This window comes from Harpia harpyja, chromosome 20, assembly GCF_026419915.1.
Source record: "Harpia harpyja isolate bHarHar1 chromosome 20, bHarHar1 primary haplotype, whole genome shotgun sequence".
Classification (NCBI taxonomy): Eukaryota; Metazoa; Chordata; class Aves; order Accipitriformes; family Accipitridae; genus Harpia; species Harpia harpyja.
In genome coordinates this window covers 11,400,910-11,544,708 of record NC_068959.1, presented here as the reverse complement: position 1 = coordinate 11,544,708, position 143,799 = coordinate 11,400,910, and the positions used below count along the sequence as shown (strand labels likewise).

The window sequence follows — 143,799 nt, the reverse complement described above, 5'->3', positions numbered from 1 at the left end:
TATGAGGCTTAAGGGTCATGTTTTTAAGCTTTTCTTTGCAGTCATGAGACCTAGGAAAAAATGAAAGCTAAGACTTTCAGTTAATGAGAAGAGTCCAGGAGTTTAGACTTCATGAAAAATACCAAATTCCACAAGGCTTGCAGGAAAATTGCTAGTGTTGTCAACCCCAGCCATCCCCTGGGGAGGGTTGTTAGGAAACACCGCCTGGGCTTCTACTCCTAATAAGTGAGGATCTTTTAGGGGAACAAAGCGAGCTGGCTTCGTAACTCCCAGGGCAGCAGTACACCCCAAACCTTTCTGTCTCTCTGTAAATGAGGTTGTATTACTCACTGCAGCGTTATAATCCCATCCTAGGGAGAGCGCAGGTTCTCAAGAAGATTATAGGCTGGCACTGGTCCAGGGGCAAACCTTACTGATACCAAGGGAGGAATTTAAAGCTCTCAGCCCCGCTGTGCACATCCACTGCCTGACAAGGTGTTTATCTGTCGGTCCCCCGCAAGCCTTCTCCATCCCCTGGCTTTGTGGCAGGAAGCACATCTGGTGCCCCAGCTGCAGCTCCGAAGCCTGTTTCCTGAGATAGCACTTTTGCTGCTTCACCAAAACTTTTCAGACCATTATCAAAGTTCAGTATCAGTTCTCCCAAATGGCACCAGGAAGTAACTCTGAGCAGATGAACACCTGCACACCCGAAGGCACCACCACCCTCGTTACAGCTCGAGGCCTGAAGCAGCACCCCGTGGCAGGGATGCTGATGTGACAAACGATGTCTGCGCAGGCAGTTCTTCATTTCTATGGTAACGCTGTTCCTCCTCCTGTTTATGTTCATCCGCATGTGCACACACAAGCCTTGGTTGTTTATCCCCATCCACACCAACAATTACACCATTCTCAGCCCTTCACCAGTTAGTCCAAGGAATTAAAAGTGTCCCTTCTCTTGCCATGTTTTAAAGTCTTGTAACAAAGAGGAAACATGAACGCTTGGGCCACGGGATTTCTCTGAATTATTAATCGTGGGAACAAAGGAGCAGGAGGTTTCCTTGCCAGGAGTAGGGCAAGCGGAGCACGGCTTCTACTTGGGACTATGCAGGAGGAAAAGGTGATGGCTCTGCTACTAATGGACTGGTTTAGCCAGCTTTTGATTGTTTTGGATACACTCAGGGATGCTGCAATGACTCAGATAAAATTGCTGCTTTGTCTGAGAGACACGTTTACTTCTCAGGGTAATGAGTTGATCTCCGCTCTGATTAGATTTCACTGCAGTACTTGTTACCAGTGGGTGTTGGCAGGAATGGGAGTGGTGGAAGGTTTAACTCAAAGGAGAGAAAAGAGAGGAACCTGCTCTGCAAAGGGATATTAAAAAAAAAAAAAAAGCATTAATTGCAGCGTAAGCTGGTCATACAGAATAGCAACCTCTTTCTACCTTCGTTCAGACAGTTTCTTCAGCTTGCAGCAGACTGATCTGTAGTAGCTCTGGAGATCAGCAGGAAGCAAAGGTGATTTACAGCCCTACCAACACCTCCTTCTGCCCTCCCACTCCAGCTGCACCGGGCAGATGCACGGGTCCTACTGGGGGGGAGAAATTCCCAGCACAGAGGGTGCAGAGAGGCTCTGCCCATGGCTCACGCCCTGCAAAGGTGGCATGTAGGGTGCCTCTGAGCATGAAAAGAGCTCGGGAAGCCTGGGACGAGGTCAAGTTGAAGCACGTCCAGCTGCAGCTGGGAGAGGAGCCCAGCGGAGCTCACCCCGAGCTCCAGCCGCCAAAAGCCCCGGTGAATGTCACTGCTGCTCTGTATTCATCTTAAATATTATGATTCATTACAGTACATGGGAGAACTTTGTCTCAGGCAAACATGACATAAGAGTACAGCTGGGTGAATAATACCGGTGACATTTTCTACGGCAATTAATTAAAACTGAAATTCCAGTTTGATCCGGCCCTCTTCAAAGGCCTTCTCGAGGCATTCCCACACAGCTAAGTAGTCCTCGTACTGGTACAAGTGGAAATACTGAGCTCACGTACGCAAGTGCTTGCGGAGGAGCAAACTTTATATGGGCTCACCGTGAGCTTTCACAGTGGGAAAACTCCCCAGCAGTTTTACTTGTCACATTACAGAGCAGGAATGAATTCCAGCTGGATACCTAAATATCAAATAATGATTAGAGTGTAAAAAATAAATAGCTTGTCAAACGATTTTGAATAACAGACAAAAACGCTGCCCGCTCATGGGCTGTTTCAAATGGAGGGAGAAAAGTGCTTTGCTTGCCAAGGTCTCTTGCAGCCCATGTGTGACAGGCCAGCACTTCTGCGGGGTGCTCATAGATGGATTTGTCAGCTCAAGGAGAAACCACAACGGCCCAGTCAGACCCTAGCATCGGGGCCCAAATTGTTGGTCACTGCCAACTCCCACATGACACTCAAATTAACTCCCCCTTGGCCTACATGTGTTGCAAGTTCCTCTCTTCTCCCCTGAACCCTTCATGCCATAGCTGAGTTGTTCATTCTTTCCCGCCTGTGTGCTGGGCTGGGTTGCTACTCCCAGCTGCATGCTGAGAGGCAGAACACAGGAGTGGAGCAGGAGGGTGCTGAGCTCCATGCCGTGCTGTGGTGATGCCTGTCTCTGCCAAGGGGTCCCTCTGGTCCTTCCTCGGGGCTCCTGTTTGGAGCTGTGGTCTATTCTAGCAGCAGCGTAACCGCACAGGCACACAGCGCTCCTGCCATCTGTCCCAAACTTGGCTGATAAATAATTGATCATAAACGCTTTGCAAAGCAGCCTTGTGCCTCTGGTAGCCCCTCAGCCCAGCACACATCTCTGAAAAGGGTCCTCTTCCCATCCCTCCCAGAAACCATCTGGTGACAGCACTCAGTCTTTTCTAAGCCTTCAGGAAATTTTTGGTCGAGGAGGTCGGTATCTCCTTTGCTCACCACCAATGGCCAGGTCAGCTCTCCACTTCCACGTCAGTATAATACTTTCCACACCAACCTCCGCAGCCTCCGAGAGGTCGGGTCTGAGCATGAGTCACACAGTGCTGGCTGGTGCCATCGCTTCGGGTCGGAAACGATATTTAGTTTCTTGAGCTTTCTGAGATGCATGTATTTTAGTCTCAGACCCTGCAAGATATGGGGATCTGTTTCCTGGCTCATCACCTGGGCTGGAGCATCTCTCGCCCTCGGCTCCCCCTTCTCTGGGGTATCCCAGAGAGATGGCTGCCTTTGTATGCTGTCCCAGTCCTATCTGTCATGTCTGCTAGGCTGTAGAATGCTTAGATCCCTTCTATGTTTTGCCTTCCTCTTCCATTTTTAGAACATTTCCACCCTACACCCCCATCTTTTTTTTCCTAAAGCCTCTCTTGTGCTGGTAGGTACCTTCAAGACTGCCCTCTCCCCTTCCACATTCTTTGTCAAAATCCTCCTCGGCCCCGAAGTGCACCGAAAACTTCAGCAGTGGTTTGGCAGCTGACAAGCTATCTAGATAGCCAGGCTTTTTTCCACGTGGTCTTTGCAGGGAGCGGGGTGAGATGGTTTGCCTCCAGCCCAGCTGTTCCTTCTGGCAAGGACAGAAGATTTGGGAAAAAAAAAAAAAAAGAAAAAAAAGTCTGGAAACCCATTTTGGTTTAATTTTGAAAAAGTCATAGAAATGTCCAGGGCATTTTTTTTTTTTTAATCCTTGTTTTGATTCAGGCTGACTCTTCATTTAAAAATGTTCTGGAGTTTGGTTATTATGAAGTCCAGTGGGAAACATTTTTGTCCAGTGCCAAGCTGCCTCTTTTTAACTTCTAAAATCTTGGACAAACAAAATTACTCATTCATGTTTACAGAATTGTCAGCAAACTGAAAACTCATTTGCTCTCATGCTCCTTTGCCTTGAACCCACTTGTTCCTCTCATTCATACCTCGCCACATTTTTGTTGGAAAGTGCTGATACACCACTTAGCGCAACAGAGCCTCTTTCATTACTAAGGCCCATTGGGCACTGTTGTATTACAATAATAATAATATTAAATGGTTTGATCCACTTCCCTCTGCAGGCAGTAGATGTCCAGCATAATGTTTCTTTCCCTTTCAAGTCACATGATGAAAGATCTCAGAAGTCCTCTCTTTACTGTGGCTTTTCTACACCTGTGCTGCCCAGTGCTTCAGCGCAGAGCTCATTAGCTGCTACCGGAGAGATGAATGCTGACCGGGGAAGGGGCTGAGTGCCAACCTGTCAGATGGAAATGGTTTCCAATAATTCTCCAGAGAGTATTTTCTGGGAGCATGCAGTTGTTTGCACGGTAGTACGCTTATTTCAGCCTGTATCTGGAATAGTACATTACCATACTGAATCTTGCTACTGGCTCCTCTGCACCAACGGGAATTTCTTCTTTAGCATTTATTTAAGAGTGCATCCAGCAAGCTCTTGCTCTGAAGCCCAGTGAAAAAGAAAACAAGAAGTTTTACTAGGGTCAGGGCAGCAGAGCTGATCCCTTTCTATCACAAAATGCATCCGAGTTAGGGTGTTCCCCCAAGCTTAGTATTGCTGTGGCTGGGTAAACTGTACGAGCATAAGATGGGAGAACTGGGCCATGCCTTCAGCTGAGGGCATGCTTCTCATGGCAGGGAAAGTGTTTTCTCCCTCTCCCCCACTCTCTGCATGTTCTCCCTCGGCAGTGACAAACCCAACCACCAGCACTTCCCAAGTGAGTTTGGTGTGCGAGCACAGGGAATGTGTTTATTCACCTGCAGAGTAACAAATCTGAGACTTAATCAGGCTTCTATTTCTTTCATTGCCCGAGGAAACCTGCAAACTAAATAGTTTTTCTGGTCTTGTTCTTTACATTCTAGAGGGGATTTTTACAAATTACTGAGCATTTTGCTTTGGTGGGCAGGTCAGTTCGTGTTGCAGTATTACCAGCTATTGCTGTTATGCCAAAGGATCAATAGCATTTTCCACTGCGAATGTGCCTCCCCTCTTTCTTCCCCAGCCCTCCCCCAGCCTTTTTGACTTTGTGGACTTTGGCTGTAAGGCAAGCGGTTCCCTTCACTTTGGGAAGCAGCATCTTCTCCCACATAGAAAATTAGTTTAGTTTGGGATTTTCAGTGAAGCCTAAGACGTGTAGGTGCACAAACCCCAAAATTAGATTAATCTAAATCCCAAAGCAGCTTTGAAAAATCTCTGTTGAGGTCCCTTTTATCACTAAGGGACTTAAAAGCAAAATAAGTTGGTGATGACTTCAGATGCCTGATTTAGGGTCTAGAATATTTTAGTTCCTTGGGTTTTTATGTGTTTTGGTGGAGTGGATGGGTGCTTCAGTAACAACTGGGTTAACCACTCAGTCTGCCAAGACTGCTGACAACAGCATTCAGACCTACGCTCATATTTGGACAACAGTGTGAGAATTTGGTGGTAGTGCAGCTGATGTTAAGACTGGGGTCTGAAGCATGCAAAGTGTATAACCTGGTTCTCTTTTGCATTACTGTGTCCACAGATGGACAGGAGATGTGTCAGAAGCTGTCACTGCCCCTCTTCTGCTGGACACAGACGTGAGTGGGTCAGACCTCTGCCGGGCTGGGGCAGAGCCGGGCGCTCTTGTGGGCAGCTGGGTTGGATGCAGAAGGGCAAAGCAGCAGATGTTCTAGGCAAGGACTAAGGCATACAAGCTTATTACGTGGGTACGGCCAGAAGCAGGTGAGGGAGAACATTACTTTCCCTGGCAGAAGTGTTTTTACAGCTGTGGGAGCTGGGAACTGGAAGAGCAGGTAGAGCCATGTAGGAGTTCAGGGCTGGAGCGGTGGTACCTCTGCAGGGCTGAGCCAGCCCCTGCTGCCAGCAGTTCTGTGCTTCACTGCCCAACCCCTCGTCCTAACCCCACATCTTCCACCTTCTTTTCCATAAGCACTGCATGCGAAGGGCATGGACGTGAGGGCGTAATCGGTGGGAGGCTGTGGAGCAACAGGAGGAACATTCTGAATGGCTTTGAACAGGTAATACCGGTGACGTTGTGGCAGAAAGAAGTTTGCTACAGGCAAGTCACAAGGCAATTCGTGTTTGGGTTAGTTTTCTCAGTGTGGGAATAGAAGAAAGGCTAAAACTGAACATACAGCAGAAGAAATGACAAGCTTTTGACATAATGTTGAGTCAAAGACTGAGTCAAGGAGGAAGCCAAGGCTCAGACTGGTAGAGAAGGGACATTAGTACTTTCTGCAAAAGCAAACGTGAGAAGAGAAGGTTTAGGGGAAAAGATCGAGCACATACTTGGTTGCATGGCATATGAGGACAGTTGTCCTGTGCTATGACTGTGTTACCCAGTGAGGTGAGCCCTGGTCTGTCTCAGAGTAAGAGGTACATGTTGTTGAGATGGGTAAAAACCACCACTGTCCTAACATTGAGCCCAGGGCTCAAAAGAGAGAATGGCAAAACGAGATTCTCACCACTGAGCATCTCCAAACACAGTCACTCACAAAGAGCTTTCCGAGTAGCTCATAAAGCTATTTCCAGAGGCAATATTCCTCAGGGGACTGTCACAACACACACTCACTTGCTGAATTCAGTTGCACATAATAACAGGTGAGGAATGCACAGAGTCACGTTTTTTTCTGAAGATAACTGAGAAAAGGTGAGTTGTTTCAGCGGGGATCTGCAGTTTTTCACCCAAATCAGCAGAAGCAACAACAGGACCTGAATCAGGACCATCCTGTTTTGAAAGATGGGCCCTGGGAACAGGAACAGGTACATAACCAAACTGGAAATCATTACAGTACAGGCTTGCATGTGTATGGTTTAAAGAAGGCATTCAGGTCAGCCTCCACCCAGGAGGGATCCAAGCACACTCTGTACTGGGAAGGGAAAAGTCTGAGCCAACTATGTAATCATTCTCCACCTTATCATTGCCCCAACATGACTAATGAGCTAGGGACAGTCTGGAGGGAATGAGGAACATGGAAGCAACAGCAAAAACAAAGTAGGTGTTTGCGACACCTCTTGTTCTGAACAAGTGCACTGAAGTTGTGCAGCAATCCCTCGTGCAAAGCAGAGGAAATGGCTCTAGATTAGGTGTTAGATGATTTTTTAATTTCTCCTCCAAATTAGCAGTTGTTTTTTTCCGACTTGGGGGAGTGGAGTGGGTGGGTGTGAGAGTGGAGGAATTGTTATTTTATATTTCAACTCTGATCTGATCTTCAGTCTCAAGACTTTATTTCAAATTCTTGTATTAGACCCTAGAAGTCAAAATGAGATTAGTTTTATAACCAGAGTTGCTGGTCATGTACATCATGTGCTTACTACGTACACATGGCCCTGTTGTTTACTGCTTTGAAGACCAGGTCTGAACTAGGTAGATTTGTGTGAGCAATCTGCAGGGCAGGGACATGCTATGTCTGCCAAGCATCAGTGCTCCTCATCTTTCTTTTCAAGTGGTAGATCCCACAGGTCAGGGGTGAAGATCCTCCTATCCAGTTATTTATAAAGTGTCTTTTGACAGAGCTATGGGCGAGGGAGAACTGGCTGTATTGTCAGTGACCAGAGCAAAAAAGCCCTTGCTTTCAGGAACAGTAAATTAACTGCAAAATAAATAAATAAAATGAAGAGCTTGCTCTCGTTATTGTGCTGCAGGCATCATTTATTAGATGCTGCTGTACTGCGGAGTCCTTATCTCTCCCTCCAGATAGTGTAAATCAGAACTCCTGTTGCTGAAACCCCGAGAGTGTTCTCATCTGTCAGAGATTTAGCTGCCCTTTTCTTGTATGTTTTCCTAGAGAGTGATTTTTTATTTTTACTTTAACCCTCAGCATACTCATCATTCATGGCTTACACACTCAGGAAATAAAGGGCCAAGGAGGGATGCTCCAAGGTCTTTTGTTGCTGTTGATGAACGTTTCTTTCTGTCCTTAGTGAGAGGATCTCTGTCAAAGGCAGATGCTTCAGCCATGCCAAATACATGGTGCTTTATGCAATGTAAGAGTCAGGGCTCAGACTGGTTTCTCCCTCTCTTCCCGATCCAACTGCAGTCATCAGGCTTCAACCCCCTTCACTGTGGCTTTCAGTATTATTCCTTTAATGGGCTTAATGATTTTTCTGCTTCTGAAACATGAATCAAATATACAAATTACTCTGGAAGGTACTCGGAAAAAGCTGTGATTTTATTTAACTCCGGTGACTTCTCTCACTGAGAATCAGTGGTACCTCAGCCAGAGGCAGGAGAAGCAGATCCCATGTGGAGGGGTGATCCATCTCAGCAGGCAGTACATTTGGTGATTCATCGCTGCTTTACCTCGTTTAAAAACACTTTCCATTCGTCCTGATGACTTACTGTGGAGACGGGGCCAAAAAACCTACTTTTAATTAGTTAGTGGCTCTCGGACTACAGCAGGACTCTAGAAAATATGTTACCTTCTCTGCCCAGTGGATCCCTCCCCGATAGTAAGGGACTTTGTGCAAAGAAGTCCCTTACTTATAGAGCATGGACTTTATGCGATAACTCTGCTTTTTGGTAATTTATTTAAATACTTGTGTGAGTATGTACTTTTATGACCTTTCTGATCCTTCTTCCCTCATGTCCCTCTTGTCAGTGGGTCTCCTGGCCTTATTAAACTTTTATGTCTTTCTCTAAAGTCACTCCAGTGCTCTTCCCTCCCTTAGCCATCGTGCTTATGTCATTCATAACTTGTCTGTGAAAACTGTCAACAAGGAAACAGCTGAGTTTTGAGGAAAAAAATGATAGTGCCTTGTCTCCAGTAAGACTGTATGTTAACTATTTGGGTAAAATCCCCCAAATTTTGTTTGCAGCAAAGATGTGGTTTTAGCTTGATTCTTTCTTTCAGCACAGGTCCTGAGTAAACCAAACTGCTGCATCTGTTTTTACCAATTTTTAATCTATCTGTGAAACAGAGATGTCCTTAGGTTCTACTGTCCAGTCAGAAGAATAGAAAGGAACTTTATGAAGAGCTCAAACAAATTAAAATAAATGTAACATGTTGACAAACAATCTGAGTTGTGGTAAAGGCATTTAAAAGCGTAAATTGATTGTATGTTTTTCAGTTGGTGATGAAGGACTATGAAAAATTAAATGGTGCCTAGCTCTATTACAAGTGTTATGACAGCTAAATGACACACAGGAATACTAAAAGGAGGTTTGTTTGTATACAGTCTATATACACGTATATGTATACACACCACTTTAAATATGAATAGAAGTGTATATTGTATGCGTGTGCTATATACATTCTGGACTGAGATATTCTGCTCCAATCTTAGTGCAAATGAACAGTGCCAAAAAATCTGTTTTTCATTCTCGAATCTTTCAGAGACAGATTCAAACAGCTGTTTTGTGCCCAAACTAATAACATATTAGTCTCAGGAAATGGAGCGTCACCAAATCCAATTCCCTTTTATGATGATTTTGATCCAGCTGTATTTAGCTTTCAAAGCTTCTTAAAAATCCAAACAAAGCACCCATCATTTTAGGAGAACTTCAGAAAGCAGCTCTGAAGCCTCCTAGCAACAACTGCTTAATTATCTCTGCAGGTTGGTGTTCTTGTTTTAAGCATCGGTAAAGCAATCTGTCACCAACCCGAACACGCAGTGCCATAATTCCTGGGCCAGTTTCTGGTGCTCAGCAGGAGCTGCCTGTTGCAACACATTTTGCAGAAAGAGCACAGTTTGGCTTGAAGATCTACAGAACCCTGGATGAATTTCAGCCCACAGCCTACAGTACTAGTTGACTCTGGGACAAGCCACATACACCTCAGGAAAGCTGCCAGAATTAAGTCAAGGCTGCACAAGAAGAAATAAGCCGGTGGGTTTTTACTGGCCTGATAAGTCAAATGTACCACTTTTACGATCCTGAAGAACCATTTATTACGATGCCCAACCATAACAGCAGAAAGATAGCTTATTATTTCGGGTGCTAGCAGATGACCTGGGGACACTTGAATTGCTTTGCTACAGATTTATTGGGTGAACTGTGTCCAAGTCAATTGGATTGAGGTACTAAAAGATGTTTAGATGCTTGAATACTATTGATACCAAGACAAATTAGATTCTCAGTTCTTCTTTAGGTGCCCACCTAGTCTGCCTCTACTCTTACTTGTCAAATGTGTCCTGCTCCATTTCCTTGCTCATTTTTCATAGGGTGCCATGGATAAAAGACTGCGAGGCACCTGCTTCAGTGGTAAACAGCCATTTAGAAGATGTGTGTACTTTCCCTGATAGGTCTAAATTGATGTAGCGGGAGATCACAAAACCACAGGTTGAATTGGGATGGCTTATAGTAGATTGGAATGTAGCTACTTTTCCTTACTAATTTTGTCTTGTACTGTAGAATCTGTTTTGGTTTGGTTTGGTTTTTTTCCTGTTAAAATTATGCCTTTAATGCTATGATTAAAAGATTATTTTCAGAATGCAGATTAATTACATGGAGTGCAATTGGCCCAGGTATGGTGAGAACTTGAAAAACATCTCAGAGGCATGCTAGTGGAATAGAGGGTATACATACAAAAAGTACCAGGACATCAACCTCGGGGATGGTGCAAGTACACTGCAAGAGAGGACCTGCCTTTACTATATAAAATTGTGTTGATGCTGAAGCTCAGCTAAGGTATTTGTAAACCTGTCAGCATGGTCTGGCTCGTATGATTAAATACTAGTCAGCGTGTCCTGCTGTCACCTCATTAAACTTCAGCATTTATTGATAATTGTGGATTTCCATATGTTGTTGAATTAGCTATGTTCTGCAGCTGAAAACATGGATAAAAGTGGAGGAATGATTCCGATGCAAGAAGTCAGCAGAGTCAGCTGTCTGTAATATAACCTGGAAACACAATACAGCTTAGAAACGGGCTTGTGTGGCCCGAAGGATATAGATAGACTCTTTTATCTCCGTCAGATATAAGCCAAAGCAGCAAAGTTCAGATCTAGTTTTGGATCACTGAACTAGTTCAATAATATCCAGCAGGAACTTGACCTCACCAGATACCCCATCTGTTTGGGGGGTTTTGGAGATCTGCTTCTATTGCATGCTTCTACCCCATTAGACCAAGTTACACCAGTGTAAAGCGTAGAACTGGGTCTAGATCTACCATCCACAGAACTGGGGAACGCAAACCAGGAAACCACAGAGAACATCTTCTGCCTTTTTAGTAGGTGGAGTTTAGACTGCAGTAATGGAAGGCTCAGTTTGGTTACTGAAAGATTTAATTATTGTATTTATTTTTATTACTAGTGGCTTTTAGGGCACCAATATGTTGCGGGGTACTGTACAAACACAGGGGAAGAAATGGTCTGAAGAAACCAGAGGGGTGAGAAGGGCTAGAATGAGCTGAAAGATCCTCCAAGGTAGAGAGGACGCCGAGGTATGCAGGATGGGTGATTAGTGTAAGGGAGTAATGCACGAAACTGTGGTGGAGGACACTTGAAATTCCAAACTCTAGAACTGCAGATACTGGACATTTCATGTTTCTGATGGTTCTTTTTTTGATCCTCTCCCTTTACATGGCACACCTTCCATTTGTTTTTCAGAATTTCAATTGTAAACTTCAAATTCTCCTCCTCATCCTGCCTTTATCTTATTTACATCCAGGAGATTCTTGTGCTTCTCTGAGGGCTGACATGCCCTGGCTTAAACTGGAGCTGCCCTGAGGATGATTTTATATTTAGTAGCAACTTATGAGCTGCTCTCGTTTGAAGCAGCCCAGACTGCCTGATACAATATTTACTGTGGAAATCTCTCTCTTGCCTCTCCCAATCGCAGTGTAATGATATGGCTGAGCTTGAGAAGGGGCCAGGGCCTTACCCAAAGCATGCCTGGGTAGCAGAGCCTTGCAGGGCACAGTTTCTAGCCCCTTTATGCCATCAGAGTAACCCACAAGATCTGTGCTGAGGGACGAAATTCTGTCCCACAAAATCTGTTGCCGGGAGAGCACAGCTATCAGCTTGTATCATTCAGAATATACCTGTATAAAAGGCCTAACCAAGTGCAACCTCTGATATTCTCCCCTCATAATGTTGGGGTTTTTCTTCTGCATTTATTACAAGTTGGTCCCTTCTTAGAGTGGCATATTGATTTGGAGGGCTTAAGAGTTCTTCTGCAGGAGCGATATGAATGCAAAATCACCTGGCTTCTCCCATCCTTTGGGTGTCAGCTTTTTAATAGGGAGCTTTCAGAAATCCACCTCTCAGGTTTTATACAAAGCTCCTGGCGTTAGCATCCAGGTGCTCTGGTATGACCATTGCTCCCCATGCCAAGTCCTTGTGATAGCGATGGGGTGGAGCTCTGACCTGCAGCTTTCCTCTTTCCAATGGAAAAGTCAGCAGTGAAGGTTCACGGGACTGTGAAAGACCCACAGCTCTCCCTCCAAACACCCCACTGGGCTCCAGCCTGCAGGAGGCAGGTCAGTCCCTTTTAAAATGGTCCCTATTTCAAGCCTGCGATGATTTTAAGTGTGACAGCATGTGGGTGGGAAGCAGTGTATCAGATGGAGCACTGTCTCAGCTCTCAGCATCGTGAGCCTGCAGAATAAAGAAATGGCACAATATTGCCTCTGTGGAGAGCAGCCTTTCCTGGAACATTTGACTGAAGCGGCAACGTGGTAACACAGACTCTGGTCTCTCTAGATTGTGTTCCTGGAAAAGCTGTTCAATTATTGATAAGGGTCGCACTGACAACACCAAAAGATGAGGCTCTTGCTTGCCTTTAATAATTTCTTACTCAGCAGATCTTTCACTTACAGCTCAGCAGAATTGGCATTGCAGACACATCAGCTGAAATACAATATGCATGCTGGAAAGACAGGCGACTGCCCAGCTTTTTCATTTGCAAACTAGAAAGGAATATAGAGCCGGCACCCCGGGTCGATTCTGCTTTGCAAGATGGTAACTGCCATTATGAAGCTGGCACTGCCAGGTCTTCTTTCCTGCTGATAACGTTTCATCCTTGTTCATTGCTCAGAGCTGTTCTTGAGTTCTTCCTCTCCCACTTATATGCTGGAAAGGAGGATCTCCCAATAAAGGTAAAGAGAAGGGATTGATACTAATGCTCCAGATCTAATTCAATTTAACAAGCACTACGCTAGCTAGTAAAGCTGCTGCTATTTTGTTCAAAGTATAGTGCTGACAGCTAATGCAGGGAGGAGCATTAACCCCATCTGTTCTTTGTACAAGGTTTAGTATTCCAAGAGAACTTTTTTAATTAGAGAGAAAGCTTTAAGCCTAAATGCCCCTTTGAGACCTGGGACTGTCTTGGTTTTTTTTCTGTAAGTGTGCCCTACAGAATCAGCACCAAGTGGGAAGCAGGGTGAAGTTTTGGAGGACCTTCATGAGATTCTGGCACTCTTAAACCTGAACCCATAGCGAGTTTGGATGGGAAGCTGAACTGCCACCTAAAATAATGAGTCCATTTTTTAACCTGTTTTATTGGTCATGGACATTTCTGAGTCTCCTGGTAGTGCTTCCCATTCACCTAACTAATGGGATCACTAGCCGCCTGTGAAGTAAGGAGCCTAATGATTGAGACTCATTAGAAAATGGAATTGAGAGATTCTCGTATCAGCAGATCTGAATGTCAGGCAGGGCTTCCCATCAGTTTGAAAACGTGAGACCTGTAACTTCCCAGAAATTCCAGGTGGTGCTGCAAAATCAAAACTGTGCACCAGTGTCATGCCTGGGGAAGGGTCAGCCTCGTCATGGAGTTTCACTTCAGCACTTCCATTTTGTTTGAGGTCTCTGCAGCCTCAGAAGCTGTCAAACCAACTGCTTTTCCACTTCCATGCAGTTTTAACAGCAAGAGGTATCTGCGTGTTTAAGGAACCTGTTTACTGTGCAAAGGTAAACAGTCAGGTTCCATTTTCACAATTATTCCTGTGTTAGAGGTAGATGCAAACATTGGGTTGCCAGCACTACTGCGTCACAGATGCAAACAATTTTCATCAGGGTGAAAGCCCGGATGATACCACCATGGCAACCAATTTTAAATAGAAACAATAGGCCAGCTCCTTCACTGAAATAAAGGCACAAGACCCGAGGATCTGGTTCCATATTCCTACAACAGACAACACAATTTTTGAGCATTCATATTGTCTGCGTTTTTATTGCTTCTTTCCTCAGAGCATCTCAACATGCTGTTTGCAATTTATACGCAGTAAATACGAATGGAATGAAGCCATCTCTGTGGGGCTAGCAGCAGTCAGAAAACAGCATGGTGGATAAAGGAAGTTCTTGCCAAGTTCTTTATCTTTCCAGTTACAGAATCTTTAAGTCCCATGCAGAGAAGTCAGTTCAGTTTTTCCCTTGAAAACCTCCAAAAAATAAACAACAAATCATTAACATTGGAAAGATGAAGTGCTGAATCATGCCTCCCACGCTTTAGAGCTTGTGTTCCACTGAGTCTAATTATTTCACACTTGCTACATAAATCTTTGAGCAGTCTCTTCCAAGAATATTCATGGTGAGGGTTGAAAAAGAGAAAGTTCTGATGAACAGTCAAACATGGGGATAATAGTTCTGGTCAAGCTCGCTGGAACCTGATGCTGACTTATCTCGTATGAATGGGATTTTATTTAGCCCCAACAACCTCAAGCAAACTTGAAATTGCCATGAGAACAGTACAGTCAATGTGCAGCTGACTGAGCATATAGAAACTGCAAGAAAATATTGAACGTATTTTTAAGCATTTTAACCAGTGTCTTTTGTGTATCTGAAGTGAGGTGAAATTATGTTAAAATCCCACCAGATCTCTCTCTCCCTTGTTGCAGCCAGCATGCCCTTAACAGAGTCAGTGGGTGTAGAAATAGGAAACTACTTTTTGCTTTTGCTTGTGTATTGGGGAGGGGGAGTTACTATTTAAAACAAACAAACAAACAAACAAACAAACAAATTACTAACCTACAGCAAATTCAGGAAGGGCATGTATCAAGTACTCCACAGCTCTTAATTCTGAGAAGGAACTTCAATGCTCTGGCATTGTTTTCCCCTGTGCCATTCTTATCTGACAGGTAGTATCAGTTGCCAGAAATGATGTGGGTTTATTCTGTACTTTGTATTCTAATATAAATGGAGCTGAATACTTGTCATAGTCCTTTGGGCAGGGCTCCTTACTGCTGCAGAGTTTAATATTGAGATTGGCAACACTAAGTTAGCTGATGTAATCCGTTCCATTACAGATATTTACGGCACGCCATATTACAATACAAAGGCAGAGGTTTAGAGAGTAAAAAGATGTGACAAGCCAAAAAAGCCAACCCATTCAAAACTGAGGCTGACACTGCGGGGGTCTATTCCCCTCACTGTACATTCACAAAAATTTCTTTTAACGCCATTAGGAGCATACGTGATGCAAAATTCAGATCAGGCACAAAGCAAACAGCAGCTCCACTGATGGCAAACAAAATCACTGTTATACACACCGCATCTGACTGTAGATCTGTCTTTAACATTAGCCAGTGACTCATGATCACCAGCATGTACTGTCCAAAGTCACTCCTAGGTTTCCCCATTCTTTGGCCAAACATCACAAGCCTTGTCTTATTGTAACACAGGGGAAAGGAGCAGCACAGAGGAGTGTTTGTTCCTCTTTCCAGCAGCCTCTTCATACTCCTGCAGTAGCCCAGGAGCTGATACAGTGATGTGTGAGTTATTACAAGTCAGAAAACTACGTGCAGCTTATTTATGCTCTCAAAGTCCTGGATATTTCCTTCTTGAATTTCTTGCTTACCTCTAAGTCTCATCAAGCCTCATCAAGCAGCTCTTTCAGATTCAAGGGTAGAAGCTGAGTGACTCCCTACCTGTTTAAGAGCCCATTTCTTTCCTACAGCTCTTCTGGAGAATCTGAAGCATCTGTTGTGCAGAATCAGCACTTTCATTAGTCTTAATGGAGCCTCTTCTTGCGGAAGACACTGGAGAGGCTTTGCATGTAACTGAGGAATTTCTATTGCAGACCATCAAGGAGATAGACACCCCACACTGCCTGGTGCTTGTGATTTGAAGTGAAAAAAATACTGATAATGCGGTATGAATGCAGTGCTGTGTTTCTGATACAGATGGGCCCAACCCAAGATCTTGTTTCCCTGAATTTCTTAAAGTTCAAGGGAGGTTGGAGCCAAAGTGCTTAACTGAACAGTCTAATTTTGTGTTTAGTTTTATTTGTTATGGAAGTGACAAAATTGGCTTTATGAAACAAATGTTGCTTGCCGTACCATTAAATCAGTTTCTTCTCTTTTGCAATGGCTTCTCGGTGCTGTTGGTAAAAATAATGTTGCTTTTCCAGTATATCATGTAAAGTGATTTCAGCTGCTTTTTTTCCATTCATGACCTCTGCAATGCTTGCATTTTAGACAGTTTTATACACTTATTGATTACCTGATGTACTGTTCTAATTTCTAGGAAGTAAGAACATAGCCCTTAAATCATCCAGACTCTGAAATGTTTTAATTTCCTCAAGTAAATAGCGCATATTTTGCCAGGAATCTTAAATGTATGATACATGGATCTGATTCCACTTTTACATAGGTCTTGTATAACTCCACTTCAGTGAAATTACTCCTGATTAGCATTGAGAATCAGGTCCAGAATATGGGGAGGAGAGTGGGTTAATGCCATTTTTTCTGACATTGAGTGCTTTGAAAGCACTCTGAGACTGTAACGCATTACCATTTCTCAGTAAGTGCCCTCTGAGAGGATTGGGAAGGATTGAAGGGTTTTTAACCAGTAAGTCACTTCAGGTCTTTCACAAAACAGTAGAGATTTAGCCATTTCTAGCTACTGGCTATTTGGTGATTATGTATAGTCAGTAGGCTGGTGGTCTCAGCCACCAGTGGACAAGCGTCCACACCACAACCACTGCTATCGAATTAGCTCCCTCGCTGGCAATCTGGACAGAGGGCAAATGGAGCATAAGTCTGGTTCTCTTCCCAGGCTTTGCAAGTTTTCCTGTCAGCCAGGGAGGAAAATGTTTTATAAAAATGCTTTACAAAAGTGTATTATTTGCCTCATCCAGAATTGTCATGCTCCAGCGCCTGAATATGAAGGCTGATATTCTCTAACAACCCCGTCAAACTCCCACACCATAGACGACTGCTGCAAGTTATAAGCACTCCCAAAATAGGGCTGGATTTTCACAGTGATAATTGAGAGCCATAACTTTCCACCACGGAGGCTCTGTAGGTGGGAGCAACAGCAGAGGCAGTAGTATCAACAGAGTCGGGGCTTTTTACCAGGATGTTATCTAATTTTATTATAGTATATATACCATAATCCTATCAATGTATAGCCTTTCTTTAGTGGACATCTCCTGTACAGTTATGGACCCATCTTTTGCCAGTGTGAGAAGAAGAACCCTAGGGGAGCTAAGAAAAAGACTTTGCCCTTATGACTGCCCTAAGCCCTGGTTCAGGAAAAATGTTCACATTCAGGACTGTGCTTAAGCTTTATGGACATTGTTGAATCATGCTGGCTTCAGTGAACTGATGACTAGAAAAAAATGTTCATGCAGGGTTTTGTTTTCCTTCAAAAGAACTGAAAAGGTTACTTAGTGCTACCACTACTAAGGAAAACCTTAAACCACACCAACCACTCATTATCTCAGTTTTGATGTAAATATCAGAATATTTAAATGCAAGTTAAATAATAAGAAGCTAAACAGAGCAATATTCTCAGTCACTGTAAGCAATAATTGGTGTTCTTTTCAGACTACGTGGTCAGAAAGACTGAATCAAAGAACCCTTATGGGTCACGTTCTTATCTGGTACACCGCCACCTCAATCAAATAACACCAGAGTTGCATTGCGGCAATTGCTGTTGAGATCAGAATCTGCATATAGATATTCTGTCTCTCAAGTTCTAAAAGTACTGTTATATTTCAAGTCAAAGAGAAAAGAGAGAACAAATAACACTATTTATTGCTGCAGATTATTTTTATGCCTGTGTGCTCCACTTAAGAGAATAATCTGTAAATGACTTATTATCAAGAAAAGTTATTTGTTTGCACTAATCAAGCCTTAAACTTGGAGGCATAATATGGAACTAATTATTTTCAACTAACTAATCAACATGTTTCATTCATAAGTTGGGATTTATCAATATAGCACATGAAAGGAGAGAACATATTATTATTTCAATTTAGATAATATGCAAAAAGCACTGTGTTTGTAATGACCTGCTTTCACTGAATATAATCAAGCTCCAAAGCTCTATTACAGGCTGGAAATAGCAGCAGCTTACTTTAATGAGATTTCTGGCTCTGGGCCCCAGCTGTTCTACGCAAGGCTCTCCCTTTGCTCTATGACCTACCAATATGTGCTGTCACCAGTAATGAGACAGGACCTATTTCCTAACATGGGGAAAAATTGGAAAGCATGAGTTCATTCTACTCTGTCGGTGGAAACACACCCTCCTTCCCCTGCAAGGCAGAAGGAGGGGTGCACTGAATATGCAACATCCCCCCTCTCCCTTGCCAGTGGAAATATGACATGAAACCCATAAGGTAGAGAACTCAAAGGTAAGACTGAAACTCTCTTCTTAACTCGTCCCCTTAGCACATAGAAAACCAATATTCATTAGGCACATACAGAATATGCCTCTCCCCTGTGAAGTACCCCAGAAGAGGACTTCACATTATCTGCAAGGCATGGGGAAGGGGGAATGGTAGCAGTCTTAGGCTCTGAATTTTATGGATTTTGTGAAATTACGCTCGTCTCAGAGCCGTGTTGGGAATGTGCCAGGAGCCAAAGAGCTGCACTTAATTTGCCTAAAATGGAGCAGATTACCATTGCTCTCCTTTTTAATAATGGAGATGCAGCCTGGAGACTACAGATTCCAGCAAGCAACGCTCCAAAATGAGCCAAGCAGCCCAGGCGCTGCACTGGAGACAGAGCATTGCACATTGGGACACAGCCCCGAGGGCTGGGTCCTGAAATGCTCCAGTAAGGGGTACTGTGACTCCTGGGTGGATAAAAAAGACCAGTCTCATTTTGGTCACTCTGAATTGGACTCTTAACATTGTTCTCTTTGCTTTTTCATTATTATATCCCATACTTTTCAGAAATTCTGTTCTTGAAAATGTTTAATTAGCTAACATTCGAGGGGTTTTATGCTATTTTTATCCTTAAGCTGTCACTTGGATTCATTAACGCTTCACAGGTGAATCTGTTTTTATTAGGACAAGAAGCCAGTGTTTTTTCCCCTGAATAGCATTGTTAAGTATTTCAGGAATCTAAAATCCACAAACTATTTCTGTGCCCTGAATACAAACCTCTTTGGAAAAAGCCGGTGAACATTTTAGTCAGAAAATTGGAAGGTGTGTGCTTAATGCACTTTGAAATTAAATGATTTGGTGCTTTTCAATTTGTCTTTTTGCCCTTCCCAAATACCCAAAGGCACTAGCCCACTTTGTAAATGAATAGGCTATGAAATCTTATTCTGAGAAATGAAGGTGTCACCGAGTTGCAGTAAAAATTATACTTAGCACCAATGCACTTTGTAAGCCCTGACTAATTGGCCCTTGCAACAGCCCTGATGCATTTCTCCTTTATTAATAGAAATTAAATAATCAGTTATTTTATTTTAGAAGGGGAAAAAAAAAAACAAACCCCAAGAGATTGAGAAGCTAAGTCTCCATAGCATAAACAGCTTCTCTCCCATTAAATGAACTGAACGGCTACTGCCTTCCAGATGCCTCTTGGACAACTGGTGGGTGCCCATGGACAGGCTGTCCTGGCATGCCTGGGGCTGGCTCACCCACTGTGCTCAGGCTCAGCCTCCCAAATATTTGGAAAAGGGCACCCTGGCCGTGCCCGAGGCCGTGCTTGCAGGCTAACTGCATTCATGGCAGATGAGCCTGTCTTGAAAGGGGTTTGGGGCAGCCCTTAGCATACAGACCACGTGCCAGAGAGCTATCTCCCTCTTGCTTCCCCCATGGATGCAATGCTGTGATGCAGTTGTGGTCAAAATTTAGGAACTTGCAGCTTCAGAAATCCCATCTTAACACAGAGATACATGAGGCTCTCTGCAAAAGCCTGCAGTGGGCAGACGGATACCCCTTGTGTGCTTTTTTCCTTCTACAATTTCAGAAATAAAATTATAAAGTTAGCTTTCAAATTTGCATTTTCAAGCTCCGTATCTGTGTGGAACTTTTTGTCCAGCTTGAGGAAGTGGTATCCTTAAATGAAAAAAGAAAAACGCATTTCCAAAGGCCATATCGCCAGATTTGAAGTACAGTGGTAAGAACACCACCGCCTTCGCCACACTACCTATTTCCTCTTCTAAATTATTTATGTATTTATTGTATTTTACATGAGCCATGGAAGCTAGAGGCATTTTTGCAGTGTCAGGTCATTCTAAAGTACATTCCATACAAAGAATAGGGCTGAAAAATACAGTTGTACGTAATATTGTTCATTAATATTACATAATTACTGCACACAAAACAGTTCTCTGGGCAGTGATAAGGGTTTTTTTCATAAAGACTGAAGACTCCAAGGCAATGTATTCCATTAAGGGATTGCTTAACGTATGAGGGTATATCAATGTATAGTATCTTTAGCCAGTTGCAGAAAAATGACGAAGCCAGCTTAGCCAAATGAAGCCATTAGCATGTATAATGTGTTTTACACAAGAGTTAAATGGTTTACCAGGTTTATAAAATCATACTTTGATATTGCAATGACCAAGCTGAGATATGATCTAGCAAACAGCAGTTGCAGCTGCATCAGCACAAAAATGAACTGTTGGATTTTCTCTGTGGCCTAGAGAACATTTCCTGCAGTCTTTGAAAATTGCTCTGAAATAAAAAAAATTCTCTACATGTAGGCTAATATTAGCTACTGACAGCTTGCCTAGAGTTTTTAGCTCAGCCCTCCTGGAGCAATTGTTTAGGATAAAATGTTGATGCAGCTTTTCAGGTCTGTTGGTTGCCTTTATTACCATTGAACATGAGCAAGTCCTGTATCTTATATGATACATTAGACCTTAAGTAATGTGGAGGAACACCTGAGTGACTAATAATCCCATAAATGATCCCTTTGAATTTTAGTATAGCCCAGTGCACCCGTCCTAAAGTCCCTGTGCTGTAAGTATAGTGTTAATTTTGACTTTTAATTTGATTTACTAAATTGTGTCAATATGCTGTAGAGTGTTCTATGGACAAGATACAACAACCATTATTAATATAAAACTGGAGATCTGGACATCCTGATAGGGCTTTTGACATTCAAGAAAACATCAGGCCTTGTTACAGTTTTTGATACCTAAGATACAGTTGATAATTCTGCTGCTAGAAGAGATTCTTATCCTCTTTCTGCTCCTTTTTTTTTCAAGGCAGAAGATGACTTTAAATGTACAGCAGTGAGACTTGAATTCTCGCTTTCCCCACCAACAGTGTTAAATAGGTGCATCAGTCTGATGTTTCTGTAACCGGCAACGTGGGCAGTGTTAACGTTTGAAGTTTGTGTGTTGAATCACCGAGGGTTCACCTTTCTTTCCAGATGACACCGTGACAGCTGCAATCAGCAGATGCATGAGAGCTGACAGTGCTTTGATTTAAAAAACAAGAGGGTTGCTAGCAAGGCATTTTCCATAAGGAGTTCCTTCTAAGTCATTTCACTTCTTAGCTCAATAGGACCTTGATTTGATAACACTCAGGGTATATCACAAACCACACATCTGCTCTCCCAGAGTCTCCCAGGATGAGGGGTGTGACTGAGCTGGAGAGGCTTCTTGGGGATTCCATTTATTTCAGGTTTAGTTTATCTGTGAGCTAATTCTACTCTTACGGATCATATGACCTTACCAAGGCTATGCGGTCCACCTGACACAATTGTTCTGTTTTGCCCTGAAGATTTTCCCCTTTGCTGTGTTTCATTGGGTGTGTAACACTGAAAGGTTGAACAGGCGCTGCACTAGACCCAAGCGAACCACAGATCTCAAGATTGTTTCTGACTGGGTAGAAGTGAGCAAACGGATTTTTCTACACCAGTTCAGCCATCCTCAATTTTTCCTGTGACCTTAGTCACAGTCACACATTTATTGAGTGATGTGTTACGGTGAGACTGTCAGAATAAAAGCAGGGTAAGAAATCTAATCCTCAGAGGAGAGCAATATGTTCCCACTTGTGATTTAGTCTCACAGTGAAGAGGTTGTCAAGGGGTTTGCAATCCCGGAGATTGATTCTGGGGGGAGCCCACTTATTGCACAGTGTCATTGGCAGTCATCAGCTAAAGCTGCCTAATGATGTCAGCCGGAGCGGCCAGGGGAATCCTCTCCTGTGAGGTAGCCAGAAGAGTTAAATTGCTTCCAGAAATGAATCCATTAGATGCTGATAGTGATTAGTGGAAGGTACCATGATGACTAAAAGTACTTCAAGTGTAATTCAGTCTGAAAGCCCTTTCAGGTGAAGGGTGTTAGATACATCACGACTGAGCTGCAGGTACCTATTTGGTGGATGTGGCAGCAAATCTGCCTGATCTGAATCTCACCACTGTATGTGAGCAAGTGCTACTGAGAAAACTCTCCCCCTTCCTTCCCATCGCAAATATCCTTGGATACTTATTGTTGAGGTAAAGGGAAATTTAGGATTAAACTTCTAAATTAGTTAGGTTCACATGATTTTGATGCCCAAGGGTTTGGGTTTTTTTAATTATTTGGATCTTATGTTTCAAGTTTAATCCAAAAGTTAGGTCATGGCGTAAGCTACGGGAAAATCAATGTGTCACTTACTACACGATAAAGAGTTAATTTGACTGTACAAAGTTTTGAGCTTATGGCTTGAATGATTTAAAAAATCTTCCTTATACCATTAGCTGTCTGTTGAATTAGAGCAATAAGAAAATTTTTAGCAATGCTTGTCACTATTTTAGTGTGTCTGTAATGAAAAGCAACAACAATAATACCTTCATCACTCCATGGAAACTAGCTTGGTTTTGCAGTGTTAGACAGCTGGGAAAGGAAGATTCTCTCGTGTAAAAGAAGGTGGCAAATGAAATTCTATTGCTATTAAAAGTAATTAATTTTAAAATGTTGGACAAATTTTTAAACTAGTCATGTAGTTGATCTGATGATTATTTTCTACAAAACTTATGTGGCAAATAAAAAAAAATCCTGTTGGGTTTTCATGCACTCCAAATAAAGCTCACATTATTTGAGACTCTCTTTAGGTCATCCAGCCATCAAAGTGGCAACTTCCTCACAGGTTGTTACATGCACTTATTTATAGACACTACTGACTTTCTTCAGTGAATTATTCTTCTTTGCAACTAATTTAGTGATTGCAATCCCTGCATATTGTTCAGGCATTTTTCCTCAAAGAGGTTGAATAAAATGACACAAATCCTGCTGGGCAGCTGATACCATCAAAATGTCAGCTGTTAAGAAACCTCCCATGGTTTCAGCAAACCATGTTTGTCAAGCAAAGTGATTAAAGTCAGATTTTGGAAGTTCTGCTCATATCACTCCAGTTGATCTGCATCTACCCTAATGCATTGCAAGGGTGTGCCTGAAATTAAATTAAGGCCATCTACTCAGTCTTTCCCAAACTATTCATGTAATAGCAATCTACTGCTGGAGCCAGGTTCATAGCTTCTTGACAGAAGTGCTTGTTAACCCTGAATCTGATGATGATGATAATAATAACAGTATGACTAGAAAAATAGAGAGGAAAATAATACGTAGTATCAGATGGGCTCACACAGGTTGCAAACAGTAAACAAAAGGGGAAATTACAACCTAGTAATTACTCGCTCACAATGATGTTTTCACCCTATGTAAACAAGTCCATTTCCACACATGGAAACAAGGTATATATGATTGCAAAGAAAAAAGTTTATTTAATAGAATTGTTGAGAAATACTGGGTTTGGTAAAATTATCTGTATCATCCAAACTTACAATCAGCTGACTGAGTAGGCTGAAAAGAGTCCTGGAGGAAGTAAGAGTGGACACCCCACTACTAAATGAAAATTATTTAGGAAATGTTTCTGCATGTTTCCTTTTCCACTGGATTCTTCTACTGGTGTATCTACGTATAGCTATTTTAATGTCGCTATTTTTTGTTATTTAATTTTGAACTATGTTTTTATTTGCATATTTTAATTTGCAGTTGTGTAAAAAGGGCACCCATCCCAGAAATGAACTACTTTACAAAATGGATCTGTAGCAGACAAACGTTTTGATGCTTGCCCTTGAACAATCCATATTCCTGTGCAAGAATAAATTTTAAAGTGCACATCAGTTTTGGACCCATGGTTGTGCCCACAGGCCACATAACTGTATATACAAAAAGCCAATCAGATGTGCAGTGTATGGCGTTATCCATCTGGTAACCGCAGTCGAAGTAAAACTGGAATTTCACTTTGTATGCCTGGCAGCTGGGGACAACCAAGCCCATTGCTTTTATAGATTTGCTATGCGTGATGAAGTAATAATCACTAAATGTTTAATAAATAACAGAGCTATATAAAATACATGCTGAATTAATATTTTATGTTGTACAACTTGCTGTAATATGCATTCGCTTTCAATCCAGAACTTCCTAAAGTATACTAGAAACTAAGGTCTTTGTATTGGTTACTGGGACAGAATTTCTCGCTGGGGCAATCCTGTCCTAAGGTATGATGCACTCGAGCCAGTTTTACACCAGGCTGAGGTGAAGGTATGGTAGTCCAGGAGGCACTACATGAGCCACAAGAAAGTTCAAGATATCAGAGTAACGCAGCAAAGGTCCTCTCTTCCCACCACCACTCCAGCCCTGAGAGCTGCACTTCAGTGCGAACGCATCTCTCTAATCTCCCTCCCCGTAAACACCTCTATTTATAGTGCTTAAAATGTTGTAATGGCCTTATTCATTATCCCAAAAGATGAGACTTGCTGGCTGTCACAGCTCAAACCTCCTGTCCCTTCGTTGACAAATACAGCTGAAAATCAGAAAAATCCCCCTTCAGCCTATGTGATAGGTAGCAGTTCCCCTTGCACTGGATGGGGAGGACCTGGCTGTAAAAAACATCCCTGAATAACTCCAAATTTACTGCCCATTTATTTGCTTCTATCCGTTTGTATCTTTCACTGATTAGTTTATTGCCTTTTTTAAAACCAATGTAACCCAAGTTATTTGGGAAAGCCTTTAAAATACCTAAGCGAGTTGGAGTTTGAAAAGACTTTCGGACAGACAATCTCGGAAAACTCCCAAAGTTTTTCACAGATTTTTAATACGGCTCTCTGTCATTGTATCCGGGTTCCATGTTTCAAGAGCTAAAAAGCTAGAAGTCAGTTATTGTGGTATTCTCTCCACATAAGTTCCCCTCCGAACATTTTGTTGCGTTATTTTGCTGACCTTTCCATTTCACGAGCGAGGTGGCTCCACAGGCCTGGGCCGTTTAGGGAGGGCAAGGTTCGCTCGAGGGGCCTCGGCCCTTGGGTGCCAGACGGCGTTACAGGCAGGCAGCGTTCCGGGTGGGATTTGATGTTTAGATATTAGCCCTGACGTTACAGCCGGGAACGCCTGCCGATGGACACCGGCTTGGGCTGCCCGCGCCCAGCCCGGCCCGTCGGGGCCCGGCCCTGCGCCGAGGACGACGACCTGCCCCCCACAAAGATGGCCGCTCGCGGCGGGAACCGCCGCTCCTCAGTCCAAGATGGTCGCCCCGCCGGCATCCGTCTGACCTTTTGCCCATACTTAGGATGGCTACCAAGCTGCGGGCGACGTGCCCAAACCAAAGGTGGCCGCCGCAGCCAGGGTGTTCCCTGCCCTTACCAAACATGGCGGCGCCAAGCGGCCGGCGGCGGGCGGGGCGGGGCGAGGCCCGGCGGGGCGGGGCCTCCGCCCGGGGAGCCGGGCCCGGGGGCGGGGCGGGGGCGCGCCCGGCGCCGAACCGGAAGTGCCGCGCTGCCTCCTCCAGCTGGTTGTCATTTCGTGCGGCAGCTCGGTCCTGAGGAGACGGGGCTCGGCAGCGGCCGGGTGGGGAGGAGGGAGGCACCGGCTGCGGCACCGAGGCAGGAAGCGGCGGCCGCTGGGGGGGTGGGGGGAGGGGAAGGAGACAGGAAAAAAGAAAAAAAAGAAAAAGAAGCAAAACAAGGCGGCAGCAGCAGCAGCGGAGGAGGAGGAGGAGGAGGAGGAGGAGGAGGCGGCGGCGGCTCCGCGCGGAGGACTCGTCGCGGCCAGGCTCGCCGGCTACCGAAGCGCCTCCCGACTCCCCGGAGCCGGTGTCGCGGCAGCCCCCCCCCCCCTCCCGTCTCGCTCTCGCCCGCGGAGCCTCCCCCGCCCCCTTCCACCTCCCGGCAGCAGCGTCCCCCGCGGCGACCCTCCCGGTGCCCGGCCGGTTTACATGAGGGGGAAGGAAGCCCGCCTGGAGCCGAGAAGACGCGCAGCAGGGGAAGGACTGCTCCGAGGAGCCGCCGCCGCCGGACCCCGCGCCCCGGTTAGTCCGCCGGGTCCCCCCTCCGCTGCGCCCAGCGGCCGAGACCCTGTCCCGTAATCTCCGGGCGATTTGGGAGAACCGGTTAAACACCTTCCATGGGGGAGAGAGGAGCCCGGCCCCCCGCCGCCTGCACCTTCCCCTCCCTGCCGGAGGCAGCTCCTCTCCTGAGGTAAAAAAAAAAAAAAAAAAAAAAAAAAAATCCCTCCTGCCTTCCCCGACACCAGGAGTCTTGCGAGGGAGGGGGGACACCGCGGGGGGCACCCCACAGAGACCCGGGGCCTGGCGAGCAGAGCCTGCCTGCGCCGCCCGCCCCTGCCCCGCTGGATGCCGAGTCCCTGAGGAGGAAAACCACGTACGGGCACATCCAAGGCGGCCTTCCAGCCAGGGGCTCGCTGGGCTGCAGGGAACCCGCGTATCTGGGTGGAAGGAGGCGAGCCCCGCATCAGAAAGCACCCTCCCAGCAGCAGTGAGAGCAAGAAAATCTCCTTCCCCTTCCTCCTGCACAACTCGCTGTCCCCTCCCTTCCCTTTTCCCGAACGCTGAATGCTGATTCCTGAGATGAAAATCTTCCTCTTCGGACAGCCAGGACTCGTATGAAGGACACGCAAATATTGGATCGTAAATAAGAAGCGAGTCTGGCGAGCTCAGAAACCCAGCCCAAAAGGAGCAGCATCAAGAATCCACCCTTCTCCTGCACAACTCACTCCCCACCCAACACACATAGAATACTAATTTCCTGAGATAAGATCTTACCCCTTTAAACAACCACACACACACACACGCACGCACAGAGTGTATATTATTACTAAATATAATAGGTTAAACCCAGCAGCACGGGAAAAAGCCTCTTCTGCAACTCACTCCCCCTTTTCACCCTTCTGAATGCTGAGATCCTGAGGTAAATTTTTCCCTTACCCACAGCAAAGACTCTTTTTGAACAGGACACAAATATATATTAGATTATAGAGATGTATTAAATTATTCCAGATTTAAATCTATTTTTTGCTGCCAAGGGGTCGGGGGACCAGACGTCATTGTATTTTTTTTTTTTCTTCCCTCCTAACTCATTTATGGGCGAGTCAAGGCTGCTGAGGAGGAAAAAAACAGGATAGTTAGAATCTCTTTATCCTTATTCCCCAGAAGCTTTTTCTCTCATTGCTGTGCATTTCCTTTAGAAAAAGGAAACCTTATTTTGTGAACCAAAGATTTATTTTTCCTTTCCTCCTGGCCAAAGGAAGGAAGCGGACACAAATTGACACGTTTAAAGAGTTGAAGAGATCTATCTTTTGCAAAAAACAAACGTCTTTATCCAAATCTGAAATAAATAGTGTGGAGGGAGAAACTGGAATATCTAGCTAAAACCAGGATACTTACTAATCTTGCCTCAGAAGAGGACGAGGTAAACACTAAACATCAACTTGTTTTTACAGGGAGGATTCAAACCCTAAATATAATAAATGGGGGATTACGGGTTTGGAGTGTTAGTGCAAAACAACACTGGAAATAAGTCAGCTTTTCCAGTCAGATTTCATCCACATCTGCAGCCTCCACACCATCATCAAAATGCAACCCCTAGCCCTGCTGCTTTTATAAATAATAACACAGCTGCCAATGGCAGTAGTGCTGGGTCAGCTTGGCTCTTTCCTGCTCCAGCTGCCCATAATATTCAGGATGAGATTCTGGGGTCAGAAAAATCTAAAACTCAGCAACAGGAAAAGCAAGAGTCCCTAGAAAAACAGCAGCTTTCCCCTGGTCAAAGTCAGGAAGCAGGCATGCTCTCTGAACCCGAGAAAGCTAAAACTGAAGAAAATCAGGGTGATAATTCTTCAGAGAACGGCAATGGAAAGGAGAAAATACGAATAGAATCGCCGGTGTTAACAGGATTTGATTATCAAGAGGCTTCGGGGCTAGGTACTTCGACGCAGCCCTTGACATCCACTGCATCTTCTCTGACTGGTTTTAGTAACTGGTCTGCAGCTATAGCTCCTTCTTCTTCTACAATAATCAATGAAGATGCAAGTTTTTTTCACCAGGGAGGGGTTCCTACTGCTTCAGCTAATAATGGTGCTCTGCTGTTTCAGAATTTTCCACATCACGTCAGCCCTGGCTTTGGTGGTAGCTTTTCCCCCCAAATTGGACCCCTCTCTCAACACCACCCTCATCACCCCCATTTTCAGCATCATCACAATCAGCATCAGCAACAGAGGAGGTCTCCTGCAAGTCCTCATCCACCTCCATTCACACATAGAAATGCTGCTTTTAATCAATTGCCTCATTTGGCTAATAATCTTAACAAGCCACCTTCTCCATGGAGCAGCTACCAAAGTCCATCGCCTACACCATCTTCATGGAGCCCTGGTGGCGGTGGATATGGTGGGTGGGGTGGGTCCCAAGGTCGAGACCACCGCAGGGGACTGAACGGAGGGATAACACCCTTGAACTCCATCTCGCCCTTAAAGAAGAATTTTGCAAGTAATCATATCCAGTTGCAGAAATATGCTCGACCCAGCTCAGCCTTTGCTCCAAAGTCATGGATGGAAGACAGTTTGAATAGAGCTGACAACATTTTTCCTTTCCAGGTGAGCATACTCTGTTATATCCATAAGAAAATAGCACGTAAGTGCATTAAAATGCTCTAGAAAGGGTCGGGTGTTTGAACAGTACAGTCTGATTGTGAGAATTCTGTGCTTGCAACTAAAAAAAAAATATACATATGGCTAACTTGAAATGTCATAGTGTGAATTACGCTCTGACCTGTGAATCATGTTTTGTTTTTTTTTTTTTTCTAATAGTGGTGGCTGTATAAATGTCTGTTGTCCATCAGACATCTGTACTGGCCAGTTTCCTTCAGCTTAATACTTACACGCATTCAGAAATAGCTGATGAACAAATTTAGTTACAAGTAGGAAGTATATCTACAAAAAGGAGTAAGGAAAAAAGTGCTGCCTGATGAAGTATGAAAGACCTGAGGCCTTCTAAAGTATTCAAGAATGTACCACATCTGAGAAAAAAGTATTAAGTGATTGTATTTTGTTCTACAGTATCATACAGACTTGTAGTGCAACATAATTGTAGCATTTTTTTTGGAAACTTTGATTTTTTTTTTTTTTTCACATGATGGTAATCAATGCAGTTTGCTTTCCTCAGTAATGACAGCAAATTTTGGTTACAGGCCATTAAATCATCACCAAAAATAGATCTGGATGAGTGTCAGTTGGTAGTCTCCTATATTTTATTATCGCCTTATCCTGGCAGGAGGCAGGTTGTCTGGCAGTTCAACCTCTCCTTCTAGGCTGACTTTTCATGGATTTGAAAAGAACTGTATAATGTTGGACGTAATTTGCAGTAAAAATTAAAACAGAAGTACTCTTCATCTGACCACTAGTTAAATCTAGCTTTTATGTGTGTGTGCCTTTTGTAAACTCCTTTAGGGTGAATCCAAAAACCCAAGAGTTCTTTTACATGTAAAGGGTTGTTTTTCAGGATCTTCAAATGAGGGCAAAAGTAAAAATTTCAAAATGATTGCAGTATTTCTAGCCCTGCTGTAAGAACCAGGGTGACCTACTTTAAAATAATTTGAAAGATCTGTAGATAAAAACTGTGCAATATGTCTCATGTTATAAACCAACCTAAAGAAACAGAAATATATTTAATAATGACTTTGTGGATTCAGACACAGGAACAGTTCAGTTCTTCGTAAACTGTTCAGTTTCTGTTTGGTTTGCAGGGCCTGCCTATGTAGCCTTCTGACAACAGAGCAGCTGCTGGCAATAACTTTCCATTAGAGACCTTTTTTCTACTGCAGAGCTACTAGCTGGTTCAATATCAGGTAGAGCCCTTGTAAATTTAGAATGCATAGGAATAATTGATTTTAATGTCAGGATTTGTAATTAATATAATGAACCTGTGTCCAGCATACCAAATTTATACACTGAAACCATTAGAAAAAGGGACACAGCTGGAGTCGGTCTTTTTTCAGCCTCACTGCAGCGAGACTTGGCTCACAGTTTAATTCATTCTGTACCCTGACACATAGCTGATGTTCAGAGTGACAGAATGAGATCAAGTGTGTCCTTGCTGCTGTGTATAAGGCCCAAATATATACACAGTGATAGAAACGTGCTTGGTTTGACATCAAGGAAATTTCAGGAAATTGGCAAAGTCAACCTTGACTTCTGGGTTGTGTTCCAAACATAAAATAATCAGACACACGTATTTTGATCATGGTAAAGAAATAATTTTTGTGTAGCATGTTGGTATCTGTTTACATAAACACTAAGGTGAAGCTGTACATGTCAAGACCAAGTCTGACACTCCTTCATGCCAAGAAAAGGAAAGTGTTGGAGTGAAGTGCTTTCCAGTCTGTTACTATCACTTCTGTGAAGAAAAGGGCAGGGCAGCAAAACAGGACTTCAGCACTGCAGACCTAGAAAGATGCTGATTAATTTTGAAGCCATCTTGGACAACTGCTTTTTATAACTTTTTTTTGTATAAAATCGTTAGCTCCTTTGGCCACTTCGTCATTTGTGTGTTGAAAGCGTACTGAATTTTTGAATGGCTGGAAACAAATGATGTAAAATTTGACCTTTGATGTCTTTTTATTTTTTCTTGATTATGCTGATTGTATGCCTGACAAAGCAGAAGTAAGGAGTTTTGCTTATTGTATATTTGTGTTCATGCATATATATATGAAGTATGCTTGATGATGCAATCGCGTACTGAACAAGGCTATTTTGTTACTGGAATCTTCTTAGATTCCTGTTTAGGAAATAATTGAAAGCTGTCTTTGCTGCAGCAACATAATGGAGTAATTTGATACAACTATCCCTTTCATTTAATATTTATGTTTTGCTGCTTAAATCATTAAGAAGTGTTGCTGCAATCTAGCGAAAATTAGTTTCTTTAGAAGGCAAGATGTAAACAAGTAGTTGCAAATATTTGGAGGTCACTTTCTTTTTTCTCAAAGGTTGTCTCTACTCCAAAGCTTGGTGAAACACAGAAGTCTATGTTTTGATGGAAATCTTAGGGTAACCAAGTGTAAGTGCTCGTTTCCTCTTCGGAGAGGACAACATTGCATAATGTCCCTATAAGCCACTAATGCGAGCTACTGCTGACTTCAAATATTTCTGCCCATGGCCCTTAGATGCTTGCGATGAAGTGGGCATTCCAAATGGTGCAGATGAAAGGAAAATACTGCTGTGATCTGTCTGATAATCTTGCAATTTGATGATTGCTTGCTTGGTATTGAGAGCTGCATGCAAAACATTGTGCTTTTTGTTCTAAGTGGTTTTGATTTGGAATTCTGTCTCATAACATTTCAGAAGTAGCATGTCTGTAGGAACCTTTTGTTGCAGAGATGGAACTGGAAGCAAGGTTGGAGAAGACTGTTACGAGATCTGTTAATGAAATTAAGTTTTGATATTGTGCTTTAGCCACTGGGCAGGCTTCCCCCTTCAAAGATCTTTTGAAAAGAGAAAAGCCATTGTTCTTTGTGCGTTCATTTGAAAAGGAAATGGTCTGCAAATGAAAAAATGGTTCCTGAATTTAAAAAAAAAAAAAAAAAGTCTTTTGAATATAACAGCCTTCCCTGAGAATTAATAAATGAAAATGCTTTGACTGTGACTACTGCATCTTACAAAGTTACTGATTTTTTTTAAATAATTCTTTCTACTTCTTTCCCAGCAGCACTGACAAACTAATTTTTCAGTAATTGCATTTTATTGCAGCATTGCCTTCAAGATTGTTTTGGCTTTCCTTTTGCTATGTACTTGCACTTCCTCATGAGAGTGGAACATCCTGCCTGTTATGCAATGCATAAATCTTGCTTTGATAGGCATTTCCAGGTTTCCAGATCTCATCTTCAAATATATGATGATGTTTTTTAAATTGGTCTTTGAAGGCACAAGCAAGTTAAGCAATAGTGTTCAGCTTTCTGTAAAAATGCTTAAAAATAATTTGTGTTTCTTCCTGGAATCAGGCTTGAAAAAAACTGCCCATTTCAAAGAATTTTGTACATGAGAGCAGTTCATTATATCCACTTGTTCAAAATGTTTTTTCCTTTCTTCTACAGTGGCTAGTTTCCAGGTATATAACCCCTTCCAAATCCATTGAGGGTCTGTGCCAGAGAGACTTTCTCTTCCCCCGGGAAGATATGGAATGTTTGAGAAAACACATACGTGATTACAGAATGTGTTTTAATTCTGAGCTATACGTCATGATTTGTTTGCTCATAGAAATGTGTTGATTTAATACGTGCGTTAAATTCATGGAGAACTGGAATTAAAAAACAAACTCTTGAATGCATATGCCAATCTTTCCTCTTGAAGGAATTTTGCAAATAAATTTCTTTACCATGCCTCTTTATTTTAACATTTGTCCTTTGTTTTTGAGGAACCTTTTCATAAATCATGATGGCTGGTTGCATAAAATGAGGCTACTTGTTTTGCAGAATTTTATTTTTATTCTAGCAACAGCAATTATTCCAAGAAATTTCAAGCTATCATTTTAAAAGAGAATAAATACTTGAAGTTGGATTTTTAAATGTCTGTTCACCCATTTTTCTATAACTACATCAGCGGTGTAGTAATTAGTGTTTTGTATGCAGTTCCCCACAGCTACTGATCTGTGGAATTAGAAGCACTCTAATGTGGTATGACATGCACAAGTTAAGTACTGTGGAAGTTAACACTGTTCTTGTTTTATAAACTTACTACTGACGTTAATACTTCGGCTTTGGCCCTCCTGTGCGTTTTTGACCTCAGGGTTTCTTTTTAAAGAGAGCTTTTGTTAGAAGCTATTTGAATTATGTTTGTATTTTCCTAAGATTAAAAGGAGTACTCTTATTAAGCATTTTGCTTTGAAAATTGCATACTTAGCAGCCCAGCATAAAGACTGAGAACACAAGATATTGTGGAAAATAATTTCTGGAAGATACATAAAAAACCTTAATATGTAGCTAAAATAGAATCAGACAAGTTACTGGAAATTTTTATAAAGGTCTGTAATTTCTAACACTTAAAAAAAAAAAAAAAAGTAGTTCAAGTTTGACTAAGCCAGAAGTGCTCCCTCCCAAAAAAACTCCTATGTTATGCGTCACTTAACTTTTCCAGCCTTTTCTTATTGTTCCCTGGTGAAGCTATAAAAGATGATCAGGGCAGCATACAGCAACATCCTTTCAGGAAAAACCTGTTTATTCAAAGCCTTTAATTCACTGAATTCTGGACTGGGAGCTGGAATACAGCATTTGCAGGGTGGTGGGAAGGAGAAGCTTACCCAGAAGCATAATCAAGTCCAAATATGCTTTGCAATTAAAAGAAAAATGTGGAAGTTTTAGTACCTACAATACTACCTCTCCCTACACACTTACTTTGCCTGAGACACAAGGCCTTTGGATTGTGGGAAATATGTACAAGCTTTCAGAAAGTTTCAGGTTTCCTGTGCTATAATGAGGGTAGCAAATGTAATTTTGAGTTTTCTAATTTTCACAAGTATTCTGGTTTGACAAAGATTTAAATATGTAAAATAAGCCCCAGTTTTGCAACTACACCTACTCCATAAATACTGCTTAATCACCTTCAATAAATTGCTTAACACAATGGCATACTTTGCATTATTATTAATGCCTCGGTCTTCAGAATCGTATTTTATAAGATTAGGCACAGCCTTAGCTACCAGCAAGTGCTTGTACTTTGCCAGGCTTTACTTTTTGTACAGTTTGGATTTTTAGCATTGAGAGGCCCATCGTGGGAAGCACTGAATAGAAACTGTCAGGTTCTGGAATCTTAATTTTTCAGGTGATGATAATGCTGTGATTAAATATAATGAATCTACACTTTAATAGTTAAGTTAGGCGTACATTTTTCTGATGTGCAAGAGAATTTAGGTATGGGATTTTTAAGTGTAAAGTATAATCTTCCTGTGCATGAAAAATTCATGTTTAATTTCTTTTGCATAGGAGGATGTCCTAGTATATATCATACATGCTTAGTGCCAAGTGACTTTCTTTTTGGAATGAAATGTCTTTGGGCTTTGAAAAATAAAATTGGAATAGGAATTAGAATTTAGTGATTTCCTGTTTACAAGTGGCTCCATTTTTTACAAGACCTCTAAACATAAGTACACTGTCTGGGTGCTAGTGGGGAAACCACTGTAGTCACAGAGGTGGTTTGCCCATGCTGTATGAATCCAATGACAAAGTTGTGATGTGAAGTCCTGAGTTCTACTCTCTATGCTTTAACAATGAGATTACATTATTATGAGCACTCTATATACTTACAAATGATTTCTAGATAGTACAAGAATCAGAATAATTTTATTTTTCTGTAGACAGAGCTGGCCAGTGTATAGTTCAAAACTGTTGTGTTTGCTATTGTAGACTATTTACAGTCTTGATAGCTCTCTCTTAACCATATCTGCTAGCTGTCACCTCTTGTACAGTATTGTGAAAACAATGCTGCTTATTCAAAATTATATTTAATGAATGTCTTTTGAAATGTTGGCTGACATTTTAAACATAGTGAGGTATTAAGACTGCAGGTTGATTTTTTTTTTTTTTTTTTTTAATGGCCTTGTGGTCGACCTAATGTCTTTCTGCCTCAGTTCTGTTTCCTAAGGATAAATATGTGTGTGCCCTTTGAGCCCTCTGATACAGCAAAATTTTAGATGCCCTAAACAAACTTGTGTAAAGCCAAGTTCTTGTGATCAACCTGGGTAAATAGTATCAGGCTGTAGTTAACTTATTTTGTTACTGAAGTGTACATACTCTGCTTTATTCCAGGGTAGTCATTACCCCTATATTTTTTCTTTATAAATAAATAAATAAAAACGTATACAGTAAGCAGTGCAGCTCCATGGAAGCCACTGTGACTTTGTGAATTGATCCATTAAAAACACCGCATTGTTATTAATTCACTCTACATGAAGTCTTTTGAAGAAAACATCACTTTTTTCCTAAGTATGGTGTGGCTTATGTGCTTTATAACTCATAACTAACATGTATCTGAGAATAGCTCACACTTAGTTACCAGTTAATCATCAATATCTTGACTGTTACAGCTTTTTTGGTGTTACGGAATTAAATGTATAGTTACATATTTCTTCAGTGATATGGCTACTACCACTAACCTGTCATCAGTCTTTATTTTTACGTTAGGTATATAATACATATATGTATTTCAGGTATAATATGTGTTTCTGATAAAATGTGCTGGCCATCTTGGAAGTTAAGACTGGCAAAATTTGTGCTACTGTTTTCAAAGCAGTCTCACTATAAAAGGCCTTTAAATTGTATAAAAATTCTAAAAAACTACCAGTGGTGACTTTCTGTAGTAGTGTCGACCCTTTCAGTATCAGGACAAGTAGTCAACTAAATTAGTGGAGTTCTTTTATAATAAGTACTGTGCAAACCTCTGAACCAGTTGAGCATGGCATTTTGGCTGGTCTTCATTTAGGACATACATGACTGACATCTTTTCATTGGATAGATGTATACAGGTTTACTTATATGGCAAGTTCTTGAATTATTCTGCATTTCCAGAGAGGTGGACTGCTGCATTAATTTCAGGAATATATCCAAATTCAGTGTAACAATAGTAGTGGCTCTTAGTGTTGTGCTTAACATGGTTTGTTATCTTCTAATTGATAAGCAGAGATATGGAGGAGCAAACTGTTTCAAACAACCCACAAATAAGACTGATCTTCCCAAGGGTGTTGAGGCTGGGGCGATTCAGCACCACAAACTGGCAATGATGATTAGATAGCCTGTAAGCGCAGAGACCTTTTGTTGGAAAAATAGGCAAGAAATAGATAGTAACATATCCGTATTTTGAGGGTGCTGTAGCCTATGGCAGTCTTCTCCATTGCTATGACAAGTTACTGAACCACTGGAGAGCATGAGTATGAATGTGGGCCACATTTTAGCCAGTCTTCCTTTTTATGTGATTGCTGATAGCTGCGGGTAGGAATATGACCAGTTAGTCTTTTGTATTGGTGCGCAGGGTTGTGTTTTAAAGTGTTCGCAGTATGATTAGAAGCTCATGGACCTTATACTACAAAAGTGACAGCTAGCTGGTTCACTCAAAAGGGGAAAACTATAAACTCCTCACCACAAAAAGCTTCTATTGGAGAAGGTGGTGTCCCCCTCAGCTAACCAGTTCAATTCAATTTTTTTTCTCAAATGTTTAAACTGTCTGTTCTCAACATTAAAAACTTAGCATTGCAGCAAACCCCTCTGTTCGTTACTATAGCTCAACCCAATGTAACACAGACATGTGAGAGACAAGAGACTATCTTTGGGCTCACATACTCCAGCTCATACACAACACAATAAACTAGAAATTACTCAGCCTGGGTTTCTTCCTTCATGTCACCCAGACAACTGAAAGCTTAAGTGCCACAAATTCAACAAAGACTTGGAACTACTGAGGTTCTGCACTTTGTGAAATAAGAATTTTGTAGCTGTTCATGGGTTGGACTTGAGATTAACTCCACGCAGAGAAACACAATACACTATGAAAGCCAGAATGAAAGAAGGAGTAGCTACTGAGGGTTGTCAGGTTTTCAGAAAATGCTCCACCTGTATTTTAGGCTGTTTTTGTCATGTTGTGAGGACTGCTGAAAATGTAGATTGTCTTCCGGCATCCCTTCCTGAGTTACACAGCTGTTGGATCCTAATGGGTCCACAATGCAGACCCAAGGACTTTTACTCAATCCTGCTAAGGTATTTTAGTTTAACTAGTTTGAAATAGTTATGAACTAGTAATGTAGAAACCAAAGCAATAAACTAAATACTACTAAGAAAGGAAGAAACCAGTAAGAAGTGTGTGAAAGGAAAACAAAGAATTTAAATGCTCGTGATAGTTTCTCTAAGGTGCCTCAATAACCTTGTAATATAAATAACCAAGGAAATAAATACTGTGGAGAGACAGGGCAGCGCCATGCTTTTTATAGCAAATTTGATATTGGGCTAGACTAATAAAGCAAATGGTTCCAAACTCTGATCTTTCTAATGCTATTTGAAATGCAGCACATCCGGGTAGAAATGCTTCACCTGCTCTGTGTCAGTAATAAACTGTTCTGAGGAGAGGAGAAATACCAGAATATTTCATTGAAAAATAGTATTTTGTAGTGGTCAGAATGTAACTTATAAACTTGGAAATGGATCAGGATTCTAGGACCTAGTGGATTCCTGCTCTTAAAACAGCATTAGGTGTTTAAAGTCCAAGATGACTGATCATTGTCTAATACAAAGAATGCCTCTTGCAACACTGCAGTCAATACTGCTTTAGCACTTCATCACTGGAAGTAAAGGACATTGTAACTTGATACACAACAGTCTTTGTGCAATACTGTTTTTTACTTCACCACTGGTTTTAAAACTTATCAAAGCTAGATCTGTGTGCTTTGGAGAAATTTCAGCTTCACAGCTAGAGTTAGGGACAAAAAATATATATTCACTGCTATAATAACAATAGTTGTAGAGAAGCAGTTTAGAACAAATGTCTGTCTTGAATTGCTCACATTTTGCTTTCTTATTTGAACAGATGCTTTCCATGCTTGATGTGAGTTCAGAGGTGAATCTCTTAGAACATGAATGAAATAAAATCTTTAGAACTGATGTTAAAGTTCTTTTTGAACACAGAAAAATTAAATTCAAGGTGGATTAATTTAATTGTATAAAATTCTATCGAGGTGTTTCTACAGATGTCAAAATGTATAAATACATAGATAGCATGGATAGGTGAATAGTTTTGGGAATGAGAGTGATTTTTTTTGCCTCCATTAGTGACCTTTTATGATACTGTAAAGATTTCAAAGTTTACATATAATTTCAGCTATTTTGAATTTGCTAATTAAAATAATGCAGTGCCAGGATATTTTATGTTGTCTTATGCTAGTGAGGCATCAGATTTGTATGATGTGGAATTTATTGTTTTAGTTGGGAAAGTCTGAACCGTACATGTTTTAAATTATGGCTTTGGTTAATATGAAGGAGAAATATTTGGTAAGTATACTTCAATGGCTTGAGATAATGAAACGGTAAGGTACATGAGACATCTTGCCTCCCATTTGTTGAGTCCTCCTTCAATTCTAGTAATGCCTGCAATACCAATCTTGAGAAGTCAGAATTAAAAATCAGAGCTAGGTTGTAACGTAGTAAACCAGACTATCTGGAACACTACCACTTGTATGGAATACTTTATAGTTATGCAGAATTTGAACTGACTGTGCAGAATTAGATTATTTAAGTTGTTGGGGTAGTAGTTAAGGTGAAGGAAATTCTATATGTTTCTGGAATTAGATTGTCTTAAATTCAGGCTGAAATACCTATTTTATGATTTCTTCTTGCAATTCTGTCTCCCAGGATATGATCTTTACTTCCTAACTGTGAAATTATTTTTAACAAAGTTTAACTGTATGGCGTGGAATACAAACTAAATATTGAATTGGGGTTCTTAAATGATTGGTTATGATAACTATAGATCAGATTCATATTTAAGAATATTCTGGTTTTTAATATTCCCATATCAGACTGACTTTAGTGGTGTATGTGGTTTTGCTTAATTCTGCTGTAGTAATGTAGAACAAAACTGAAGTTTTTATGTTTCAGATGGTCTTGTTTAACACTGTGTGTTGCCTAAATGGGCTTTGTTTGTATTTGCTTGCAGGATCGCACAAGGACTTTTGACATGCATTCACTGGAGAACTCGCTAATTGACATAATGAGAGCTGAAAATGATTCACTGAAAGGTAAATTTAGAAAGAGACTATTTCCTGCAGTAAATAATTGGGAAGACATGCTTACTTAGAATAAGAAACTTCAGTTTGGGTTAGGAAAAGTAAAGTTACATTGTGCACCTAATGCATGTCGGTCAGCTCGGGAAGGCCTCCTTTTTTTCAGTTGTCTCTAGATGAAGCTATTGGAACACATGAGCACTTGAGTGTGTTTCGTCTTTATACAAAACAATGTGAAACACAAACATAAGCTGATCTTTTGTGTAAGTTGCCAGTGTTGTTTTTAATAGATACAATGTGTGCAGCCTGTAAAAATGATCAACTTCAGGAATCTTGTGGAGCTCAGTGAGACGTAACTTTTTGCTTAATAGTGTTTTACTGCTGAAGTCACAGTTCTTTGTCTTAGGGAAGAATGAGGTTTAACTGTGTCATTTTGAGAAGAACACTGAGTATTTCATCTTCATTTTTTTTAGTTCTTTACCTCTCTTTTTGTTGCTGCCTTGAATTGCAGAATTCTTTGTACCATTAGGAAAGGAAAAGGGGGTTGGACTGACTTGCGGTTAGGATTTATCCTTTTTTTTTTTTTTCCCAAAGGTAATCTTTCTTTGAAAACACCTCAACTTACAAAATATCCAAAGCGTTGTCTACATATTTTATCTAAACCTGAATAGAAACTGCTTATGGTATACAATTCAGAAGTCTAGTTTCCTACTCTTGTTCTGTATAATGAGTAATCTATTTCAGTTCGATGGTTATTTGTGTAAGTAAAAGTAGTCCAACTCTTACTTACGCTCATTATCTAAGCATTCAGTTTTGTTACCAGTCATGAGACCACTAAAAAAACAAACCTGCATTTGTAGTTTCTGAAAGTAAATTTCTTTCGATATCAGGGCTTGTGGTGTTAATGAAATTTGGCTTGTTTTCATAGTGATTCTTGCTCAGAAGACCAACCTTTGATAAACTGGCAATAACTTGAATTTGTTGCATTCACTGTGGTCTGAAGTGCAGCTTGCGTTTCACATCCCCAGTACTGTGCAGCAATTCAGGGTGATGAGAAACACCAAGAAATACACTTTCCTATTGAAATTACAAGGGAGCTTGATGTAGATAAAAGTAATACCAAATGAATTAAAACCCCAAAACGCATTCCCCCCTTATGTAGTGGAGGCCAGGCTTTTATTAATGACAAGTAGTAATAGCTTTCATTTGTTTGTTTTATATGCTGTCTGGCAACATCCTATGCCCCCAGCATTGCGTACTGAACCAAGAATCAGGTGCCCTTCCTTGACTGCAGCACCAGGGATTTGCCCCGAGACCTTCTATTCAACTGTCAGGCAGGCTTAACCCAGGTTTTAGCTGCTGAAATCTGGCAAGATAACAACCCAAGGTGACATGGCTGTAGAACAAATAAAATTTCCCTTTATATTTGAATTTAACAAATTCAGGTTCATAGGTATTTATATCCAGCAACTAAACAAGGGTACTTCTGTAACAGTGGTATGATTTTTAGTTTAAATGCTTTGAAAAGATTCTTTGCAATGAAATGCTTTTTTTTTTGAGTGCTTAGCATGTTTTAAGAATGATAGAATAAGTGTGTCAGCAAAGAATATGTATAGTTCTGATACACGTTAATTCCTGCTTGAGCTTGACTGTTAATCCCCCCTCTGCAGAGTCATCTATGGTTTGTCTAAAATTTGTGTGTGTTGTATCATACTGATCGAAACACAGTAATATCAATCAAGTATTGTTCTGGGAATTACTTCTTAAGTTTTTTATAAATTGTCTGTTTCATGGTTAATAGTTATAAAACCATAAACAAAAAGCCTCAAAACTCGGATGAAAAATTTAAGTGATCCTATGTGAAATACTTCATTATGAAGTCTCATTTTTCAAGGATTTCCTCAGCAAAAACATTGTTTGCTTATGGTGAAATATGCATTACACTGAATTTGCCTGCTGCTTGTCTGGCGTAGCATACAGTAACTTAGTTGCTGTAATATACTTAGGAATGGATCTTTATTCAAACTATCGTCTACCATGTTGTGGTAATGCTGCAGTGATAGTCTGTAAGTAGGGCGGGATTTGTAAGGAGAGGAAATACCTTTAGTTAAACCAACTGATACAGCTGGAAAAAAATTGTAACTTGCTGGTACAAAACATATTTCAAGTGAAGTCTGAAGAAGGACTCATGATTACATGCCTTTTGTGGTTTTTTTTTCCATCTGTATCAGTTGGTGTATGATTATTTCTTAACACAGAGTCTGTCTCCTGTTTTCACTTTTCTCTTCTTGCCTTATCTTTATTTAAACTGATTGAAAGGAATCTTTAAAAACTTTGGATCTAGAAATCTTAAAATTTGACAAATTATGTTTGTCAGTTCAAATCTTCCTTGCCATTTCAAACACCTGCAGTTAAATGAGCAGATCCATAAGAAGTTCTTCATTTTGCATTTTAAGTGGGTTAATCAGTGCATACAGTGCTTTTAAACTAAAGTTGGATACTCTCAGAAAGGAAAAGCTTCTGGATTTGAGACTTTAAAAATAGCCTGGGCAAGACACTAATAAAACATACTGTAGAGAGCAATCTCAGAAAGGCATGGAAATAATTTAGATGATCTAATAGGTCTCACTGCTATCTTGTGAGTCTTTGAGAGACTTTAATATTGACTCAATGGGTTCAGTATGTAACACTCACACCACCCCCTTTCATATTGTAATGGACTTCAAGAGAAGGAGGTACTTATGTTAAAATATACTTTCAAAACAACTTAAAGAGTATGGACATGATAATAGATACCAGTCACAGCTTGGAACCTGCTGCCTCTTGGAAATAATTTCTATCTTTAAATGGTATGTTTAGAGCAGCAGGTTTTGGATCCTGTAATAAAATTGTAACTAGGAATTCTTCAAAATTTAACAAAATCCATTCACAGTGTGTACTTCTTAACTGAGGTGGTTAGGCTGTGCTAGCCTTGGATTTGTTTAGGACAGTAATAATTATGTTCTTGGGTTGTCTTGCTGTATGAAATAGTGTTTCCTGCTTGAGGTTCAAAGGTGAATCTTAAGTATCATTGATTCAGTACATTCAATATTACCTTTCCACGCTTTTGATAGGCATTTTACCATATTTTCCTTCTTTTTAAGGTATATTTTTATCCCTGCTCAAATCCTCTTCCTTTGCTGAGCAGCTGCCATTTCAATATGTTATTTTTATCCACACGAGTGAGTGTGCTGCATGCTGCATAGCCAATGACAGCCTGCAGAAGCCTTTCCCTGGAGACTAATTGCATCTTCTTTACCATGTATTCGGCCTTCGTGAGCTGAGCCTGGGATCCAGAGACTGATTTTTGAATCTGGGTCTTCCAGATGGCAATTTAAGCATTACTGTAATAGTAGTAGATTGACTAAATATTTCCTTGTTAAGTGACACTGAAATGTCTTTAAATACTTTATAACCACAGACAGTTTTATTACTGAAATATCCCATGGTTCAGTTCAGAATATAAGGTTATTGCCTGGAAATTATGCAAGGTGAAATGGATTAAAGAAGCAGGCCAGTACATCTGCTTCTAGCACTGCAAAGCATTCCTGTTAAAATTTGGGTGTGAATAGCTCAGTATCTGCATGAATGCTATGAGTGTGAAATAGTCTCTAAAGACTAAACATGCACAAAAAGGAAAGTTTTAGAAGTAGTGTAAGGTCAGAGTATACGTACAGATACTGGGAGAGAGAGTCGAATGGCAGCTCTAAACTTTAGAGATTGAAAGCCAGAATGATGAGAACTGGCCCCATTCAGGATTTCTCCAAGCAAGTGGATATACCTATCTGTATTTTTAAAGCAATCATCAGCCCCTTAATATTGATCTGAAAAACTATTTCAGATGTGAAGAAAGTAGGTAAACCTTATGAAGTGTTCTTGGATGAAAGGGATGAAAATAGTTTTCACAGCATTTTCTGAATATCTGATAAGAAACTGAACTAGTTGTTTCATTTCTAGCTGTATGGATTATGCAACATGTTCATATTAATTGAGTAGAATGGGCCATTTGGTTTCCCATATGATCCAGAAAATTAATGAGAATCTGGTGAGAATCAGTCCCAACTTTTGCCAAGGCCTGAATAACAAAGGCTACGATTCTTTTTAGGCAAGTGGTCCTTTATATATGCACAGGACAAAACCTGAGCTATTTTAAAATGTAAAATAACAGATTTTGAGGTTTTGCTTAAATTTTAAAACCATCTTTGTTTTCATAGCAATGAGGAATGCTTGAGGTTGGTGGCTAAGATCAACCTTTCTTCCCTACTCTTGGTCTATGCGAAGAGTTACATGATCTAGTAGATTCTGAAAGTCAAAGGCCTCTGGCAAATGTGTACATCTGTACTGATGCTGCAGTCATCTTCATGCCTCTGCTGCTTCTTGTACGTGAGCGAGCTTTCACAGGGGAACCGTGGTGGTCATACCTCAGACTCCTGAGAGCAGCATCAGTGATCGATCTCTTCTGTGTGCCTAGTCTCAGAACAATCCTATCTAAGGATTACTCATTTGCAACTTTTTAATGTGTCCAATTTAGGAGCAAATGCACAAAACCTTTTGCTTCTACTGCTCTGGGCTGTAGACAGTTTTTTTGTAGACAATTAAGGCTTGCCGTAATTGTCTTTGGAAACTGTTGATGAATTACTCTGTTGAATGTTTCCTACTCAGGATCTTCTTGACTTTTACCTCCTATGCAGTAACCAGGAAAGGCTAATGGGATTTGCAGACTTGAGTGCATATTAATTAAGAGGAAAACCAATTGTTTTACTCTCTCAAAATACTGCTGAACTGGGTCTAACAGTAATAAACTACAACCCATGCTGATGGGGCTGTGATGGGGGAAACGCAGTCTGTGTACATTTTATTTGAAATCAGCAGCTCCCATTCCTGTTGCAAGCCACTATTTTCAGTCGGTCAGAGTAGAAATACTGTGACTGCTATTAACAAGTAAGGGCATGCTTTCTTTCCAAATGCAGCTAATATTCAAAATGTAGGGGAAATGGTCAATATTTTAATTTTTTAGTCTTTTGGTATGCTTTTTTTCCCTCAGTTCCTCTCTTGGCAATTGAAGTGTTTGTTTATTTATCCCTACCTTTCCAATATTTGGGGTTTATCAGAGCCTTTGTTTAGAAACAGCCAACAATCTAGTAAGAAAATGACATCACCTGGGCAACAGTAAGGAACAGAAATCTTCTGTTAATGAATACTGACATGAGACCATAGATTGGATTCTAACCTTACATAGAAGTAATCCCAACCATACATAATATATGATTTTACATTCATTGGACATGATCTAATAAACTTCCAGCTTTCTTATTTAAATTGACATTTGGTTTTGTGGCTTGAACGAAATGCTTCTTTGTAAGAGATGCTTAATTTGATGAGGCTTAGAAAGGCAAAACCTGATTTGGAAGAAAAAAAAATCATGCCTCAAGCTTGCCAAAGGTATGAAGAGTTGAACATGGCTGATACACGGCGAGACATCAAAATACCCCCCCCCCCCCCCCCCCCCCCCAACTCTTTTCGTGAGTTTTACTGACGGTCCTTCCGCGCTCCCGGAGCCGCAGTCAGCAGTCTCACCTGGCACTACCAAATACTCCGACGTGGAGGTGAGCGCCTTTTTCATTTCAGGCAGGGGCGAAGAGAATTTTTTTTTTTTTTAAAGTGGCAGCCCGCTGAAACACAGATAAAAACACTGGCGTTTAAAAGCCAGCCCCCTCCGCACGGCCGAGCTCTGGTTTAGAGGGGGCCCTCAGAGAGGAGGGGGTGTAGCGACCCCCCTGCGGTTGTTGCCTGCGTGGACTCTGCCGAACGCCGCCTCGGTGCCCCCTGGGCTGCGGTTCAGCCGCCGCCGCCGCCGCCGTCCGGAGCGGCTGTGCCCGCGCAATCTGCGCCGGCGGATGAAGATTCCACGCCGCGAGGTATCGTTGCTCGCCTCGTGGGGTTGCTCGGGGCAGGGCTGTGCTCAGCGATAGGCGACCGCGCGCACTGCTTCGGAATTGTAGCCGAACCTTTGCTGTATTTTCAAGCTGGTGCAAGTTGACAAGACTTCTGGAGCAGTTGGTGGCGGCGGTGGTGGGGATATTGTAGAGTATTACCTTCAGTGGCAGCTTCCAGTAACTTTGTTTGGAGCGTGCTCTTCTTTGAGCTCTGGTTTAAAGGTCACCGTTTGTGTTGTTCTTCCTGAAGGCAGTTTGAAGCCTGCGTGCTCCTTTCGGTTTGTGTAATATCGGTATTAAGCAACAATGGAGACTTTTAATATGGCTGTATTCTTAAAGTCACAAGCAGGCCCTCTCTCCCCCCCGCCCACCCCCATAACTGAGGCTTCTGATTCCTCACCTACAAAACCCACAGGCCCGTCAGCAGGGCGGGTGCACAGGGCGTGGATTATTTGTGTAGCAAGAGGAAGAACATGGGTGTATATAGGGTATTTTTGACAGTTAAAGCCTTGAAACTAGACTGGTTGCTAAGTTATCGAATGATTGCCTGGTTTTGTGGCACTGTATGCCATAAGAAAATGCGGTCAATTTAAAAAAAGGTTTTTAATTTATAGCAGTCTGGAATTGGCAGCGTGTAGGCAGATGTAAATGGAACGAGAATTTGCCCGTTCTTTGGACTGGAACACAGGTTGCCCTGAGGCAAAGGTAGAGTGTAATTTAGGTTAAGACTTTTGAGATTTTTTTTTTTTTCCTGGTTATTCTTTGACTTTGGCACCTTAATTTTCTGTTATCAACTGCAAAAAGCCAAGATCCATTTATACTATCTCAGAAAACATTGTGCATTACCTAATAAATAATATAAACCGTTTGTATCCACGTACACTGATGCACGTGGTTTAAAACATAAAGTAGTAGTTAAGTTACAGCTGTTCGTTTTACTGTTTGCTGCAAATTCTCTTATTATGATGAAAACTGCAAAAATCCCAGGACAGGGATGCACCATTTAAGATGGTATAGTAAACATTTTGCAATCATCTGGAATAATTTGGGAAATTATAGCACAATCCAAATTATGTACTGAAATGTAGTAGTTTAGTATTTGTTTTCAATGGTGGAAAACATCAGTTGGAAGAGGTGAATTACTGTTGACAGTAAATTAATTCCCTTGGATTTATTGATATTCTTAATTTTAAGTGTGTGGTAAGTAGTTTGTAGGTTATGGTGCTAATCAGAGTTTGGGGGAATTTTTCAAAATGTTGACATTTATGTGCCTTTGGAACTGCATTCAGAACTTGAGTTTGACTAATGTTAAATATAGTACTGGAAGAAAATAAGGTAAGAAAACAGATACTGTTGGTTACCTATGCTGGTACTAATTTTACACAAGAATTACTGAGTACTTTAAACTTTCTGACAATACCTGCTTTTTTATAGAAATACAGGTCTTGATAATGCAGATGTCAAACAACTAGATGTTTATACTTGACTACTGCAAGATTTTGAGGTAGGGTATTAATTCAGCTGAGGAAGAGCAACACCTTGATTTATGCTATCTGTCTAAAATGGAGCCACTGAGCAATAAGCTAGAGGGTATTAATGTAATCACCCTTTGAGGCCAGGAAATTCCTTCCCCTGCCACCACAGAGCAGTACAAATATCCCAGGGTTTTCTGATCCTGGTCCAACTTTGAAATCAGTGTTAGGATTCCTGTTAACTTCGTTGGAGTATGAGACTTACCTTTTTTTTGTCAATCTTGAAACATTTCACATAGGCCCCTTGCCATGCAATCCCATCTCCAGAGTCTGTATGGAAAATTAAATGCCTTTCATGCTCCTTAGACAAGATATTTCCTAGGAATGCATGTGCTGCAAATGATGTGGCAGTTAGAGATTTTTAAAACACACCAAAACACTGAAATACTGCTAAAAATTTTCATGTCTAAATCGGTGATTTGATCTTCAAAAGTGTTACAGCCAACAAAGTTATGCTGAATTCCATGACAGCAGCCTTGCTAATCTGATTAAAACCTTTCTAAGATTCTCTTGCTTTCTTTTTTATATTTTTGTCTTTGTTAAATTAATTCCATCTCTTTTTTTAGAAGTGTGTTTAATCTTATGCCTTGTTTAATATCACTGTCCACCAAGGGTTTTGTTGGGTTTTTTTCTTTTTTCTTTTCTGAATTCTTGCTTTGATAATCTCTGACCATTCTGGATCATCTTCAAAGCAGCCTTTAATTTGGAGCTGTATTCTATGAGTAGTGTCTGTTCCTTGTTTTAGAAGACAGAGCTTGCCCGCCTCCCTTCCCAAACTGCTGAAACTTACCTGTCTGTCGTCTTTTTGCTTTGTTCACTTTTTTCCTTGATGTTGAATTGTTAGCTCTTTGAGTCTTTTGTTAGCCGCGTTTTGCATACTCTCTACCATCATGTTTATCAGGCTAGAAATGCCTTGAAAGGAGCAGAAAGAAAAGCCTGAAGTGCTTTTCTTAAACCTGGAGATAAAGAAGAAGTGGTAGGTATAATGAGAATAGGGATGTGTTTTGAGGAAAGGTGACAGATGAGGTGTAAGTGTAAAGGGGAACAAGCTCCTAGGAATGTCACACAGAAACACTTTTTAATAGTGGGCAGTCTTTGCATATACCCAAGAGTGACTATGTGGCAGCATGAAACCTGATCTTTGCATCAGTTACTTAAGGTATTTTGAGAAAGAATTGTGATGCATATAGAATTTGTGTATTCAGTGTCTACTTATTTTAATTCAGCATTAGGTAGAATGATGAGAACTATTGATGAGGTGAATCTGAAAATCTTACAGTAGATTTATCCATACATGGCTTAATGTATTGTTTGTTGGAATGCAGATTGGTTAGCTGTGATGCTAGTTTGTTGGTTTTGGGTTTTTTTTTTTTGCACCGTATGTTGATAGTTGGACTCTCAGATGAGTGGAGCAGTCACATGCTGTCTCTAGATACGCTAATGTCAAGTGTTGAATTCAGAGATGCGGGGAGTGGTATTCTTTCAGCTTTACTTAGAAATCCTATTAACAAGAATCCCAGCTCAGCAGTCAGATTGGATAGGTATGAGTAAAGGATAAATTTTGTCTGTGGAATGTGGGGATACTTGTGATAGATAAAATCAAATATATAAACCAATTAATAATACATTAATAAATTCACAGTAATTTATAGTAATGTTACATACAAATCTTCATATTGTCATTAGTGTTAGTGCACAAATGATGAGGGAGATGGGGTAGCTTTCTGGAGGCATTCTAAAGAATGTCCTGGTTGTTCATGTGTCATTTTAAATTGTTATAATAAATAGTGTTGCTGTCTGGTCCTGTGTACCATTTTGAATCTAGGCAGAGGAAATGAAGCGCTGATTCTTTTAAAATACAGTTTTCTGTTTCTCTTCCCATTTGGATTGGGTGTGGGGAAGTGTATTGTACAGTTTTTTCACATATATTCCTGGGAAAATTACTGTCTTATGCTGTTTACTGTAAAAATGAAAAATAGGGAAATATTATGCTGCAGAGACTTGAGTGTGCTTGATGTTGACTTGCTTGTGTTACTATTTCCTTATTGTTTGGGAGTGAGGTAAGAGGATGCTTAAAAAAGGAACAAAGCCCTCATGTTGTATTCCAGGCTGTCTTGTGATCATTCCTTCCACAGACAAAAATAAATTGCTTTGAACCTATTATTGTACTTAAGGAACTCTGGTTTTAAATCTTGCAGCATGTAAGTATATGCCAGTGTAAATTCAGCTCTTGCAAGTCACATGCAGGAACTGCATTTCAGGTTATTCATTAAAATATGGGCAGAATTCATGGTATAGGTATGATGGTATAGGCAGATACCAGCATGTCTTGAGGCGAAATGCTGCGTATAAAGAATCCAGGAACACAGTGCATATGAACTATGACTGCAAATGGGGGGTTTGTGAAGTTTTTGCACCTTTTCCATATGTTTTCATAAGTTGTTCAGTAAATTCTGTAATAGGTTCAATAAATTGTTCTTGTCACTTACAAAATAAATTCTGTCTAGCAATTTTTAGCATATGACATCCCATTCTTTCCTTTCCTCCTGTCAGAAAGTCCATCGTTAGTATGTATTTTGGAATTTACTGAAGTTACACATTTTGAAGTAGTTCTGTGGCTGAGAACCTGATTTGCTCTTTGCTGGCAAAGCTGCGTAATGCTTGTCCTTCTCCCAGTTGCAAACTCGGCCTTTCATTTTTTATTTTTAAAGTGAATATAGTAATAGTTCAAGTGTTCAAAAGATGAATGCTGCCAATTATTCCATATCATAAACTGGAAGATGTATTGAGGGAAAAGACTGGATGTTTTCGTAACTTCCTGTCTATTCTCCAGAAGTCATACATTAATATGAAATAAAGCTCAGTGCCGCCAGCAGTACGGTGCCTACTTTTCTGAAATACATGTGTAATTCCAACTAACATCCAGTCTCCAGCAGAGGGTTGTGCTCCATGATTTGCTTTTCTGCTTTTGGTTTCTTATCTCTGACCCTGTGGGGGTTCCTGGAGGAGAGGGGAGAGTTATATTCAAGTATGTATGATATTTAAGGGTTCCACTTAAATTGATTTGCAGTAACCCAGTATAAAGTAATTGGAATTACGGAAAAAAATACTGATACCTTGTAGACAAAGCTGTAGCTATGTTTAGGATTTATAGCAGGTTTGTTAAGAAGAAGATTTCTCTGTATTCTTCTGTTTGATAGTGAAGAAAACTTCAAAGTTAGCTTTGAAGCTTCTGTATTTTTGAGAGGAGTGAGACTGGATTTGGTTTGCCACCTTTCATGAGTAGTTAAGTGGTTGTTGAAATGTATGAAAGGTATCTCTTGAGGTTCAGTGCGTGTGGCACTGTGTTAGTCTGGCAGACTACCTGAGAGCATCAGCAGTAAAGGAATAATAATGGTGGTAGTTTTTAAAGCTCTCCCACAAACCGAACTGCAGTGTTTTCATAGGTACCCTAGGTACCCTTTCCTGCCCCCCCCCCCCCCCCCCCCCGACTTATGCTTGAATAGCATGCTGGAAGCACGTCCAGGACTTTTTGTCTCAGTTGCCCAATCTGGGAGTTAGCTTGGGCTTCTCACAAAGGTGGATTTAAACCAATGCTGGGCTGGGCTGGCTGAGTTGGAAGCGCGAGTGCCTTTCTGCCCTGGGCCTTGCAGTGGCAGTGTCTCTGGGTACCGCTACAGCTGGGTTTGTGCAGTGCGTGGGAATGAGAGCCATTAGTTGTTGTTTTTTTTCCACAAAGATTATTCTTTTCTGAATATAACTGCACAATCTCTTCAGTGAGGCAGTTTTGCTTTAGGCAGATTAAAGTCCTAAAAACTTGGAGCTCATTGCACAAGCCCTGGAAACAGTAGCTTTCACTTTCACTGTTTCTCAGCTTCTCTCCCCCTCCACACCCCGGTTATTTGATGTATAAAGTTGTCAACAGTCAAACTGTTAGAAGTTACTATGCTGATGATCTGCTTTGTGCCATACAGTCAGATTCTACCTTTTTACCACGTGAACCCAAATAATTCAACATAATCACAGGTAAAATAGTGTTACCATCAGAAGAGCCACAGCTAAAAGGCTTTTATAGGTAGATTCTCTTCGGGCTTTTAGAAGAAAAGAAACCTGTTTGCTTTTTGTATGTCGGTTGTGTTTTGTGACAGTGACCCGGAATTTAAAATGAAAGATTCTAGTCAGACCTGTACATGAATGCTACGGAGTACCAGAAACTTCGTTTCATTAGTGTTCTCGACAGAAGGAATGGATAAATACTTGTCGTCAGGCTTCTAGCTTTACTTGAAATAAAGCATAATACTTGCATCTACAATAGTACTCTTGTTTTTCAGCATTTGTTTGGACATTTTGGACATAAACTAGCACTGTATTTCTCATCATGTGCTTTTTTTGTTTTACATTGTGCTGCTTTAAAAATAAATTAGGAGGAAAAAATGCAGGTTTTGGCATCTCTGCCACTTAATTTTGCAGAATCAGTACTTCCAAAGGTGTTAATGCTTGATTTTACTGTGCAGCCAAATGTAGTCTACTTTTCTAGTTTTGTGCTGACTTTGACATTGCTAAAAGTGTGACAAATATACATTTTCCAGATGTATATATAGAGGTGTTTAATTTTTGTAAGATTGTCTTAGATTAAGAAAATACTATTTGAACGTTTTTCTTTCTTTGATGTTCGGTAGTGTTTGAAATCCACAAAATAGGGAATCTCTCATACTCCTTTTTAGTAGCTTATTTTTGAAAACAACTTCTAAAACAGGGATCTCTGACATTATCATAAAGATGGCTGTGACTATAAGATGCAAAGTTCTGACATGGAGTATGTTTACTGTTGGTGTAGATTTGTTAAAATTTTGATGAATTTATTCTGTATTGACAGAATTTATCCTGGGTCAGGTATCACATGCCTGTGCCACTCTACCATGCATCGGCTGTTGTTCCACAGTCAACAGATCATGTGCTCGGGATAATTTGACAGAAATGAGATTATGTGCTTGAATTGGGCAAAATTTTTTGCACACATGCACATGTTTTATGTTAACAATCATGGAACTGTAGCCTAATCCTTCTGTCCTTAATATTTTAGAACTAAAATCAAGGAATGCATGAAAACCAGTACTTTTCTGCCTGCCATGCAACACTTTATGACACTATCTGCTTTCCTATTGGAAATGTCATCTGAGACTTAAGTTGTAAGGAAGAAATACCTTTGTGTATAGTACATATAGGTAGATATGATTTTTATGTTCTAATTTGAGAAAGTACATGTATACCTCTGAAAATACCTGCCTTGGTCTCTGAATTGCTTCTTCATATACAGAGATAATTTAAGCAAAGGTAGGTTAAATACAGATGTTCTTTATAATTTTCATTTTTCTGCTTTTGGTTTGGTTAAGGATATGATTAGATTCTTCACTAGTGAAATAGGGCTTGAAATGACCTTACAGAACTTCTTGTGAAATGTACTGTTGATACCTGTGGTAGAAACATGTGGTCCATGCATTACGTATGAAATGCGTTGTGAAACATGAAGTGATGATAAAATCTAACTCTGAGTTATAATCAACCCTACCTGCCCTCAGGGAGTAGTAGGGGAAAAAAGGTAATAAAATACTATAGTTCATATTTTAATGGCCCTGTGCACAGCATTGTCAATCTTGCTACAATTACAAAATACAGTTTAGTGTAATTTAGAAATAAGGATTTGCTGTTGGAATGGCAAAACCAGATTGTACTTCAGTTATTTTTCTGTAATTTAAAAATAAAACTCATGAAAGCATAAATATTTTCTATAATAGATTCAAGGATATCTGGCTCACATTTAGAAATAATCCCATGAAACTTTGATACTTCTATTTCTCTAAAAGTTAAGTCCTAAGTGAAACAGAAGACAGACCAGCAGCAAATTACGTCCCTGCCTTCTGTTTAGGGGAAGAAAATGACTAGCAGAGTAAGCCATTTCAGTGACAGCTTGAAACTCTGTGTTTGTGTGTTCATCATGTTTGCCTTCCAGCATAAGAAACTGGCCACCTATGACCATCTACAGGTAAAAGTTTTTTAAATAATAGGGAAAGGTTTCAGTATAGTCTTAGAGAAAACCTTATTATCCCCCTTTTTTTAAAAATCTGGACTCTTACACTTTTCTCCATTTCTATAATATTTAACAAATAGCTGATGATGGTATAGAGGCTTTGTTTTCCCTTCTACTCTTTACTGCTTTCGTTTGCAAGAGTTGTAGCCTATTTCCCCTGTAGTAGTTCCCTCGTTTGTACCACAGGTTCTTGTCAATTTTTCTCCCTAAAAATTAGCAGTTAAAATCATTACTTCGTTCATGAAAGCTTATGAAATTGGGATCACTTCAGCAAAATCTTACTCAGCGTGAATATTTTTCCTAAAGCCTGTATAATTGGTGTAGAATATGAAAGAGTATATGCAAATTGACAGAAGTTTCCTAGCTTGCCTGGAGCTGGATGGTGGAAAGCTGCCTCAGTGGTAGAGCTAATGCCTGGTGGAAGGGTGTGATTGGGTCTTACTTGTTCTCACAGTCAGGTTATGTAAAAAGTCAACATGAATATCTGTCCCTTTTAAAATTAGAAAATATTATTCTGGTAACTTCAGTGATTAATGTGCATAGAAACCTGAAATTCCTTGGAACTCACTAATGAAGCTAGTCTGGTTTGATCTTTGAGAGGAAAGAAATGAGAGCACATCAATGACTAATGTAAAAGATTGCAGTGTGTTACTATATTGGCCTCTGTGCCAAGGTAAAGAACAGAATCCCTGCCTTGAGGAGCTCCTGGACTAAAGATATGAATTAGGTATGGAACTGGACAGGTGTTACATCAACCTAGACTTTGCATGCCTTAAAACAACTATAGGAAGGTACAACCGTAATTTCACTTTGAGCATCTGTCCATTCCAGGGTTTTATGATGTTTATATTAATACTAACTATGGATGCTCTTATAATTCTCCTAGTTGTAACGTGGCCTTAGAAAATTGGGATGACATTCACAGAGGATACCGATCTTCTTGCTTGCTGGTCCCTTTGCTTTAAACAGTTTGCTCTTGAGCTGACCCTTTTATGTAAATCTTCCACAGTTAATGGCACAAAATACACCTGAAATTGCTACCATCCTGCAGATTGGAAGGCAGCAAGAACCATTAAAGAGCACCAGGTGCTCAGCCTGAGCATGCTTTTTGCAGGACAAGCTTGTAGTAAGTTTGGGGTTTGAGTGATATAGGATTCCTGCATGCATTTTTCATGCTTCTTCAGCAGAATATCTTTGTCATTGGGAACTGTGTACTTTATACAGAATTGCATATGTGATTATGCACAACATGCTGACAGTCTTTTTGGTGCTTCCTATAGAGAGAAGAAAGCTCCACACATTTAATTGGAGGTACGTTAGACACAAAAGATGTAATTAAAAAAAGAGAGAGGGAGGTGGCCAGGAGCCCATTAAGTGTCTCAAGTTAGGTGAAGACACAAAAATTTGACTGGGTTGCTTATTCATTAAGTTCCTTAAAATGAAAGACAGTAAAAGCAGCAGATTTTTGCAAAAGATCATTGGCTTTCTCTATGGCTTTACTTCTTACATAGAAAGGAGTGTTGCAGGGAGGACTGAGGTGACAAAATAATCAAAGCAGCTGCTAATAGCATTTTAAATTTCAGACTGATTTTATTGGAAAAATATGTCTCCATAGGTTACTAATAAACAGTTGAACTGGTTGCATAAACACTTCATATTTTTTAGGTTTTGTAATATATTTCTTGCTCAAATATTTTGTGAGATTAGTAAATCTGTCCTAGGCCCTTTATGCAATTACCTGAAATGTTGAGGAAATGGGGAAGGGATAAATAGATTTGAGGAATCCAAACCAACGTTGTAGTTGTCTCATTTCTTAGCAGGTGATAGGCAAGCATCCTGATCTTCAGAATTAAATCTTTTTCTTTGGTTGGTAACAGCTACCTTAAGGCTTCATTTATGTTGCAGCTTAGCTAGGGTTCTCCCATAGCAAAGATTTCTCTTAATATGAAATTATGAAAGCCAGAGACAGAATTGGTAAATCACAGTTAGCTGTCTTCCTAGCCTGCCAAAAGAGCATTCTTTAGTTTCAATGTTGTGTATTACATTGTGTGAAATTAATGGCATGTGATGAGCTCTGAATTCAATGAGAGGAGAAAGTTTGTATCTGTGCTGTACTGGGTTAGTTATAAACTGTGGCTCCTGAGAAATGTTTTGAACTGTCAAATGTTTGTATTTTGTGGGTTAGATGAAGCAAATGCAGAAAATAAGCAGCAAATTAAGAAGAAAAAAAAAAACCTTAGTATTTCATTCTCAAAACCTCTTTAGTGGTATTTGGCACTGGAAATACTTCCTAGCTGGTGGCTGAGCTTTTTTGTTGCTTTCTGTAACTGGTAAAGGAGAAAAATCGTGTTGCCTTGAGTGACACAGGTGGTAAAGCAGTGAGGAGTCTGCTGACCTAAATTGTGGTCACAGATCCGCAGTGGGAATCGTATCTGTGCTGCATGCTTTGTTGCCAAGAATGGGTGTACCAAGTGAAGGGGTTTGTGTGGTTTTGTTAGTAATTTAGAAACCACAAGCAAGAGTTCTATGGCTTTATAGGCAGAGCTGTTTTTGCAAGTGCTTGATGTTTTCTAAAATGTGCAAAGGCTTCTGAGCTTTGTCAGAAATGCAGTGAGACTGCTGATTGCTTTCCATGAAAGAAAAGTTCCTTAAAACTTTGTACTTTGAGGACTATATGAGCATCTTGCGTTTCTAAATTCAAAATTACCATGGAAAAATTATACTTGTAAAGGCCCTCAGCCTTTAAGATTCTCCCATAAAGCCAGTACCTGTGTGAACACCTGAGAATATGCTCCAGTCTGAAGACTAGGGCTTCGTTATTTTGTATTCTTGGTGTTAATTGTGAGTATCTCTATCAGCAAAAGATCAGAGAAGTAAAATGATCTTACAGATGTTAAATAATCATGAAGTAAATTGGTTTGATATGATTTTTATTTTGAAAGAGGAAACGACTCCTGTTTTGTTGTGGTTTACAAATATTTAAATGCTTAAACTAATTGTCAGCTCAATTCTGAATAAGGAAGCAAAATAAAATGCATGGTGTGGTCAGAGTTTCTCATAGTACTTGCCAGGAGAATCCAAGTTTTGGAAACAGTTGGCCTGCTTTCAGATACAGATTTTAATGAGATTAAAAGAAAAAGAATGTGCAAGTTTGATTAGAAAATTTGGCCATATTCTGACAATGGAAGCCAGCACAGAAAATGTGGTAGAATTGATTTGTTTTGGAACATGAAAACTAGGAAGCAGTGGGTAACTGTCGAATAATTACAGCAAAGTGTTCTAAGTTAGTATGAGAGGATCTATACTGTTTTACACAGACTGCAGGAGGTCTGAAAGGCAGTTTTAGTGGCCCAGATGTTTTCTCCTTGACTTTTTTTTCAGCTGGTTATCTGCCAGTAATAATTTAACCAAGGATTTTGTGGGTTGTGCAAAGCTTTTATAGCAACCTAATTTCAAAACAGAACTTAACACAGTAGTCCTCTACTTTGTTCATGTCAGGGCTTTTCCTACAGTTCAGATGAAGATCAGTGTTAGCATACGCTTGAACAAGGTGGAGAGCATGGTGCATTGCGGAATGTGTCAGGAGACCTGGTGCATGAGAAAAGATCTATTTACTTACAGGCATACACCCAGCAGAGGATTAAGGAATAGATTTGAAAATAAATGTGCAAATTAAGAACTAAAATTGTTTTCAAAGTCTCTCTGAGTATACACATATACTTTGTCAGCCTCATATCAACATGTTTTATCGAGAAGTAACAGAGATGGTGCAAGGAAGGCATGGTATTGTGGGCGGTGGGGGAGGTCAGCTTGTGAACACCATTTTAAATGACCCGGAGTATGAAAAGGCTTGAGAATCACTGAGTTAGCATAAAGGCGATAAAACAAGGTCTTTTGGTCCTTATAACAATGATTGAAAGGCTGTTTTCTTTCTCATTTAACATGCAGCAAGGACATATGGGAGAAGGCGAGGTAACAGTATTCCTATTTAATTTTCTAATGTTGACAATGTCTCATGGGAGAAATAACATTAAGTTGTTACTAGAGGGCAAAGTCCAAAATTTAAGATTATAAAGGATCAGTTTCACATAAGTTTACATAGTCTGCATGCCATAAATAAACCTTTTAACTGAATTAGGTAGTACTCCACAGTAGAACTATTGAGGCTGAAATCACAATCCTTACAGTGGACATTATCTGTATGATTTGTTACACTGGAGGGCTACGCTGTGTTTGTATGTATGTTATGAATGCCAATGCTGGAGAAGTTTATTTTGGTTCTTTTGGGTGCTGATGGTTTTCTCGATGCAGCATAGACTATAGTGAATATATGTCCTGGCCTGCTAGGTTAAAGAACCAGATCCTGCAAGCATGCATGTTGAATTATCTAACAGTAGTAATGCTGATGAACCTGAAAAGGTTGTTTAGGTATGGAGAGTTCCTCCCTTCCAACAATACCTGCAGGATTGGGGTCTCAAAGAGATGAAACAAATGGCACGTGCATCAGTTCATTAGGGGAAAACAAAATAACATTTAAGTCTATATTACAATATTTTTATCCTCGTAGGAACCAGGTTTGCCTAGCTACAGAAATATGCCTGATTATAGTTGACTTTAATTAAAGGTGTACAAAGATTCTAGAAATTTCAAATAAAGAAAGATGACCAAGCCTTCCATTTTTTTTTTATTTGTATAAACTCTGTGGACTGTGGATTTTATTGTATTTTTTTCTTTCAACTTGTTAACTGTTTGATTTTTGCATGGAAAATGTCCGGATATTGGAACTGGTCAAATTTTCTTTTTTCAAGATGTTTTCTTTTTTAAAATCACTTTATTTCAAAGGAGGGAAGCCAGAGCAGGATAAATTAACCTTACCTATACATTGCTGTGGTAGATTGTAATGAATTCTGAAAAAGCAGACATTGTATATCACATCATAGGCAGAAGGAAGTGTATCCTAAAACTTGTAGCAAACTTCATTTATTTGCTTACTGTCCCTATATATATTTATTTATTCCTAAAATGTTCCTTAAATGAGTAGAAGTCTATTCAGTTTTTTGTCTAGATATTGAATACCGTAACTAAAGGGTGAATTCATGGGAGAGGTCAGCTTGTGTGCTCTATTTATGATATTATACAGTTGCATTTATAAATAAAAGAATCTTATTTGAAAGTAGTAAATATTATTAAGGAAATCTATGATAAGGGTTATCATAGAAGAATATTGGGCTGTGAGGGGAAGCATGCTTACAACATTTTCTGTTAGGGTGAGTCCATTAACGAAACTCTGTTGTAACATCTAAGTAAACTTGCTTCTAGGAATGACACAGTATTGCCTAGTTTTCAGTCTTCATTTGCAGTAAATTACAGTGGGTCTTTCTGTTTTTATCAGGATATTTTTGTTATTTACAAGTGGGTGGTTTATGATATGTTTTGGTATCAGGTAATTTAAATGTGTAATGTATTTAGCTGGTAGAATTCTTGTTTTCCCATCTGCACCATGAAATTGTATCTACTCATTGTAAGAACCTGTTCACTGAAAAATGATATATACGGCGTAGGTTTTAGTGATGTCTGCTATTGAGAGAGTCCCAGAAAGAAATTTGGCTTATATTCCCTTCTTTTTTTACCCCTTCTTAAAAGAAATCTAATTGGAAACACGAATGATTATGGAAAATAGTCAACTTGAGCATCCATTAGAAGTACTGTTTTGTTTCAAATTTTCATTAGTTGTAGTGCAGTTATGAAGAAGGTAGCAACCTTTTCTCTGAAAGAATGCATTTGAGTTACTGAATGGTTTTGAAAACTATAAGGGTCATATGAAATTGAGAACGTAACTGCTCATTAAAAGGGAAGATTGCAAACAGTTCTACTGCTAATGCAACAACTAGTGCATTTTTTAAAATTACTTAAACAATGTGTGCTTTGTTCTGTTAGCATGGTTTTTTCCCTTTTTTTTTTTTAACCCCCTCTTCAGGTCAGTCTTCACTGTTTCCAATGGAAGACGGGTTCTTGGATGATGGACGTGGGGATCAGACTCTTCACAGTGGGTTAGGATCACCTCACTGCTTCTCCCATCAGAATGGAGAAAGAGTGGAACGGTATTCCCGTAAAGTCTTTGTCGGCGGACTGCCACCAGATATTGATGAAGGTACACCCAGAAAATCTTATCCAGAAAAGCTCCTTCTGGCTTAATGACAAAACTGTGGTGTGAAACCTTTTGTCTGGTAGCTAATGAATGATTGTTTTCCTCTCTCGGAACTCTACGGAAAGGCTGTGATATGTAAATGCATCTTTACATATTACCAGTTTCAGTCCATGACAGACCTGAGGTAATTCAAACTAGTTTAGGCTGTAGCATTGGTCTGCTGTTGAAGAACAAAATCATATGTTAACAACACATTTAACTGACTTCTACGGTATAAAAATTATAAAAAAGGCATAGTGGTGCAAAAGTAAACAAGTAAATATCACCTGTTGAAACTCATAAATACATTGCAATAATTTTGTAGGTGCCAGAAGCCAGTAGTAGGAAAAGTACGGCTAGTAGTTTTATAAAGTTTGTATAGCATAGTAAGTCATAAGTATTTATTTGGATGCTTATGTGTAGTTCTCAGAGGTTGTTTTCAGCAACGATTATGTCCTGTGGTAGCTTCTAATGTGTGCGTGGTGAGGACTCAGACAGGAATGAATCTGTGCAGAGGCAGTTGCATACAGTGAGGAATCAGGAATCTGTGGTGGGTCCATCATACAGACAGGTGACAGAACACTGCAGTTGCTATTTTAAAAACAATAAAAATATGTATATAACATGCACAAATCTAGTGAAGCTTCATTTCACCAGAGTTCTGTATTCTGTGTGTATGAGTGTGCTGGGATAGTGGTTAAAAGAACTACAGCAACTGTAAATCTGAGAAGTTGCTTTTCCTTAATCACAGAATCATTTTAATACCCACTTTTTATGTCAGGGAGAGTGATTGTAATGCACTGCAGTGTGTACTACTGACGTGACAACCTGACTTTCATGTCAAACATAATAGCTACTTTATTATTAAAAGGTCAAATATAACATGATGTTTACCAGTGGAAAAATGATCTTATAGTCTCTCCTTCTTTGTTGTTGTTGGGGTTTTGTTTGTTTTTTAACTTTGTCACCTTTGTGGTTTTAAAAGCAGATGATAACATGAATAGTTTGGTCTCTGTGGACCCTAGTTACTGAAGAATAGGACCTTTTCTAAACCTGTGCTAGGAGGGTAGCTTGAATTTTTCAGTTGCTTCTTTCAACGCTCTTTCTGTTAAATGCACAAGTGTGAATTAGAATAAGGAGTATATGATTTAAAATCTACACGAGAGCTGAATTTTTGAGTTTTTTCTGATGCTGTTTCTAGAAAGCATTTTATGTATGTCCTTTAACATTAAATTTGTGTTAAGTTGCTATTTCATTAGCTGTGTCATCAAAGAGCGTAAACAAACTGAAAAACACAAAATTAGTAACACCTTTTCAGATTTTTAACCAAATTTGAGGGTGGGGAAAATCCTCTAAATTGTGTATTAGGAACCCCCAACAGCATGCTAGTATGGAAAGCCCTGTAATACCGCAAACAGAATACAGCTGAGCATTGTGCCAATTTAGATGATGCTCCAGCAATGTGAAGTTTGTTCTTTTTGTTTCAGTTTTTTTAATGAAAATTCTTGTCCAGAGAAACTTTTAACTAGCAGTGGTTCAAGTGTGTTTGTGGAGAAGGAAAAGGGAATAATCACTCAATTTCAAGAATAGAATTGCAACTGGAAGACTTCTATGGGACTAGCATATGCAAATTTATACCAGTAATTTGAGGTCAAAGGCAGAATTGAAATGGATGCGAGAATTGCTTCTTGATACAGTAATATATTCTTGCCATCTCTCCTATAAAATTACATAACTATGTCCTGCAAGTTTACTGTGTTAGTCTGAGGTCGAGCTCAGATAGTGTTTGCACATGTGGCACTGGCGTGTGATATGAACAGGCATGGCTGGGTCTTGTGATAGTCCCTTCGTTTTTTTCCAGTCTTTCTGCAATTAGAAAGCATATTGGCAGAGTTGATTGCTTATTAGCAAATCAGCAAATTGTCTCTAAACTCTGTGGGAGAATAGTTGAAGCTGGGTTATGATAGTTGTGTAGATGCAGTGACTCCATTTCTGCGAATTAGTGGGTTATGAGCTTTTATTGATAATCATCAGTAGAAAGAAAAGCTTGGTCTTTGACCTGTCTTGTTTTCTAATGTGTGTTCTGACTTGTCATAAAGATTCCCCATCAGCTACTAAGCATTGCTATGAGCTGCTGAACCTTTAGGGTCACAGAATGTTTATTTATAGGATGAAGCTGCCTGAAATCAGTGTTCTTCAAATGTCTTCCATTCAATTTATTTTAATTTCAATTCATGCCTTTTCCTTTCTCTCTTTACAGATGAGATCACTGCTAGTTTTCGTCGCTTTGGACCTTTGATTGTAGACTGGCCACACAAGGCAGAAAGCAAATCTTATTTTCCTCCTAAAGGTAAACACCTGATAACCAATAACATATGAGCATTTTAGAATCATTTTTCTTGATGAGACTACATTTTAGACAAGATTTTTGTGACAATGACCCTATGTTTAGGGGGAAAAAAGTTGAATCCCTGGGATTGTTATAAACTAGTGGAATTTAGAATGTGGCTTTGCAATTATTCTGCACTAAAAGAATTCTTCCTTAACTTCCTGTTTTTACTTTATTCCATTTTCCTTTTCTACCCCTCTTGTTCTCCATTTTTGTAATAATAGTCGAGACTAGGCCTCTTTAAAGGGACTAAATGCCCTCCACAGAAGCTGGGAAGGATTTGTACCTTATATTAACAACCATCCTGGCAGGTTTGCCTCTACAGCTGTGGCTTTTGTTCAGTTCATACTGCTGGCTTATCCTTTTCAAAGGAAATGGGGAGAGAGTGTGCTGATCAGCAAGCTCCCTGCTTTCCTTCGTGTCTCTGCAGAGGACTTGCAGGAGGCTGGGTTGGAAATGTGTGAGAGCATCTTAAAAGTTTATCCCTTACTGTATGGTAGCATGATGACATGGTGCCAAGGATAATTCTGGATTAAGTTACTATCCTATAGGCAGATAGGCAAAAGTAGTTACGTGTTTGTTTTCCCTTTTGTAGGATATGCATTTTTGCTATTCCAAGATGAAAGCTCTGTACAGGCACTGATTGATGCATGTATTGAAGAAGATGGAAAGCTCTATCTTTGTGTTTCCAGCCCCACTATCAAAGACAAACCGGTAGGTAGAATTGTCAGGGCCTGCACAATTCCTGTATGATAACCAGAAATTGTTCTCTTCAGATGCCTTTTTTTCCTTATTTCTGTCTCCAGAGTGCTAATTTTTAAATTTCTTTAAGGTGTCAAATTAAGTTCTCAAAGAGAAGACCAACTTACTTATTTTTAAACTAGACATTATGAAGTTTTTTAGTCTAATTACAATTCATATTTTGGTTAGAAAAAGGTTTGCTAAATTTCACCATTGCTGATGTAATAAATGTCTTTCCAGACAGGTAGTTATGCTTATTATTGATTAAAATGTAGAGTTCATATTGTCTGAGTGTTGCATGTAACATGTTCTGACAGAGACAAATTAAATCAAAAAAAAAGTAATGTGGCATTGAACTGTAAATTACGACTACAAATGGTTTTGGGGCTGATGTGAGTCTGTTAATAGTTGGAGAGACTTCTGCTATATTCCTGTACTTCAAATTTGGCCAGCTGTAGGCAAATACAAAGCAGCTAGTTTTGCATAGTAAATAAACACGCAACTTTGCGTACTGGAGCCTGTTGCATTGAGATAACGCTAGTCTAGTGCTTACACTTGGCTAGAACAACACGAATAGTGTAGATACATATGCACCAATGTGGTTCATACAGCGCAGTTCAGTCACGATTAAGTAAATGTGTAAGTAGAGGGTGAGTTTTTTCCCAGAAATTTGGGTAACAAGGAAGTGGTGAAATTTAGCATGATCAAGTGGTCTGTCTTAACAGAGCTTATTACCATTTCATTTTGAGAAATGATTGCTGAATGAGTAGAAAACGAGTTTAGAAAGTACAGCCGTTTAAGAGGTTTTCTTCTTTGTAGGATACTGTTTTAATTTATATTACTGAGATACTTTGAATTGTGAATGGTTAAAAAAAAAAGGCTTTTTGTCCATAGGTTCAGATCCGGCCTTGGAACCTTAGTGATAGTGATTTTGTTATGGATGGTTCACAGCCTCTTGACCCACGAAAAACCATTTTTGTTGGTGGTGTTCCTCGGCCTTTACGAGCAGGTACACTGCGTGTTCCGCAGCACTGGGCATGTTGAATATGCAGCCTGATTTGGGGAGCAATGGGGGAAACAAGTTATTTCAGCAAGGGAAGTATTAAGCATTCTTGACACTTGTAGCGGGGGACATGAATACAAATGGACTGTTTCATTTGATGGTTTTAGAAAAAATTACCAAGTCTACACCACTGTTTCATTTTCCTTTCTGGTTTAGTGGAACTTGCAATGATAATGGATCGGCTGTATGGAGGGGTGTGCTATGCTGGAATTGACACAGACCCTGAGCTGAAGTACCCAAAAGGAGCTGGGCGGGTTGCATTTTCTAATCAACAGAGTTACATAGCTGCTATCAGTGCTCGCTTTGTTCAGCTGCAGCATGGAGAGATAGATAAACGGGTAAGGTCTTCAAGCATATTCTATTTTTGTTCAGTGCTTTCTCTAGAAACGCTTTTCCATGTAAATGTGTGTCATTGTGAAGACTGTAAATGTTATATCAGATTAATTGCATATTCAGGGCTAGATTGTGCCACTTAGATACAACACAGAATAAAAATGAAGGAGTGGTACAGAGCTGTTGCTTCTGGAACGTGGGAGGCAACTGTGAAGCAGACTTTCTCAAATTGCTTAGCATAATGGGAAGCATGTCAGCTGCCTTGCCCTTTTATAAGAATATTGCACTCATCGTATACTCCCACTGCAAGTATTTGCACTTGTAGTGTTTGTATAATGTCAGGGAGTAAGGTATCTGCCAAGGATGGAGCAGTTCTTACTCTGTTCTGCATCTTTTGAGAGAGTGGGCAGAATCTGGGCCTAGTGTTACACATTGTGTGCTGGGTGTTCCTAAAGAGCATCATAGTAATGCATTGTAAATTTGTTAGTGTGCATTGTAGCCTCACAGTCATCCTCCACAGCGTACGTAAAGGCTGTGTCTGGTTATTTTATTCCTTTGTTATTATAAATTAAAGGAATATGCCAAACGTATCTGCAGTTTGCTTGCTTCTGCCCTCTTTATCTATATAAAATGTGTCTTTGCCAGTTACAGTGATCTTCAAGCCACAATTTTGAGAAACTCAGATCCTTACATCTACCGTTACGTCTAATTCATGCTTTGTCTCTGGATTTTTCTTACACGACTGTCATTATTGATCTTAATTTTATAATTACTACAGAGGAAAAACCCCAAACTTGGCTGATTAGCTGATGATTTCACTTCTGCTTTAGCTATAAAGCTTGGGTAGAAGAATTGTAACAACAATTTGACTGTGGGCCTGCAAATTGGAATGTCTTTGTTCTAATCTTGGCTCTGAAATAAGTTCTGTACGGCTTTGAACAAATAATTTGGGCCGCCCTTGTGCAACTTCTGCTTGCATAAGCAGACACTTGGGTGAATAGGTCCATTGAAGCTGGCGGGACTACAAATTTAAGTAAGTACTTGTGAACTCTAGCAAAGATTTTGCAATCTATTTCCCCTTCCTTCTTTCCTCCCACTCCTTATTTCCCCATTTTCTGTGCAGTTCAGAAGAAATGTGGGGAGATAAGGGCTCAGAGGATTCATTATAGGAGGGATTGGGTTCATGAGAGATACAAAAGTACAACAGTGGCAATACTACTTTTTATTAATAAGGTACTACTTATTAATAGTTTTCCTAATAAAGTTTTTCTGTAAAAATAAAATTAGTAACAAGAAGGGATTTCCTGTAAAATTAGGCAAGGAGGTTCTACTAAAGGGTGTGTCCTTCAAAGAGATAATGCGAATTAAATGCTCAGTGGCCTGCAGCACCCACCACTGCAGAGCTTCTGAGTGCTGCCACCGTAAGTGTGCCTGATGAAGTTGCTGTAATTTATGCTTTTTCTCTGTAGCTGGGAAATCTCTCTATACCTAGCACAAGTAACAGTTGCAGGCCATATTTGGCACACGCACTTCAGCACACAATGAATAAATGCGCCGAGGACTCTGACTAATATCTATCGGTTGCAAATTTGCACAAAAACCAGTGCTGCAGTAACAGGCTAAAGCAAGCAGAGGTATAATTACCTGTGCTGTAGCTTGGCCTCTGAATATGTCTGAGTAGACATAATAGAGCAGCAGAATTGCCACGTTAAGGCCTGCATAGCATATTTGTAGGCTCTCCTCTTAGCACTTGCAGAAGACAACACTCATCAATGAATACCCAACCTCAAAATACATAGCAAACTAGGTGATGAAGGGAGAATGTGGTGTTAGGAATGTTTGTCTGCCTCTGGTCTTTTACAAATTCATTCTTCTGAGTTGGCATGGAGGGGTGTTTGAGAAACGCAACTCTAGCGGTGGAAGAGGAGAAAAAATGAGGTCAAAAAAAAAAAAAAGGCTGCTGTACTGTCTCCAAGTAGTTTATATGTACTATAAGCACAGATGACATCAAACTACTGCAGTGCTCTGTCTGGACAGTGATAAAATTGGGTAAGTTTAAAAACACAGGAACTTCTGAATGTCCTTACTTGAATGAGCTGGTATACCTCTGAGGCTTGTGAGATGCAGAAAGGAGCATCCCTAAGCCAGATGCAGAGATAACAGGTCAACAGTAGAGACACCAGTCGCAGTCTGGATATTTGGAAATGTTTGTGAAAACATTAATTAAATGAGCTTCAGAGAAGGCTCACAAACACTTCTAGAACAGGAACTTGTACTTACGCTTTTTTAACGTGAAGTTCTGTGTTGCGCTTCTGGTATGTCACATGGACCTTTCACAGTTCTGTGGAGCTAAGGAAGGGAGGCGATTACTGGTTTTGAGGTGAATCTGAGCCTTTAGGGGATAGCAGTGCTGCAGTTGTGATTTAAACACATAGGCATGTCTAAACGAGCTGTGCTGTAGCCAGCTTGGATACTGCGAGCAGCAAGCTTTGCCTTGCTGTCACATAGAAAGCACTCCAGTGCTGTAAGCAGGGTTTTGTAGCCCACAGTACAGCAGGCTTGGTTTTGGTATGCAAATGCCTAGATTAAAAGCTAGTAGCCTGCAGATGTTGCAGTGTAGATGTATCCTTGGAGCACCAGCTGGTAAGTTCCTGTGAGTCATTATCAGTTAAGAACTTGAAGAAATTTTTCTTCTCCTTTCTTGTCTGCTGTACTGAATTACTGCTCATCATCTGGCCCTTAATGCCAACAGCGTAGGTGGCTATCAGTCCCATTTTAAGCTTCTCATTTGATCTCAACAAGAGTAGGTGGGTTTCCTTTTGCTGAGAGGACTAAGCCACAGAAAAAGAAAACAGAAATATGCTGTTTATTGAAGATAATAAATGAAATTTTTTAAAGCTGGAAATTCAGACATTGAAATTTGCAGACCATGTGCATATTTAATCTGCAGTTACAATGTTGTGTAAACAGTTTACATTCCTACCTGAAAGGGTAGGAGCTTAATTGTGCATCACCATACTTAAAAATAAACACCCAGAGTTCTCCATGGTTTCGATGTGAATCTGTGTATAAGTTCTGCAGCAATGGGTTGATTGGTCCTTTCTGTAAATCAGTGACAGCATGTGTGATACTGATGGTCAGCATTGGTTTCTGGTTTTTTTTTAAGGATCAAGGAGGACAGTGGGAGCAGGATTGTTCTCAAGTGCCCATAGTTTCGGGTGTTTAATGGCTATGATCAAGTGTAATGAGGGGGAAAATCCTTGAGTGTAGTGTTCCCTACTACAGAACTGTGATCACAATCCTGCTAGAATACAGATAGTAAATAGTGTGGAATTGTCATTATCTATATTGTTGTTAAGAATTGTAAACTTTCTTCTCATTTTCTGAATACAGGTGGAAGTTAAGCCATATGTCTTGGATGATCAGCTTTGTGATGAATGTCAGGGGGCCCGTTGCGGTGGAAAATTTGCTCCATTTTTCTGTGCTAATGTTACCTGTCTGCAGTATTACTGTGAATATTGCTGGGCTGCTATCCATTCACGCGCTGGCAGGGAATTCCACAAGCCCCTGGTGAAGGAGGGAGGAGATCGCCCAAGACATATTTCATTCCGCTGGAACTAAATGCTCACTGCAGTGCTCATATGCAGGCCTCAAATTAAGTGCACTCTTCTGTTATCCTGATTGTCCCTACCCCACCCTGCCCTTTCTCTTATTCAAGATAGCATGTCCTTTTGTAGTAGTCTGTAATTTAACAATAGTATAATGAAAGAATGACCTATAATATGGGTATTTTGTAGAATCTTGTCATTGAAAACTGTATTGGGAACTCCTTTTCGTATTGATAACGTTGCAAGTGAGTTGCATTCTCTTGTCTTTACTACCGAGAGAACACTTAATTTCATGCAACATTTTCTTAGAGGAGAGAAAAATATTAAGAAAAGAGAATTGAAACAATAGAGTATTTTGGTTTTTTAATTAAATTATTGTTAATAAAGAACATAAGAATACTTTTATTAAAATAACCGTGTAACAATAACACTATCAGTCTGTTCTGACACTTTTCCCCCAGGGAAGCCTGTTTTTGCCTCTCTTTTTGTTTTGACTTCGGATTTTTCCAGCAACAGATGAAGTTAGCATTTACCTACCAACAGGAAAGAGCATGTTTAAAGCAACAAAAATGCATGAGCAAAGTTGAAGCAGCATTATAATAATGAACTTTTTAAAAAATCTGTTAAGGGTTTTGAGGCTGAATTTTAGCTCGGTATGTATCTGACCGTGCCTCTGACTACCACCCACATCCAAATTACTAATGAGATAGGCAGAGCTTACTATATTTTCATCAAAATGATTACATTTTAAGAATTCCTGAATGTAAAAATTGAGTAAAGTTACTACTGAGGGGGGAGTGCACCTTTTTTTTTTTCTTTAAGAGAACTCAATTGTCTGGTTACAGCCCTAGAAATCCTACCAAAGCTAGAGTAATGACAACTAGTTAACTGGCATTTCCTCTCCTGAAGGATAAATATATAGATTTTATTTTTGATGGCTATATATAACTCTATATCCTAATATACTAACATTCATCAGGGGCCAGCCTTTGCTCTCCATTTTGACGTGAAAAAGTAGAAAACCTGAAGATACCTCAAGGATATCACTGATTTTTACTGAAGTTTTGATATTCCATTGTGTCACACAAACTAAAATTGACTGCTTATTCGTTTCCCATCTTGGATGTAAAGTTAGTTTTAAATACACTCTAACTTAGTTGTAACAGGAGGCATGAACCTAAGTAGTTTCCAAGTCTTGTTTTGCACTATTTTCTGAATTTGTGCATGAAATGGTGCAAGTGTGCATATGCCTTTCTTACTCTTCCTGTAGAAAGAATCCCAACTAAGATTCCACCTCTTCAGAACTTAATATGGGGAAATAAAGAAACACAGGTATTTGAAGTGCCAACATTGCTAAGTTAATGCCTGCTTTATTATAAATAAGTTCTACCTTGAGAAGCATTAACACAGTACATGTTAATTGAATGATAAAGAGTGGGTGCAGGGGTTTAGTTTGAAATAGTTGAATGAAGGAGTAGTTCTGAAAATTATTTTTATTACTATTGAACTAATGCCCTGGCCAACTTCTCAAATTATATTTAGCAGTGTGCAAACAAACAAATGTAGTGGCAATCTTCTGAACTGCCCGAGTGGCGTGGTACCATCTTAGATTCTCTCAAACCAAAGACTTGCCTCAGCACTGCTTGGAAAACATCTGCTCCATTAAAAGCCTTTGTCGGCCCCCCTCATCCCGTTCCCCTAGCCCAGATTATCTTTATGAGAAGCAGTTTTTATTTTCAATACAGGCTTTAATGAACTATACCTTACCAAGTTCCAAAGGTCAAAATGGAGACATTTGCTGTCTACTAGTCAAGTATAGAAAGGGAGCTGCTTTTAATGAAATCCCTGAAAATATTGACAACAGTAATGCAAATGCAGAGTGCTCTTGTGTAGATTGTCAGGGACTTTTTTTTCTCTGAAGTACATAATTATAGTTGGAATGTTCCTTTAATTTTTTTAATGCTTGTAGGTGGCTTGGGGTGTGCTATTGTGCCGATCCTACCCAGTAAACAGGTGAGATGGGTTACCATTACAAGAAATAACACTGTTTGAGAACTAGCTTTGAATAATAATTTTCCCTTTGTACATGACCTGCTGAATTTCGGTACAGTGTTTTTGTAGCTAACTTATTTTGTCATGCACATAATGTATATTTGTTATGCACTACTTTTGTATATCTTGTTTTTCCAACAGTGAGCATTTTTAGGCACACTTTTCACTGACGGGATATCTCTTTATGCAATACCTCAATTTTTCATATTGCAAAGAGTAGCTTTTTGTACTTTTATTACTGAGAGATCTTCATATACTTCATTTTTTAATATAAATAATTTTAATAAATTTTATTTTCTTATATTCTGCTTTTTATACATTTCAGTGCTCTGCATACATTTTGAATTATGGATGTTGTGCACTGGCAATGCTATTTTAGAATCTGCAGAGAAAAGAAAGCATGTTGCTTAAACATCTTAGCCCAGCACCAGGTATTTGGTGTACATATAATTTAAGAAATAGTATATGTAAAGTTGAGAATTAAAGAAGAAAAGCATGAAAGTGACAAATGACACAGTCTTTAGACCCATGAAATTTAAATGCATAAATATAGTGTAGAAATTTAAAAGTAAAGAAACATCAAAATTGTCTACCGCTTCTTACTAAGTTTTTAAAAAATTATACACAAATGCAGACGTTTTTGGTGAATGTTTAGCCATTTTTAATATTAATAAAAAATTGATGTTAGGTGTTTGATGCAGAAATGTGTCTGCTCTTTTAAATTATATTTAAAGAATAAAAGAGAGCCTGCTAGGTGGCAGGCATGTAATGTTAGTATGCATGACTAATGTAAGAAATTGTTATTCTACTAATATTCACTTGTGATTGTGTGACAAGCGTGTTTACAGATTATTTGGTTACACTTCGATTTACAGGGCATAAACAATTATATACATTACTCTGTACTTAAATAGTGATTACATGTCCTTCTGATTACATGGGATTTGTAGTTGGGGTTACCATGTAGCTCCAAACATAATTAACATGTAATTGGGTTACCAGTCTTAGGGTATCACTTCAATTTGCAAAGGGGTTAATAAGCATGTAGTTTTATCACACTAGCATGGCACTGGCCATGTATTTACAATGTAGTTACAGAGTAATTACATGGTTATTTTTGCAATGTAAAATAAAGTGTTTCTGATTATTTTATATGTAAAGGAACCCCACTGCCCTGTGCTTTTTGGTATAGTATATACTTCTCCATACACAGACCTCTGCAGAATGCAAATTTAAAACTTGCAGTGAATCAATTTAGCGTTTTATAAGGATGCTGTTGGAAAGACTTGATAATTCACCCCTTTTCTTTTTGAAGAGTTAAAACCTTCTGTTAAAAGGTGATTTAAAACTTGAATGTGATGAATTGTGGCAAGTTAACTTCAAGTTATGTGCAATACCTATTTCAGACTTCTGGAAGATCTTTGCAGTGTAATTCTTTGTTTTTAATTGCAGACATTTAAAAATGTCATTTTCTACTGTTCTAGTAAATCCTCTTTCTTGCTGGTGTTTCTAAAGAAAAGAATCAGAAATCAATCTTTCTACTAATGTAAATTTGAGATTATTTTTAAAAAAATGGAATAAAAGGTTTTGGTCATTTGCTTTATTTTATTATCTTATTTTAAAGCTACTGTGATAGCATTGTAAGAATTGGGACAATATTGTATTCAACTGTTTTATTTTTTATATTTTTAAATTTTAAAGTATAATTAGTTTTTATAATTTTCATCAGATTTTTTTGTTATATTTTTTGGAAGTGAAACTTTTAGCAAGTGGGTGTCTAGTTTTTACTAATCCCTAATATGTTTTTCCCCCAATGTATTGCTCATATTATCAGAAGGAAAAGTTATTTAAGTATGTCAGTTAATTGTACTACTTGGCTGAATTTCCATATAGTTTTTACTGTGTATGGGGAGGTTGTAGTATTTATTATAGCATTTTAAATAAGGGTAATTCATTTTTTATTAAAGTCATTTTCACGTTTAAGTTCATATTTTTGTATGTTCTACTCTAAGTTATATAACACAAGTTACTTTTTTTAAAGAGTTCATTTGTTGAAGTGCTAGTGAAAATTAATGTTATTAAATAGTTTGCAAATGACTATTTATACCAGTATGCATATAATTTTTAAATATTTGTAATGTGAGATGTTGAATGAATAAAACTTTTAACTCAACGTTTCTTCTTAACCTTTTTATTTTAAGCTTCCTGTAGAAGCATGTTATTTTGTGGCTGAAGCTCATGGGGCTTGGGGAAGTGATTTTGATGAAGTGTACAGCACATGTCTGGCTATATGATGTGTAAAGTGCTTCAGGCTAAGTTCTGCAATCCCGTTCTGGCCAAAACGTGGAGCACGGTCTTGCAGAGGGGGTCTGTGAGGGAGGGTATAACCACTCGAGGAGTGCTGACTACCCTGAACACTGCATTAAATTGGTACAAAATCAATGTGCAATGCTGCAGAAATGGAAAGGGTGATGTCAAGAGGACTGTAGAACTGCTGTCTGTTGAACCAGGCTGTAAGAAGAACCCTTTTTACTGCTTAGGTCCAGGTGTTGTCTTTAGGGAATGTTGAATGCTAACTACTTAATTTTGTGAATTTGGTGCTTGTTGAGTATTCGTTAGAAATCGTGTGTAGCTTTGGAAAAGCCTTTCAGCAGCTTCAAGCACTGCCGTTTCTGTTTAAGCATATCAACCTAACCAAAGAATTGCAGTTGGATCACTTGTTTCTACTTGGTGCTCTCTGCAGTGAATTCATAGGGACAAAGATGAAAACCAATACACAGCTGTGAAATCAAGCTAACTGGGCAGGTGAAATGTTCTATGAGAAGAATACCACTGAGGCACATGTGATGCATCATGTAAGTCAGAAACTGCTGTGCAGCTGGGACAAAAAGAAACTAGACTAGGGCCAGAGTACAGCCAAGCAAGACATGGACAGACAAGGATTCTTTTTTAATTGTCTCATGGTTGTGATCTGATACTAACAGAAGGAAAAAGTGTGGCATTTTAAAGAGCTTGCTAGTGTCAGCCTTTAATCTAAAATATCTAAACTTGAAATGTCTAAAAAGTTGTGTGAAGTGTTACAACCTTATGTATCCGCCCTTCAAGGACTATTCAACGGGAACTATGCATAAAGGATTCAGAAGTTTTGCATCCTCAGTAGGTAGGAATTCCCCAGACTTTCTTGGTTTTCTTACCTTGTTGCAAAGAGCTAAGCTTCAGTGAAGTATAATTCTGATTGGTCTGGAGGTAGCTCTGCTAAGTGGAAACGTGAGTTGGAGTATGCACATGTACCTTGTGAGGAAAAACTGCTGCCCAAAATAACAGTACTGCAGTAGGAATCAAACTGTCCCCACTGCACTGACCAGCACTTTGCTGTTGGTGTCTGAGCTGCTAGTCTCTTGTGCCATCATCTAAGGAATGGTGTTGTAAATGTTAAATAGATGTTGAGTATCGTTCTTTTCTGTGGGTGCTTCAGGAGATGCAGATCTTGCAGAATTGAGCTATAACTGGATTAGTTCTGCAAGATGCTAATCACTTCAACTCCCACTGGCTTCAGATGATGCAAACTTAGAAGCTAATGCCTTTAGAAACTAGTTTTTAACAAGGATGAAAAGTTCACTGGTGACTCTGCAGATACTTCCAATCCCTTAAAATGGCTATTTAAAAATAAACAGAAAATGCTGGTGTGCTTTAGATCAAAAACACAGAGGCTAGAGATGTGTTGTCTGCCCAGTGAATAACGAATTCCTCAGTGCTGCGTTTTGTGCCTGCCAAACAGCACCAGACAGTATTGACCAGTTTTTAGTGTGTGACTTGGCTGGTAACGGAAGCGTTATCTCTCTGTTCTCTGCATTGGTATTGTTAGGAAATAGTCATAGTTCAGCCTCTCCCAGTGTGATAAGAAGTTCTTGACGTTGTTTTCAAGTGCAAATGGTCTTTTAGAAAGCATGTGCTTATCAGTGGTTTATCTGATAATGTTTTTTAACAAATATGATAGACTTGAAATTTGGTCCTGGAATATGGGGGATTTAAGTCTTCTGATGCCATGGTGGTGGAATTAGTGATGTGCTTCAGAAACAAGGCACTCCCTGAATGATTTCAATTAAAAATGCTATAAACTTAGACGTGTTTATCGGGATGTAGCATCTGATTTACAGTTGGAGATGTGTATATTCGTTCTAAAATTTCCTATATGAAGTTTGCAAAATGTTGACTGTTTAATAAATGGAATTTTATTACATAGGCAGAGGCTAAAAAGTTCAACTCAATAAGGTGAAATGTCGAAAGTCTGGAGCGTTCAAAACTAAAATTAATCACTCTTGGTAGTGATGGCCTTGGCTGATTCTGAATTGCTGAGAAGTAACTTTCTAGGAAAGATGATATAACAAATCCCTTTTGGGTTTCAGTTTGTCCTGAAACTATAAATAAATGCTACAGGCAGACTCCAGAAGACGGAGGTATGCCTGCTGGGCGGAATTTCAGAATTTCCACAGTACATGAATCTCAGCTATTCTCTTTCAGCACAAACTGCTCTTCAAGCAGTCAGCCACCAGCTTTCTCTTGGGTGCTACTTCCACTAAATTAACTGCTACATTCCACATCAGTGAAGAAACTCCGTTTGGGTGGAGATGGATATAACCCATCTAGTACATATTTAAAGGCTAAAGTATATTTTAAAGAGAGTCTCTTAGCTGTCAAGTCATTGTTGGACAGTTTCTACTGACTGTCCCGATTCTCCAGCTGCTGTTTATTCAGTGCTATGAAAGCCGCTCAGCTACAGTCCAAAATGGACATTGCTTGCCTACAGGAAATCTAAGACAAATAATAGCCTCAGAAAGGACAGATGAGGAAAAAACACTGACATCTCTTCCTCTGTGTAAAATAAGCTGATTCAGTCTGTCAGTATGAAAAACAGCCTCTGGGATAAGAATATACTTGCAGCTGTCTTTGCAGTCATAGAAATTGAAGCGGGCGGGGGTAAATCGGTGCTCTAAATACATTACTGAACTATGCATTTAAGATGGGGAGAAAGTCTCTCTGAAGCTTGATGCTCTGATTAATGCTATCAGATATCACCTGTTTTCATGACTCATGAACTATAATTTGCTGACTTTTTGTAAGGCTCGTCAGACCGTTTGATACTACATGTTAATTTATTTGAATGTATCTGTCACTAAGGGAAGCTCCCTCAGTCACCTTGTTTATGGAGCATGGGAGACCGTAGCGTGGTACTATTCTGTTAAGGTTCCTTCACAAAATTTGCTAGTCAAAAGTTCTCAGTCCTCCCTGTATATATAAAATATGGAAATATATAAGGTTTGTGTTTGATTGTGTTTTTCTTTCTGAAATTTAATTTTGGCGAGTCATGAAAGCTGAGATTAAATCCTCTGAACACAATGCAGGTAAAGGGTAACTGTGAGAACGCATTTTTGGTTTTGCATTAACCTTACAGTTTAAAATGGACTTGGTTTTATCACTCTCAGTTATGTGGCATTTTTGTATTCCAAAACTCTATGGTAGGGTAGGTTGCTGTGCTTTTCATGTGAATGAAGAGCATTGATTTTACTTAAATGACAGACTGATAGTATAGATGCAGTTGACACACGCTGTGTGCCTTAGTAACTCTTAACGCAGTTTTGTAGTCTGTGGAAGGCTAGCAATTCACACATAGAGCAATTCATTTAAAAAAAAAAAAGTCTCCGCCAACCTTCTGCAACCCAACTTTTGAGAAAATGTTTGCTCGGTCTAAATCACCATCTCACACCGCTGCTGACTCATGAACCAGGATCAGTTTGCTTAGTGATTGTTTATGCCTTGCTATGCATGTGAAAGCATTAAGCTGTCAATTTAGCAAAGTGTCATTTTTCAAGACAGTGCTTCTCACTTTATGCACATGCCTAGTATTGGTTTGTGTATGGAGTACATTCATGCCAAGTGTTTCTGAATTTTCTTTCGGTGAGTTAAATGCAGTTTCTTAGGGTTTTGAGGACCATTCTCATTGTAAGCAGCAGGCAGTAGCCCCCAGCTTTGCTTCAGCAGGCCAGCTGTTCACAGGCAGATGTTGCTCTGTACACACTGGCAGAATCAACTCGGCTCTTCAGTCAGTGGCGAGAAAATTTGCTCAAGCGTTGCTTTTACAGGGGGATGTCTTTGGAGGAATGTGATGGCAGAACAAAGCAGTGACTGCTTCAATTTTCTCTGCAGAGCTAGCAATCCTTGGAGACAGAAGCCCTGCTCTGTTCCTTTCCTGGCAGCATCCTTATGTCTCTGGGGGTAGGGAGGGAGTGAATGTTCAGTATCTGGAACGGTTCTGCAAAGACCCTAGTACCACTACAAAGTGGACTCGCTGCTGAGGAATGAGTATGTTCAGTGGTATTTATACTGTAGTTAAATAGGACTGTCATATACGCAGACGTATATGGTATTGGTGATTACGTTAGCCTGCAGGCACACTTTGGCCTGAGGTGATGTTAGATTTCAGAAGAGAGGCTAAGAAAACGTGAGCTTTTTGTGCTTGGACAGGTGGCCTTGGAAGAGCTACGTTACCGCTGAATCTGAGGATGATTTAGTGATTTTTGCTTTTTATATCCTGTACTGAATCAGTATTCTTCCAGGATGTGAGAGAACAGTATCTGGAGGTTTATCATGGGTAGGAATAAACTTCCTCGTATCTGCATTCACATAGGGTCTAACTGCACATTCCCCAGAATAGTGGTAGTAACATACAATATAGTCCCTGCAGCCTAAAATTTGGTTAAGTTTTACTGTCTCTGATTTGGAAACAAAGGATGTCATCATTAAATACCAATAACTGGTGCATTTGTGTGGAAAAAATGCCATCAGAGAAACTGAAGTCCTTGCCTGCCTTTTGCTGTATCCACTTGACTACAAGTCTTTCCTGGAAATACGGCTGTTCAATTCTGGTGTTACCTTCAGTGCTCATTTTGCCTTTTTGTGTTTCCCCCCATAGTTTTATTTCAGATTGGGAATCTCTATTTAAGTGCTGTAACACAGAATTCTCCTAAGCCAGTCTCATTGACTTGGGTTTTGATTATAAAGTCTATGGATCTTCTCGGTGATTTGAAAATCTCTCAAGGGGAGGCTCAGGCTTTTATGTAACAAACTTAGTTTATAGTCTGCTGAATATTTTTATGTGCAGCATGGAGAAATGGGAAAGTATGCCTCTCCTTATGACTGGTGTGGATGAAGTGGTTCCCACATGTATGGTTTGTAAAGCAATCTGAGATATGCAGGTTCATTATTATGAAATGCAGGTGTGTTAAAATGGCAGCTGGCCATTTTATCTTTCTGCTGCACTGTGTTATTGCTTACATAATTAACTGTGAGATCCATTGTAAATTATGAAATTTCACAAGTAAGCAAAAGCTGAAGGCATAAAGCATTGCTTCTATTTACCAGAAGTGGTGAGTTTTGTTTTTATAATGATTCCTAGTTATACTAATAAATGGTCCCCAGTGTATTCTGTAAAGTAACCACATTCTAATAAAATACCTCACTCCAGTGACTCTTATTAAAGCTTCTGTGAAAACGAAGGAGATACAGTAATTGTTTGTGCTACTGCTGAGGGTATAATTAACAAGGTTTGACTGTAGCTGTTGTCAGAATTAGCATACTTTCCACGTAAAAATCCCTGGTAACAGTGTTAAGATTCGTATTTCAGAGGTAGTCACAATTTGCAGTTGATCGAGATAATGTAATACTTAATAAGCAATCTGCCTTGCCTGAATTATGCTGAATCATGTGAGTACTTTGTTTAACTCCATTGCAAAGAATCCTCATAGAAAAACAAATCTCTAACAGCAGGAGGAGTTTCCTTTTTGCAGGGAATCACTAGGGAATCAGGGAATCGCTAAATGTGCATGCAGCAGTGTCCTGTTGGCTCCTTCCTTCCTTCTGCTTGGCATAAGCTGTAGGCTTGCTACCACCAAAACCCACCTTATTTTAAAATGATAGTCAAGTTTAATAGATGCTGATGCATACTTGGCCAAAGTAAAAGTGAAAACAATAGAATTCAGGAAACAATGCAACTTCTGAGCTGGAGAAGCTGACATTTGAATACAAAACAAACGGCATGATGAGGTGCATACTGAAAGCTAGAATCTGGTCTATTTTTAACTAGACAGTTGAAGATGTGGTGAAAAGCTGAGATGTTTGTTCGAAGTGATAAATACAGAGATAGTGGCTAGCTGGTCATCAGTTCACACGTGAAAAGGAGGATGATGAACAGTATGTAGCTAAAATAGCTGAATTTTCCAGTTCTGCAGATCGCTTATAGATTTTAGGTGGCATTGATTTTTGTCAGTATCAATAGATTCTAAAAGGGATCTGAGCTGAACTGGCATTTGAAGTCAAAGTCCTGGCAACGTGCTGTTGGGTAAAGTGGACAAAATGTGCCACACAAGGCATGTGTATTTGTATTAGTAGGGTTGAAGCATATTCCATAAATGCGGATGCTGAGAAAACCACTGATTTGGCAGCCCTGAGGCCCTGATGGGGCCATAGGAAGGATGCAGCCTGCCAGTTGGCAAAGGGAACTCCTGGTCAGGAAGGTACAGCAGCAAGCGTTCACACGCAGTGCGAAGAGAGTCATGGAATGAGAACGGTGCTGTTTAGGTTTATGTGCATGTGTTCAGTGGTTTTTTGTGGTGTGGACTGAAACTCGTGTGTGTCAGCAAAAGGAGTGCTTTCTTTAGCAACACTTTGTGATTAATGGATGTGATGAAGTTTGCACACCAGGATAAGTTTTTAACGAAGCTATTTGGTTGCCTCTCTCTGGGCTTAATACCCCCAAATGAACTCACCGGCTGCTACCTCACTAGGCCAATTTGTTAGCTCAGATCTTTGCAGAGGAGGAGGGAGTCTGTGGTGTCTGGGGTTTTTGGGGGGGGGATCACCGTTGATCTCAGGGCTACTGACTCAGTGGTTGTATCATATCTGTGACCTCCTTTTTAGTCCGTACACTCTGGAGCCTGCAGCAGATGCCCTTTTGTCATTGGGAAATAACAAATTGCTCCGGCAAACTGTCAGGCTGTGCCTCTGGAAGTTGTTCTCCTCTTTTTCGACTGCATACACAAAATGCCTTTTTCTGACAGTGTATCAAATACCTGGCAATCCCGGGATACCTCGCAGAAGAGTGCGGCGGTTTTTTTCCCTGTCCCGAGCTCCCCGCCTTCCCGTCAGGTCGCTGCGGGAGCGGGGACAGCGGCTTGTTCGGTAGATAAGGCTGCCACCTCGTGGGGTCCGTCTGCACAGCACCCTGCCCTGCCGAGGGGACAGGGTGACAGCAGCCCTGGGGGGACCTCGAGGACTCTCAGCCTCCTCAAAGGCTGGGGAAAGGCTCCGGTTTGCTTCGTGGTCTTTTCGGATCCATTCGCGAGGGCGGCGAGTTGTCAGCGCCATTCATATTGCTGGTGCTGCGAAAACAATAGAATTTCTTCTTTCTGGTTCATAACGCTTTCCCTCCTCTGAGCAGCTAAGTGTGCTGAAACTCTGGGAAATAATACGGAGCAGTATTTCAGTGCCAAAGCAAAAATCAATGGGACTTGTGCTCTTAAGTGGTTTGAGAAATCCCACTTGTCACTGGCCGCATCTCATAAACCCGCTGCTGCAGCGGGGCACGTCTCCTTGGAGCACCTTTGTGGGAAGGACTCCCGGCTGCGATGGGCACCCTCTCGGTATCACACGATGCGCACGTACGCCTGCTGTTGCTTGAAGGACAAAATGACAACAGGTATTTAATGTTTCATAAATGTCGTTCGGCAGGTGGCTGGAGCCACCCACCCATGCACTAGCAGGTAAGCTGTTTGGAGTCCACTGGGGCGAAAATTCATTATATCGATGCAGGAACTGCAGAAGCACCCACATGAAAGAGATGCCGCTTGTTCCTCTTCTGTAAATCACAGCAGAGGCAAACAATACCTCACGGCCTTCAGCCTGGAGTCCCCTATATATCACTTTATCAATAACTGGCATGAAATGTATCAATATATGAGTTCAGGCAGCATACTTTGTGCTAAACCCTAACTAATGGTGGCCAAAAGCAACCTTGTGGGGCAGGTTACTACTGAGAGAGAGACTGGGATGGTACAAAGCCTGCTCCTATTCTGCACCAAGCTCGTTGTTCTTTCCCGCTCAGAAAACAGTTATTTCTCCCTTTCTCGCCGTCCAGCTGGGACGCCGAAATGGGACGCCGGCGATCGGGGAGGACGAGGCAGGAGGGGTGCTCTGCAGGTCCCCCCACGCCATGCCTGCCCAGGGGAAGGGCCCCCGGGCGCTGTGCACCCCAGGACGCCCGCCCCCGGGCCCCCCGTCTCTCCTCAGCGCCCTGCCTCGGCGGGGCCTGGCCGCCGTCCTGCCCCACCGCAGATGGAGCCCGGCCCCAGCCAGGGGAGGCCGCGCGTGCCGCTCGTTTACGTCAACAGCTTCGGCTCCCACCGCTGCGGCTCCATCATCCGCTACGGCTCCATCATCCGCTACGGCAGGGGCTGCCGACAGGCTGGGGGGGGCCCGGCTGGGCCCCCGCTTTCCCAGCCGAGCCCCGTGGGGGAGGCCCGGAGGCAGAGGGCCGCCCCGGCACCAGGGGACGAGGCCGACCCTGGGCCGCCCGCCGCCGGTGGCGGGGCGCGGGCGGTGGGGAGCTGTGGCGTGGCGAAGCCCGTCGGGCGCCATGGAGGTACGTGTGGCCGAGGCCGGGGACCTCTGTGCCCCTGGGCACGGGAGAGCACGGGGCCGAGCCCCCGCCATGTCCCCCTCTTCGGGCAGGAAACTCTCTCCCTGCGGCGGGTGTCCCATCAGGGTCTTCCCTCTCAACCAGACCGTGCACACTGAGGGGTGAAGGCGGCACAACTGGTTTCTTTAACGTGCCCCGTACAGTCGGGCCGGGTATTTAGGCAGGAGGTGGAACATAGTGTTAAACTTACATGGGTGAAAACTTTAATATTTTTTGCCCCAAACTCTTTCACTGTTGAGCCACGGCGTCTCCATCCTGCAAGGTGAGGTGGCTGCCTGCAGTGCAGCCTTCCCCGTCCTTCCCTGTGATAGTGATAAGGCCAAAAATAAGCTGCATCCGACAGGGCTGCTCTGTTACACGCTGACCTTCTGGGTCCTTCCTGCCTCTTCTCGGGAGGTTCCTGCCTAGCCAGAGAGCCACTGTGCTGCTGGCTCCTTCGTTGCTGCGACAGCTTGTAGATGTTTCTTAATTTTCTTTCTCTGTGGCTGGGACCAAAGAAAGTTGGGATGGGCATGGGCGTTGGTGCCTTTTTTTATAATAGCAAACAAAAAAGATTGGGCGGTTTTCCACTGGTTGTGATCTGTTGCGAAACATAGCTCTGCTGCATAGGATGAAATGGAGTGAAAATGGAGAACGTGACCTGGCTTCTGGAGAAGAAGCTGGGGTGTGAGCTGGAAATGATGGGTGACACAGATAGGGTGGTCCTGAATTTTACTAACTTGTTGCTTACTTGAGTTGTTTTCATTTTCTGGGCTTTTTTTCCCTCCTCCTAAAAGCCATTTTTCCAAAGATGACAAAGTGAAATGTTACATTAGTCTGTAATTAAAAGCACCAGTTTTGCTGGGTTATTATCTAAGTGATGCCAACCTGTGGCTCAGAGGCAGCCTGTGACTATCAGTAACTCAAAGCCTTGTTCCCACGATAATAGAATCATCGAATCATAGAATCATGATGTGGCTGCCTTGGGTATCTGGTGGCGGGGCTGTGGTGGTGGCCTGGAGGATGCTGGTTTGCCTGAAGCCCTGCTGTGGCAAGGGATGAGCCCGCGGCTGTGACCACGTTCAGCATCCCCACATGGGTCACCCTTTTGCTCAGCTCACGCTGTGCCCTGCCTGCTCCTCCAGCAGCTCCTCAGAAAGCCGCCATCCTCTCCCCACTGGGAACTCAACCGAGTCCATCCTCCCTGCGGCTATGTGTGTCTTGAGTCTACAAGATCAACCTGCCCTTCTCGCTTCTGTTTTTCACTGCTAGCAGAGGTGATTTGTCTGGTTTCTTGCCTCAGTCTACTCACCTCCTCTTTGAGCTCAGGCAGAATTTTAGTAGCTGCCATAGCAAGGGGAAAAAGAGGGAATGAAAAGCTAGTTCGTATTGCCCAGAAGCCTGCTGACTTAATTTTTGGTGCCGTACAGTTTTGAAATCTGTTTTGTGGAGTTTGAGGGGCACTCACTTGCCCATTGGTTATAATGGAGAAAATAAGCAAGGCAATTGTCAGCACGATGTAAGGTCTGATATTCTGTAACCTGCTGGGACCAGAAATAAGTATCCCTCTGGAAGATCTACAGCTTCCTCAGGAATATGTTGTAAACACCTGGAATATGCTTTCTAAACTCTCTTCCTAGGTGACCTTCGAAAGGCCAAGGCTGACACCTTTGACTTTCCCTTCCCTTCAAGAAATGTCGATAAAGTAATTAAACGAAAGAAGCAGAAGGTATAAAATGTGGGAGCTGAATTAGCTGCCTTTGCATCTGAGAAAATTGCTTCCCCCTTGTTCTGTGTATGTGTATGTGAGAGCATAAGAGAGATTAAAAGATTGAATTGGTTGTCTGTTACTGAAAACCTTACTTACAGAAAAGAAAAATGGTATTATTTTCTCTCTCTGGAGGCTTTAAAATTCTGGCTCTCATTCAATAAAGCACTTAAGTGTGTGCTTACCTTGAAAAATGAGAGTATGCTGTTGACTTAAAGCCTGTACTGAAATGCTTTGCTGGATTGGGGCCAGGGTGCTGCACACCTTGCTGGGTGAAACCCAGCAGGGAAAAGCTCTGCAGCTCCTCTTCCTCTTAATGTTTTAAGCAAAGAAATCCCACAGGTTACAAATAAGCGAAGGCAAGAATCAGAGGCATTAACACCATATTAGTAGCAATATGAAATTACTTTCTGTTTCACAAATGTACTTCTGTTCCTGTTCAGTAGTTCAACAAATGCTTGAAATTTTAAAAGGCACGTTTATTAAAACAGTAACTCATTATGAGATTTTGTAATGTGTGAAGTACAAGTAATCAGCTCGACTATGAAATAGTAATGTCACAGATACTTGATTTAAACCCAGCAAAATACGACTGACTTCAGAGGAACAGCTAATAACATACTATAATATAGCTCTTCTAGTACATTAAATAGTCTTCAAAAAGAATGAGGAATATGTATTATGTTTTGGCAATAAATGTCCATGAGAAAGGAATTATCTTGAGATTTAAACTAGTTTCACGGATGGGGTCCAGCAAAAGTCATAACGTTAGCATGTTAACAGCCATTTCTATTTGTTAGGCTGCCTCTCTGAATGCCTTTGTCAACAGTTCCAATTTAATATTTTCAATGCACACGTTTGAAATGTGCCCACTATAGATGGAGCTTTATGCCTCTAAAATAAAGGTCATCAACATCTATAAAGCAGATTAATATGGATTTGATATGAAATAGGCAAGGCTGTTGCTATTCTGGAATCTGAGCATGGGGTCTGAATTATACTGCTGTTGAGGGATTACACAGGAAAGTTTATGCTCCTGGAAAAAGAAGCAATCTTCTTCCCCCCCCCCCCCCCCCCCATTTTGGATGACTTTGAAGAGAGTTTAATGGCTCTACACACATTTTCATAAGGTCTTGTTATCTAGAAGGGCACTTCACAAGCCCTGGATAAACAAGAGTTCTAGGCAAGAAAGGAGGAGGATATCTCATGTGGAAAATCATGGAGTAACTTAAGGTTTTTGACTTTTAAATAGAGGTGATTCTTCCAGTACATCCCACATATATATCCCTCCCACACATCTCCCCCTTCCCAATCCTCAACAAAAAGCAGTTGGACTTCATAGTCATGCTAGAGAATTCAAAAAGTTCTGCCCTACAGATATTTTAATGCAAACTTTTTGTATGCTTCACTGAGAAAGTTCAATTTTATCTTTCAGTCCAAAGTCTGGCTTAAGGTCTGGAAAATAATTTCAAAAATGCTTGAAGAAAATGAAAAGTTCAGAAGTCGACTTGTGACTTGCAGTCAGTTTAATGGAGAAGGTAGGCAATGAACTGATAATGTTTCATTTTACTGAGAAAACAAATTATTAATGCAAGTGCTTTAACTTAAAATCCCTAGGTTTAAGGTCCATTCAGCTGTTTGTTTTGGGTAGTAGATTTTACAACTCACAAATTATGGAATTCGTTGCATACTTTAGACACTTCTAGCCATATTTGAAAAACCCTTGTGTTTTATCGAGGGTCTTATATATATTAATTTGGAGGAAGGATGACAGAAGTGTTTGCTGCAGTCTAACATTAAAGACATGAACATAAAATATCTGCAAGTTTTTCTGAACACGTGAAATATGTAATTAAACTATTATTCACAGATCGGTCTAAGGCAGTACTTGTATGAATAATAATTTATTTTTTCACATAGGAAAATAGTGGTTGGTTTCATGCAGACAATAAATAAATTAGATGCTCCCCAAAGGTAGCTGTAACACAATTTAACATAACCATCAAACATGTTCTCACACTGTGCCCTGAATACAGCTATTTCATTACTGGAAAATGACTCAGGAATTAAAACTGGTGCTCTGTGTTGAGCCAACTTCAATTAGAGACATTGTAGTTGCTGCACAATTTCAGATAATACAGTGTATGTTTACAAATGTAATTGGAATTTCTGGCCTCACAGTCTGATGAGTTTTTAGGAAAAAGAATACACTAATCCATGAAGAGTTATTAGGCAAGTTAAAAAATGGCATATTCACCCACAGCACTTCTGCTTAGCTATACATTTGTGTTGATAGGGTATATACCAAAACGTATGCCCATTGTTGCCAGTGTCTTATTTTTGTAAAAAAGTTGTATGTTGCATACTGATTAGATTTCTACATATGTGACAAGAAAATACTCTCTCAAAAATTTTCTTCGTAAGAACAAAAGCAGTGCAGTTCTGGTTCAAAACAGAAATCTGTCTACCCCAATGAATGTCCCCTGCGACCTAAGTGGATGTTATTGCAATAGTAGAAGAAATTCCACAATAAGCTGCAACAATATATCCTGCAATTATTCTGCAAGTATTCTGCATTATGTGGAAAAGCACTTCTTCTGTTTGCTTTAAAACTAGTTCCTGATTAATTCTGGTATTATGAGATGCTGGGTATTAATTATGTGCTATTCATAGTCTTTATACCAATCAAGATTCCATTGGCCTCTGTCATATTTCTGTGCTGAGAAGTTCCAGTCTACTAAATCTCTCCTCATATGGAAACTGTTTCCTGGCTCTGATAATCCTTCCTCTCTTATCTTTGCCATCAACTAAAATGCTATCCGCTTCTCTATATGGTGCATCATTCATCCATATTATTGCTCATTTGTTTGCAGTAATGAGAGCGCGCAATTATTTGCAAACGCAACGCTATATCTAACTCATGCTTGTATAAGTGAGTACCTGTGATATGTAAGGATTCCACAGGGTTCGGCATGGGTACCCTTCCTCCTGAACTCGTCTGTTCCTGCTAGCCAGGAAGGGTTTGGTGGAGGGGTGTGTGTCTTTTGGATCAGTAGTGTCTTAGGACTTCGGCTACTATAAAACCTGTTGCAGAAGCCATTGTAACACTGTGCTTCTCTACCTGATCTAAACGTTTTGATCTAACAGCTTCCACACATTTTCTCTTAGATCATTGCAGAAGTTTTTGTGCACAGCTATTAATGTATATGTTGGTCGTATATGTATATGTAGGACATACACACCTATGTGTATGTAGGACGCTAAAGAAAAAAAGAAAAAGGTCTTCCAGGATTTTTGTTTGCTTGCTTCCAAGAAAAAGGAGAACAAGAGACAAGGAAAAAGAAGTAGAAATCTTAAATAGGTGATTGTCTCCAAAATTTCAAGTAATTGTAAAAAAACCCCCAAATTCTGCTGATACACGATCTCCTAGATGGATTTACCATCTTAATGTAATGGCTGCTAATCTGCTTTTCTGTTTGTTATGGATATGCAATGGGCTGCTTTGTCAAGCTTGTACGTATGGACAGGGCCCATTCCCTTTTCAGATACTAATTTCTTTTTGTCATCTGGAGGGAGAGCATTATCTTTGTATATAATTTCTAGTGACTTAAAAAAACCCCCAACCTAACCAACCAACCCCCCCCGCCCCAACACTTACTCTATCCTTAATTGTAATTGTACCTCATTTTTCAGGAGCTTTAATTGAGAATCTACTATTAAGCTCTATTTAGGTGAAAACCATCAACTAATACCTTCTTTCTAATTAGCAGATTTTGCACAACATCAAATTAAGGAGATAAGTCTCCTATTGATCTGAATTTTTTATTAAACAAGAAGCAAATGGAATAATTCTAGCAGACATTTAGATATGGATCCACAAATCTGAATAAACTGGGTTCATTTTTATCTTTTTTTTTACTGGATTAATAAAGCTAGAAAATTAATGCTGCATTTTATTGCCTCTACAAATAGTTTTCTTGAGAGAACAAAAATCTACTTGAATTCTAATGTTACCTATTTATTCCTTGGAATGTTGCAATTAAGATTAGATTTGGTGTGACTGAAAATGATGATGTGCCTCCACATAACATTCTCCCACAGGCAATGGTATGAACCAAAGTTCACAGAATGAGGCATCCTACCTGCACAGGGTATGTACCTAGTCAATTAATTGCCAAGGAAGCTTAGATGCTAAAATAAACAAAATAATCATATTAAAAAGATGCACTGATATTGTTTAATGTTATTAATAAGTACTGATTGTATGCTTCAGTATTACTGGCATTGGCCTCAAATGTTTTTCAAGATTTCAGTCATGTTTGGGAAGCAGAATAGCTCTGTCCTCAGCAGGAAGGGCTGTGTGCATTGCCAAGGCTGGGAGGTGGATTTTGCCTTTTTATTGAGATAAATCCTTCTGTGCTAGTCTAAAGTAAAATCTGAAGAATCTGAGTAGAGTCTTTATTTGTCACACTTTATATCTGACTTTTTTATATTAAAGGGAATGTACCACTTCACTTTTGTCATCTTTTTTCTCTAGGAGAAGTCCATCTTTGGCTGGGTATAGCAAGACAATAAAGGCAGATTCAATCCGAAAGGAAATATAAAAGTAGTGAAAGTTTTTATTTTGATCTAGTTCTTACTGAAGTTGGTGGCAAGACTGCAAGTGATTTCAGTGAACACAGGTTCTCTGTTGTTTGTTTGGCGTATGTGCTTCTGCTGTTTAAGAGGTTTGTTTTTACAGTGGCTTAAACAGCTCTGTTGCGAGATATTTATTTCAAGTCATTAAGTCTAGTGTTTCACTTAGCTATTAGTTTTCGAAAGCTTTTTAATGAGCATAATATTGTGACAGTTTGCTTGCAAAAGAATAGAGATACACATTGAGTGTTGACTCTGTATTTATATCTATTTTTTTTGTAGCTTGTCAGAATCATAAACAAACACAAATTCAGTAAGGCAGAACTCCAAACAAGATATAAAGAAACACTTTTTTTCTTACGGTTTTGAATAAATTTGACTTTATTATATTAAAATAATACACAATTACCCTTCTGTTCATTCATCCATTTATACATGAATCTCAGCAAGTATTCTGAATATGAAACCAGGTGAATGTTTTCTGTCTTACTGTTCATAGTGAAGCACATAATGATATCATCATAATCAGAAGGTATTGTTTATCTAGCTGACTTCAGTAACATGATATAATTTTCTTCTGTTATGGAGTTTCATACTTGAACTCTTGATTGACTGTTAAACCCTTTTAAACTAGCAAATTGTGTAAATGGAACATGAAGACTGCATAAAAATAGTATGTATATGGATTTCATCTCTGTAGATAAAACATTCACCTGTCACAATCAGGCGTCCTTGGTTTCAATAAAAGGAATGTTTTCTCATTGCATAATGTCTTATTGTTTGCAGATATAATGACTGAAATGTCAGAGTGTTGAGCTTTAATAACATGCTAGTGATTGTGTCATTAAGCAGCAAAGCATTTGGAAGAGTTTAATCTCTGTTTTCTTAGTAGTAAAACTGCAAGTATGTAACTGGAATGTGCCTTTTTGATGACAGCTCTGGCATCGAGGTTCTTTTCTGATTTGTGGTTGAGTAATATTCTGATTTTACTTAAAATAGTTGACATTTCAGCTTGGAAAAGGAAGTGAGAAAGCAAAGTATTCAACCAAGATGTGATCATTTTTCTGGCAGAGCAAAAATGTCATAGTTCTTTGGTATTTTCAAAATACATGTTTGGAGTCACACGTATTTTTATTTTTTTTTGTACTAAAAGAGATGATCTCCCTGCCCCAGTTGTATCAATGAAATGTTTACATGGGGAGTATTTAGTTTATAATCCTGGATTGCAAATTGTGGAGTTGTTGCTCTAGCTTCTTTTCTTGTAAACTACAGCTGCAGTTGGTACCTTTACTGGCACAGACGTAAGGGGCCCTGGAAATGAAGCTTTCCTTTCAGATGCATAATTGCTACTTTTACAGAATAGATGAGATGTGTTAACCTAAATCTCTGAATGAAATTCAGCCAACTCATTAAGATTCTTTGGATACATATAGACCTTTCGTCTGTGGGACTATGCTAAATCATTTTAAAAGGAAGAAATTATAAAAGATAAATATGGCCCTAAATCATCCTTACCCATATACCTCTTACAATCTGAGAAGCCTGTACAGGTTGGTTGTCAGTAGCTGCCAGGGCTATCTGATAGTGTTTCACCTGCTCGCTGCAGCCACTTTCACGTGTGTAAATGACCAGAAGATGCAAGGGAAGACTCAGACCCTATAAACCAGATTTGATCTATTATCAGCACACATGTGGGAATGGAGGAGTGCCAGCTTCCCCTTGTGTGTTCAGGGACCATTGAGGTGCGATAGTCTAGCCCAGCATTGCCCAGTTTCAGTGGCTTTGCTAGATTTTGTGGCGATTCAGAGTAGCCTGGACTTACGTGCTGTGCTGCTCTGTTTTCATCCAGGTGGGGTTTGAAAGGGAGGGCCTATGCAGCATCAACCTTGCCATATGGTTTCATACTTGTTAACATCCTGCTAATCAAGAGAAAGAAGTAAGTACTGCCTTCCTTACTAGCCCCAGCAAATCCATCTTCTTGCCTACTTGTCTTAGCCCTTGTCCAACATACCTCTGTTCTTCTTTCACCCCACTTCCAGCTCACCCCAGAATGCAGTTTGTGTCCAGAGCGGAGGCTGGTGAGCAGCATTGCTTTCTGAGCCTGCAACGTGTATAAAACCACAAGTAAGAGCCAGCAGCCCCTTCCCCAGAAACCCTGTGGTGGTGATGATATAATTAATTGGTTGGCATCTACTAATAGAAAAGAACTTTTAGTTGGCAGTACTTTGAAAGGGGACTTACATTTCAAATCACTTTGGGCCAAAACAGCTAATGCAGTTGGGCAAACAGATATATGCTGATTCAGGTTCAGTTTCTAACTCTTTGGGTGATGAAGTCTACCTTCATACTGTAGTGACCAGATTTCAAAGGTACTGTTGTGAACAAGGGTAGTCAGAGCAGTTAAACTGCTGAAAAAAGAGTCTGGAGAAGAATCTAGCTCAAGATATACAAACCAGAGCAGCAGAACACATACACTATCACCATCCGCTCAGACCCCTGTAGTAATGCATTCTTTCTTTTAATTCATATGACCATTTCAGTGTAAACTGCAGAAGAGAAAGTAATTGTAGTGTTGCATTAAAATATGCTTATATGATCCAAGTAAGTAACACGTTCAACGAGGGTAAAAAAAGGGTTGGTTTAGACAGGAAAAACTTTATTTAGACCCTCTTTGTTAAAAGGAGTCAGAAATAAATAAAGGAACCTCAGGGCACTAGAACATATACTTGGCATTCAGAAAACAACTGATCCTCCTCTGAACTCCTTAATCATTGCTGCAGAACCAAAAGCAAGTGTCATACTGGCCTACTGTGGTTCCTGGGAAGCAGTGTTGTTCTTTCACATTCTTCAAAATGCGTATCAGTTACCTGAAGTTTTTAATAACAAATCTCACTTGGAGTGTGAACCAAAGCAGATGTGCAAATATAGAGGTCACGCTTTGTCTTTGCTTTGCCTTGTTCTCAGTACATAATTTGCCTTTCTACACAGAACAAAAACTCTAGCTTATTCTAAAAGTTCGAAAATTTTTCATCTCAACCCTGTGAACAGTTGCCAAGAGATCTGAGGAGGTACCTTGTGGTATAGAGGTGGGAGGCAGTAACCAGGGCACATGGTGTAGCTAAAGGCACTGCTGCTGAATTCTTGTTATCCATAAATAATAGTGTCAGCCACTTGTCTCAAGATCTTAAAGTTAGTCTGAATAAGTGTTCTTTTGTATGGTGTTTTATAAATACAAATGAGTCTATGTGAAGGTAAGCAATGGAGAGTAAGGCCTTTGGTTTTTATATTGCTATTCCGTGCTAGTTAGAGATTTATTGGTAAAACAAAGTTTAGCTGGAAATAGCACATCTGCTGCGCCTGAAATGTTTTGATTGAAGTTATCCCATTTGGTGAGTTCTTGCCCAGCTGAGCTCCCCTGGTTCCTGGAGCACTTCTTGGCAGGTCAGCCCAGGCGATGCAGCCTCCTCTGCCTTGGAGTAGCCTGCCCAACGGCACCAAGGACTGTCCAGGGCTCGGGGGCTTGAAACTCCAGCTGGTGGTCCTGGGCTACCACTTCCAACCTGCTGTAAAGCTAAAAGCAAGAAAATCCTGGGAGCTTGAACTCCACTTTAATTTCCATGTCTGGAAGCGCTAAGAGGCTTGGCTGGAGCAGGACTGCTGGAGGTCCTGCACTCCCTGACGTGGAGCTGTGGCTTTGCGCAGGCTTCCTGGGGTACTCCTCAGCGTCACGGCTGCACTGGAGCCAGAGGGTCTTGGGAGCTCCCACAGCTACTGTGCGGAACTGGCATTCGCAGACGCTGCTGCTATTGCCAGAGACTGTGTCACTGATCAGCCGCAGGCTTGGGAACTTGGGAATTGTGTTTTGGAAGTGTTTTGATGTTTCTGGGAATTTCCAGTTTGTGGGCATTTTCAAAAGAGTTTGTTTCCTGTTTGATTTGGACCGAAGCCACCAATTCCGATAAAACCTAATTTCCTGCAAACGGGAGGCTTGGCTTGCCAGGCAGCTCTTCTGCTCGTGCCCCGTCTGCTCTGGTGGTGTGATCAATCAGGTTCCTCTGCCCTAACAGCAGAGGTTCTGCAGTCCCATGGCCTGTGAGGTTATCATAACTTGGCCATTACAATGTAATCAATCACCATGGTTAATAATATTTCATTGCTGATTCCTTCCATGAAAAGATTTCAACTCTTAAGCAAAACTTGAGAGCAGGATGTGGAGTTTCTAATATGGTCAGATTTTGGGAAAGTATAAGGTGACCTTTGTCTTCACTGAACATTTACATCCAGCAAATGTCTTTGTCTTTAGGGCCCTCTCTGGTAGTCAATGTTCATGTTTTAACTTCAAAGCTTCTAATACAATTTTGCACGGACTCTGACTAAAGAATAGCCTTCAGCAGGCAGTTCAGTTCTGGGTTTTTTTGAGGGGGGGAAGTGACTGAAAGCAAATTTTGGGCATATGTGACATTTTATGTGTGCAGTAGGTCCTTAAATATAAACCAAAACAGGATGCAACTTTGATTTATAGCTCTTGTAAATAATTCTCAGTGACATGGGCAGGTTGTGTATTATGTATATTTTCATTGCATAAGCACTTATATAACTATGATGATAGGAATCTGCATAGTAAACAAAGCAGCCATACTTCGATGAGTTTAACATTATAGGCTTTCCAGCAAATTGAAGTAGCAGGGGAACCTATTGCTTAAGTGGAAGCTTACTTTATGAGGAAAAGAGCAAAATTTATTGAAGTATATTAAGGCCACAGTGAATTTTTAATAAATATTCACAGGAAGTTGCTCACTTGTTAGTGACAGCATAGCGGCCGTCTGATCTGATGCAGACAAAATCATGTTTGAAAGTTTCTGCCTGCCTTGTAGCTAGTGAAAATCAGTGTGTGTGGCTGCAGCTTCATTCTCCTAGAAGCAAAAGATATGGAGGCCCCGAAGGAAAAAGGGAGTATGCCTTGACACAGAGAGAGGTTGAACACCTCCTGGAAGATGCTGAGTACTTTCACCTCACATTGACTGTGGCACCTCTTAGAATGGGCTGTGTTGCATCTTCTGTGCTGTATGTATGGAGCAGATTAATGAGAGGATCTCTTGTTTCCCTAAATTGTGAACCCACATGTGTGTCTCATCTGAGTGGTTCAGCTGAACTGCGGATGTTGCTGGGCTGCTTGTGGACATGTCTGATTTGTGTAGTCTCCCAGGGATCATGACAAGAATATATTCATGCTGTGAATGTGTGAAATTTATTGCACGCCTGGTATTCCTGCATAGACAAGGAATGGAGGCAGATTAAAAGAGCTGTGCAGGAAGATTCGCTAAGGCACTGACAAATGCTCCTTCTCTTCCAGAATGTTTGTAATCTCTTGTATTCTGAAAAGAATAATAAATTAACATGGCTTTTTTTTCCTGTTCTGCTGTATGCTTATTTTCTTGTTTGTAATGTGTGTGTGACAGGAAGTCAGCGGCGCCAATGTAATTCTGTATAATGGATGAGGTCCTCCACAGCAATGACTACAAGCAGTTAACCCCAGCTTAAAATGTACATGATCACTTTTTACACCCCTTGGTATTTTAAATTCCTTCAACTACATAAAGAGTAAAAATTGTTGACTATGGTGCTAATTTGTCTGTGGAGTGATCTCCCAAGGAAAAGAACATAAATGCCCTCCTTGCTTGACTCTGTTGTCCTAGACTGAGCAAAACAACGAGGGATGAGCAGTGAGGAGCAGTTTGGAGCATGGGCAGGGAACCTCTACAGGTCTGCAGTTCCCTCAGGCAAGCATTTTAGTGGCAATAGTCCCATATTTTGGGTTTAGGTTGAGGTTGTGGTGAGATTCCTTCCCATGTTGATGTGCTATGTCTAAATGTTACTTTTCATCCACAACGTGGTGTCTACCCCAGGAAAACACAGATCTGAACTCTGACTGTATATATTTGTTAACTCACAGGATTCAGATCAGGGCTGGGTTTGGCTTAAACTGTCTCCTGAACTTCTGTACTCATTTTCATTGTTGTATTAGACTACTTTTGAAATGAATTAATGTGAATGTTTGAGAAACAAACATGATCTTTTGGTAGAAGAGTCTGATGTGGATGATGTTACTCCTAGGACTGCTCTACCTCGACTACCGTGACTGGCCTGACTTCCCGAGACTTTGTACTCATGTTGTGCCTTTAAGTTTTTATAGTTTCTCTTCTTAGTAATTCCTACTGCCTGTTCACATGTTTTCAGATACTTTCATTTGAAGCCTGATCCCAGTTTTTCAATTATAATAAGGAGCAAGAACACTATAGGGAAAAAAGCGTGGTGTGCAGGAAATGTATTTTATGAAGAGAGACAATGAGCTTAAGAATTTCATAGATCAAGGACCAAGTAAGTAAAATAATATTCATTAACATTGAAGAGAAGTTGATTTATACATTCAGGCTTGAAGTGGGTAGAGGCTGAACTACTCTGTGACTGACATTTTGTTTACAAGTTGCACAATTTACAATACAGTCAAATGTTATACCCAAGCCCTATTACAAATATTATGCCTCTTAATGACAGCCAATGATCTTCAGTGTAAACTGATAATGAAAACAGTAATTCTGCTCTGATTTGTTTGACAGGAAATAGAAAATAATTGCGGTGGGTTGATCCTGGCTGGACACCAGGTGCCCACCAAAGCCACACTATCACTCCCCTCCTCAGCTGGACAGGGGAGAGAAAATATAATGAAAAAGGCTCATGGGCTGAGATAAGGACAGGGAGAGATCACTCACCAGTTACCGTCATAGGCAAAACAGACTCGACTTGGGGAAATAAGTTTAATTTATTACCAATCAAATCAGAGTACGATAATGAGAAATAAACCCAAATCTTAAAAAATACTTTCCTCCCCATCCGTCCCTCCTTCCTGGGCACAGCTTCACTCCTGAATTCTCTACCTCCTCCCCCCCAGCAGCACAGTGGGATGGGGAATGGGGGTTACGGTCAGTTCATCACACAGTCTCTGCCGCTCCTTCCTCCTCAGGGCAGGACTCCTCACACTCTTCCCCTGCTCCAGCGTGGGGTCCTTCCCATAGGAGACAGTCCTCCATGAACTTCTCCAACGTGGGTCCTTCCCATGGGCTGCAGTTCTTCACAAACTGCTCCAGCGTGGGTCCCTTCCACGGACTGCAGTCCTTCAGGCACAGACTGCTCCAGCGCGGGTCCCCTGCGGCGTCACAAGTCCTGCCAGAAAACCTGCTCCAGTGTGGGCTTCTGTCTCCATGGGTCCGCAGGTCCTGCCAGGAGCCCGCTCCAGCGCGGACTTCCCAGGGGGGTCACAGCCTCCTTCAGTCACCCACCTGCTCCAGCGTGGGGTCCTCCCCGGGCTGCAGGTGGATATCTGCTCCACCGTGGACCCCCATGGGCTGCAGGGGGACAGCCTGCCTCACCATGGTCTTCCCCACAGGCTGCAGGGGAATCTCTGCTCCGGCGCCTGGAGCACGTCGTCCCCCTCCTTCTTCACTGACCTGGGGTCTGCAGGGTTGTTGCTCTCATGTATTCTCAGTCCTCTCTCTTCTGACCCCTGCTGCGCAGTTAGTTTTTTTTCCCCTTCTTAAATCTGTTTTCCCAGAGGTGCTACCACTGTTGCTGATGGCCTTGGCCTTGGCCAGCGGCAGGTCTGTCTTGGAGCCGGCTGGCATTGGCTCTGTTGGACATAGGAGAAGCTTCTAGCAGCTTCTCACAGAAGCCACCGCTGTAGCACGCCCCCCCCGCCCCCGACCAAAACCTTGCCACGCAAACCCCATACATTAATATATCGTGGGAGACTTATTAAAAGACTAAAAAGAGACATATATTTTTGTTGACAGAAGAAATATATTGTTTATTCCTCTGGAGTCTCATGTTGCTCATATTGCTGCTTTGTCTTATTGCCTGTCACTGAGCTGCTCTGTCTAGGTGGAAATGTCAGACTCTGTATTCGCTCTGTAAGAAAATCTGTATGTTATTTTTTCCACAAAGCATTCTGTTATGTAAATTTACTCCTGGTAATTTGACTGTTTGTGAAAAAGACATTTTGCGAAGAGGTATTTTCAAACTGAAATGAGGCATCCTGACCCTAAGTAGTTACAGGGCTAGTTCAGTCTCATGGAGGAAATGGAAGTTACTGGATGTAATGCCAAGGAGGGCTTTGAGAGACTCAGTATCTCTGTGCATATCTCCCTCCACTACACTGCCAAAATTCTCAGATGGTGCCACTGAAAGACGTTGCTTAAAATGTGCTTCTACCCTGAAAAGTCATAAGGTAAAAGCAGCATCTGCTCACTTATCGCAGGTTCTTACTGCTAGTACTCACAACTAAAAGTCTTCTAGTGAAAGAGTGGCTCTAACTGCCAGTGCCCAAGTGCTGGCAATGTTGAGGTGCATTCTCTGGGTTATACGGAATATCTCCAGCAGAGTTTGGTTCTGTTTAGTTATCAATAGTTTTGCAGCTACATGAAAGGTATTTTTACAGTGGTAGTAATGCACGAGAAGGAATGGGATTCACCTCCTTGCCCATTAGCTATGTTACTCTGAAGACTAGTCAAGTATAACCAACCAAAGTTAATATATTAAACTCTGCGAGCATATCAGTGTGTCCAAGTGAGTAGACACGCTGAGCAAGGAGATAACCTTATTTGCAACCTTATTTTTCATTGTGTAACCACACTTTCCATGGGTTTGCACAAGCAATTCTGGAGATTTAACATCAGTGTGTTTGTGAAGTGTTGCTTAAGACATCTCTTAAGTCAGAGGATCTGCCTAGGTGTTGCTAAGGTAGTATTTTGGCTAGCAGGATATTCATTACCAATGTTGATGATGTGCATGAAAATGATTTGGTTTTCAGATCACAAAATGCATTTGTAAGCTATGAAAAACATCACTTTGCTTTTCAACAAAGCGCTCTCATGTCCCTTGGTAATTACCAGATAAAGGCGGAAAACCACAGTGCCGTTTCTATGGAGTTACAACGCAATGTTTCCTTTGCATTTTTTAACAATATTTCCTAGTCCCTCAGTTGAAAATAGCCATTTTGCTGACAGAGGAGCTAGAGTAGTTCAAATGTATGCATTCAGTGGAAGATAACTATAGAGTCTGTGAATCTCTTTGGATGGTCAAATCAATTCAGATGATATAATCTGCAATATATTGAAAGTGGGGAAAGAGTTGCTGCAATTGCACTTTCTTGCTTGGAGCATCTGCTACACGGGGAGATGCTGACAGAGTTGGGATTGTTCAGGCTTGAGAAGGCTCAGGGGGCTCAGAGCCCAGTTGTGCCCAGTGACAGGACAAGGGACAACGGGCCCGAACTGAAACACAGGAAATTTCATTTAAACATAAGAAAAACTATTTTACTATGAGGGTGGCTGAACACTGGAACAGGTTTCTCAGAGCATTTGTGGTGTCTCCATCCTTGGAGATATTCAGAACCCAACTGGAAATGGCCCTGAGCGACCTGCTCTTGCTGTCCCTGCTTTAAGCAGGGGGTTTGCACTGGGTGGTCTCCAGAGGTTCCTGCCAGCTTCAGTGATGCTGTACATGAATGATACGAAATACTCTGATAGGAGCCTTGTCCAGTGCCCCTCTAGGACCAGAGGGCTTTGGCTCAGGATCTGGAGAGCGGGCAATGTCTGGGACGAGACTGGGCTTCTGTCATCATTTGCAAAGTATGTGCTTTTGGATTTTCTTACAGCCTCCGCATTTTGAAGGGCCTAATTATCATCCTGAGACAAACTATCACAGTGACATTCATCTCTGTGCAGGGCATGAGAAAAGGACTTTGCAGGGTTTATAACTTGCTATGTATTTGCACAGATCCTAGCCCAGATGGGCATTGATGGTTGATTCCCTGTATTACTACAGTATTAAAACATTATGTTGTAGTAATTTAATCAGTCTTCAGTGAGTGTTTTTATGTGCTTCTTCAGACCTATAGAGCATAAGTCCTACACTTTCCCTTATCTGTGGGATGCAGCCTGCCAGCTTGCTTTGTAGGTATCTATTCCTGGTCCAGTCTGCAGCAACCTGAAGTTGTAGTTACAGCGAAAATCTTGTTGAGTCTTGAGCTGAACATGCCTCTGATGGATGGGATCTGAGGGGATCTCTGCTACTGAGCTTAAGAAATCTTTTCTGAATTTCCCGAATATGAACTCACAAAACCTTATGACGCCATTGATTTTTTTTTTTTTGCAGATGATTCCAAGGACCTCGAAAAGCTATCTGCCAACAATTTTTAACGCTCTGAGCAAAAGTTATTCAAAGTTAAGTTTTATATGTGGCAGAACCTTAGTCTTAAAACCAGAAAAACTCTCTTGGATGAAATTCACGGTAGATGTTTGGCCTTATGCAGAAATGTGATACAGAGAATTCCAATCCAAGCATGAAAAATTGGCGAAGCTATCGGAAACAGGCTCTTTAATGGACTGTGTCAGGTGATGTTAGCAGCAGGTAGTTTTAGCTGCCCCACCTCTACTGACTGCCTCTCAGCACTTCTCGCTCTTGACATCGAACCGCTGTACTGTGAGCAAGCTCGTACCAATGCATTCAGCGCTTTCACTTGCTCTGCCAAAGTATGGCTTTAAATGAATTTTTCACAAGTGAGTTCTAAAAGGCTTTATTATGGAAACAGTTCACGCCTTCAGGAGTATATTTAGGTCTTGTAAAAGGTGCCAAGTTGCAAGCTCTGGAGGCAAATTCTATATTCATAAACAAATCGGGCTAAAGTCATCCCAAAGTATCCTCTGTCTCCACGCAAAGTGCTTCAGCCTCATCCTGCAGAGGCTGGTGATCTCAGTGACGCTGGTGGGTGGGAGTGCGTTAGCTGGCAGGCCAGCCTGGCGCTTCGGGGGGGTGGTGGTGATGTGTTACCAGTCCGGCTTCTGGGAACAGAAGCCGAGCAGGGCCAGTGGCTTGTTCCTGTCCTGCCATTCCAGCATTTGAGTGGGCACCAGCGAGCGGTGACTGACCTGGTGCGACGCCCTGGTGAGGGACACAGTGGTCAGCGGCAGCGTGGGCCAAAGCGGGGCAACGGCGCGCCCGCTCGACGCGGTACCACCGCCAGTCCCGTCTCCTTGCAGCACCGCAGCCGCCCCGGGACCCTCCCTGTGACCCCACTTGTGCCCGCGCAGCTTGCGTGCGGCCCTCTCCGGCCTTTGTGCGACGGCCTTTGGGCATGCACGACACCGTCCTGCCGCGGCCCCCCCCCCCCCCCCCCCCGGCGCGGCCCCAGCCGTGTCCCCGCAACGCCTTTTGCCGCAGCTCCGCAGCCGCCCCGCCCGCCGGCCCCGCCCTCGGCCTGCAGGGGGCGCCAACTCCCCCCCGCCGGGGCGCGCGGCCGTGCGCGGCGGGAACGCCAGGGGGTGCCCGAGGCCGCGCGGCGGCGCGCGGGGGCGCGGGGCGGGCGGGCGGCGGCGCGGGGCGGGGGGGGGGGAAGGGGGGGGGGAGCTGAGGGGAGAAGGCGGGAGGGGGGGGGGGAGCTGCCGCCTGCGCCCGCCCTCAGTCGCGCTTGCGGAGCCGCAGCCGAGCGCAGGGCGCAGCGCTGTCCCTTCAGCACCGCTCCCCCCGCGCGCCTCATTACCGCAAAGAAAAATTAACGGAAAGCTTTCCGCACCACCCGCCGCCCCCCCCCCTCCTCGCCTCCGCCTTCCCCCGCCCCCCCCTTTCCCCCTCCCCACCCCTCGCCGCAGCGCCCGGGCCGAGCCGCCGCCAGTAACCGCGTGGTTTGCAGTAAGTAGGGGCTCGGGGGCGGCGGGAGGGGCGCGGAGGTGGGGGGGGGGGGGGGTGTCCGCAGCGCCCCCCCCCCCTCTTCCCCGGTATCCCCCCCGCCTCTGCGGCGCGACCCCCAGCCCCGCCGCCCCCCCCGGGGGGAGCTGGGAGGAGGGGACCCCCCCAAGTCACCCAGGGTGCGGGGTTTGCAAGGGAGGGTTTCTGTACCCTCAAGGGGGCTGCAAAAAAAAAAACCCAAACAAAAAAAACCACAGGGGAGGGGGGGGTCAAAAGGGAGATGCGCCCCATCCCCACGCATGTTTGTGGTTGCTTCGGTGCTGGCGGCACTCGCAATCGGTAGCGGTGTTTGCGGTGGCGGCGCGTTGGGAGCAGCCGCGCTTGGGGTTTGTAAGGGGTATTTGTGGGGTGTCTGGGTGAGGTACGGCAAAATGCGTGTGTGAAGGCAAGCGGTGGCGGGGTGTGCCGTGCGTCTAGAAACCCAGGTGTAAAAGCCCAGGTAACCCATATGCCAAGTCAAACCGGGCAGGGTAAGGCAGAAATCCGCCTCTTCCCGCTACCCTTGTGACATTGATCGTCTTGCCGGTTTTAGGTCTGGAAAGCAAGGTCCAAGAATGGTGAAGCTGGGGAGTAATTTGAACGACAAGAACAGCAAACAACCATCCAACGAAGATGGTTTTCAGACAGTTCCTTTGATCACACCTTTGGAAGTAAATCACCTGCAGTTCCCGGCTCCGGAAAAGGTAAAACAAAAATCGAATGGCACTCCTGCATGATTATGCACACATACGTGCCCCTTGGTGTTCACTGCCTTGGTGACTTACTGGTCTCTGGCGATGTGAACTGTGGCATAGTGTTTATTCAATAAATAAAAAGGGGTTACCTTTCATAGTGTGTTTATCTGTCTTAACATGGCAAGTAAGCACGCAACTGTCCCCCAACTCCTTTCCTCCCCCCAAAACCCCCAAATATTCCTTCACAAGTACAACTGGAAAAAGCTTAGTATGTTTCTCTTGCAAGCCCTGGAGAAACTGAGAAGCAGTTTGCAATGCGTTATTATCGGTAAGATTAATTGCCTGCATTGAGAGTAACGTGATAACTCTTCCGAAATAAGCAGTTATTTTAATTATCATCTCAGTTAAGCTTTGTTTTATTCTCCGTGGCTTTGCAAAGCTTATTTGGGCATTGACGATGCTGATTTCTCTGAAGAGAGCGGCTGAGTTCCCCCATGCGCGGGGTGGTGATGGAGCAATCCAGGGATTCGTTTCCCCGATTGGCTCCAGCCAGGGGACAGCTTTCTCCCCTGCCCACTCAACACTCTCAGAACTAATGCAGCACTAAAATGTCCAGAAACGTGCATCGGCGATTGGCTGCGGTTTGGTGGTTGGAATTTTTTAGATGCAGTATGTACTAGGAAATCTTTTGTCTATATTGATGCAGCGATGATGTATGCCAGTATAACCTGGTGAGGACACGATGAGACCGTAAAAATCTGTATGCCCCAACAGTCCTTACAAAAACAAAGCCTGTCTGCAATGTAGTTCCCAGATACCACAGAGATGGAGCCAACTCACCTGAAAGTACAGACAGAATGATTAGATCTCACAGGATAATGGAATAATAGTAAAATTAACACTGATGATTATTGAACATATATCCTGTTTTCACTGTGGTACAAAATGAATTTCCTCTAAATACATTAGGAGAACATGATGATGGATGTGATAAAACTGTCTAGATAGACAAACTATGTTTATTTTATGATTGATAGAGCTGAGTCAACTGCCTTGACATCCTGGAAACCAGAGCTGTACCAGACAAAGGCACTAGCTTCATCCTCCATGTGCCTCATGGCAATCAGGAGCAACTTCGCTGTATTCAGGAGGGTTACACTTCCATGAATTGTTGTGAATGAGAGGCTAAACCAGCCCTTATCTATGACTCCGACAAATAAGATTAAGCTAAATAATTCGGGCAAAGCAGTATGATTTATCATAAATATCTGAAAAGCTCAGAGGAAACTATAGATGTGTAAAAGTAGCTCATTTGATGCTAGTACAAATGGCTCATTGAGATCACGCAGTGTCACACAATGTGAAATTTAAATGACTCATGTATCAGGTGAGACATGGATAACCTAACAAAAATCCTTTCAAGGTAATAAAGTGGTAATGAGTGTTCTCACGACCACCACGTTCCAATTGCCTGTTGGTGAACAAACACTGGAGTGTATTGGTCTGGTGTGATTTCTTGCTGATTTTTCTGTTTAAACATGCCTACATCAATAATTCACATGTTGTTAGGTTACATTACCTTCATTAGCATACATTACTGTCAATGCATCTACTGACATCCGTATTTTTCTTTGCTGGAAGAGTGGGATGTATCTCCAGGAGTGCTAAGCATGATTCAGAACTCATTAGAGTCAATGGTATTGATTTCTTCAGGTTGTGGTTCAGCTCCTGTGTGCAGTAGGCCTCGAGTTAACGGCAACTGGAGATCCGTTCACAAGAAGGAGAGGTTATTTATGATAAAAGCAAAATAATTCACAATCTGTTTCCTTTGCTTGTTGTAGAACAGATTCTGTTGGGGTGAGTTCACCCTAGGGCAGAGAGTCTGTTTAAAGACCTGCTAATAAGGAGTCGAGCCTCAGGTGAAAAGCTTGGGCAAAGGTTAAGTGATAGGGGGAAATTTCAGCTTTGTACTTAGGAAAGCAAAGCTGCTACTGAATTCAGTCAGCCTGTGAGCCCGAGGAAGAGTAGACATGGATTTCAAGTCTTTCAGAGTGTATTCTTGTTTGGACTTGCCTTGCAGTCAGGAGGCAGGGTTAAACCACCCCCCGAAATCGATTTGAGTTTTTTTCCACCTATTCCTAAAACCTGCCAGCAGTTGATTTTTAGCGTGGGAGAATGAGGACATAAGCCAAGGCACTTTCTGTGCTTTTTGCATGGGATGCTGCATAAATGACCAGAGCCAAAACAGCTTTGGTGTTGGGGTCTGCGCGCAACAGCTCAGAAGGGCTTGCTCGCTCGTTTTCTTAAATGCAGACCCACTGCTGTTCACTTTTAACCACAAGGAGGCAATGCTCCCGGCCCTGCTCGCTGCCTGCCAGCTGCTGCGAATCACATCGCCTTTGCCACTGCAACAAAGAGCTGGCGTGCCTTGGCATTTTCCTGTAAGTCAAATCGGGGGGGGGGGGGGAGGAAAAAAACCTGCTAAATACTCCTCTTTCTGGCCTTCTCTTCACCATATCTTCATTTAAGAAGTTGTGAGCTCTCAACCTGGATCTGACCTTGGGTCCAGGGCTATCCAGGGTGCATCAAAACCAGAGCGAGGAGGTTTGACGGCAGCTTGGGGCTGTGTACTTGCTCTAGCTTCAGTCTGTCTGATAAAGGAGGAGTAGTACCAGCTTTGGCTAGCGATCCAAGAGTATACTAGGTCTGTGCTGGGTAACCTAACTGCTGTTACTAGCAGTGTGCAATAATGCCTTCACCTGGTGTATGTATATTGCATAGCAAAGGTTTGCATGCTCTGTTAATTTATAGGCTTTTTCCAGTTGAGTCTTAGACACTTGCATGCAAGGTGAAGAAAAACAAACCTGTTGTTTGTCAGTATACTTACCTTTGCAGATCCTTAAAAGCACCGCCCAAAGCCTATGGAATCTACAGAGTGAAAATTGTGTTTTAAGGGTTTTAAACACCTCATTTTTTTTCCTTTTAAGGATATTTTTGTAACTGGATCACCTGAGAGTCACTCTCAGCATTAACCTCTGTAGGTGTTTCACCACAGCTGCTTCTCTTTCAAAGTGTTTTTTTGTGTCTGGCTCCCCTTTCAGAGAAAGGATACAGAGAAAGAATATAAAAACGAGGCTTTTGCTCTTGTGATGTAATCCCTGAGGCCCATCTCTTTTCAGATAGTTCCTCGATTATAAGAAATCATGTAGGGGGTGATGGGGGAAACACTTTCTTAGAGGTATGCTTAAACTTATTGGCTGTTCTTTTGGGGATGCTTTCCTAACAGGCTTGTTTTTTGAAGCGCAGTGAGCTTAGCAGCTCCGACTTCAACCTTGATGCTGTTGGAAAAATCCAGGCAGGACTTCAGGAGGCTTGAATTTGGCAACCTTTTTTTAAAATTATTGGCCACTGGACTGACTATTTCTTTTTCCACCAAATGAGGATGTCTTCTCCCAAGGCTCGTGCTATTCCTCCTGTACCATCAGCATTCTTGTCGGTCTGTCAGCAGTTGTATGGCTGTGAGGGGAGAAATGTACCTGGGACAGTAATTTCTCCCCTAGGGTGCTAAGCCTGCTGTGTATTTATATTTATTTACTGTCTTCAAGCATTTGCCTTGTTCCCTGTTCTCTTGCTGGGGCGGCATTTGAAGGCAGAGACAGATGCTCTTAAATCATTTTTGTCTGGCCTTTTTGCTGAAATCTGTCCATGTAACAGGAATAATAGCCATCACCAGTGACAAGCCCTTGACCTGGCTTTTTATGTCTCTGAATTTCATTTCTTTTTATTCAAAAAGCAAAAAAAAGAAGTCTTTTTTTCTTTTAGGACCAAAGGGGAAAAGGCTAGCTGTTCACTTGTTTTCCTAAGCGTAGACAAAGCGCTTCAGCTGTAATTGTTACGCATCTCTGCAATGATAATGCTAAAAGATATGCAGCTTTTCAGGGACCATACTGTTTCACTGAAATTTTAAATGAGACCAACAACTGGGAATCCCTTGGTCTCATAGGCTCACTTCAGTATAATCCAGCAGGAAATGCCTCTGTTCTGGCAGTAAAAATCCTAATTTTACATAACACAAAAGTGCATGAAAGCTATTGTCAGCGCTGAAAAAAACATCCGGCATCTCTTTTGTGGTGAAGGCTGCAGAAGGCTTATCATGTGGTCCATTGTTCTTTATTTTGAATGCATCTGGAGGCTTGAGAAATAATTTCTCTGGTGACAAATTCCTGCCATCCAACCCATGAAACTAAAAACATAGATGTAACTGCTCTCTTCAAACGCTTTTCCCATCCCATGCTCCTGCCTCTTGCCCTCCCTGGCCGCACCCCTCTCTGAGTGGCTGAGACCATGCGTTTACACACAGTAATCAAGAGTTCCTGAAAATCTGAAGGGTCCCTTGTGTTCACAGCCTGTCCCTATTGGTTTAACAGAAAATAATGTTTTGTCCTGGCCAGCTGAGCAGGCATAATTAATAGTATGCTGGATGAGTGCTTTTGTACCTAGGGGACTACTTGCAGCTCTGTCCTGAAATACTGATGTCAGTCTGCCCTCTGCGAAGCCTAGCAGTGCACGGTGGCCCTAGCCAGCCTGAAGGCATACACTGTCAGGGCAGCATGGAGCTGGTTTTGGGGTGCTGCTACATGTGGTGGGGCCAGAAGCAGCTCAGCCATCCCTGCCGCTGTCTGGGGGGGGCTCCTGACGCAGCCGGGGGCAGGTGTCTGTGCTCCTGCTCACGCTGCTGGTGAGTTTGGTGGGATGGAGCAAATGGCAAAAGGAGAGATGGGGCAGGGCCAGTAACTGTGGCAGTTGAAGGAAGAAAGAGTAAAAGGGAGGAGGAGGATGCAAAGGGAAAGAAAGCATGAATAAAAGAAAGGAAAGGAATAAAAAGAGAGCATTACAAATATGAAGGAATGGGCAGGCTGTCTTGCCTTTCCCCATCCTTTCCTTTCTCTGCTTGGGATATTCTGCCTAATCCCCACAAATACCAAAGTCTGAGCCTTCCTCTCCTGTGACATTTGTCCCCCTTCTGCACTGTGCAAATCCATTTGTCCTCTAAATGTGTATTTGAATGTAAACATCGCCTCTGCTCATTAAGCTGTAATAAATATTTGCAGCAACACACACTCTGTCAGCGCAGGGTTTCTGGGGTAACCATTTTGATTTTGTTTGCATGTGTTGGACAGCCTTACCTGAGGTTCTTGGCATTTCACGCTCGTCGTCTTTGGATACAGCTGCTGTTGGGCTAGCCTTCCCCTAGCACACTGAGCACCTCTGTTTGCGGGCGATCCACTCAGGGCAGGACTGCACTGCAATCCAAGCATGTGCTCGCAGCCTTTGCAGACACCTGGGGTAGCATTCAACTGCCTCACCTGCATACAGATAACATGTTGCTACTGCAGATCTTCACTATAGAAAAACTCAGGATTTGTGTAGCCTGTGCAGAAATTTCTCTCCTTAACTGCGTTGCTATCAGTGATTGAATTAGGTGGTTTAAAGCTACCTTGTGCCTGTTTTTGTGAGCTCTGTTGCCGCTCTTAAACCCAGTTATGTCTGCACTGCAATTCCTAGAGCTGCATTCTGCAGAAACAGCAGAAATGGACACAGGAAAAGTGTTAGGGTAAGGATGTTTGGCTAAGCCTGTTGCAATCTATTCTTTTTTCTAACATGAAAGTCCATTGCTGCAGGTGGAAGTTATTTCAGCAAGACCGTGAAGTGAACCCCATATACCAGTTACTTACTGGTCTGGAAAGTAAGACTGGGCAGGATTCTTGACTAGTGTAAATCAGTGTAGTTTAGATGAAATCAATGGAGCTCGGCTAATCTACCCTGGCCAATTTACCATCACTACAGCTGAGTGATTGATTCTTTTGTCTTCCTTGCTATACCCTCTCCTGGCTGAACCTACTGAAATCAATTTTTGTCACCCCTTCGCAGCCTCCTGTGGGTTCCTGATGGTTATGGTCACACAGGGATTTGTAGGGAGACTTAGCTGAATAATTTCCAAGCTCCCTTTATGTTTGCGAGCTATGCCTTTCGCTTCTCAGCTGCTTTCAGCTCCCAAAGCAGCCTTTGCATTCTGTGCTGCCTTTCATTGGTGATGCCAGGGCTGATTACGTTTGCTGTCTTTGTCCTTTTGTGATGTTCCTTATGCCTGGAATATCCTCCTGGCACTGATTCAGGAGACCACTTTTTTCTACCACCCTCTGTGAAACTAATTTCCAGCACAACACCCATTAGATGAGCTGATACAAGGAAAAAAAGCAGAGTGTTTCTATAGACTGTGACTTTCTCCATTGACTATGGATTTGATTCCAGGGTATCCTTTTCTTAAATTTTCCTTTTTTTTTTCTTTTTGCTGCTTGATATTTCAGGCATTTTATGTATTCAAATAGTGACTAGGATGCTATGGGGACTACCATTACATACCTCCCAAATGCCAATTTTAGTACTAATCTCTGGGAAGTCTGCCTGCTGTGTTCACCCTGTAGTTTTGGAAGCATAGCTGCCTCTCCCATGGGATGGTCATAATTATTTGGGAAAGTTCTTAAAGACCTAATTGTCTAAAAATGTGGGAGTTTTCAGCATGATGGTTGCTAGGTAGTCTGAGATTACTAGTCCACCCAGTCCAATGTGTCCTGTTTCTAGCAGGAACCAGTGCAAGAGTCCGAAAGAGGTACAGGAGGTGCTGCAGTAGGCATGGAACTGCTCATGTCTATCAATGTTTCATCCTAAGCCTACAAAGAAAGAGATTGTTTTAAGCCCTGAAACATGATTTTTGCATCTCTTTTCCTATACCCTTTTACTGCTAAGTATTTTAACTTCAGCTACTGTTGGCAATGTGCACATCACATTTGCTCTTTGAAGCTGGCTGTGTGTGAGGATTAGAGCTTGTAGGTCACTGGAGAATTTTGTGTGCGAGCAGGTGGTGAATTTTAGCCATCCCTTGGCTTGTAGCACATAAACATAGAAACCAACTCAGTTGCAGCAGATTTAGTGTCAAGACTGGGAGTCACCATTTTGCTATCATCAGTAACCTGGACAGCATGCTACATCTGGGACTTGGTCTGAGGTCTTTCTCAGCTGTTGATGCTCAGTTGGATAATGAAGGCAAAGGAAACCACGATGTCAGTGCCAGTCATAAGTTTATATTTTCTGTTCTCTCTCTGCAAGGAATGAAGAAAGGCATGGAAAGGAATGAAGCCAAGAGTCTAATTTTCGTTTAAAAGTGAGCATAACTAATCTACATGGAAACTGATGAGGGTGTTACAACCATTTTGCGGGACTACAAAGTCCAGCTTTGAACTTGGAAGAAACCTTTCCCCTTGGTAGGAGAAACACATTTTGTTTATCTCTTCTGTCAATGTGAAAGCCACTCTGAGTGAGAGACTCTTCATTATTAATAATCCCAGGAAGTAGTATTTTAAATTTTTATGGTTTGCACTTTGCAGCACCTGAACCACAATATATTACATGCACCGTGGCAGTGAAGTGGGAATTACAGCAGGGCTGCTTGTCTTTTTCCAAATGAATAATTTAAAGTTTTCACAATGCTAGTTATGTTAAATATTATTACTCATTTCTTCAGGGAAAACCATAGAGCTCAAACGCAAATATAAAGTGGCAATAAATGATGTTATATTTAGCCAGTCTGAGACAAGACTCAGAATTCGTATCAGTTCATTTTCTGAAACACTTACTTCATCCCATTGCGGGAAAATCCTTTTTAAGGTTCCATGCTTAATGTGATATTTTTCCATTTGTCACATTTCACGTCTACTCTGCTCCTTCCTGCTCAAAGCAAATGCTTTTAATATAGTCCACTTGGTTAGAAGCTCGCTTTCTTTTTTCTTTCAGCATCCTAAATCTCTAGATTTCCCAGCACTCTCCTACTGTTTACTTTCTCAAGGTTGTTGATGATGGATTTCCTGCTGGTGTACGCAGACTCTCAGCTGTTGTTTCTCACCTCAGCACACCTATAATTTTCCAAAGCATCGCTACAGAGAAGGTGCCTGGTCTTGCATTCATTAAAGCCGAGGAAAGGTTTCCTATTGATTCCAGTGGTGTCACTAGCATTAAGCCTAGAATAATAAGTGCATTTAGGTATAGGACTCGATAAATGTATTGGCAAACAGCATCATTAGAAAAAACTTGCTTGTGTGGAGCAGCATGATAGATATGGCTTGTTGTCCTGTGATGTTTGGGGTTTTATAACTTTTACAGGCTATTGTTTATAGACTGCTACTGAGCTCTTGCAGAAAAGTGTTTGAAGGATTGGAATGAGGAACCGGAAGACGCAAGAAAGAGAATACAAAGTAAAAACCTTTCAAGACGTGGAGAGTGTTATTACATCTGCTAACCTAGGATGATTGAGGACAACAATTCTGCAGAGAGCTGCCATTTTCCATGGAGTATCTGACTTCTTGCCCACCCGAGCCATATCTTGCTAGCCCCTAGTCCCAAGAATGTTATATTTATATGCAGAATGTGCTGGAGCTACTATTATCACTCAGTTAATGAAAACGTGAGAAAACACGGTGCACTGTAAGTAGCAGCAAGCCATGGTCTGTCTTCCTGACTCAACCACCAATTGCTGGTGTGACTCAGCACATGACTAAGCTTCACAGAATCACAGAATCGTAGAATGGTTTGGGTTGGAAGGGAGCTTAAAGCTCATCTAGTTCCAACCCCCCTGCCATGGGCAGGGACACCTTCCACTAGAGCAGGTTGCTCAAAGCCCCATCCAACCTGGCCTGCAACACTGCCAGGGATGGGGCAGCCACAGCTTCCCTGGGCAACCTGTTCCAGTGCCTCACCACCCTCACAGTAAAGAATTTCGTCCTTACATCTAATCTAAATCTACCCTCTTTCAGTTTAAAACCATTACCCCTCATCCTGTCACTACACTCCCTGGTAAAGAGTCACTCCCCATCTTTCCTAGGCCCCCTTCAGGTACTGGAAGGCTGCTATAAGGTCTCCCCAAAGCCTTCTCTCCTCCAGGCTAAACAATCCCAACTCTCTTAGCCTGTCTTCATAGGAGAGGTGCTCCAGCCCCCGATTATCTTTGTGGCCCGCCTCTGGACTCACTCCAACAGGTCCCTGTCCTTCTTATGTTGGGGGCCACAGAGCTGAATGCAGTACTCCAGGTGGGGTCTCACAAGAGCAGAGCAGAGGGGGAGAATCGCCCCCCCTTGACCTGCTGGTTACACTTCTTTTGTTGCAGCCCAGGATACGGTTGGCTTTCTGGGCTGCAAGCGCACATTGCAGGGCCATATTGAGCTTCTTGTCAACCACCCCAAGTCCTTCTCCGCAGGGCTGCTCTCAATCCACTCGTTGCCCAGCCTGTGCTTAGGATTGCACTGACCCGTGTGTGGGACCTTGCACTTGGCCTTGTTGAACTTCATGAGGTTCACAGGGGCCCACCTCTCAAGCCTGACAAGGTCCCTCTGGATGGCATCCCGTCCCTCCAGCATGTCAACCGCACCACACAGCTTGGTGTCGTCGGCAAACTTGCTGAGGGTGCACTCAGTCCCACTCTCCATGTTGCCAACAAAGATGTTAAACAGCGCTGGTCCCAATACTGACCCCTGAGGAATGCCACTCATCACTGCTCTCCACTCGGACATTGAGCCGTCGACCGCAACTCTTTGAGCGTGACCATCCAGCCAATCCCTTATTCACCAAGTGGTCCACCTGTCAAATCCATGTCTCTCCAATTTAGAGACAAGGATGTTGTGTGGGACAGTGTCAAATACTATGCACAAGTCAAGGTAGATAACGTCGGTTGCTCTTCCCTTATCCACCAACGCTGTAACCCCATCGTAAAGGCCACCAAATTTGTCAGGTACAATTCGCCCTTAGTGAAGCCATGTTGGCTGTCACCAGTCACCTCCTTATTTTCCATGTGCCTTAGCGTAGCTTCCAGGGGGATCCGCTCCATGATCTTGCAAGCACAGAGGTGAGACTGACTGGCCTGTAGTTCCCCAGGTCTTCCTTTTTTCCCTTTTTAAAAATGGGGGTTATGTTTCCCCTCTTCCAGTCAGTGGGAACTTCCCCAGACTGCCACGACTTCTCAAATACGATGGAGAGTGGCTTAGACACTTCATCTGCCAGTTCCCTCTGGACCTGTGGATGCATCTCATCAGGGCCCATGGACTTGTACACCTTCAAGTTCCTTAGATGGTCTTGAACCTGACCTTCTCCTACTGTGGGTGGTTCTTCATTCTCCCAGTCCCTGCCTTTGCCTTCTGTATCTTGGGTGGTGTGGCTGGAGCACTTGCCGGTGAAGACTGAGGCAAAAATGTCATTGAGTACCTCAGCCTTCTCCATGTCCTGGGTAACCAAGTCTCCTGTTTCCTTATGGAGAGGGCCCACATTTTCCCCAGTCTTCCTTTTATCACCGACGTACCTATAGAAGCTTTTCTTGTTGCCCTTGACGTCCCTGGCCAGATTTAATTCTGTCAGGGCTTTAGCTTTCTTAACCTGTTCCCTGGCTGCTCGGACAATTTCTCTGTATTCCTCCCAGGCTACCTGTCCTTGCTTCCACCCTCTGCAGGCTTCCTTTTTGTGTTTGAGTTTGTCCAGGAGCTCCTTGTTCATCCATGCAGGCCTCCTGACATTTTTGCCTGACTTCCTCTTTGTTGGGGTGCATCTTTTTTTTTTTTTCTCTTTTTTTTCCTACTCCTCCATCAGTAATATGGGGATAGTGGGGTCATGCTGGTATATAGAGCGCTTTGAGCCCTCTTGCCGAAGAATGCCACAGGAGCCCTAAGCATCAGTATTATAACTGGCTGTGGGAAGGTGACTGAAGCCAGCTTAAGCTCTGATCTGGCCAAAGCACTTAAATGCACACTTAACTTTAAATATCTGACTAATCCTGCTGATGTTAATAGGACTACTTGCATGCTTAAGTGCTTTGCTGAATTGGAAGTTAATGAGTTCAAAAGCTAGATAAACTTGGTTATGGAAGAAGCTGCAAGGACTGCAGTGTGGATTCCTGTAATTAGATGTGTCTTTTTTGCTGGTCCATGGAAGTCCTATTCTTTCTTCCTGTATTCTTACAATCGGTCTGCAAACTTCATCTAGGAAGCAACTTTCAAAGAACAGTTTTATTTCGGATGTAAAATGAAGAAAGTCTCAGGTAATTTATTTGTGTCCCCTTTATTGCATCTGCCATAAACAGCACAGTCTCTCTGCAATTTAAAGGTGTAGAGTCTCTGGGAAATAGTGTGAAAACTTTAAGAACAGGTCTCGGCAGCAACATAATTTGCAGGGAGGTCCCCCGAGCTAGTATTCATCTAGGCTTCATCCACAGTACAGACATTAAAGGACTACAGTTGGGCTGGACTAAGCTGGCAGGGAGGCTGATCTCTGGTGGATGTTCACAACACACAAAGTGGGGCACAGGCATAAGCTGGTGCTGGATCAGGGCCTAGATAATGAAACACAAAGACTGACAAGCATCTAAAAAAGTTCAAAGGGTATTTATGCAGCAATCACAAAGGCTCAGGCAATCCAAAAAGCTGATGGGACTGTTCCTGCTTTTTAGTATTCATTTGCAGGTGTGCAGGTTGCCTCATGAGATGAATAAAAATAATAATAATAATAACAATAATTCTCTGACCCAGTAAGCTCACGGTTAGGGATGCCAACCTAAAACAGCCAGACCCTTCTCACCATGAGGAGCATAAGTTAAGACAAGCCTTAGGGAGCATGCAGGAGGAGGTGAGAGCTCATGGAAGCAAGTGCAGAAAATGGGCAGAATGGTGTTTCTGCAGTGGGGGTGGAGAGGGGGCTAATTGTCTTTTTTGGGAGTATTCAAGAAACTACTTGTCCATTTAAGGACCGGTTCCATTGTTTGCATTTATCGTCCGCACTCAGGAGGCCAGAGCACAGCCAAGCATTGCTGCCAGCTCTGGAAGTTACTCCCTTACAGCAGTTCATTTCCACCATAACAGCATTGCAGAGAAGGGAACGAGGAGATGGGCGTTTCTTTCACTTCAGTTTCCTTTGAATTGCAGCTTACACAGGACCCCGATTTTATACTCCCTTTGCAGGTTTCAGTCAAGAATAACTATACTGAAGTCAGCAAAGCTGCAAAATGGACAAGAAGAGGGAATGGGGATCATTCTGTTTGCTGTGGTTTGTAATAAACGCCAGTAGCTCTCCCAGGAAACCTGTCGTGGTGTGCGATGAATGTACCTTGTTTGCATTGAAACAGTGGGATCCTGGGCTCTGATGGAACTGCTCTCGGGCAGCCGGTAATAAATGAATGCTGATTATGGCACTGACTGTGGAGTCAGTGGGGTTTTTATTACTGTACATCCAACAGCAATTTGGTTAGAATTTCTGGAAGACTTTACTGCCAGGAATTTTTTCTCAGTGACAAAATGGAAAGAAAAGGTGAAAAAGTAGTGATGGCAGGGAAGAGGGGAAAGGCAAATCTTCTTTCCCACCCAACCCAAATCAGAAAACTGGAAAATGAAAACAGAACAAACAACCAAAATAGCAAAAACCCAATAATGCTAAAAATACAGAAAAATTTCCTTGTAAGATTAATTATTCCTTTTCTAAATTTGCACTTAAATTAATATTTTGTGCTTTAGAAAGGTTCTTTTGGGTTTTGACCATTTAAACTTGTTTTGGAGATGCTCACAACTGACACATGCATGGGAGGCTGTCAGTGTAGCAAATGCTCTGTTAAAAACTCTGTGTGTGGAGGGTGTGTGTATCTGTGTATTATCATCCAACACTGTTCACTCCTGTCTCTGGATACTGCTAAGGTAGCCCTGACTGGGGCGGTCTCACTCATGCAGGAGGCTCAAGGAGCACGATGAATACAAGTCAGTTTCCAGAAGTCTTTGCACGGGTGTCCTGATGGCAGCTTGTTGGATGGAGAGGGGGTGAACGTTGCTGCAAAAGTGGGATCTATGCTCAGTCTTATTTATTTAGACCGTAGGGGACCAAACAAGAGCTAGCTCTTTTCTTCTAAATGTGCACCCCATGCCCTCAGCAAAATTGCATTTTTATCGTTACTGCCAAAATATTGAATGCTACCCCCACGCTTTGGGTTTTCAGTTTTCTGTTTGTCCTTTGTCACCTTGTCACATTACAAGAAGGGCTGGAAGGAGGATCTGGGGAACTGCAGGCCTGTCAGTCTGACCTCGGTGCCAGGGAAGGTTATGGGGCAGATCGTCTTGAGTGCCATCACACGGCACGTACAGGACAACCAGGCGATCAGGCCCAGACTGCATGGGTTTATGAAAGGCAGGTCCTGCTTGACTAACCTGATCTCCTATGACAAGGTGACCCACTCAGTGGATGAGGGAAAGGCTGTGGGTGTTGTTTACCTGGATTATAGTAAAGCCATTGACACCGTTTCCCGCAGCGTTCTCCTGGAGAAACTGGCTGCTCATGGCTTGGACGGGCGTACTCTTCACTGGGTAAAAAACTGTCTGGATGGCCGGGCCCAAAGAGTGGTGGTGAATGGAGTTAAATCCAGTCGGTGGCCAGTCACAAGTGGTGTTCCCCAGGGCTCAGTATTGGGGCCAGTTCTGTTTAATATCTTTATTGATGACCTGGACGAGGGGATTGAGTGCACCCCCAGTAAGTTTGCAGACAACACCAAGTTGGGCGGGAGTGTTGGTCTGCTCGAGGGCAGGAAGGCTCTACAGAGGGATCTGGACAGGCTGGATCGATGGGCCGAGGCCAGTTGTATGAGGTTCAACAAGGCCAAGTGCCGGGTCCTGCACTTGGGTCACAACAACCCCACGCAATGCTACAGGCTTGGGGAAGAGTGGCTGGAAAGCTGCCCGGCAGAAAAGGACCTGGGGGTGTTGGTCGACAGCCGGCTGAGTACGAGCCGGCAGTGTGCCCAGGTGGCCGAGAAGGCCGATAGCATCCTGGCCTGTATCAGGAACAGTGTGGCCAGCAGGAGCAGGGAAGTGATTGTCCCCCTGTACTCGGCACTGGTGAGGCTGCACCTCGAATACTGTGTTCAGTTTTGGGCCCCTCACTACAGGAAAGGCATTGAGGTGCTGCAGTGTGTCCAAAGAAGAGCAACGAAGCTGGTGAAGGGTCTAGAGCACAAGTCTTATGAGGAGCGGCTGAGGGAACTGGGGTTGTTTAGCCTGGAGAAAAGGAGGCTGAGGGGAGACCTTATTGCTCTCTACAAACAACTACCTGAAAGGAGGTTGTAGCGAGGTGGGTGTTGGTCTCTTCTCCCAAGTAACAAGTGATAGGATGAGAGAAAACGGCCTCAAGTTGTGCCAGGGGAGGTTTAGATTGGATACTAAGAAATATTTCTTCACTGAAAAGGTTATCAAGCATTGGAACAGGCTGCCCAGGGAAGTGGTTGAGTCACCATCTCCAGAGGTATTTAAAAGAGGTGTAGATGTGGCACTTAGGAACATGGTTTAGTGGTGGACTTGGCAGTGCTATGTTAATGGTTGGACTCGATGATCTTAAGGGTCTTTTCCAACCTAAATGATTCTATGATTCTATGATTTTATTTCTGTGCTCTCCTTTAAAGAGGAGACCTTACTGACTGCCCTGTCTTTCTTCTGCTGAGTAATTCCACCAGGTGTCTGACAAAGATACTTCAGCTTTCGCAATGCCAAAAGGCATTTAGCAAAGGTCCTTCTTACCTCCTCTACTAAAGCTTTTTGATAGCTCTGCAAATTTCTCTGCAAAACACTCACCGGCAGGATGACTATGGCTCTGTGCACACACACATTTCACTGCTGGCACAGTCAGAAAATTGGGTTTCAAGTAGCTTCTGATCTGGCTGGGGACTGAGGTTACTTATTTATTCACAGATGTGATAGACACTGCTACTCGACTTGAATCTGATGCCTTGTGAAGGGCTGTGTGGGTTTATTTTCAGTCTCATGCTGTATCCCTCTAGACAGCATAATCCAAACTTTCCTGCTTATAGGATATTGGTTGAACATAACAACAGTTAAAAAATACCTGTAAGAAAACTGGTGTTAATGACAAAGAGTGGAAGAAAATTAAATTATATCTAGAAACAAGTAAGGCTTTTAATTTATTTTTTTTTCTTATATTCTGGCTTCATGGTCCTTCATTAAGACCTAATGTTAGAGTTTGTGGGAAAGCCCTCATGTATATTTTAAAATTTTGTCCGCAGCTAAATTTTAGATCAAGCAGGAAGCATGAATTTGGGAGAATTGGATATTGTGACTGGTAGGTTTGAAAACAGAATAAGTGCAATTTCTGAACACTGGTTGGCAGGTGTTGATGGGTGACATTCTGTAATTTACTGTACCGGGTTTACAAAAGGCCAGCAAGGAGACTGGAAAGCTGGGGGCCAGCTGCATGGAGTCCTGAGTGCACTTGCCTCCTTTTGAGTGAGAAAATGAGCTTATTGCTTGTTCATAACTCATAACTCAGAGCTAACCTGGGCCAGTTTGTCTTGGCTGGAGAGGGAGCTTTGCTTTATTTGGCCCACGGTGTGCTGGACTGCATTTCAGAGCATAGTGGGGTTTGATTCAATAGTAGGTTCAGAGTAGGGTTAGGGTTCATCCCAAACCCGCCACATCAAGCTTGTCCATATGTCATTTCCCATCATCTATGTTGTGTCATCAGAAATCCTGAGTTCCAAAATGCTAATATAAATATATTTGGGTGGCTTTTTGTCCCTTCTTCTTCCCAAGTCTTAATGTTGCAAATGCTACTTAATAAATATTATGAAGAGAGATTCACTGAAGGATGTAAATATTCATCAGTCTTTAATGATTTGCATTTGAATCCAGAAAATTGGCTTATGACTCCACACTGATTTTCTTTCATTCTGATTTTCACATGGCATTAAACGCAGGAGGATTAAATACCTGGGGTTTTCTCTGGTCCAAACCAGACTTTGCTGTCTTCATTTGGAAATAAGTTCATCATTAGCTGGTAACTCAACCTTGTGCATCACTTAATCTTTTTCAATCCTTCAAGACTTTTTGTTTCTAACAAAGAACTTTAGGATTACTCTTGTCACTCTCAAATGAACCAGTCACCACTTCTGGAGTATTTAATTTTCACCTTGGCAAGGCTGATGGCTGCGTAGTCCTGCAATTCAGAGTGGGAGGCCAAAAAGTGGAAGTGTTGGCCCTAGGATCAAGAGTTTCAATGTTCTTTCTATCCTTTTGTGTTTAACCTATCCAGACCTTGCAAACCACACCAAACCATTGTATGCTTTGTGGACCCTGTCCCGGGGTTGGGAATCCTGTGCAGAAGTGCAGTGGTAGTGTGTGGGATGAGCTCCAGCTCTTGGCCAGTGCTGAAGACAGGGCCATTTTATCTTCTCTTGCATTTTCCAGCTAGACTAAGACAGTGTGGCTATGCTGGCATGCTGGTATGATGCTATTTAGCTGTATAGGCTCATGGATGGGTAGTCTTTTAAGATTCTCATGTATAATGGGATGGATACGCTTACTCCTCTGAAGGGCTGTTAGTTTCAGAGTACAGCCCTGATGCTTGTCGCCTCTGGGAGCAGCTGGCATTACGTGTTACCTTTTCTGTGTTTGCAGTGGGTGCATTCTACCCAAAATATTTAGTGTCATTCTAGATTACAAATAAATTCAATGTAGATTGACAATGCAATTTTGGTAATTTGACCATACCCTTTTAAAAGCCACTTACGGCTTCTCCATTGGCGTAAGACACCTCATTTTTATAAGATTAGTAGGACCTGGATTAGTCAGCAAATGACACTGAGATCTTCTGGGGAAAACCCAAGGTGATAGTATGAGATTAATATTGATAATCTGGAGCCTGAATAAATGAGACACCAAATGGCTTAAATTTAAATTGGCTTCAGTGGAACTTGTTAGGATGGGGCTTTTAATAAGTGAGGGTCTTCTTTAGGATGGGCTGTTATTCTGCATGTTCTGCCTGTTGAATACGATATAAAAATTATATGCCTAGTCCTAAACAAAAGTAGGTGTCAAACATTTTGCTGTCAGCTAATTTAAGACTCGGTGTGATAAGCTCACTGTCCTAGGTCTGTGTATCTGCCTGACTATTTATCTGTGTCTCTTAGTTCCTGAGGGTATGGTAAGTTTGTGTTAATTTATGGTTCTAAGATACTTGTGTATGTCCAGGGGATGGTTTATACAGAAAAGCTTAGATAACAAAAAAAATGTATGCTGTCTGCAGAAACCTTAGAAGTGTTGATGTATTGCAGGTAATTGTGAAAACAAGAACAGAATATCAGCCTGACCAGAAGAACAAAGGAAAACTCAGAGTGCCCAAAATTGCTGAATTCACAGTCAGTTTCACTGATGGTGTAACAGAAAGACTAAAGGTAAGAAATGGTTATTCTGCTGCTTTCTGATGCACATGCCACACATTTTAAAATAACTGAATCAAAGTGACAGTAAAGACATAACAAGTTTAACACTCCACTCAGCACTAGGGTCAAAGAGAGGTTTATCTGCATGAGTATAAAGCTTGCTTTTTTTTTTAGGACAGGCATGAAAATACCTTCATAACTAGATCTAAAGTAAGAAATGTTTTCCTTTTCAAGGAAAACTTGTGAAAATATTTTCCAGCCCAAATTTAAAGTAAAACAAGTTTGAATCTTTTTTCTTCTCAAACATTTGTGTTTAAAAAGAATAAAAAAATCACAGTGAAGATTGATTGAAACAATTTGTTTCACCTTTTAAAAATTCTTTTGTCTTGTTGTCAAACAATGCTTTTCATATTTAAAATATTTTATTACTATAGAATTATATTATTATAGATTAAAAGCCATTTCAAACTGGATTAAAAAAGAGATGTTAGACAAGTATCCAAGCAGCATATTCTGTCCTGTAAGCAGTTTTGGTTCACGGGAATTGGAATTTTCTGATGAAAAATGTTTCCTTGAGAAATTTTCAACAGGCTCTACTCAAACATGGAAAGAAACTCATGAATTATTGAGTGCCCTCAGTTCCTGTTGACTGCAGCATATTAGAATGGCTCAGTTCCTCCTAAAATTAGACTCCAAGCATGTAGCTGCTAGTATTTTCTCCCTTTTCATTGAGAAGATATGGTGCTTTTCCTAAACCAGAGAGCATGGGAGTGATAAAAATGTGAGATCTAATTTCACATTTCCAAAGTCAGAGGAAATAGCAACGATTTGAGTAGAAAACAGAGAGAGTAGGCAGTGCTTATCTATAGTCCTGCTCCTTGAAAAGCTAGGATTGGGTTTATAAATTTTTGTGAAAGGGTATCATCATCAACAATTAACAGCAATTGACTGAAGGAAGTGAATAGTCTTTCATTTGGCCCAGTTGTTCTTAGTTTTGCAAGAAATAAAAAAGTTTATTATAATTATTTTCTAGTAATTTAGAAGAAAACTATCACTTTTAAAATTGGAATGCGATCCAGGAAAAATTGTAACTATTCTTCCTTTATAAACTTCAAGATAAGGCTTGTTCAACTTACTGAAAGGAGAAATGTTTAGCTACTCTCTTCTAAAGCACTACAGAATGGCACTGTTTCTGTTTTTTCCAGAATTTCCCTAACATATATTTCACAAGGGCAATTCTGTTGCTTTCATCCAGGATATTTAAAGCCATAATTTATTCTTAAGAGGTCTGTGAATAAATGTTTATAGCTTTTTGGTTTTTTTTCCAGTGGACACCACATGTTTTGATCTGAATTACTTACTAGGGGCTTACATGCTGTTGATTTTGACCGAGTTCTTCACTGATCTTATTGCATGCGTAGTACCTATTTGCCACCAATGGTGACTCTCCGTTGGTACCACTAGTAAAGTAAACAGTGAATTAGCCACAGTTAAATCCCCAGTCTTGGAAACTGCAGCAGATGTTTTCCAGTGTGAGCAACGTACAAATCAGAACCAGACACAATGTGCCTGAGAAACAACAGTAAATGTAGTCTCCTGGAAGTTGGCTTGTGACCTGCAATAAATGGCATTATTGTTGATATTGTAAGTAACGGTGCTTCACTGGGTATTTAAAACTTAATCCTGCAGCCCTGAACAGTGTTAAGGTCAGTGTAAGACCCAAGTTTTAATCCCATCAAAAGATCTGGCCCTGTTACTTAAAGCAATCAAGAACATCTCATCCTTACACACTGTGCATACTGGAGGCCCATAAGTTAGATATGTAGCTCATCCACTGCTATGGATAAATCTCATTTAATCTACTCCTTCTATAGAGTATCTTATTTTTCCCATTCTTCAACCCCCCAAGTTGCTGTTGCATTCAAACCTCTCCTTTTGATGTATTTTTACCTCTCCCCTTCCTATTTTCAGTGTGGTTCTCCCATTGCTCTCATCCATGTGTGCCCGAGGACGGCGCAGCAGCAGGTGTGGGGGAGCCGGAGGCTCCAGTGGTGTGCACAGCACTGACAGAGGTTTAAGCTGCCTTCCCATTATGCTACGCAGTGGGGACGGCTGTGGGAGCTGTGCCTCTTCCTATGCAGCCTGGCAGCATGACAGTTTCATTTTTAAGCTATTTCCTTTCCCTAAAGTCCATATGATTTCCATTCTCTGCTCTTCAATGTCAACTTATTAATCACTCAGCCTCTCGTCTAATACTGGATAAGACTATAAGCCTCTCCCTGCCTGCTTTTCATAAGGCTTCCATGTATCATATTAAGTTTGTAGTATTATTTCCTGACAAAAATGAGCTGAGATAATAGGTAATATTTCATTACCTTTTGTACTTCTTTCTTATTGCACCACATTTTTGTACCAGTGCATATTTTTAGTGAAGTTATTAAAAATACTGCCCTCTGGTTATAAGCAGGCCTATTATCTAGTACAGATGAAATCATTTTACATTTGTTTTTTGTAAGAGGAAATCATAGTAAATAACTTTTATTATCTCAGTTTGGCTACACTTTTAAAAGCTTAAAAAAAGATAATATAAATGAGATCATCATGTTTTCTTTTGCTGGCTGGTTGCTTTGTATAGCCTTCCAGTATGTGGTGCGTTGGAAGTACCATCCACAACTTCTTGCTAACATGCTGATTAAAATTAAAGTATTCATCTATACTTGAGCCGGGCTGTTGGTAGCTATACACTGGCAGAAGCAAGTAAATCACCCCATTGATTTCTGCAAGGGAAATGATGGAGGGAGAGGCCAATGGTCCATCCAAGTGTAGACGGTCCATTGGTTTAGAGCCAATAATATCCAAATAGATGAGAGCTGTATGGGAAATGCATGTACAACTGGTGTGAGTCCACAGCAATGCTTGAATTCAAGGGTTTCTGTAGGGACACATTTTGCTACTACAGCTCTGCTAATCTGTGTATGAGGAGTAGTACGTCTCAGCATGTGGTACCTGTATATTGGGGAAAAAGACAGGACAGTAAGAGAATGCAAAGAAGTAGCCAAGAGGTCCTCTCCTATCTGCTACTGCACTACTTCGGCATCCTGGAGAATACAAAGTGAGATGTCTAATATTTTATTTTTCACCCAAATGGTAGAATTATCATCAATTCAAACAAATATGGCAAAGTGAATATCATTAATGAGTGTGTGTGGAAAAATGCTGCTGGACTCCATATTTATGACTGTGCTCCCCACCCACTAATAACCTCTCTGGAGGAGGTTTTAACATTTCTGTTTCAGTCTGTGAAGTGCTTTTGTTTCCTCTCTACTTCTGGTCACTTGGTATAGGAATGTTCTCAGGGAAGAAGGAAACTCTTCCCAAGTTCTTGGTTTTTTTCTGAGTCATGTAGCTGTATTATATGGTAGAGCAGGATCTCTGGGGGAAATTTTGTGACCATATGAACATGGCAGTCAGATCCACAGATGCCCTTTATTCTGCCTTTTGGGTATCTTTTATTGAAGAGGCTAATGAATTATTAGACAACCTTCTCGCATGAGCAAGCCAAAGACAGATTTTAAGCTTATGTATGCATATTTTTCATCCATCCAGAATAGCACAGATCTGAGCTCTTTAATTATTGTAAAGAAGAGACTGTCCCTAGGCAATGGTTCTTATTTCACACTACCTCTTCCAGGAATTTTAGATAGCTTCTGCAACTTGTCACATCTCCTAATAGATGAGATTATGATTCTCTATAGCTCAGCACACAGTGTCCTGGAAGTTTGACCAATTAGGCTTATTCTTCAGCTGGATGAGTCACCCCATACATACTTTATAACAAATGTTTAAATAGCCGTGTGTAGATGGGTTACAAGAAAATGATGTTAAAATAGCATTATGGTTGAGCCATCCATACATAAAAGAAATTTCTTTTATCATTTTACTCCTCCACAGAGAAGCAATGACAACATTTTTTCTAAGCTGACTGGCAGTGATTTATAGACCTTCCCTCCTCCAGACTGTTTATGCCTTTGGAGTGTGTCCCTCTAGGAAGTTTTTGAACTGCAAAGATCTTATTTTGCGGTAACGATGTATACCAAGGTTTCTTCATCTGGAGGGGAATGGTGTCTGGTGTTTGCTTTCCATTTTGCATGCTTTGAAGGTAGCTCACGTTACCATGCTTTGCCATGCAGTGATGACGCCGAGGTGCATTAGAAAAGGTCTGCAAATGTGATGACTCTCTCTACCATGTTCCTTTGTAGGACAACAGATCTAACACTTTGCATGTGAGGTAGGGCTTACTGCTCCTTTTTGCCAGTGATGCCCTATGTTACAGCTTTTAAGAATAATCTCTCATATGTAAGCATTATCATTCCCATGAGTTTCTATGCTTATTTCTTTCTATCAGTAATGAAATGAGATCAAACGCTCTTTTTCTTTTCAAGCAGATCATCCATTGAATGAAGTCTTGTTACTTCTGGAGGACAGGGTTTCCAGTGACTCCTTTTGGCTTCCAACCTGTCCAGATTAACACAGAAATCAACCAGAATTTATAAGGTGGAGTGGGTTTCTACCCACTTTCTTGACTGTCACTTAGCTGAAGCTTGTGTTCAAGACATTAGCACCCTGCTTAAGAAGAAGCAAGCTAGAGAATAGTTGCTGATGGATTTTGTACTTGATCCAGTCAGACCCAGTGAGTGTAGATAGACCTGTGGTAGCCCTGAGTTTGCCCAGATTTTTCTAGCTCCAAATATCACCAGAAAAGGTTACTGGAGTGTTCTTTCAGTGTAGGCTTACAACATGGAGTGTCAGGTTGACACATATAACTGCCTGTTGGTTACTGGTTTTGCACAAATTGGTCTCTTTATTATGCAAGTAAGTTCACGTACAACCAGTTTGACCTCTGTTATCACAAAATGCCATAGAGCTAATCATTACTGCCTTTTCAGGGAGACAATGATTTAATAACTATTAGCTGGGTGATAGTTACCTACCATAGTTATCTGACTTCCACAGTTCTTTCCTTTTCATGGATCATTTTCTTAAGAAAGTTGAAGTTATCGGTCTTTCAGCGTTGGAATAATTAAACTATGTACTTGCCTTTAACAGAACAAGTTGGGAGTGGGTGTACGGGGGAGAAATTGAGATTTCTAAGATGTTTTCTTACGAGCAATTTATCTACCTGGAAAAATCATCTGCAAGTATTGATAATTACTTCACTGAAGAAGACCGGGAAGTTCACTCTTTTTGCTACAAGTTGGCAAGATCTGTCTTCAGAGTCACTGGCTGTGTAATCCATTCCTGTTGGGTATGCAATGACAAAATATTTCTTATCATTAGATCAACCCTCTCCTCCCTCCACCCTGAAACTGCTTTGATACATGCAGATCCAGTAACCAGTGGATGTAATTATTCACCACGCTTTTCATCAGGTTCTTAAAATATAGTGGAACCCATTCAAATGTTTCTGTTATTGAAATGCTCATACTGAAACAATTATTTTCCTCTGACCTAATGTGAAAGACTTAGAACAAAATTGGTTTGTCTCCAGCCACACCCTACAAAACAGACATTGACACAGTAATTGTTCATTATCAAAAACAAGCCAGTGTCTGAAATGCTTGGTTCCTAATTAAGAAAGATTTTTCTGGGCCAGGTCCAGGGCTTGATTTCCTGTTGGTAGCAGCTTTGCTGAAATGGAAGCTGCTTTCCCTGCTTGCACCACTAGAATCTGACCCATCACATCCCCAGGGTATTCAGCTAGATCTTGTAGTGGAAGCATCCTCATGTGATGGGCATTGCAATTCAGAGGAAAGGAAAGTCCCAGGCTTTTATGGTTGTGGAGGAAGGTGGGGAGCAGGTCTTGATCACTTTCTTTCTGTAGGTAAGATCCACTGAGATGTGAGCACAAAGTGTCTTGTACGGTGTGGTGCAGAGAATTGCTGTGTGGGCTCTGAACTGCCAGATGACTGCACCATGAACACAGCTTTAAGAAATGCCTCATTTCCTTGAATGCATACATTTACCTACCTGCCCACCCTGCCCTTGTTTTTAAAGGACACATCACCATTGCAGCTGTGTAGGTGGCAACTCTCCCTTGCTCTGCTGCACACACACCCAGACCCAAATGTGGCATTTCTCTCTTTCTGCTTCCCCGCTCCCCCTTCCCAAACTTCCCTTCCATGCCACGGTTCCTGCAAACTTCTCCATAGGATGTTCTGCATTCACCTGTAGGCTATTTCTTTATGCTGACACTTCTTCCTCTAACCCGCAAAAGACTGAATCCCAGAAAAATGGCATGGGGTTTTTCGTTGTGCCCATTCAATAGCTAAATAAATTTAAAGATTCCTTTAATTGTTAAGTTACCACAGGGCAGGAGTAACTCATAGACAAAGGACTCCTCTGAGTGTGAGCAGGACAATTTTCGTTACTGCTTTTTAATACTAACAATAACAATGTTACTATGGCAACTGCCACATCACATCGGTTATCTGGAAGATGCAGAGTGGCTGCTGAAAGATCCCATTACATTGACTTATGTGAGTGGTGCTCGAGGGAGGGAACATGCGCTAATACACAGAGATTTTTCTCACTTTGGTGATAATTGCTAATGTGGCTGAGATGTTTCCAGGCTGCAGAGCACTCAGATGAGCTGTGTGATCCAGGAGAACAAGGGACAAAGTGGAGGAAAATCAGAAAGGTGGCAGGTACAGGGGAGCAGTGGCAATAGCATTCAGGTATCTTGTTGCACTGGCATCAGCGTCAGGGATGGTATAGTGGTTTCCTGTTGAGGCTTGCATTCAAACAGGGGCTTGGAGAGGTGTCAATATGAAGGGGTTGATTTCAGTCACCAGGGACTGATTTGGAGGCTTATTCACTCCCTTTGGGAGTTCTCAACTATCATCAGGCAATCTCCTTTCCCAGTGCGCTCAGATGCAGCGGGCATGTTCTTCTTGCAGGGCTGTCAGGCAGCGCTCACTACACCTAAGCCTTCTCCAGAGAGTGATGGAGTGACTTGTCTCTGGAGCCCAAGCTTTGCCTTGTCTTTGGAGGTTGAATATTTTCCACTGCAATGCAGAGGGTCACAGTTTCTCCTTTCTCAAAACCCCACTGCCCAGCCCTGCCTGGCCTTGAGTCTACTTACATCTGATGCAAACTAGCACCTGCATGGATTCAGACTCTCACTTGTGGTGTGTATGAAAGGAAGTGAGAAATGTTGCTCATCATCTTTCTGCCTGAGCTCAGAAATCATTCTTCTCCTCCTCTGGCTGTAATGGGAAGAGAAGAGGATAGGTCGTATCTGTCCTAGTTGGTCTCACAGCTTGCATAGAGATAGATTGATGGAGCCATTTGTGATCATCAGTGACAATTCGGAGCTGTGAGGATGAACCGAATGTGGATTTGTGGCTCAGCTGCCAGAAAACAGATATTTCTGATCACATCCCCAGGTATGGTACTATAAACCCTGCAAGGTTTCCTGTTTGGGTAAGTCTGTGGTTTTTGTAAGAGTTCCCAGTTAATACCTGGCTTTCTGGTACAGGCTACATCCCAAGAAGGTAAAGGCAAGAAGAATTTTCATGTCTAAAACACACATGAGAAAAGTATATTTTGATTTAACTAGAATGCTCTATACGACTGGCTTAGGGACCCCCTAGCAAAGCAAAGGAAAAAAAAAAAGACATGGCTTTTATATGAAATGGATCATTCCTTAAAGTGTATTCTTGTTTTATATTCTTTTTTACAGAAACACACACATGTACTCTTTTGCAAAGTCAGAAAAGCCACCTCAAATATATTTTATTTTTGCCATCTGCAAGCACTGACAGAGTAATCAGCTGAAGAGATTTGTTCAGGGTTATTTTTTTCTTTAATTGATTTTTGGAGAGAAGAAGAAATTTAATTGCTATGCAGAAAATGTCTAAAAATGGAAGTCACAGAGAATATTCACATGACTAAGGGTTTGTGGGGTAGACCTGCTGAATCTAAATTCTCCAAACCATGATATATTGGAGGAAGAAAGGAGTTACAGAGCAGAAACCTCAGCTGACCCTTTGCTTTGGAACAAAATGATTGAAAAAGATTTTCATATGTGACTGCATTGAGATACCCATTCTGCTAATTACAAAATGTAATTGCAGTTTCCATTTAGTCTGAATGATTTCTTACACTGCATCTTTGTCTTCAACAACACAATGCCATGTTTCATTCTGGTACCTCTGCCACCCAACAGTAAACCCTATTTGTTGGGTAATTTTCTTGTCAGCATTTGAGGTGGAATGAAATATGCTTAATGCTAATGTAGCAAGAGGGACCGAATGGGATAGAGGAGGAAAGAGTTTTCAGCTGACTGAAGCCAAGGCAAAGTTTATTGACTGTCATTAAGTGCATTTTGAGTCTTGTAGCCAAACCACAGAATGCTAAAAAAAAAAAAAAAAAAAAAATCAGGGAAGTGAAATGCTTCACTCATACATTTTTTTTCCATGTAATGTTTCATTCTCTCTATTTATAAAGCAGCACAGGCTGCTGATTGAATGTTAAACAGACCTGAGCTCCCTCTTGTTAGTACTTGCAGATGTATTAAGCCTGTTGGGTCAGATCCACAGCTAATGGAACTGGCCTCATGCCTTTGAAGGCATCATAAGCAGCTAGATTATTCATTTTTGTTGTTTGTTTTTAAAAGAGTAGCTTTTGTAAGTCATTTGCAGCAATAAAGCTTCACATTGCTAATTTAAAATGGAAAGGCTTTTAATTCTTAAGTTACCCAAGGGACACTTTGCTCGCCATGTCCTCACTTTGTCTGTGTATGAAGCACCAACATAAGAAGAGTAAGTTTAAGAGAAATGGGTGTACTGGACCATGAATGCTGCCATATTATTAGCTTTATTTCCTGACCTGTGATGGTAGACGTAGATGCTGAAATGCATGTGAATATGTTGACCTTCTTGAAGGAATGAACTTCCAATTGATTTTTTTTTTTTTAACCACAATAGTGCACTGAACAAAGGTATTTTAATTTGTGCAAGCTTGATCTTCGATTTCATTTTATCTAAGAAGTCCATGGGGCTAGGGAGTGGTAGGGGAAAGTTATCTTATGCCCTGGCATATAAAGAGCTTAAATTGTTCAGGGCATTTTTAAATCCAGTCTTCTGTTGTTGATGGCTGATGAGGAAAATGGTAGTGTCACATGTGGAATCAAAATATAAGAAAGTGATGGAAGAGGCAAATACACAAGAAAACATGCCTGGAGGAATACCATTTTGTGCCTTAGCCCAGTACATCGATACTCAAGTCTGAAAGGTTTGCTTTGAAAATTAAGCCTGTGGAAGAAGGTAATTTCATAAAGCAAACAGACTTCAGCTTTCCCCTAGAACCAGCTTGATCCTTGGCTGTGGGATGGTATTGGTGCTTGGGCAGTTTTGCACACACAGGCCCAGAAAAAGCCAAGCTTTTGGGGACTTAGATGCTTGCAGCTTTGGATGGGTTTTGCTGGAGTGTCTGTGAGTACCAGTGGGGAGCAAGCTGTGGAGCTGGACCTGAGTGTGTGTCAGGTGTCAAAAAAAGCCAGCAGCAGAGCAAGGAACTCAACCTGCATTTCCCAAGTCTGTTGCCATGTGCTAATGCCTGGACCCAGGACTCGGGGCTCTTAATGCTTTCCCTGCACCAAATCCAACGTGAGGGAAGCGAGGAGAGGGGATGATTTTGCATGTATGAGACTCTTCAGAGGTAGAGTCTTGGCAGGCAAAGGGTAGGCAAGGAGACATTTTATTGATGACTTGATTTATCTTGTATTCCTGTTAATGCATTTTAAAAGGGCCCTTGATGAGCTGAGGCATCCATTGTCATGTCCCACGTGAAGTGACCAGAGGAATTGTCACAGCCAAGACTTTGCACAATGCAATGGGAAATTGCAGCACGTCACTGATGAAGAGTTAGCTGTGGAGATGATGTATCTGTCTGCTGCAATCCCACTAATTGAAAAACCATCTCAAATTAGTGATCTGGAAGGAAGCTTCTTCCAGCATTGCTCAGCTCATGAAATGGTATGTCAGGTGTTATTAGGACCATGGGTTTGGGAAGAAGAGCACCTTTATAAGAAGTGTTCCTGAGTCACCACACTTGTTTAATTTGGGGATTTTCCTTCTTTTCTCTTGAAGGTAGCAGTGTCACAGAAATAAGAAGAGAAGGCTTATGATAGTTGAAAAAGGAAGAAAATATTCTTGTAGGAGGAGGGGAAAAAGACCTTTAAACACCTCTATGGTCTGCCAAAAAGGCTGTGTATTTATTTGGTGTTCCTAGAAACAATATTATAGCATCTCAATATACTAGCCTATTCTGATGAAGGATTTTTTTAATGGCATTAAATGTCAGAAAAGAAAAAGCAAACCAGAGATTTTTATTTACCTAAGTGGAAATTCACAAATATTCAATGGTGGAAGCATCCTTGTTGAAAATGGCATTTTAGAACTTCATTAAGGAACAGGGGCTTGGAAACCGAGCCATGAATTTTCCATTCAGGGGGTTTGACTTGGCACAGAAAGATGTCATGCAGACCACAGCTGGCATCAGACACAGTTAAAAAGATCTGAGGCTATTAGTGCCTAAACAGCCACTAGAAATTATATTACATGATGGAGACTGGCTAATATAATTGAGCCAGCTAGTTATTGTGTACATAATTTAATTATTTGACAAATTGCTTAGAAACACGGTGTTCTTGTTCCACAGTCGTGCTGCACTCAGTATTACAAGGCTCAGAGCAGAGGAATTGCTGGTGGGTTCGTAGTCATCTCAGAAGACAGACATTTCTTTTTAAGATTTGCAATCTTGCGAGAGGTTCACTGGTGTAGTCGTGGTGGGGTGGTGTATGCAGAGATGGGTAGAGCCAACGGGGACGTGGCTGGGATAGCAAACTGGCTCAGAGACAGCTAATGCTGTTTCAAGTAGATACCTTTGAGGCGTTAGGGTAGTTGGAGAAATGACCCTCTCTTTTCTCTACTCTGTGAGTCTTTTGGTCTTTGATTGCTGGGCTGTGTGGGCTGAAAGGAACCCATGAAATAGTGGAGCAGATGTGAGATGTTTTTGGACCCCAAGATTATACCATCCTCATGGATGGTGTTCAGTGTTCTTAGGAGAATTGGGGCCAAATTGGTCTATGGTTATGAATTCTAAGATAAAGGACCAAAAACCACCCCCCAAGCTTCATGTAAGAAGCCGTGCAGCACTAAGGAGTGTTTTCCCATAGCTCTGAAGATTTAGATACATGACTAAGGACATTTCCCTCTTACAAAGCATCTCCTAAGAGATACTATTTAAGAATCTGGAAACCGTCTGGAATAAAGCTGTGCTGTAATAATAAAGGACAAATCCTACATCTTCTTGAACAGTACCAAGCAAATATGAAGACCCAGTTGTGTCACTTTTTTTCAGTTAGCCTTTCAAAATTTCAGAGGCTAAGTTGTTGCCATAAAATCAGCAAAATCAGCAACTTATTACAAACAGATTTTTAACCATCAGGAGTGAAATGCCACTTTTGAAGTGCAGTCAAATCACTTTTACCTGCAGAACAGATAGGGCTGTATAACAGGGTGCTGGGCAATGCGCCACACCATTTCTTTGGCTGAGTCTAAACAGTGGAGCATCTCTTCTTGGAGTGTATTTCAGACTCCTTATCCACGTGGTCAATCCGTCCAAGTGTCCTGTCAGCCGGTGGCTCCCTCCCTGCCTACATGCCTGAGTTTTCTTACAATAGCAACCTGGATTCAAATGATGGGGTGATTCACACTTGGATTTCATCCTGGCATACAGGTGGGAGGCAGCCAGGATAGACAGCTGGATCCGGGAGCTGAGAAGTGCTCCTGAGTCTTTCGCTTTAGCTGTAGCTTTCATGTTGAGATCTAATGTTGTCAATCTTACATCTAATTATCAGCTGGAAGAAGTTAGGGGATGAAAGGGAAAAAATTACGCTCCTGAATTTTTCACTGTCAAGCAGAAATCCTTGTAGTGAGATCATGAATGTATGAACATATACTGAGATGCCCTTACAGCTAAAACCTTTCTACTGAGCAGCAGGACTTCTGGGACTGGCCCTGTGACAAATGGATTGATGATTTTGTGATTTTTTTTTTTTCTTGCAAGTTAACTAGGTTGTCAATGGATTGATAGGTTTTCAGGTGTAATGGCATTGCCATAAGCTATGGAAAGAGCCTTGTTGCCTATCCAAGCATAGCTCTTATGCCTTTCTGTGAAAATAAGCTTGACAGAATTTCTGCCAATTTCATTTATAACAGATTTTGCCTCATTCAGAGTCTGTCATCTTCTACAAAGAGGAGATTAAACCCAAGATAATTTCTTCAGCTGAATTGCCTATTAAAGGCCACAAAATTTCCCAATAGCCAGCAATGTGAAGGTATCTTGGAGAACCAGACATGGCATTGGTGGTGACATCCTTTCCTGCAAACTTGAATGTGAAGAGGGTGAGACTGCGGTGCAGGAACGGACAGAGGCATCTGGCTTCTGAGGTCCCTTATTCACATTACAGCTGCTAAGACTAGGAAGACTGTGCGGAATTTTGTAGGGATTTTTCCATGGTAGATGATCTTTACCTGGGAATTAAACTGGTCTCCTTCACAGTAACACACAACTCTACACTCTGAGAGCATTAACTCTTCTCTGCATGCTGCTTGTCTGGCTGGTTTTCCTATAGACAGCAATGCTTTTCCTGGTTGTGGCATCTTCTTGGCTGTACTGCTAATTTGAGCGTATATAAGCATATATATTGCATGCTCTGAGCAGTGGGAAAGGTGTCCAGAGTCAAACATTTATTTGCCAGGTTTAGAAAAAAAATCATGCTTCATATCTAAGAAGTACCACCCATGCTGATGAAAACCCCTGCTTGCTAGCGTCTCATAAGAGTTGCATGAGCACGGAGAGGATATTCTGTGCTGTTTTCTTCAGATAGATTGATAGAGATCACATCATCTGTTTGCATCCTTAGAATTGCTCCACTTAGGTGGTAAATGGAAGGTGGTTTCAAATGCCTGGGCACCTGGGGTTTGTGCCTGATCCACAAACAGCAGGTGGTACTTGCCGAGTTCCTCCAAAGCTGGACTGAATGCAGCTGTTTTCCCCCCAAAGAAAGGGCAGCACAGTGGTTTTCCAAATGAATTTTAGACAGCAGATGATAAGGTTGCTGCCTGAGTATGAGCAGTGATGGGTTTGAGCTTTGGTAGTGGAGCACAAGGATTGCAGTGCTGTACCAGACTTGCTGACCATCTCATTTGGAAACCCATTTTAGTGACCCAGAGGCAGATACATCAGAACAATGCGTAAAAATCCAAAATGGCCAATTTCTTACCCCTCTTAAGACACCTGAGCCTACAGAAGGTGCCTACTGATTCTAGTGTCCTGTAGGAAACTAAAGGAGATTTAGACACCTGACTGCCTTTGTGGATCTGGGTCTAAATGACTGGTTCATGCCATCAAATATGAGAACTCAGTGGGGAAAGAGGGGGCTGTGCCTTTTGTTTTATTAAGCCCTACTTCAAGCATGTGGAGGCTCTCCGTATGAATGTCTCATCTTTTTGGAATCTTACTGACCTCCTTCTGCTGACCATATTGTATAGAGTAAATCTGTTAGATTGTGTTTAGTTTCATAGATTAATTGTGGTTTGGGTTAGAAAAAACAACCCTTTACTTCTTCAAAAGGTGTTGCTTCACAGTTTTGTAGGATGTCGTCTTCTGTGTTTCACTGTGAGGTGGCTTGCATTTGAATGCCCATGTTGTTTTCTCTCCCTATCCATTTTTTTTTTTTTTAACCATTTTTATGCTGAGTCCTCACAGGGTGTGACACCATCAGTGGAGCCTGTGAAAAAAACATAAAGGTGGAATGACAAGCCCTGACACCAGGGCCGTGATTATATGTTCCTCCAGCTGCTAACACAAGTAATATGTGGCTTAAGTGGGAACAAAACCACACCCCCCACAACTCACCAGCATGGGTTGGATGCTGAATACTAATAGGGAGCCGTCTGCATCCAGTCCCCACTGGGAAAAAAATATTTGTCAACTCAGTTCAAACAGTGCATAAATTTAAGGGAACTGCCATCTGCTGACAGACCCTTCCCCCACCTACACTGCCTGAAAATCCTTCCTTATGAATATCTGCTCTGTACAATAGTATTCTCACCAACCTCTGTTCAGGATCTGCCTTTCTCTGCTTCTTTTTCCCCCCAGGTATTTCCAGAGAGTTCAGGTTTCCAAGGACTCTAAGGCACCGAAATACCTCACTGGTTTGTGTGACAGTACCAGCCCAATGCTGGTGTGTAGCTACCTGCAGGCTCTGCAGCTCTGCAGGTTATCAGTATTGCTGTCAAAGCCCCTAAGGCTCGATTTTTGGAGGGACCAGCAGCTCCCCGCTCTTGCTGACTTCCATAGGGAGTGAAGGGTGTGCACCCTCTCTGAAAACTAAGGGCATAAACCAGAAAATTTTTTCCAAGGAAAACAATAAGGAATAAAAATGTAGAAACCTTGCAATGGAAAAGGCTATTAAAAGAATTCCCTGCTGTTTGGATGTGGCATTGGTCTCTGGTTTGCTTTTAAAAAAGGCTTTTCATTGTAGCTAGAGAGGGAAAAAGGGAATTTTTGATGACAATAAAAACATGGGCAGCTGTTGAAATCAAACAGAGTAGGAAGGATACTTCAATGAACAGCATGAAAGCCAGGTTAACTGGAACACAATTGCAATTAGATATCATCTCACTGGAGCAAAACCTAGTGGCAATTTATGTCCTGTTGCCTGATGAGGATATATCTTTTTTTTTCTATCCGTGCTGTTGTGAAAGTGCACGATGTACTTCATCTATGGGAAAGGTTGGGAGGAACCAAGCCAAGTGTGCTGTTGTTGATGGGAGGTTGACATCATCTTTCATGGATTTTAAGGGCCTCTTTCTATGTTTTGTGGAGGATGGGGAGTTTTTTGGTGTGGTAACGATGTTCTCTCTTCTCCATTCCAGCAGACCCTCCCCTCCTAAGGGAACCTTTGGGAATCATATAAGACTTTGGGGAAAGGGCAGGCAATCGCCCCCTTCTTTTACCCACTCGAGCAGTCACACATGACAGATTCATGCCTGCAGCACTTCTAGGTTTTATCTGCTCACTAAATTTTATTTCCCCTCTGTGAGTGTTTATATTGCTTAGAGACTGCCAAGGTTCATGTTAATCATAAAAAAAAGTGGAGGTTTATTAGGTATTGCAGCTCTGTGATTCTTTGGTGTTTGAATGTTAACGAAGCTTTGTATGCTCTGGAATAGCTAGAGAGGTGGATCTTAGCTCTGGCGTGGCAAAATAGCCACGGGTGGATTTTTGTTACCGTTCCTCTGGGTTTTAACATCTTACATGACATTTAATCCCAGAACAATTTTACACTATGTATCATCATGTGTAATATTGTGTCATGCTGTAATTTTGCCAGTACATGAAACGGCAGAAGGGAGGTGAAAATGGGCTCAATTACACCCTGGAGGGAGGGGAGAGCTCAGCAGAGGGACCTGCTCCTGGGAGTTAATGAATTGGGTGTCAGCACTCTGCCAGAGCAGAGTGACAGAGCAGAGGGGAATTTATTATTTTTAGGGGCTCAGTGGGCAGACAAGAGGAAAGGAACCAGTCAAATCGCATTACTAATGGTCATTTCCATAGGCTGTGCATATATGTGGGATTTAACAAAAGAAGGGACATTCATTCTCGCTCCAGACAGCTCAGTTCTTTCTTTTTCTGAAGGCTGAAGGAAGAACTTGGCCATTTTAACTGGCTCAGAGTGAGAAGCCTTCAAAGCAACTTTGGTGGCAACTCTTGGGGAAGGCAGACACAGAGTCATTCTGGGTGAGGGAGACCTCTGACAGTTCAGGGATATTCCCTTTCCACAGCCTCTTCTCTGGGTGCAGTCAGCCTTGGTGGATCCCTCTGGGATGGAGGAAGCAGTGATGCAGAGGGAGAGAAAGGAACCAAGTAAACATTAGGGCAGGAGGAATCATAGCACGGGGTGTATGCATCCTGCCAGTATGCAGCTCTTGCTAGCCCTGATGGTGAAGGTTGTATTTACTAAAGAAAGCTAGAGGATGAGCAGCTGCTTATTTCTTAGGAACAAGAGGTACTTTCTCACTGAGTTACGCTCTATGCATTCCCAGGTGGCATTTGGTGTAATTTCATTGCCCTTTGTCTCTTCCTTTGCCGTGAGCACAGGTTTGTTCCTTCAGCTTAACCCAAGCAAGATTTCTTTTTTCATTGTACATTGTATTTAGGGCAGAGCAACCAAACTGGAGAGCTGAGAATTCCTTATTTCCTGAATTTCTAGCCAGGGCTGCCGTCCAAGCATTGGCTTTCGTAGAGCAAGATGTATGTATTGCTTTAGTGCCTTCAAACTAACCTCAAAGGAGACTTGTGTCATTGTCATCTTTGTATTTCTACATAAATTGCTATTGGAGGAAGTACCAGGTCTAACATGCTTCCCTTTTAAATGGGGAAGAGTTGATGAACATGTATTCTACAGGGGGAAATGCAATTCCAGGCAGACCTGGCCTGCCAGACCTGAATTGTGATGGGTCTTTATAGAGAAGGGACTTTTTTCCCTGGTCTCCTGTTGGAAAAAGTAGAGAGTGTTGGCATACTTAATCCAGGAATTCTCTCCTTTTGACTATACTTTTTCAAAGTGACTTTTTTTCATTTTTTCAGGTGTAATATAACTTCTTTTGGGGGCAGAAATGATGGTAAATTCCATTTTCATCTCCCTTGAATCCAACTGAGACTTCTTCCTTTTCAGCACTATGAAAAGGCATATGGCTTCCCCGGGTTGGGAACCCATGGGCTACCATAAAGCTGGTCTGAAATATTTCTATTCAAACTTACAGGCAAGTGTGCTTTGATGGGGAGGAGGGGGAGCCCATATTTTCATGGTCAGACTAGTGCAATTCATACAACTTGTACGCCTTTTCTACCAGCTACCTTTTCAGCACACCAGGACTCTCTTACACTTGTTCTCTTATGAAATCCAGCAGTCAGTGCCTCTACCTCTGCAGCTGCCTTTTCCTTAATTGACCCATTTTGCAGCAGATTAGGCCCCAAAGAGGAGGTTAATATGAGCAGTTATTCTAAAAGGCGGGTTGGGGCTTCAGTGACCTGTTCATCATTGGAAAAGCCTGTTAGCCCCAATCTTCTTACCTTTTTACACTTTATTCTAAAATATTCTGACTTAACAATGACCTTATGAATCTCTCCTTCTAGATATAGTCTCCATACCTCTCTCTTTCCTGAGTTTTGAACTGGATGTGTTGGGTCAGATTTAAGGCCAGGCATGCAGATTTACGTTCACTCTTTCTTTTTGTCTTAGAACAGCCACCAAAATTGTAGCCCTGGATCTTCCAGCATTGCAGGTGGCATTGCCAGGGCTGCTTCAGCTTCTCTGAGTAATAGTCCGAATGTGCTGTGTGCAATGTAGGAATACACCTCACCAGGCAGTGCATCTTTCTGCAGGACTGGTGAAGGTGGGAGGTCTTTTCCTGCACTGCAAGAAATTACAGTGGCCCCTTTAAGTCCGTGCAGGGATTGCATATCATACAGATTCTCAGAACTACAGCTGCTGCGATGACTGAAGGAGAGAATTAGAGCAAAATTCAGTGTGAACCGTATTAAGCAATTAGTATATCTTTACTGATAAAGTATTACTAATATTACATAATATTATTGTTATATTAATAATATTATAGTGATGAATTCTGAGATGTAGCCACCTTGCTCTTTATTAGTTGCTGTTCCTAACAAACCTGTCCACTATACTGTAGGAATTATCCCTCTATTTATTTCCCCACTTTCTGCTATCAGCAGTCTCCTATACATTAGTTAAGGAACAACCTCTGCCTATACCTACTGTTCAATTTCCTTGACACCCATACAAGAAAATAAAAAGAGGATTGTGACATAACTGTAACAACAGAAGAGTGGATGAACACTGAATGACTAGATGGACCTGAAAAATTTGTGGCTTTTCCTTGCTAGGGCAGTAAATTATAGTGGTTGCCTTTAGTACAGGTAGGTGCAGCCCTGTGATATTGGGATGGGGGCATGTTTTTGAGGATAAGCACATGCATGGTATGGTGGTAGCATGCCTGCAGACAGGGGCATTAGCCGGGGTCAGGCACACAGTCCCTGCCACATCCTACCATTGCAGTTGTCTCAGTGGATGGCTTTTGATGTGACCAGGGAAAATTTGCAGCCCTGGGCTCAGCTTCTGGTGCCATGACAAGAAGGTGGGATTCTGAAGCTAACAGATTGAGGTTGTGAGTAGGAAAAAGCCCACTGATCGCTATCCCTCCTGTAAGCCCATGCCTGACCTCAAACTTTTGCTGTAAGAACTTCCTCAGCGTGAGCTCTCACAGGCTCACCGAGCGCAGGAACATTGCAGCTGCTTCCTCATGCAGGCAAATATCCTGCAAAATGCGTGCTGCTGGTCTCAGTCCCAGTGAGCCAGACCAAGCTGGGGAGCTGCTGTAGCTCCCTCCCCATGCTGCTGGCCATGCAACAGCTTTAAATGGTTCCCCTATTGCTGTTCCCACCCCCATCATCTCTGTAAGTGAGTTCATTTGATTAGCAACTCTAGTTTGCATGGTAACACTGAAGCCCCAGGGATTATGATATTTTTTTCATGCCAATCCAGATCAGTGTGAGACAGCAGTCTCGACAGGATGTGTTGCTGTAACTTGGGCAGTAGAAGGCCAGAGCCAGCTATGCTGCATTTGCAGAATTACCAGCTGGGACCAAGAAAGCTTTGGGGAAGGGGAGAACGAGAGTGCATTTGGGACCCTTGCTCAGTCCTTGGGGAGGACACAGCTCAGCTAAAATCAAGGATCGGGGCCTCAGTCCAGATATCTGAATGGGGCCAGGAAACTTGCTGTTGAATGAACAGCATTCAGAATTTAATTTCAGAATTTAGGACCTGGAAGGGCTGGAGAGAAGGGAGCTACAGCAAAGAAACAGAATGGTGCAGCAAAGTAACTTGCTGGGAACGAGGAGAGGGGGAAGGTTTGAGCCCCAAAGAGGGTATTGTGTCTGGTACCTCCAACACCAGCATCTGCTCTTGGAAATGCTGCGGGATTTACATGCTGGGCTTTGTCGGTGGTCGGGGTATTGTCCTTTTACAGCTTTGATTGATAGAGAAGGATTCCCTTTCTCCCGCCCTCCCTTCTGCAAGGTGCTTGAGGCAAAACTTATCCTTGTTGCATCGCCCAGAAGGATGCAAAGGGATGTGCGCTACAAAGGCTTCATTCTTCCTACCTGCTCACCTACTTCTGCTATCAGAAAAGCAGGATCTTGCCATGGTTATAAGGCAGCTTATCTGCACAGTTTAGACCCCGAATGTGGACTCTGGCTGCCAGTGGATCCTGCTGGGCCAGCAGATGATGCTGCCGGTTGAACAGCTGAGAGCATGGGAACACAAAGCTGAGAACACCAAATGCCTCAGCAAAATCCATGCATTTGCAAGGGGTTAAACACAGGAATGTGCACTCCTGAAGGTCTGCAGGGGGGATGGAAATTATGTGAGAATTCAGGGCTATTGGATCTAGCATTCATTCAATTACCATGCTTAGTTAAGTACTGCACAGTGGAGTGAAGACTGCAGTCTGTTAGGATGGCTGTTACTATAAGTCATTTAATTATGAGGTTGCTCATATGCCATTTTAACATATGTAGAGTAACGTTATCCCTCTTTTGTAGGTCACTATTCTCATAAGTCTGGCTCTTGCATTCCTTGCCTGCATAGTGTTTCTTGTGGTATACAAAGCCTTTACTTACGACCACAGTTGCCCAGATGGATTTGTTTATAAGGTAAGAAACTTCAGACGGATGGATTGCCTGAGATAACGATAGACTCTAATTGACTACGTGGTTACAGTCTAGTCTGCTTTTCTGACCAGGCCAAACAGAACATTTGGCAAGAATGTGTTGAAATGGGAAAAGTGTTATGGGAAATGTGGACTTGCATCTGCCTCCATCAGCTACTGTTACACTGTAATTTTGGGGATTAGCATTTGGTGAACACTACAGACAGATGTTCAGGAACAATTCCTCATATTCGTGAATGGATTTATTGCAGCTGGAATCCTGCGTTTGCTTCCCACATGTTCAAGAGACTGAATTTTATTGGCATACATTTTAATGCAAAGAAAACTCCCAGAGTGCTGGCACATGTGTCCTTTGTAAAAGAAATCCGAATTTGCCTGTGTAGTTCATTTCTAGGTGCTTTTGAGCCTCTATCAAGAAAAAAATCGTGTAACTTAATTGCTAAAACCCCACTGCCCAGGGATTTTATATTGAATATTCACAGAGAACTATTTGCCTGTTCTGTTGAAATTAAAAAAACCAACCACAAACGTTTGCAAAATAGTTCACTGACTCCTTACTGTGAATAAAGTCGTAAACTCACAGGAATCTTGACCACACTGGGGATAGTCTGTAGGCTGGAAAATAGAGTAAGGATGTTGGTGTATTAGTCATTGTGAGTTATTCTTTTAGATTATATAAAAATGAAGTTCGGACAGAGTCATGAATTTCAGAATCAGATCCAAACCAGAACTTCTGAAAAGATTGAAGGTTTTGGACTCAGATTTCAGTTAGTCACACTGAACTGGGAGTTGGGGTATCTCATAATTTAATAACGATTGTACCTGGGGCTCTTTGTGTCCTTGGTGCTACTTCGGCTCCGGTGAATACCAACCAGTCCGACATTTGTTACCATTTGATTGCTCTTTTACAGCTGTTGCAAAGAAAATTGTTTTATCTGTGCAGTTCTTAGCACACAAGTGTCAGCACTAGCGCAGCGGAGATGCATGGGCAGTGTCTGCACAGACGAGAAGCTCTGACAAGGGCTGGCCGGTTGGGCTGTGCTTCCTACCATCCCCGACCAAGGTGGTCGTCCTACAGGTCAGAGATAACACACTGTAACAGAGCAGCACCTAAGCAGCTTACTCTGCCTCTGCCTGTCCTCTACTTGTCTGAGGATTGATTCTGGACTTTGCTCTACAGAGCTTTCAGTCCAGCTTGTGGTAAGAGCTGCTCAGCCAGCCCTGCTAGGACTCCAGCAAGGGGCCTCTGTCTCTGTGCATGCCAGCAACGTACCAAACCAGTCAGACCTTCATTTTAAAGTCCCCATTTCCCATCCACGGATGAAATCAGCCTGCAGTCAGGGTTGCCAATAGCAACAGGTTTTGAAGGCTGATGCCCGACTCTAAACTTTGTGCATTCCCACAGCGCTGAAAGGCAGTTGGGGCTGCGCAGCAGACGCTCTCGCTGCAGCAAGTCTGAGTCAAATGTCATCCGTGCAAACAGCTAACCATGAGATTTTTAAAGTGAGAGCCTGAGGGTGATGGGACCACTGTTTACCTCTCTTGCTTTCTCCCCGCTTCCAGCACAAGCGGTGCATCCCGGCCTCGCTGGATGCATACTACTCTGCACAGGATTCCAACTCCCGGGGCAGGTTCTACACCGTCATCAGCCACTACAGCATGGCCAAGCAGACCAGCTCCCGGGCTGTATCGCCCTGGCTGTCTTCAGGATCGGTAAACCATGAAGCCAAGGCTGCCAAGACAGAAGGTCATTAAAGTTAACGAGTGGTGACAGGCGAAGTCGGAGGGTGGGGGGACAACACCATGTCTATACTGCATTGCTCTAGCTGAGGGTGTTGTGCTAACAGCACGACAGGAATAAATAAAACCCAAGTGCAGGAGTCATCTTAATGGATATTTCTTTTCGTGCATTGTTCTCGTTGATTTGTAACCGAGTCGAGCTCTTGTACAAAGGCATGTTTGATGTTGACTGTACCTTACAATGTAAAAATATTTTTAAATCATTGCTTAACTATTTGTTAGAAAAAGAAATTAAAAAACAAAAAAAGCAATTAGATAAACAGCCAGAGAGAATAAAAGCAGCAAAGAGAATCCCGCAAAGTTTTACCATTGCTGGAAAGCTGTGACAGAAGCTTAACATGCAGTGAAGGAACAGCTGAAATCCTTCCGAGAGAGAGGGTAGAAAGAACTTGGTACAAAGACATTGTGATGCTGTTTAGCTTGCCAAAGGGGGGATATTTTGCTGTCAAATTGAATCTAGCATCAGTGTTCATTTGCTGATGGAGAAATACAAGCATTCCCTCCTCCCTCAAACATACACACGTGCAAACACACATGCACACACACCCCTGCGCAGTGACCTATGTAAATCCAGAAAGATCTAGGCATTCGTAATGAGCCGCCACTGTGCTGGTGACCTTGGCTGGGCTCTGAGGCTGAAGTCCTGGTTGCTATTTGGATATGGAGCAGGATGGAAGCAGACAGAGTCTGCTATAGTGAAATAATGAATATACTTCTGAGCACAGGACTAGTAGTCAGGAGATCAGGGCTTTATTTCTGCTTCTGGCACAGATTTCCTGCATGACCTTTGGCAATTTACATGAGGCTTCATCCTTTGGGACCTCTCCTGAGGGTCACCAAGAGACAAAGAAATGCCATTATGAATTGAGGTGCCTCTCGAGAGTGGTGATAGTATAAAACAGTATTGAGCCTCTAACTTTTCAGCCCCTAATTTTCCCTTGCCCATGAAATGGGATGATCCTGCTTCCCTTCTTCAGCTTCAGATACTTCAGTATTTAATGTCATTCTAGGTAATTAGAGAGGGATGGCCATAGCATGTTCTCAGAGTACAAGGGTCCCATCAAGTCTCTGCTTGCAGACACAGACCAGGCCCCAAGCTTAATCCAGTCATGGCCGATGGAAAACATCCTCTCCCCACAAATGGCATGTGCAATTAGTGCAGACTGGTGGGATTTAAAAAAAAAAAAACGATTCTCTTCTTTTTTCAGGGCTGCAAGCTGTTGCTGCAAAGCAGCTCTGCTCCTTGGTAGCGCAGACAGGGTGAGACTGAGCAGGAGGAGCAGAGTGCACAGGGAGGGCAAGGTTCACATTTGACTAAGGCTGCTTTTTCAGATTTGTGGCTAGACTGGGATGGAAATTAGGAACTGGCCCCTTCTTCCCCTGCATTGGGCAGTTTTGTCCTCCATTTCGCATACATAGACACTAGAGGGTGTAAATGAGGGCAGAACTCCTCAGTCCTAACAGGCATCATGATAAATAACTGTATAGTGTAGCTAAAATTGTAGTGCCAAATGCCATTGTCTGATTTCCTATCCTTTGTTCCCCTTCCACCTGTAAATTCATTTCTCACTCAAAATGTACAAACCACCCCCTACACCAACAATCAAAACTCCAGCAAACCACTGAACAGTTTATAATTTTGTGGTGTATTTTTTGTCAGTAGGTAGCAGAGACTGAAGTATTTTTTGGTGTAATTCTTGAACTTTTCTGACGGGATTAAAATAAAGCTAGATGTGACTGAGCATCTGTGTGGCTCTGGCAGGTTTTTTTTGGCGACTCGTGCCGTGGGCTGGGAGGTGGTGGGTGGCAATATGTGTGTGCCAGGTGCTGCCGAGTGTGGCTGCAGGAGAGACTGCACCTTTGCACGGGACTCAAAGTGACTCTGGCTTTCAGGAGGCATTTTCAGAGCTTGCAATTTTCCCCTTTAATGGCAGGGGGTTTATTCCCTATGTTCCTGCCCATTTTTCAAGTGCAAATAGAAAAATAGTAATTAAAACCAAGCTGATCTTCTGTTGGTGATGCCTGACTTTACAGAGGGACCTCCCCTCCCTTCCCGTTTTAAGGCCAACAAATAATAGAAAATTCAGCTGGCAGCAACGTCTCTTTTGCCATCTACTCCCAATGCAAGCATTCATGTGTGCTAGAGCAGGCTCCGTAAGAAGGGCTGTTGTTACAAAAAGTAGTGCTGCAGAGAAATACAGCTGACAAACCAAGAGCCACGGCTGAACTTTGAAAAAGTTGAGCTGTGTATCCAAACCCTGCAGCTTGGTTTCTAACAAAACCACAACTATATTCATCTCACATATTGTTCAGAAAGCAGATTGTATTTCCTCAAATCCTTCAACTCTTAGAAATGGAATGATACCCTGGCAGTAAATTGGCTCATTCCCAAAGGCTAAAGAATGTTTTATAAAAACCTTTGGATGGCTTTCCTTCCAAAAAAAGCGTATCCAGAGTGAGTTGTGAAATTGAGCTACCGTAGGAGAGAAACCACTCTGGTGTTAGAGGTCACCACCAAGTACTTGTGAAATGTATTAAAAAGGATTCAGCATGCTTTGCAGAATTGAGTCACAAGATAATTTGATCATGGTATTTCTATTGCCACTTTCCCAGTAATACTCTAACCTTATGTTTACTGTAATCTAAAAAACCCAGGAATCAAATAATTTGAATTAAAAGGTTCTAGCTATTATTAGATAAGTGAGTCAGTGGGGATAACCATTCCTATTTAATAAAAGATCAAAATCTGTATGGAACAGATTGGAAAAAAAGACTCAGGGAAGATTTATGGGAGAGCAAAAGAAACCAAACAACCCAACTCCAGCTGCAAGTTCCATCACTGTGAATGTTGTTATTACCGGTTTTGTACAAGCTGCAGTAGAGCTTCCAAGATCAAGCACGTATTTTAATCACAGTAACAGAGAGAGAGAGTAAATTGAAATGGTAGTGCATCTTCTTATTTCAGTCTTTAAAAACCTTCTTCCAAGTTGATCATACGTTTTCAATGCTGATTAAAGTAGCATATTGGTGATAGTACAGTCTCATCCTGGCTGTCATCTCTCTGTGAAGTCTAAAGCTTCTGACTGGCTCTACAGAGTAGTGTTTTTGTGAGCTAGTGTCTGGGCAAGGGCTCAGTCTCAGCTCTGAATGGTACTGATGCACAAGAGCCTTCCCTCTGCTTCTCCCAACATTTACGTGACGGCCAAGTCCAGTCAGCTCCAACCTCCTCATCTGTGACTGACCCTGCTAAAGCATGAGTGCCTTTGGGTGATCTCCGTTATACTAGATTGCTGCAGTGGGCTCAGATTTTGCATTCTCCACCAAAATATGCTTGTGGACCAATGAGACTGGAAGAGCTGATTTCTCTTCTGAGACAGTCATGCAGGAGATGGACGCCTGGACTGTTTGTTTGTCCTGGCTGGAGTGGTAGGAAGGGACTGAACAAGAAGTGTCAGCACATGAATGAGCTCATCTTGCGAGGACAAGGGCATTCTGAACAGGCAGCAATCCTGTGGAATGACTGGCAGAACATGTGGGAAAAAAAATAGCTTTACTAAAGGTATGGTGATGCCATGATTGGAAGTCAGCTGCCCCGAGCCTAGGCTTGGGAAGAGAAGGAAGAAATTGTGGCTGTTGGAGCCCGAGAAAGATCTAGAGCAAGAGAAAAAGAGATTGCTACCAGCCAAGACATGGAAGCAATCATTGCTTTTCTGTCGTAACCCAATGACCCTAAAGCACTATATCCTGCTTGACTAATACAGACTGTCTTGTTTTGGAAGAGCTGCCCATTGTTGCTACAAACATCTGCTGACTGCAGCGTGCCCTGAGGGGAATCGCTCCACCGCTGATTCAAATCCCCTTGGACTGCCTGCAAAACCAGTGTGAGAAAAGAAGGTGCCGACGGCAGGATCCCGCTGGCACACTGTTGGTGAAAACAGACGTGTCTGTCCAGGGTCTTAGAGGTGACTTCATGCTTTGGATCTGCATTAGAAAGACAGCTCAAGGTGCTGCCAGTGCCTCTGTTATGAGATCAGAAAAGGAACAGTCCCTTTGCATGTGATTATTTTTTTCCTCCTCTTTATCCTCCTCCATGCTTGCCAGCTGTTTCTGGTTTGTAATAATACCTCAAGTGATAAGTGTAAGGGTCATGCACTGAACTGTCTACAGTCACATTTTATACGATTAGTCAGGGGGTTTTTTTTAAGCACCCTAATTATTACAGTCAAACCGGATTAAGCTATTCCTCTAATAGATTTTCAGTTCCTGCAAAATAGGCCAGAGAAAATTACTTGCGGGAGGGGACAGGGGAAGGGAAGGCTCTTTCCTTCTGTCTCTTTGGCCTTTGCTTTTTTAAAATGCCAGCAGTAGCAGGGGTGTTACAGGGATCCCACTGAGAGCACTGGATGAGTGCCCAGCAAAGTCAGGGGTCTCTGGTACTCAGCTCCCCTTCTCAGCTGGACTGGTGCCCTTTGAGGGGCAAAAAAGGTAAAATCCATTTGATTGGGAATGTTACTTTACTTGGGAGGGTGGACGACCAGTCATTTGATGGGTTGTGGGTTGCTCCGTCATGGAAAATAATCCATGGCAAGTTGAAGTACAGGAAGGTGATAAACACAGTGGCGTTATGCCTGAACCGCTCGTCACTGGGAAAAACTGGGCAGGATTAGTGCTGAAGAGGCTTTTGTCCTGCAGTAGGCAGACTGTGAATGGTAAAAGCAGAGCAAGAGGAAATGGAAAAGCCTCTTAATGGCAGGTTACAGAGTTCATCCTGGCATGGCCAGTGCCCTGCCCTGCTCTGCCCTGATGGGATTACCTGAGCCTTCGCCCACTGCCATGGCAGGACCCGTCCGCTGGGGATGTGCATCGCTTCCCTCCGCCAAGGGCTCCTGCCTGCGCGGAGGGGCTGCTGCAGCTGCCGGCAGTCCCCATTAGCGCAGGGGCGGGAGGTCGGAAACAAGACGCCCCGTGGCTTCCCTTGTTGGTAATACAAAGCGTGAGCACTACTGGTGTGAGCAATAATGAAAATGCTGCAAACTGAGGCAGCCATTAATAAAATATTTACACCACTCGGGCAGCAGTGTTTTAGACGAATCGCATGCGGAGGCTTCCCCATGGCAATCGGTGATTGATGGTGACATTATTACTTACTGCTCCCCTGCCCTTCTCCATCGGCACAGCTGATTGAAGGCCAGTGTTTGCCAGCTGCAAATGGCCAAGGAGAGGCTAGCCCTTCGCAGTCCCAGGGGTTAAAAAGAGCCAAGCTCATGCTACATGGGGCTGCAAAGTCACAGCAAGCCCAGATCTCCTTTAGAGTCCATAGGTCCATGCCAGCGGGTTGCTTTAAGCAGCAACACAGTGCAAATCCGAGGGAGATACTGCCTGCTGCAGCAAGAGGAGCGATGCCCAGCAACAACGCCAGCTTGTGCCAGCAGCTTTCCAGCCACTGCTGGAACGCTATGGTGGCACCAGGTGTCTGCAGGGGCTGGTGCTGGGGGCTCCACCGGTACCATCTCCCTGCTGGGTAAGTGCGCAGCTACCCATGGCCTTCGGACAACCCGAAAACTGAAGCTCCCAAGCCCTCGCAGTCACTAAATATCTTCTCCGCAAGTTGCTTTGCAGGTCTGTGGGTGAACCCTGCTCGTCTGGACAGCAGCCAGCACAGGTAATCAGCTCGCCCTCTCGCTCAAATGGAAACACCACTGCAGCATTGCACAGGTTTCTGTTAAACAGTCGCTTATTCTCAACCCCTCCAGTCGTGGCTACATTTCGATGGTGGGTAAATTGATTTCTGTGTATATTTTGAATGCCAGGTTATTACAATTACTCTTCAGGATCCTTTGGGATGAAAGGCTATTATAGAGATGAAAGCTCATTAACAATAAATATAAAGGGTCAAAACTCCCCATAAAAATGTATTAGAAACAGATTCTAGTTTGGAAATGTAAATATAGCATTTGGCAGCGGTCTGGACTGGCTAGTCTGGTGTGCAAGACAGCTTAATCCACTGGGAAGATGTGGCTATTTTTATAGCAGCCAGTAGAATTACTGTGTGAATTATGGAGTTTTGGCTCACTGGAAAAACAAGTTCCCCCTGCCATCAAGAAAAAAAAAAGGAATTGTTGGGGGTGGTGGTGGAATAAGATAA

General features: G+C 41.8%; 3 protein-coding genes and 1 long non-coding RNA gene across 7 annotated transcripts; all 4 read left to right on the top strand.

The window, feature by feature from the left end:
* Positions 1 to 11,432: 11,432 nt before the first annotated feature.
* LOC128134399 (uncharacterized) lies at positions 11,433 to 16,190 on the top strand. Its single transcript, XR_008232737.1, has 2 exons — positions 11,433 to 12,982; positions 15,781 to 16,190. It is a non-coding gene; the product is annotated as an uncharacterized LOC128134399 (long non-coding RNA).
* Positions 16,191 to 25,866: 9,676 nt separating this feature from the next.
* Positions 25,867 to 71,240, top strand: CPEB4 (cytoplasmic polyadenylation element binding protein 4). Of its 2 annotated transcripts, XM_052772225.1 has the most exons (9): positions 25,867 to 28,946; positions 39,033 to 39,114; positions 56,643 to 56,666; positions 58,672 to 58,845; positions 61,142 to 61,231; positions 61,866 to 61,984; positions 62,906 to 63,020; positions 63,231 to 63,412; positions 66,801 to 71,240. In XM_052772225.1, exons 1-9 carry the CDS (start codon positions 27,825 to 27,827, stop codon positions 67,026 to 67,028), a joined length of 2,136 nt encoding a protein of 711 aa, XP_052628185.1. In that variant the 5' UTR covers positions 25,867 to 27,824; the 3' UTR covers positions 67,029 to 71,240. The 2 variants fall into 2 exon arrangements, with proteins under 2 accessions (XP_052628185.1, XP_052628186.1); XM_052772226.1 differs by lacking the exon at positions 56,643 to 56,666 and having other exon boundaries at positions 25,868 to 28,946.
* Positions 71,241 to 77,595: 6,355 nt separating this feature from the next.
* On the top strand, positions 77,596 to 86,128 carry C20H5orf47 (chromosome 20 C5orf47 homolog). The gene is made up of 8 exons (XM_052772234.1): positions 77,596 to 77,637; positions 78,181 to 78,301; positions 78,561 to 78,818; positions 79,257 to 79,760; positions 81,437 to 81,525; positions 83,000 to 83,102; positions 85,666 to 85,715; positions 86,102 to 86,128. The coding sequence occupies exons 1-8, from the start codon at positions 77,596 to 77,598 to the stop codon at positions 86,126 to 86,128; spliced, it is 1,194 nt and encodes a 397-aa protein (XP_052628194.1).
* Positions 86,129 to 97,718: 11,590 nt separating this feature from the next.
* Positions 97,719 to 139,396, top strand: NSG2 (neuronal vesicle trafficking associated 2). 3 transcript variants are annotated; one of them, XM_052771909.1, is made up of 5 exons: positions 97,719 to 97,941; positions 98,531 to 98,681; positions 115,861 to 115,980; positions 135,727 to 135,837; positions 137,418 to 139,396. In XM_052771909.1, exons 2-5 carry the CDS (start codon positions 98,553 to 98,555, stop codon positions 137,607 to 137,609), a joined length of 552 nt encoding a protein of 183 aa, XP_052627869.1. In that variant the 5' UTR covers positions 97,719 to 97,941; positions 98,531 to 98,552; the 3' UTR covers positions 137,610 to 139,396. The 3 variants fall into 3 exon arrangements, with proteins under 3 accessions (XP_052627869.1, XP_052627871.1, XP_052627870.1); XM_052771911.1 differs by lacking the exon at positions 97,719 to 97,941 and adding an exon at positions 98,306 to 98,324; XM_052771910.1 differs by lacking the exon at positions 97,719 to 97,941 and adding an exon at positions 98,420 to 98,437.
* Positions 139,397 to 143,799: the final 4,403 nt, after the last annotated feature.

Excerpts from the sequence above, each read along its gene's own strand:
- C20H5orf47 (XM_052772234.1), top strand. The coding sequence starts at position 77,596 with ATGCAGCCTGCCAGTTGGCAAAGGGAACTCCTGGTCAGGAAG. Across the intron at positions 77,638-78,180 it reads GGGAACTCCTGGTCAGGAAG|TGTATCAAATACCTGGCAAT; the intron begins GTACAGCAGCAA and ends TTTTTCTGACAG. Across the intron at positions 79,761-81,436 it reads GCCCGTCGGGCGCCATGGAG|GTGACCTTCGAAAGGCCAAG; the intron begins GTACGTGTGGCC and ends CTCTCTTCCTAG.
- CPEB4 (XM_052772225.1), top strand. The coding sequence starts at position 27,825 with ATGGGGGATTACGGGTTTGGAGTGTTAGTGCAAAACAACACTGGAAAT. Across the intron at positions 28,947-39,032 it reads ACAACATTTTTCCTTTCCAG|GATCGCACAAGGACTTTTGA; the intron begins GTGAGCATACTC and ends ATTTGCTTGCAG. Across the intron at positions 39,115-56,642 it reads TGAAAATGATTCACTGAAAG|CAAGGACATATGGGAGAAGG; the intron begins GTAAATTTAGAA and ends TTTAACATGCAG.
- NSG2 (XM_052771909.1), top strand. The coding sequence starts at position 98,553 with ATGGTGAAGCTGGGGAGTAATTTGAACGACAAGAACAGCAAACAACCA. Across the intron at positions 98,682-115,860 it reads AGTTCCCGGCTCCGGAAAAG|GTAATTGTGAAAACAAGAAC; the intron begins GTAAAACAAAAA and ends GATGTATTGCAG. Across the intron at positions 135,838-137,417 it reads CAGATGGATTTGTTTATAAG|CACAAGCGGTGCATCCCGGC; the intron begins GTAAGAAACTTC and ends CCCCGCTTCCAG.